The 144,179-nt window shown below is 33.1% G+C and overlaps 1 protein-coding gene across 1 annotated transcript; it reads left to right on the top strand.

Moving 5' to 3' along the window:
• Positions 1–27,006: 27,006 nt before the first annotated feature.
• Positions 27,007–141,460, top strand: LOC143232108 (uncharacterized). The gene is made up of 7 exons (XM_076467185.1): positions 27,007–27,372; positions 115,053–117,232; positions 117,545–117,612; positions 119,382–119,536; positions 120,777–120,907; positions 124,656–124,814; positions 137,752–141,460. The coding sequence occupies exons 1-7, from the start codon at positions 27,237–27,239 to the stop codon at positions 137,764–137,766; spliced, it is 2,844 nt and encodes a 947-aa protein (XP_076323300.1). The 5' UTR covers positions 27,007–27,236; the 3' UTR covers positions 137,767–141,460.
• The last annotated feature ends 2,719 nt before the right edge of the window (positions 141,461–144,179 follow it).

Here is a 144,179-nt window from a genome sequence, read left to right as displayed (position 1 = left end):
TAGATATGTCCCCCCACCACCACTATCCGGTGACTCAGCACTACTAAATCTGAGTGCTCAAAACACTCAAAATAGGATTTCGATACTTACGGTTCGCAGAACATAAATATGCCATTGTATAATTGTTTGTTTGTTTGTTTTTTATTTGCTTAACAACAACAAAAATAAACTAATTTCAAATTTTGGGTTTCTTTGGGGCTTGTGAACCAAGATAACAGAAATAACACAGGGTTAAAAGTGATTGATATAATATTTTTCTTACATCCTTCATTGTTACTTCGTACGTGTAGATGTTAACATCATTGAGTTACGAACTACTATTGTAAGATTTCTGAATCAGTTAGATACCCATGAAAATCTGCCATACAAAATGACAGGAATGACATTCATTATTTTCTTCGACGAACTGAAAGAGCGTAGTACTTCTCCAGTAATGATCAACAGAGTACAACTTACAACAGAAAAACGTTAACGACAAAAATTCTGTAATTGCACTAACTTTCACAAAGGAAAGAAACAAGAACGCTACAAAGTGAATGATATATTCGAAATTAGAAATAACTAACAAAAGACGTAAAAACGAGATATTTTAGTATTTTTGGCCAGCAGTTATCGCCTTTCAAGTTTGTTAGTTCGAAATTAAGTATAGCAATGTAGCTTTGCCCAAATTTATAAACAATCACCCAAACATACTTTCGTAATTTCATAATTTTCTCAGATTTATGCAAAATGTCTTTATTGTTTTGTTGGTGTAAATTAAAAAGATAATATATTACATCCATAATTCTTCTCATTACATTTATCTTTGATAAATACAAATAACAAAACACGCTGTTACTCAAATGATAAATTTTATGTGAAAGCAAAACTTGTAGTTAGAATTTCTTGGAAGAGACATTTTATATTGTTTATACAATAACTTTAGAACTTCTTGGAATTTCAGTGTTATACTGTTGATACAACTTGCTTAGAACATCTTAGAAGTTCAGTGTTTTGGCGAAAATTTAAATAAAAAGTGTGATTTGTAAATTTTCTAGTAGCGAGAGATAAAACAAATAAAAAATAAAACACGCTTTGACACATTATATTTAAAAACCACTTATTTTAATGGACCCAAAATTTTATATTTATTTCTTTTTTTATGTATCTATTTTTAGTTTAGCGGATTTACCTACAAGTGTGACCTAACGAAAAAAAAAAGGTTTTCACTTTTATTTGGTTCAAAAGTGATTATCATATTCGGGTTCATTTTTATTAGATCATTAGATTCATATGTACTTTATCTATGCGAATTAAAATTCACGGACGGTGCTTAAAATTTCAATTCAAAGTTTTAACCTATTCTTCTGCAATGTTCGTTTCTTAGTCATCCAAAAAATAGACGCATGCCATGCTTCGGAATGTGTTTTTTAGTGTTGAGAGTGTGTGTGTTGGTATGTTTATACAAGCATTGATTACAAAATAAGGTACCGGATTAAATATAGAATGACTTATACTTCAAATAAGAACCAAGTTTAAAATATTATTAAGTGTCCCTATTATCAGTGTTGTTTTTGTTTCTTTTCTTTGTAATCTCGATAATCACTGAGATAAAGATCGCGTGATATAAAAGAGGAGGTTTCTAGTATCAGATGTTTTAAAAAGACGTTGGGAGTTATTAACATTTATTACCAGGGACACAAAACACCTTCCTTTGATGAGAAATCTTAGGAAGAAAAACTACATAGTCACGGAAATCCCCAACCCCTCCTTTCATGAAATCACACTCTGATTAAAAACTTTAAGGAAAGGAAGCTTCATTAAATCATAGAGAAACTGGTTAATTATAGTGTTAAACTAAGGTTAACGAAGACATTGAATCAGTTCTCAGATTTCTTGATGTTCAAAAAACGTCTTTATCACCTTTTGCCCGATTTAACAAGAGACATCTATTTATTAGGTGTATCATCCTTTTCTCACATTATTAGCCTATTCTGTACTCTACATATTTAAAGAAACAAAGTTTTATCTAATTACCTTAGCTGTAAAACATTTTACAGTAAAGCAGAGTTCTCGAAATTTTGAACTCGTTTATTTAGTTTTAAGTTAGAAAAAGAAAGACAATTCAGTATTCTCTATAGGAAAACTGCCTAGTCGTTAGCGTGCTCGGACTAGAAACAAGACGGTTCGTGTTTCGTGTTCCATTGTCGCAAGAAACGAGACACAGTGGGACCGTGGATACACTATAGCAGTGAGATTCAAATCCTGTTACTTGCAAAGACAAGAGTTGAAGGTAGGCATTGTTGAGCAGCTGCTTTCTCTTTACTCTATTAATTCAAAATTATGACTCTGCTGATACAGCCCTTATGTAGCTAAATTATAAAACAACACAGTGATTTTTCACACATATTAAAAACCATGGTGTTAACACAATATAGCAATACACGTACTAGTCGAGTAGGTTTATTATATTTTTTTACTGTGTTATTTATTCATAAAGCATTGAAGTCCTTTGTCTTCTAAACATCTCCAATAGCTTTACTGAGATGTGTAACTTGGGTTTGAAGAATAGCAACCGATTTTTCATTGTCTTGTGATAGAGAGATTAACTATACGTATAAAAGTGCGTTTTCTACAGAACTTTGTAGCATGAAAATAGAAAATAAATTAGCAGAAAAGGCTTTTTTAATACTGTTGAGCACAAACGTACACAATGAGCGATCTATTCTCTGCACATCTCAGGTATCTAAACCCGATTTTTAGATTTGGTTTGAATCTTGCACAAAGCTACACGAGAGCTATCTGCGCTAGCCATCCCTAATTTAGCAGTATAAGACAGCTAGTCATCACCACTTACTGCCAACTCTTTTATCAACGAGTAGTAGAATTGATCGTCACTGAAAGGGCGAGCATGTTGAGTGTGACGGGGATTCGAACTCATATTACGAGTCAAGTGTCTTACCCATTTAGCCATGCCAGGCCCTTGAGTTTCACCGTTACAAGCCCTCAAGTTTACCGCTGAAACACTAAGGAGCAAATAGAAAGTCATAAAACTACTCTCATATCATTAACTTGAACAAATGGAACAAATAGTCATATTTTAACCAAAAGAAGCAATATGTTACAGTTTAGATACTTAAATTTTTAACGAGAAAAACCACACAGAAATTAATTTTTATAGGTAATTGTTAGTGGTTCTTGTTGCTTTTCCAAATCGAGATTTGTTTCCCTAAGTCACTCTGTGAAATAAAGTGTAACAATTAAAATAAATGTGTAGTTTCTTAACTTGTATTAGTTTCAGATAAAACTCAGCTGCATTAATCATCTATGTTGTTTAATTATTGATTTTATGATATTTAAATTATATCTAATTTGACGCATGCTTGAACCAACGCTGTATTATTGTCTGATAATAAGATCTATATAGTTTTTAGACGTCTCATGTGTTTAAAATGAAGAGAACAGATTTATTGAGTGCTGTATTTTATATTTGGCTGTGTTAGCGTTCGTAAAAGAACAAAGCAACAGTTGTTTATTGAGCAACACTCCCCAAATCTGTAGTTGCAAACATATTAGCTATACAATGAACTAACGGTGTTGTACTCACGACAAGTATTGAAGCCTGACTTTTAATGTTCTAAGCTTTAAAAACTTGACTCTCAGCAACTGGGAAGCAGTGAAAATAATCATACAAAGATATATCATATCAACATTATTAAGGCACTGGATCTGATTTTTAATAGCTCTATTTTTTAAGGCTTAGACCTTTTCCTACAATACTTACAGTACAATCTAGTCAGGTTAATTTTTTTTTCTTTTTTGTTTATTTTACTTCGCTTCGCTGTGATCCTGGTGGGCGATACATTTGTTTCGTTCTTTAGAAATAATGGAAGCATGCAATATGAATTATATTAAGCTAACACTCGATATCAAAAACTAACTCTTCTGGAGCTCACATCAGTCCAATTCGAGATATATAAGTATATAACGTCATCTTAGTAATAAAGCTAACATTTCAATTTTTAAAGTGCATCAGTTGATCAAACTATATAATCCTGCTAATAAAATTCCAAGACTTTCATTCTTTATAGAAAAAGCTATCTTAAATAATTTTACCGAAAATATGTAAAAAATATTTTTTATCATTAAGAAGCACTTTGATGTATTATCAGTAAGCAGAAAATAATTGATTTTCGTGCAAATATGGTTCGATTTCTCAAATTTGACTTTATTTTAAAGACATTCGTGATTTAAAAGTTTAATGAAGGTCGACAATCACATATGATTTAAATTATTTTTCCGAACTATTTCATTTTGTATTTGTTTATAATTTCCAAATTTTTGGTTAGGAAGCTTTATCTCTAAATTAAATGATAATTACACTAGATATTTTGTTAGAACAAAAACTTCAACTTATTGGATACATAGGAACTTCATAACTTCATGAATTTTAGTTTTAACAACATATGATACATCACATTATTTAACGTAATTGTTTACCCAATATATATATATAAGGACATTCCCTAAAGAATATACGTATATACCCATATGCTTCAGATACGGGGTTATTATGTGATATACAGAGATGTAATATTTTATATTAAAACGAATTTAAAGTCTCAACGCGTTGTTACAGTCCATTTGGCTGCGACTTGTCATACTCTCTGTAACAACCGTTCATCTTGACTACAGGCCTGTAGCTTATTTTCCAGTGAAATATGCTCCGTCGTAAAAATGTCATATTTAAAGCACTCACGTCATTCTTGATGATTGTGAACTACCTAATGTACGAAAATGACAGTTTCTCAGCACCCAGTTCAACATTTTGATCTCACAGAAATCAGTAGGTGCTACGTTCCATATATTTGCAAGAAATAAAAGAAAAACCGTTTTATTCTCCAACTGTTTGAGGAATGTGACGATTAAATTGATAATTTATGGAAACAACGTATTCACACGTGACTTGTGTTGCTTTTTGCAGACGGAGATTCTTCTTTTTTATGTTGGTACTTTTGGCTAGGCTAGTGGATGGGTTTATACACTAAATTTTGTGTTTGTTGATTCTCACTTGTTACATAAGAATGTAATTTATTCACCAATCCTGGTGTAAGACTTGCCGCAGGTCTATTTCTGGATGGTCTTATATACCCAAGTTGATCCAAAATCCTTTATTTATTTTCATATACCAAAAGTAGCAAAGTATGTTCTTATCTTGGAAATTTTAAATCTCAAGTCTGACTATATCTTTATAACACGTGATTGTAAGAATATTTAATGTCGGAAAGGACCGTTATATATCATTCGCAAAACCTATTGCTTTCTGTGGCATCACACTGCCTACAAAACGCCAAACAAGTAAAAACATAGTTTTGATGCATTCTGCTTCACTATTAATTTATACTAGCTGGGCTTTCACGTGACTTGGTAACTTACATGTTCAAAATCTTTTCGTACTTGGGAAGGAGCTTGATAAGAATGAATTGTTACATTTTGTTGTTGTAACTTACTAGAAGAAAAACACGCATTGACTTTAATTTAGGAGAATGTGCTTAGTACACTAACACGACCTACTTATTTAAGACACCTTTTGGAAGTTTCTATCGGGTTTATTTTCTATTAAGTAACTGTAGAAAAGTGATCTTCAGTCGCTTTTTCTAAAAAAACACTATTCGTAGTGTAATTAGAGAAAAACTCGAAAATGTTTACCTTTCATTATTTTAAACAACTCAAAATTATGGACGTCAGTTGAGGAAACAGACGGGAGTTAAAATTGTGTGAGAAGATATCACACTTACAAAACAAAATGGTTTATCATTTCACATCGAACGTTAATATGCATTCATTTTGTAGCACACAAAAAATGGTCCACATCTTGATTTCCTGAGAATGCTCATCTGAAAATAGAATCTCACCTATTTTAAAACGTATTGATTTCGTACTAAAACTGAACTTAATTGACTCACTTTTACGCAGCGTTCAGTTTAAGAGAAGATGTAGTGAGTCACAACCTCACTTGTCAGTATCGTAACGTTAAGAGCGTCTTTTGTAACACATAAAGGATGGGTGCTGTTTACTTATGTGTTTTCATTTAGCAAAGACATTTCGAACTATTTGCTGAGTTTATCGAGGGGAATCCAACCTTTCATTTTAGCGTTGTAAATCTGTAGACTTACTGCTGTACTAGCGGTGGACTGTTGATTGAGATGTATTGTGTTAAGTGCTTTCAAAAAGGTGTTATTAGACCATAATAAGTTTATCTATACAACTTAAGGGAAGTTTACTTTGTGTTATTAACAGATGGTTATGTAAAAGGTTGTTATTTTTTTTTAATTTGCCACATGAGTCCAATTTATCTTTAAATCTTAAATCTTGAGAAAAGGAACAACTTATTCAAACAAAATGTGGTTTTTAATAGCTTAAAAAAAGAAAAAGAAAACGATACGTTATATATTATTATTATTTACACTCAGAAGCTTGACCCCAGTAGTAACTTTTCGGAATTATAACGCTAAAAACCAGGTTTTGATAACCGTGGTGAACACAGTACAAATAGCCCATCAAGTGACAGTGTTTTAACTACAAACAAACGGAAGTAAACATTTAGAAGTTCTTGTACACAAGTTACAGCTAGATATAGGAATACATTTTTTTGAGACTCGTGCTAATTTACTCAGTAAGTGAAAGAAGTAAACATTACTGAGTTGTTGTTGTTGTCTTTTTTTTCAAGTGAAACTACTCGTGCCGGCAGATTAATAATTTATAAACTAACTAAATATATATATATATATATATATATATATATATCGCTATATATATTAGTGAAAATGAATACATTGTAATGAAGTTAAATAAGCAAAATCACAAGGAAGGACTGCATTAAAAACAGCACATCCAAACCTCTGACTAATTATATAAGTTTGTTATAATTTAAAAACAAGCCCAAACGAAAATAAATTAAACAAAAATCGCTGCAATAATTGAAAAGATCCCAGAGTACAAACTATAATGAGGGGGCCCAGCATGGCCAGGTGGTTAAGGCACTCGACTTGTAATTAAACCGTTTGCTACCGGTTTTATAAACTTATTTATATTTTCAGTTAGCAGAAAGTGTCGCATATTCAATCTTCTATTTGCATGGCCAGGTGGTTAAGGCACTCGACTTGTAATCCGAGGGTCGCGGGTTTGAATCCCAGTCACACCAAACATGCTCGGCCTTTCATCCGTGGGCACGTTATAATGTTACGGTCAATCCCACTATTCGTTGGTAAAAGAGTAACCCAAGAGTTGGCGGTGGGTGGTGATGACTAGCTGCCTTCCCTCTAGTCTTACACTGTTAAATTAAGAACGGATAGCACAGATAGCTCTTAAGTAGCTTTGCGAGAAGTTCAAAAAACAAACAAACTATATTGTGGGATTGTAAAACGTACCCTAGGTTTTGGATTGACTGCGGAAGTACGACCCAAATTGCAGGTGGAATAAACTGTCTATCAGTCTTAACCTCATTCACCAGTCTCACATAAGAAATAAAAGAGTAGCAATACATACAGGAATAGAAATTTAGGAGAGCGAGATGTGGGTGCTCAAACCCGTAACATCCCACATCTATATCACCCCTCACTGCCTGCAGACATTTGTGGGAAGGTGACTGCTCTCCCAAGTGAAGAAGAAAAACATAATTGAAATAAAAATAAAAAAGTAAGGCAACACAGAAAACGAACTATATCAGAATGAAATATCCCATCCAGCTATCCAAATAAACTAGCATAGCTCTCAACTATCACCCATTCACCAAGTCTACTGTAACTATTATGTTCTAAACAAGCTTTTATATGCAGTAAGATATACATCCGCATGAAGTAGTGGCAAGTTGTTAAATGACCTTATTTATAACTAAAATATTTATTAGAAAGCTTAAGTAAAATTTATCTAATTTTTATTTCTGTTTTGTTTAATTAATACATTCTTATATTTGTTAGAGATTATATGTAAATATAAATATATAAGTATCGCTTTTTTAATTCAACAAACAGCACAGATAAGAGTAGCAAATAAAACATTGCACTGTTGCTACAATTCTCTCATTCAGTTTCGAATATAACCGAAACAAACAATGGATGTTTATTGAAAATATCTTTTTCTTAAACTTAAACTTAAACAATAAAGCCACATAGTACAAATATAAGTAATTTCCACAAATGCTAAAAAATGTTAATCAGAGTTGTGCATTGTTGTAAGTAAAAAAATATCACAATAAAACGAGACTACGGTTTCATTGCATTCAACAAATACTTCTCGTGCAAATGTTCCTCTTAAGAAAAACTAAAGCTAGACATAGACTCACTTTAACTGTTACCTTACTTACTTGATAATATAAACTGTTAGTGGGTGTAACATAGTGTTACTTCATTTTATTGAAATCACGATGTACTAGCTGCCTAACCCGTTCAACGCTCGGGAAGACATAACGGTCCTAGGGAACGGAAGGGAACATGAAGATATATATATATATATATAAAAGCACCAATTCTCTATGTTCATCCATAGAGGTTTGTCAGATCACAAGTCTCATGACAATTGGTCCAGCGATTAGCCAAGTATACACCAATACTTTTGTCAACCGATTGTTTGAAGGTTAAAAAGCGCTATTCTGTATGAGAAGAAATACTCATGTCAGCAGGTATAGTTATCACTATGTAAAAAAATACTTATATCAGCAGGTATAGTTATCATTGTGTGAAAGGAAATAGTCATATCAACAAGTGTAGTTATCATTATGTGAGAGAAATACTCATATCAGTAGGTTCAGTTATCTTTGTGTGAGAGTAATACTCATATCAGCAGGTGCAGTTATCATTGTGTGAGAGAAATACTCGTATCAGTAAGTATAATTATCATTGTGTTGGAGAAAATACTCATATCAACAGGTATAGTTTTCACTGTGTGAGAAGAAATACTCATATAAATGATACAGTTTTCATTTTTAGGATAAAACATCCGTATCAACAAATAAAAAGTTCGTGTACTTTAACAAGTAAAGATCTTGTTTTGTGAAATGAACTACTCATATAAATGTAAGAAGTTGTTGTTATAATAATCAAATATTAGCTCACAGTATAGCTAGCCAGTGGTTCAGATATGATCCTGAAAATTGTCGGTCGACCAAATACAATTAAATTATTCAAGCAACAATAACTTTTTACACAGTGATTTCTTGATCGTGTTTCGAGATGTAACTGTGTATATCCACCTAATCAAAATCGTTTACAATAGTTAATCTTGTAAATATTTAATAAAGTGTAATATTATTATTTGCTCAACATGAATAATTTGGTACAAAAACTTATTTTCAGCCAAACATTTTGCTTCTTTGTACTAGAAATCTTGATTTAACTTATCAAGATTATAAACTACTCCGTTCTCTTAAGCAAAGTTTACCCATGACGGAGACTATAAGCACAAGGATAAGGATAAGAATCGTATCACGAGGCCAAATGGTTAATTCATTTCTTTTTTGTTTTTCTTTTCTTCGCCTTCTGGTCTGTGCCGAAGAACTAAAACCACAGGCAAATGTTTTCTTATTGACTGAACATGTTCATAATTGGAATACATATGTGGGTTACGTTCTTTATATATTAGTGTTTTTAGTGATTTGTATAGACTAAAACTTTTAGACTAAATTAAATTAGCAAAATCCGAATGAAAATATCAGTTAACCAAAGCTGTATCTATCTAACCGTATTGTCTTCTAGACTACTTTAGTTAACTTTAAAAAATCTTATGTGTATCTTGACTTAGTAAACATTGAATGCCCCTAACTTACATTTTATTCTTGCTCAACAGGCAGTTAAACATCACGTGGGCACCAATGGGGCTTGTAAACTGTAAATTTTAAAATCAAAGTTAAACAGGTTATGAATGTTCTTTGAATTTCAAAACCAAGGAAATGATAGTCAGGAACAAAGTTAAGCAAGTATTCTTATACGTAACGATTACCAACTGGTTCACTAATATCGCAAAAACTTAGTAAAATCACCCTGTTAAAGTGATATGTTCATTCAAAAGTGTGTCACTATATGGGTAATACGAGGGACCTATCTCCAACTGTATTACATGGAAATTTTCAACGCATTTTAGAAAATAGATTCAGGCACTGTTTTGGCTGCTGGCGTTGGTCTATTTTTCTGTTTCAGCTAGGCTGCTGATAAACTAAGTTCAGTTTTACGAATACATCTGAAGTTCTTCCTTAGGGCAATAAATAAATTGAAACTCAAAAATTTAAGGTATTTCATAAAGCTTTCTTCAAAATGTGTTAGCTAAGGATGACTTAAGAAGTGTCTTAAGAACACATTATATTGGAAATGCTATCTCTTTTAAATCAGTTCATGTGGTATGAAATTTGTAGAAAATGCTCTAATGTTCTATTAATTACACATATTTTTTTGGTTTTCATAAATGTAACGCATCTTTATTTTTATTTATTTTAAATAGATTTCGTTCAATTAGATACGAAAAAGTAATAATCGAGAAAGCTTTAAGTCATAGAAGACTTTTCTAAGGCGACAGACGTTTCAGTCGTGTCAAACAATGGTCAGTTTTTTCTCAATTTTTGTCACATACAAACATATTTTGCAGGACATTTTCAATCTACCGGTGTAATTTTTTGTTAAATAAAAATTATTAGTTTGTGTAGTTTAGGTGGGAGTCATGTATAATTCTGTCTTAAGACACTAAATTCACCTATAGTAAAGTTTATGAGAGAACTTAGGATAGGATAGGGATTAAGATGTGAAAAGTTTTATGAAACACTCTTACGAAAGCTATCTCTCTTAATATTTCTTATTATTTTAGGAACTACTTTCTTAAAATTATTTCCTGAAACTGGCGCATGAATACCATAGAATGATATGATACTGATAAGCTGGAAAAGTAGCTCAGCTATTGATGCTATAAAGATTCACTTCTCGAACTAGATAACACCACCGCCACAATGCACATGCATGCACATCAAAACTATACTCAGTGAGATGGAATTTCCAAGGGATCAAATGCCTGGATATTTTAAAAGCTCTTTTTGTAGCCTAACAATCCTCTCTAAGGATTTATATTTTATTATTTTATTTCTATTTTATAACTGAATTAAGTAAAAGAGTTTCCACGATAATGCATAAACCTATCTTTCAAACAGGTGCTATATTTATCAAATTAAAATATCAAATAACGTTTAAGCTAGCTACTTTTCGTCACTTATATCTTTAATACATATATCGCTCGGTATTCTCGTAATTCGTATTTATATGTCATAACTATAGTTATGTTCAACTTCCACTTTTATATTATCATAAACCACCCTTTTAATTTACCTTTTAAAAAGTGCTCATATATTCTTATATAGTTAAGGCTTTATTAAAAAATAATTTTACAAAAAATATTGTACGTATCATGGCATTTGAAATAACGGTGCTCTTCTGGTGACTGATTGAGACTAACCGTATGGCTGTTATGTTGGTAAAACCAGCCATTACATAATTATAAAATCATCAGGTAAGTCAATCTAGCCTCAACTAAATTGACCAAAACGTACATGTTATGTGAGTCGTCAAAGAGGCAATTCTAATCTCGATCAAGATGACCAAGACTAACCACTAAATTCCTGTTTATTGTTGGTCAAATTATCTGCTATTCTGATATGAGGTTTTTGAACAAACTAGTTTGACTTTGATCAGGCTAACCAAAATTAACTATTGATATTGATTATTGAGCTTTTGTTAGTTCTTAGTAAATAGTTCTATCAAATCAAGACTGATCTCTGCCAGGCTGAACAAGAGCTATCGTTTATTGTTGGCTATCATATAGTTTTTAAGTTATCAAACAGATCACCTGGTCGAAGAGCTTTTGTTTGTATTGGTAAAATACGTTATCGTAGATATATATGTTAAGTCGTAAAGCTGATTAATCTGAGACTGGCCAGGCTGACTGTGATGAAATATATTTTTGCATATGAAACATAAAAGTATTATATATATATTTGTGTGTTATAATAGATAGTGGTTATAATATATAGAGTGTTTTATTTATTACATTATTTTGTGTCAAATAATATTCATTGTGTTACTTGGAGACAGTATTTTTTTTATATTTATCCAAAAAGACGTAAGATGTGTTATAGGCAGACATGTTAAATTAATCCTTTTTTAATGAGCGAAATAAACACCCGAAAATGTGTATAAGCCTGTGGTAAGAAGTAATAATTACCCTGCAGAATGTCAAAATATTGTATTATTGGAAAAGACAAGAAATTAATTAGATGTTTCGTTTGTTTGTTTTGTTATTGTGCACAAAGCTAAATAAAGAACTATCTAGCAGTATAAGTCCGCAAACATACCACTGTAATACTGGGAGGCATCGAGTAGCTATAATTATGTTAGCCAACAGAAAGTTACAGAAGCACATTGTTATTGTAATAAATGTTTTTACGATAAATGTTACTAGATAAAATTACCTACACTATGCTAAATGAAAAAAAAAACATTGAAAAGTGAGTAACAAGAAACAGAAAAGCTTGTTACTTACTTCTGTGATCCAGGACAGTGCTGGAACTTCTGTGATCCAAGACAGTGCTGAAACTTCTGTGATCCAGGACAGTGCTGAAACTTCTGTGATCCAAGACAGTGCTGAAACTTCTGTGATCCAAGACAGTGCTGAAACTTCTGTGATCCAGGACAGTGCTGAAACTTCTGTGATCCAAGACAGTGCTGAAACTTCTGTGATCCAGGACAGTGCTGGAACTTCTACTCATCTGTAGTTCGCTGATATCACTGTTGTGGTCATTAAGCTTTTACTCGATAAAATATACTATAATATTGATTAAAACTCATCAAATGGGTCTAAGTCACTGTGATCTGTGGAATTAACATTAAACATTATGTTAATAGTAGCGTATGCACAGGTGAGTTAGAAAGGATTTTAAAATTTCAGTATGACAAATGGTTTCTTTAGTTTTAGAAGATAATTTCCACAATATTATTATTTGTAACATTTGAACTGATTAATTCTGTAATGTGTTCCAAATTATTTAAACCCAACTTTGTACGCTGCTTAAAACTAAGCAATTGACTTGAATTAGTCTGAATTTTCTAAAGATCTACGAACGTTTTTACTTGTTAATCTGTAATAAATTCAGTATATATATATGACTACTTTTCATTCTTTTCCACAAGTGTCTTGCTGTTTTGTCATTCAAGCTTTGAGGAAACTTCGTATAAATTCCTGTCACGTGAGACAAATGTGTCAACCTCGACATAAGTCGTTCTCTTTGTCTTCTCAGGCAAAAGACATCTAATGCTTAACTTAAATCTTCTATCACTGTTCCTCCGAATGCCCGATTTACATCGTTTTGGGAACTGCGAAGGTAGCCATTACAAACTTATTGATCTGGTTGTGCGGGCGTAAAAAACAACAACATACTAAACACAAAACTAATAAAGCAGTTGATTTTTTTATATCATTCTTAGTTTGTAACCAAGTAACAAAACTTCACTGAAGGCTCCAACTTCTTAATAAATATTGAAGATCATTCAAGGCTTTCTAGAATATGAAATTTTATCTCTGAAACTGTGAGGCTCGAAGTGAACGATTTTAGTGAAACGTTCGCTATGATTGTTCCAGAAACTGTCGGATCCATAAATACCTACTCTGTGGCTACACTTCTGAACTTGGTAGTTAAAACAGATGTGTAAAGGAAAAAGCTAGAAACTATATCTTCATTGTATTTCTTTGAACGTTTTGTAACGGCTTTATAACCTACTTTAAATAAAAGCACAGAATGTTTTATTACAGTCCACAACTGTAGATTTACAGGAGTTAAATTACTGAAGTTTATTAATTTTAAAGGTTGAATTCTTTTAGCTTGATAACTTCCCCTGGTTGTAAGAGCGGAAAGCAACGTGTTCATGCATGCTTGTGAAGTATACGCGGGCCCAGCATTGCCAGGTTGTTAAGACACTCGATTCATAATCCGAGGGTCGCGGATTTGAATCCCCGTTGCACCAAACATGCTCGTTCTTTGAGCTGTAAGGGCGTTATAATGTGGCGATCAATCCCACTAGTCATTGGTAAAAGAGTAGCCCCAGAGTTGGCGGTGGGTGGTGATGATTAGTTGCCTCTCCTCTAGTCTTACTCTCCTAAATTAGGGACGGCTAGCACAGATAGCCCTCGAGTAGCTTTGCGCGAAATTCAAAAACAAAAACAAACAATAAATGTTTGGAAACAGATTTCATATAATTAGTGAAAGATAATTGGGATACGTCACATATGGAAAAAAAAAAGCCAATCCTCCGGTTCAATCTGGTTTTGGTTTATTCAGTATTGTTACTGACAAAACTAGAATTAATCGTATTCATAATACAAACATCATCTTAGAGAAAAAGTTGTAATTTAAGACATGACTCATTCGTAATGAAGGAAACGAAGGTATAATAATTTTATGTCCTTGCATGAAGAGGCTGAGAGTAATTAGAAACGTGAAGTTACAAAGGAATTCTGGGTAGACATAATCTAATCAAACGGTACTAAAAAAGGGAATATGGTCTGTAATATGACACAAAAATCATACTGAGGAGGCCTGGAATGTGAAGAGAGAATGCTGAGATAATCTAGAGAAAGAGATAATTTGCACAAGTCATAATGATTAGCTCTGACACTGAGATAAAGGTAATTTGTCTGGGACATGAAGTCAAACATTTGAGTCAAGTGAGCGGAATAATATAATAAAAATTGGAAACTTTAATTTAATTTATCTATAATTAAGACTTCAAAAATAACAATTGCTCTAAAGTCACCTCGTATGGCTTTTTCTTAACCTTGATGGCATTGTTCCGTTTATTTTTCTTGTAACTTCAATCACTTTTGCGTTTTTTTTTCGAATCTTGGAAAGAGGCCCAGCATGACCAGGTGGATTAAGGCGCGCGACTCGTAATCTGAAGGTCGCGGGTTCGAATCCTCGTCGCACCAAACATGCCCGCTCTTTCAGCTGTGAGGGCATTATAATGGTTCGGTCAATTCCACTACTCGTTGGTAAAAGAGTAGCCCAAGAGTTAGCGGTGGGCGGCGATAACTAGCTGCCTTCCCTCTAGTCTTACACTATTAAATTAGGGACGGCTAGCACAGATAGTCCTTGTATAGTTTTGCGCGAAATTCAAAACAAACCAAACTAAACTTGAAAAGAGCTGAGACATCGTAGAAATTAAATTTATCGCCTTCGAAGTTGATTAAAGCTTTAAAACAAAAACACAGTTTAAGAAAATGTTTGGCACGTGCAAGTGATCAAGGATGAGTGAAAAAAGTGTAATAAAGGAATGTGGCAGTCGTGAGAGAGTTTTAGATTTTATGAGAATACAAGAAACATGTAATATATAAATTACAGGAAAGTGATTAATCATAGAATGAACATGTAATGAGTGGGTATGTCACCTTTAACAGCCAAAACAACATGCTTTCAAACACAGCCTATCAAACGTTTTGTAGTTTCTAGAAATTCGAAATTGTTTGTAATGTAGTAAAGTGAACTCTCGTCAGTGTTAAGGACCATCATTGCTATACTTATGCATTTAAAATACTATTATCTAAAGATATTTAGAAAAAAAGAGGTGTAATGCAAGAACTTATGAAACTTTTAATTACATTTATCGTATTTAATGCAAAATACTAATAATATTGTCCTAAAATTATCTTTCTTTTCAGTGGTTTTTATCTTTGTATGCAGTTTTAATTTTCTGAAGTATTTTTGTTTGTTTTTTAAGCAACAGTGTTGAATTAGAACTGTACTGACTACTATGTAATTTCATAAACTCAAAATGCATTGGCTTAAGTTAGTTTCGTTAATTAAGAAAGGATATTTCCTGCAGAACTTTTCATAACTTCGTTTGTTTTGTGTGTGTGTGTGTGTTTACGAACAAACAGTAAAATTGGTGATGGTTGAAAGGCGCTCATTATTTTAGAACAATCTTGTGAAAGGTGTTGGATAATAAAAACTGTTTTATTTTATGGAATAGATAACGTGACGAAAAACGTTTTCTTTATCAATACGAACATAAAATAAATCAGAAATATCAATCTGTAAGTTTTTGAATAAAATAAATAAGATAAAACAGACAGACTGAAGCTTGATATTCCAACACAAACAATAATTATGAGGTGTTTTTTGCGTTAGATAAGTTAACAAAGCTCACACTAATAGTTGATTTTTTCAGTATTGCAGTGAAATAACATTTGAGATACACTTTATGCCTGCTACAAGTCGAGATGTCTCGATGACTTCCGGAATTAATGGAAAAAGCTTCCTAGTAAGGATAATGGCAAAAGATAAGCCTAAAATTTATTGAAAATACTTTTAGTTTGAAATACAAAATTTAGTTTTTGCTTTTGTTTGTTTGAATGGACTGTTTGTGCTATGCCTACCACAAAGATCGAACTCTGAACATATGCATTATGCGCGCCCAATCCTACTGTTGAGTTTCTGAGAGGGAGAGAGAGGTACATTTCTGATTAAAAGAACTGCAGTGAAACAATCCTGCGCTCAGACAATATGTTGTTTAATCACATGTATCAGAAACATAACATATTAATATTTTAAAGTTTATATTAACCCAAGGTAAAGTTTCTGTTTTTTTCAAGTATTTGAAGGGACTTAGCGTATCCTCAAAATCAATTTTCTTTAATTTTTCATTTATTAGTTTCGAAAGTTATCGGTTAAGAAAAGGATATCGTTAAAATATTTTAATCAGTTTATCACAAACGCTTCCATAAGAAAATATTATACTTTATATAGTCCCCCACTTTACAGCGGTAAGCCTACGGATTTATAACTTTAAAATCAGTGGTTTGATTTCCCTCTGTGGACTCAGCAGATAGCCGATGTGACTTTGCTATAATAAAACACACACACTTTTGGTAGACAAAATTTGTTTTGTGCTTGCTAAAGTTTACAAATCTCGGTCCTCAAAAAGTATAATAATTATTTTGTTTTTTGGCATTTTTCTTTTCAAACAACTTAATATGGAGATTGATGGTAATTTAAACTGCATTATCCCTTTTATTAATGTGTGTGTGTTTGGTACAGCAAAGCCTCAAAGGGCTATCATTTCAGCCCACCGAGGGGAATCGAACCGCTGATTTTAGCATTGTAAATCCGGAGACATACCGCTGTACTAGCGGGGGGCCTTTTTACTAATAAAATATTTCTAAAATCTTATTGGTATATATGTTGTTATATGTTGTTGTTTTTTAAAGTAAATTATATTACTAAGAACGCTACGTTTTCAAAGGGAAACAAGATAGGAAAAATCACATAAAATCATTTTATATTTATTTTTTATAAACGTAGTTTCACATGCCTGATACGTTACAACTTTAGGCCTACAATGAGTGGAAGTCAAATTAAAACTAATTCACTCAGTAAACACTTAAATAATGTGTATTCTTCGTTTATTTTTTCTTCAGAGTTGATACTGTTTGGAAACATTACAGTATTGTCCATATCATCTAATAATTGTGGATTTTTTTTCTGTAGACGCATGTTTTATAATTTTTTTTATTTATTCACCAAATTTTTTCAGTAAAATTCTACATCTCAGGTTTTGGTAACAATTGTGCTGTGTATATTAATTCAATAATATTTTTTGTCAAATAATGTAATTGTATATTGTAGATATCATGCGAGTATTCATTTCCAATCAAAAGTACAAGCAAGTCCCAGTTTCGAACCTCACTAACAGTTCATATCAGGACTACAGGTTTGAAGACAGTAACCACCTCGCAGTGTTAAAGTTAGTTAAGATTTAGATCAGGCCTCCTCAGTGGCAAAGCGTCATGTCTGCGGATTTACACCACTCGAAACCGGTTTTCAGTAGTCGTGGTTGACAGATCACAGATAGTTCATTGTGTAGCTTAACTACAAATAAATGAACAGACTTAGGTTAGTTTCTAGATGAGCAAATATAAATGACAAAGAAAGGCCGTTAATTATGTTAATCACATTATTAGACTTAGTTTATTCGATGTTATAAATGTTATTTTTTCAAGTTCTTACTTATCATTTATGAAAATGTGTCTAATTCCAGTATTCTTATTTTGTGTTTTAATTCACCTGCCAATTTAATCTATATTACGAGATTAGAAAATGACGAAATTTATCCACTTATAAAGACGATCAAGTGTAGTGAAGTTGTAACTTGAAAAATATTTTACTACGTTTACGGGAAGTTTCAGTTTTATATATCAAACGTGAAAATAATAAATACTTAGTATATTTTTTTTGTTTTCAAATCTGCCTTCCCCTAAGCTATAAACGGTATTAGGTGAACATTTGTGTTTATTGCAAACAACATTAAATATTTCTCATTAACTAGACAAACGTGAAACGACTTTTTTGTATTTGGTTTAAACTGTATTACAACTGTATTCATAACATTCTTTAAAACTTAATATGAACAAAATTATTTTAAAAATTCGGGTATAGAACTTTAATATGAATATACTTGAAAATAATCACCAAATGATAGCAAAGTAATCATTCTAGAGATTTACGTGAATCGTTGTTTCCTTGAGATAATACATCGATAAATGTACCTATGGAAAAATAGTGGACATGATCATTTTCGAAACTAAACGCTGGAAAGCATATAAGTAGGAAAGATATTGATTATTCACATTGAAAAATATCTTCCAAGTGGGCATTCAAAGTACACAAGTGGAACAGTACTATCGAGGTATCAATGGAAAACTGTATTTTTTCTTTGCTGAATAAATGTGTGTGTGTGTTATTTTATGCTTGAGAGACTTGCAGTTTATTTATGATTATTTCTTGTTTTAAAAGTTGCATATGCATATATCACACTTATATCGATTAACATATAATAATGCTTTCATCTTACTTTGAGAGAATTAATTAGCTCTGTAGCAAAAACAGAAAACTTCTGTCATCCAACAAAACCAAAACAAAGTTTAATTTAGAAAAGGAAAACATTATTTCCAGAAATATGTTTCATTCCAACTTCTAATATTGGAAAACATCACACAAATATGATGAAACTTAGGTGAATGGACACTTGTGTTTCTGCAACAGGCAGTTGCATTGCACTAAGTTTCTTCATGAATACTTTACCTAAACAATCTCTCAAACAGTTCACGAATGGTTTGAGGTATACATATAACCCTAAAAACTGCTTAAACACTGTGTGATTGTACAGAAATCGCCACTTTGTGCGGTCCGGCATGGCTAGGTGGTTAAGGAACTCGATTCTTAATCTGAGGCTCGCTGGTTCGAATCTCCGTCACACCAAACATGCTCACCCTTTTAGTCGTGGGGTGTTAAAATGACGGTTAATCCAGCTATTCGTTGGTAAAAGAGCAGCCCAAGAGTTGGCGATGGGTGACGATGAATAACTGCCCTCCCTCTAGCCTTAAAGTGCTAAATTAGAGACGGCTAGCGCAGATAGCCCTCGAGTAGCTTTGCGCGAAATTCAAAAGAAACCAAACCAATCGCCACTTCGTTGTGTAATTCTAAGCATAAGTTAAAATAATTAGGTTGAATTAAAATAAAATCGTTTAGTTATTAACTCACAAGAACAGGTTCATTCACTAACTTTAGCCCGTTTCGTTTTACATGCTTGATAAAGCTGTTATCCAAACTTTTGAGAAAACACGAAAAATCAAAAAACACACTTACGAAATTAGGTCAAATTTACTTTCGGGTAAATAAGCATACAAATGTATATGAATGTCTAGGTTAAAAACAACAAACTGCAACAGTATATTAAGCTACAATTTAGTGACATATTTTGTCTCAGAACGGCTGGTATTGGTATTAACACATTTATTAATAAGCAGTGGTATTAATAAACAAAGTGGTAGTTTTTGCTTTTTTTTGAGCAACTTCAGTCATGCGCGTAAATCTCTACGTTTCACATTAATTATGAATGTACATTAGAATAAAATAACAAGAAAATTGAAGGACCTCATTCATAATTTAGTTCCTGTAAAATGTACGGACCAGAAAAACTCGTAATTTCCTCTCGATTGGTTTTGGGACTTTTTGTGCTAATTCCTTTCAGAAGCATAATTTAGGTTTTTGTTCATTTTATAACCTGAGTTTATCGGTAATGTTTGCTTGTTGAAGGTTGTAAAGGTACAGAAATGACCTGGAGATTTGCCATGGGGAATTCTGAATGATGCTGGGATGTCATATCATTTTTCAATAATACCCGGCTTCTGTATAGTCTCCATCAGGGTTAAATAGAAATCTGTTTAAAGACCTATGATTCCCTATGTCTTAGCTCTGAAAACGTATTTATTGATTTCAGGTATTTTGTGATGTTGCTTACGACATGGCTCAGGTTATAGTAAGTGGTGTGGAAGTTGTCAGTTAAGCCATTTGCAAGTTTGGGGTCAGAGCTACTTTCTTGGTCAGCTTCTTGGTTATGTGAAGCAGTTTTCACTAACTAGGTAGCTTGGAGAGGCAATTTTTGGAGGCTTCCGCTGCAATTTTGAATACAAGATTCTAGTAAACTAACTTTTTTCATTGGCTACATTCTAGTCTAAGGCCTACCTTGATATCAAGAGTACCTCTGTGTACACTTGAAACTGTCACTGTAGATTATTTGTTACTCAAAAGTATCCGGTACAACAAACTGTCCAAAAAAAAGAAAAATCAGAAACGTCAAGAAGTTATAATATGAATTGTTGCAACAAAATCTTCTTTCAGAGAAAATGTTAACCTCCCAGTGTTGAAAAAAGATCCATTTCTATAAAAACATATGGTTAATGTAAACACAGAACATGTATCACCAGTTTCCGTTTATACTAGTTAGTGTAACGACTTATGGTTTATTATGTCAAGTAAGATGAAAGTTGAAAAGACAATATTTTACAAACAAGAAGCTAAGAACAACAAAATTATATTCAAGAAACAACATAATGTGTCATAATCTATTTTAAAGCTGAATGTATCCCATGCAACACATGATTTAATCAGTCAGGTCTCAGACAAAACCATGCCTAATATAAAACTGCTGATAGGAGGAAAAAAAGACAACTGGTCGGAGACACCGATCGTTTAAATGGCCCGGCACAGCCAGATGGTTAGGGCGCTCGACTCGTAATCTGAGGGTGCCGGGATCGAATGCTGTAATATCAAACATGTCCCTCTTTCACCCGTGGGGGCGTTATATGTGACAGTCAATCCCACTATTCGTTGGTAAAAAGAGTAGCCCAAGAGTTGGCAGTGGGTGGTGATGACTAGCTGCCTCCATTATAGTCTTACACAGTTAAAGTAGAGACGGCTAGTGGAGATAGCCCTTGTGTAGTTTTGCGCGAAATTCACAACCAACCAACTAACCGATCGTGTAGATAACAGAATGAATGTTATTTTTATAATGATCTACAACTAAAAATGGATAGTGTATTCAGTGCCATATCGCAGGCTGGAACCTGGGACTTTTCCACTCACATCTCAACAACCTAATTACTAATCTCCACCTGCTCTTAAACAACATATAAAATTTGCCCTCCCAGTTATTCCTGTTCTTTATCATATTTTACTTTTTCGATCTTTCTATAAATATACATCAAATACCATTATTCACAGTGAGCATTTATCATTTGTCTGTGTATATGGTGGGACACAGATCAAGATTAAACCGTTTGCTACCGGTTTTATAAACTTATTTATATTTTCAGTTGGCAGAAAGTGTCGCATATTCAATCTTCTATTTGGTTTCTGGAAAACTGGTCTTAGCACACTTTGAAAGATATTATAGACAGTTAGCTTTAATATATTTGACAGTTACATCTCGTATTGTGCTATTAACCACAGATATAAAGCGTATATTTCAAGAGGAAAGAGGGTTGTCATCCATTAGTTTCGAATAATCAAACTAATACTCATTAAGATATACGTAAATGAATTACATATTGATACATTAAAACTGAATATACATCTATCAGTAAACGCCCATTCTGATACGTACTATAAATTGATATTATACTGTTCCTTCATATCAAAACATCATTATAACAAATCTTTTACACTAACCCTTAGCTTTGCTTGCACTAGCATTGTATCTATAATGTCGATAATTATAATCAGTTACTTTCCTTTTAAGACAATTTTAATCACAATAAACCCTTTACATTAGCTGTTACCTCTGTTTACACTAGAACTGTATCTATAATATTGATTATTAAAATCAGTTATATTGTCTTTAAACTCGCTTTAATTACAAGAAACTTGTTACTCACGCTGTTACCTCTGCCGACACTAGAACAGTATCTATAATGTTGATTATTAAAATCAGTTATTTTGGTTCTTAAATTACTCTATATTGAAGATAATATTTTACGTAAAAACGAAAAAAAAGTTTGATTTAAAGCGTCCTACTATGAAACGTTTAACAACAAAACCCGAGGAGGTAGCAGAATGTTCTAGAAATACAATTTAGTTTTTTAGATAAATCGATGTAAATTTTGTTTTCGTGTTAAGCAGCTCAAAAGACGAATTTACTTAAACAAACAAAATATCATATTTCTTAATGTCAGAACAAACAACATAAGGAAATGCTAACTGATTTATTTTCTTGCTTTTCGTAGCGATTATCGAATTAAACATGTTATCAGTGTTAGCAAACATATCTGTAGAGGTCATCCATGAAGAGCTGTACTTTGAAGTATCATCCAATTAAAAGCTCTTTTAAAAAGTATATTCTCTTTTCTTAGAAACCTTCGATCTGAAAGTAAATTAAGTTTAAATTTTTAGAATAATCATGTGAACCGAAACATATTTTTTGCATCATTTAGTAATAAAAAACATAATATTTATGTGGAGGTTGTGCCATTGTACCTGTAGAATGAGCAGCAGTGTATCCGTGGAGGTTGTGACATTGTACCTGTAGAATAAGCAGCAGTGTATCCGTGGAGGTTGTGGCATTGTACCTATAGAATGAACAGTGTATCCGTAAATAGTGTGAAGACCAAGTTATAAAGACGGTGAGAATGTGTGGGATGTAGTGTGTCGTTAATGTGTGAAATATCACGTACCAGATAATGGGTGTAGTATTAAACATCTTGTAAAGTTTCACTTGATTATTCAAGCTCATGTAATAATTCAAGTTGATTTTATTAAGTCGGCAGACAATGTAATACAAATATCGATTAAATAAAGACACTTCGCTCTCATCGAGAGTGCTGAACCACTTGAGTATTTATGCAAGAATCATTCCTCGCACTAGTAGGTAGAATGGATAATTATTGTGTACCTACGTCTTATGTTAAGCTGTCTGTTATCACAGAAAACTGTTAGACATTCCATAGGCAGGAAATGGTAATTAAATGATATATTTAAATTTAAATGATAAAATTGTGGTTGAAGATATTCTGTTTTCTATTGATATATATTGTCAGTGTTTCAAAGAGCAGACCAAAGTATGTCTATCTACGTGACTTTAATATACAAATACCTATTAAGATACATGGCTTAAATTATCATATTAGTACGTTATGTGCGTGTTAGAATGATATTTTCGTGTTAATACATATACATTGTACGACTATATTAAATGTGCATGTTAATTTGTTGGTAGTGTGTTTAGATACTAGAATAAAGCATGTTATTTGAATTTGCTTGTTGTGTTTTTGTTAAAGTATAAAAATGACTTATGTTATTTGGAACCTGATAAGTAGGAATGACTCTCAAAAACTCCTTGTATTAAATACAGAGATCAATAACTAAATAATCAATGATGACGAAAATATCCACTTATAGAAAAATATATATATGTAAAAACGGCTGGTTTTCTCAACCCAAACCAGCCGTTTTTACATATAATAACTCTAAATACATCACTATTTCTTGATGACGAGAAAGCCACTTGAAATAAAAATGTATCTCAGAATGGCTACAATGTTGGTTCGCGAGTTTTATTTTTGCGTTTTCTATATTTCAGGGATTTATAGTTAAGGATGGGAATAACCGCAGAAATAGAGAAAAATTATGTATTTACTGTACATAGATTCAAAATATGAATGTGTATTTCACAAAAGCAGATAAAATTTTGTTAGTTGGAACAATGAGTTGAACCGAGTTGACTTAATCCCCTACAGATCATAAAATCTGGTGTTGTTCCATTTCAGTGTTTCATTTGGATATATTTAAGGTAGAGGGTGTTAGAGAAATAAGTCATTATATTATATGTTTTTGTAATGTTCATAACTAGAAATACAATACAACAGCTTCAGACCCTGTGTAAATGATTAGAGCATATATTAGCGTAAAAATTGTTACAATAATTTCCCGCACTCTTACATGAAAGTATAAGGACCTGCAACAAAAAAAATACAGTGAAATGTTTTAAAGACAGTTTATGTCATAATTAACTTTAAAGTTCAATCTTAAATAAAGATACAATAAGCTAAACGAAGTAAAATGTATTTCGTAAAGTTAGCAAATCCAGCTCATTTGTTATTATATGCCTGGTAAAGAGTATAATGATCCTAAGATGACAAGATCAATAAATTCTACTGAGAGTCGCGGGTTCAACTCCTCGTCACACCAAATATGCTTGCCCTTTCAGCTGTGGGGGCGTTATAATGTTACAGTCAAGCCCACTATTAGTTGGTAAAAGAGTAGCCCAAAAGTTGGCGGTGGGTAGTGATCACTAGCTGCTTTTCCGTTAGTCTTATGTTGCTAAATTACGGACGGCTAGTGCAGATAGCCCTCGTGTAGCTTTGCGAGAAATTAAAAGCAAACTTACGCTTTTTGTAAGTCGATGTTTTTTTTCATTCTAGTCCTTTGAAATTATGGCCTGGCATGGCCAGGTGGTTAAGTCACTCGACTCGTAATCCGAGGGTCGCGAGTTTGAATCCCTGTCACACCAAACATGCTCGTCCTTTCAGCCGTTGGTAAAAAGAGTAGCCCAAGAGTTGGCGGTGGGTGGTGGTAACTAGCTGCCTTTCCACTAGTCTTACACTGCTAAATTAGAGACGGCTAGCGCAGATAGCCCTTGCGTAGCTTTGCGCGAAATTCAAATACAAACGAACCTTTGATATTAATGTTAATTAACGCCATTTTTCTTTAGATATTAAACTAATATAACTTTTATAACACTGAAATTGGTGACTCAAACCTTAAGGTAGTCACAAACTGAGATAGCCAGTTGTGCAGCTTTAGGTTAAACAAATTAACAAGCATATATACAAACTTTATCAAGGTAAAATCATATAATAGCCATAAAAGTCACAATTAAGTATTTATTGAAGCCTAAAGCATAATCTACGTTCTTTTTTCTTAGTATTAAACTTCTCAAAACATTTAAGTATATTTACATTGTCGATGTCATTTTCTGTTGTTATAAATAAGAAATGTATTTAAGTTGTCTGACTTTCAAATTAATTAATTAATTAACTCTTTACTGATTCATTTTTCTTCTTTCTTTTTTGTTTACTTTGTGAACAAACTGTCTTTCATACATTGATCTGTCTCATTCATGAATAAATCTACTGGTAAATCTGTCTAGTCAAGTTCGTTAATAAATCTGCTGATTGATCTGTCTCATTAAGTTCATGGATAAGCCTTCTACTAGATCGGTCTAATCAAGTTCGTTAATAAATCTGCTGATTGATCTGTCTCATTAAGTTCATGGATAAGCCTTCTACTAGATCGGTCTAATCAAGTTCGTTAATAAATCTGCTGATTGATCTGTCTCATTAAGTTCATGGATAAGCCTTCTACTAGATCGGTCTAATCAAGTTCGTTAATAAATCTACTGATTGATCTGTCTCATTAAGTTCATGGATAAGCCTTCTACTAGATCGGTCTAATCAAGTTCGTTAATAAATCTACTGATTGATCTGTCTCATTAAGTTCATGGATAAGCCTTCTACTAGATCGGTCTAATCAAGTTCGTTAATAAATCTGCTGATTGATCTGTCTCATTAAGTTCATGGATAAGCCTTCTACTAGATCAGTCTAATCAAGTTCGTTAATAAATCTGCTGATTGATCTGTCTCATTAAGTTCATGGATAAGCCTTCTACTAGATCGGTCTAATCAAGTTCGTTAATAAATCTACTGATTGATCTGTCTCATTAAGTTCATGGATAAGCCTTCTACTAGATCGGTCTAATCAAGTTCGTTAATAAATCTACTGATTGATCTGTCTCATTAAGTTCATGGATAAGCCTTCTACTAGATCGGTCTAATCAAGTTCGTTAATAAATCTACTGATAGTCCTGTCTAATCAAGCTCCCGAATAAATCTACTCATAGCTCTGTCTCATTAAGTTCATGAATAAATCTACTGGTATTTCTATTTAATCATGTTCACGAATAAACCTACTGCTAAACGGCAGTAAATCAGGTTTGAACAAATCTAGTATACTAAACTTAACGTATCGATACACACGGAATATCTACAATAAATATTGTTAATGTGTCCCCCAGTAATTTTGTTAGATAGAAAGAAAGAGAAATTTATGAACAGGGTTAAAGTATTATTGAAAATTTCAGAACTGAATATATCAGTCTTACAATTAAGAGAACTGTTATAACTATAATTATAGTAGTATGAAACAATAATAATGTCATGCTATTATTATTAATATTCGGATTTCAGGGGAGAACAGTTTGAACCTTTCGTCTGATTTTAATGTATTTTCTTTACTTTGCTTGATAACATATTTTTTATGTTTAATAACACTTAATTAAAGGCATTATTGTTTAGAAACACTGAGAGAAACATTTTATGTTTTATGTAAATTAAATGTAAATAAACGTAAACATGAGACCCCAGAATCTTGTTTTTCCATCATAAATTTGATGTTTAAATAATGTTGATTTACAATATGGTTGTGACATCTCATATTGGAACCCAATATAGTTCTTTCGTTCATCTCGCAAGGCTACAGGAACCATCAAGCATCGGTATGGGTGTCATCTCCACATTCATCTTGTGACGTCAGAACCACGTTCTTCTCGCAGAGAGAGTAAAGACACGATAAATATAGTAGTGCCGGACCTGCAAAGGAAAGTACATTTGCTGAAATGCATGTCGAAAAGATATTCAAAGCCGTTTGATAAGCTTATAATGAAACTTCTGGTGGAGCCAGAAGTAATGCTACAGGTTTCTAAACAGAAATTTTGTTAATGAACTCGAAGCCGTGAATCGTAGATCAACTAATACTGGCGCCACTGTATGCTGCTCAGTAAGACATGGGCGCCAAGTCAACGGTTAGATGGGCCTCACTGGTGAGGAGACCGAGTTCGATCGTTCGCTGTCGTGGTTCCAGATTAACGTATACCATGTGGACTCTGCTCCTTTTACTGATCCTGCTTAGTCAGTTACCTGGTAAGTATAAATTCTTTGTTTCTTTGTACTATCAGCACACACGATTATCTGTGTATCGGAAATGTTCCGAAAATACTTGAACAAAAACGTAAAGATTTGAATATTCATTCCAACACTTTAAGCGATAATTCGTATGCGCATATAACTAAATAACATTTTCATGTCCAAAATAACAATATACATATATTGTTTTTGAAACAATATAAGGCCGAAGCAGCTTCATCTTTTGCACACATTACATTGTTACGTAATAATAAACTTAAAAGCTGGAAATGTTTTGAAAAAAAAATGTTTGTTTGTTTAAAGTTAAGCGCAAAGCTACACAATGAGCTATCTGTGTTCTGCCCACCAAGAGTATCGAGACCCGGTTTCTAGCGTTGTAAATCCTCAGACATATTGCTGTGACACTAGGAGGGAGCTTGAAAAATACGTCGTAACATTCCACTAGTTGCTGCCGTAATAGTTTCTTATACTTGTGAATAATCACACCAATGATTGAAAAAAAGGTTTCAAAAATATTCTACCTAGCTGTAAAACCTGTAACATGTAATAAAATAACGGTTGCCACTTTAGTAACAGGGTTTACAAGTGTGTAATTCAAATGTAGATCCAATACAGTCTTAAAAGGTACTTCTTTTTCTGTAATCTATTATCAATATAAATTTAATCGTATCTAATATGTTAGTATTTCTCTTAAAGATAGCATTAATTCCAAATGCAATATAAAAATTAATTTTCATCAAACTGAAATGAGCGTAAATTTATCTTATTTAAGTTATAATTGTCTGGTCTGGTCGAGTGTTGTGCATGCCGTAAAAACCATCCAGAAAACAACAGATATACAGGCGGCGTTAAAGACAACAACGAGGAGAGAGATAGGAAAGAAATCCATGGGTGAAAGTAAGGGAGGGGAACTTGAAAGGAAGAAGATAATTTAGGTTGAAGGAAATGAAGAGAAGGAATAATAAGAAATAAACAATAAAGTTTTTAACACACAGGGAAGAAAAACGATGAAAATGAGTGGGAGCGAATATGTTAAAGATCCTTAATACAGTGACCTAGGAGATATAGATGGAAATTAACGTATTTAGTATGGAGACAAAGTGCTAGTTGTGTAATTGTGAATTAAGAGGCAAGTTGACAGACACAGGGGAAAGTGGAGGCCAACCTTCATACGATAACAGTGGAAATGTAGAAAGAAATAAGTGAAATCAAAGAAACAGAAACATTTAGATGGTATACAAGGTTGGGTTGTAAGGTAGTTAAAATATGATGTTGTGAAATATACAAATAACTGAAGTGGAGAAAACACATGACAAGAAACAGAAGAAATGGGATGAATGGACTTTGGGAGATGAATAAACAGGAAATAAAAAATATAACAAATGTAAAAGTCATAAAATATATAAGAAATAAGAATTATAGATATGAACATGTTGAAGTGATGAATGTAAGAAACAAATATTCAGATGAATAATGCTAAAAGGGACGGAGAAAAACAGAGGGAAGAGATACAGGAGGTTTGTGAGAATAATAGATGAAAGAAAAGTTGAATGAGATAGAAATAATGAGCGGTTAAATACGGAGTATGATTTACAGAATGTGTAGATGAAAGTGCAATGTATGAATTAAATGTAAGTAAGCACATTAAGGCAGATGGAAGGGGAGAATACTTTATGAGAAACTTTAATGGGAGATGATATAAGAGAGAAGATAAAAAATAAAATAAAAGATAGGAGAAGAACATCCCAGAGGGGAAGAAATACGTGACGAAAGATGGATGAAAGAATTTATATTAGATTTTTTGTTTGTGATGGAGCACAAAGCCGGCAGTGCAATACTGTAGGAACCAAGGATGAGAAGAAGGTAATTCTTCTTGAAGTTCAGGCGAAGTTCTGAAAAGTAAAGGACATGATATATATATATATATAATCCACACAGTAACTGAAAAACATTTGCAAAGAAAGAGAGAGAAGTTGTATACATTCTACGAAGACTTGAAAGTTACGTTTCGTACATTAATCAGTAATCATTATTTAACAAGTTGCATAAAGTGACTATGTGAGAAAGAATGTTTCAGAGGCTGCTAGAAATATCTCAAGAAAAGTAAAAAGTCTTAAGGACACGAGTAGAATACATAAACTGTTTTTATACAAATACTTAATATGTACACGACAGATTTAGACGTTAGGATGAGAAATAATCATGTCCGGGAAGTAAAAATACAGGAATTGAAAGATTTATTTGGCATAATCGTATCGTATAGTTTGTTGTCAACTGAAACAAAAGAGTTTTCTAAGAAATGATTGGAATTTCGAAAGAGTATTTTAAAATACGAATGTACCGAAGAATCAAGTTTTTGTTTGATGTTTTTAACGATGAAAAAGAGATAAAAATAGAAATAAAAACATTGAAGCAGTTTAAATATTTAAGTATTAATTTCAAAGAAATAACGAAAAGAAAGTAGATATAACGTATTTACCAAAAAGAGTTGAACAACTGAAACAAACCAAGTTGCTATGTAGAAAAGAAAGATTTTAGACAAAATCCAGATGTACGTAAGACTGTTTTATTCCAAAGATAAGGCTATACTGACATGTACATCAAAATTTTATTGTTGGTTTGAGTGTAAAAATATAGAGAATTTACATATAATATATAAAAAATTGTTATTAGGGGTGAAAAAAACGACACTACGTCACGTTGAGGTGGAATAGTTACGACTGAGGAAAATATGAGAATATTTGGTTTGTTTTTTGCTTAGAATTGTGTACAAAGCTACGCAATGGGCTGTCTGCGGTCTGCCCATCGAGGGTATCGAAACCTGTTTTTCAGCTGCATAAGTTTGCAGACATAGAGCTATGCTACTGGTGGCTGCTATAAAAGAAGACATATAATTTTAACAAAAAATAGAATGTGTAAAAGAATGTAAATGGTTTAAAAATTGTTACAGGTTAAAGGTGGAAGACAGAAAAATGAACAGTCTTGGTGGAAAGAAGTATATATAATAATTAATAGGTTGGGATTTTATAATTAATAATTAGATTAGCATACCGTAAATGGAAAAGATATGAAGGAGATACTGAGTGGTAGGATAGAAGATACTAGCAAGTAGAAGTTGGAAATTAGAATAATGGAATTAAGATTATATAAGAAGAGGTGAGGAGCTCATGTATAGAGAGTAACACTGAAGCGAGATAACCAGTGGAAGGCTGAGTCGTGTCACTTCTGTAAAAAGAAATAAATACTGGATAATGAAGGTAAAGACAGTTTCTATTGTGTAAGATATGGTAGGAAACGACGGAACACGTGGTACAGTGTGACAGTTATAAGGGGTGGGGAACAAAGAAATAAGGCAGATTAGTCGGAAAACAAGCAATAACACAAATATTAAATGAATAGAAGGAAGAGATATGCGAGCTTAGACAAATACCAATAGAACAGGAAAGAACAGAACCAATGTACTGTAGTGTTTACTTATTATCCATACTGTAGTGTTTACTTATTATCTGTACTGTAGTGTTTACTTATTATCCATACTGTAGTGTTTACTTATTATCTGTACTGTAGTGTTTACTTATTATCCATACTGTAGTGTTTACTTATTATCTGTACTGTAGTGTTTACTTATTATCCATACTGTAGTGTTTACTTATTATCCATACTGTAGTGTTTACTTATTATCTGTACTGTAGTGTTTACTTATTATCTGTACTGTAGTGTTTACTTATTATCTGTACTGTAGTGTTTACTTATTATTTGTACTGTAGTGTTTACTTATTATCTGTACTGTAGTGTTTATTTATTATATTATTATCCATACTGTAGTGTTTACTTATTATATTATTATCCATACTGTAGTGTTTACTTATTATCTGTACTGTAGTGTTTATTTATTATATTATTATCCATACTGTAGTGTTTATTTATTATATTATTATCCATACTGTAGTGTTTACTTATTATCTGTACTGTAGTGTTTACTTATTATCTGTACTGTAGTGTTTACTTATTATATTATTATCTGTACAAAGTTTATCCATATTTTACTATTATTTAATCCGAATTGCATTTTGCATTTTTGACTGATATGGTTGAGTTTTATATTTACTTATTATTATTTATACAATTTGTTTTATACTGCAAATCGTTATTGCAGATTTTACTTAAATGAAATTTCAGTGGAGAGCCCACTCCTAACTTTTAAATCCACACATCTGGAAAATAAAGAACTGTTTTAATTCCTGGAAAAATACTATCTATATAATGTGTTTAATAGTATGATTTTGTAGTATTGACATTTTTATCAAATGAAAGTAAATAATTAGAACAAGGTAACCAAAATCATTTGGTAGATTCAATACCATTAACCGTAGATTCTTGGAGTACACTTATCACACTGAATAGTAGGATTTGACTGTCACTCTTATAATGAACTCCCAGCATCTGACTGTGAAAACGATTTTTGTTTTTCACGTCGCCGGGACGTAAACCATAATCCTCAGATCCATAGTTCGGCACGCCAACCGTTTTGCCTGAAAAATGTTTATTTTATACATATATGTTCGCACCTTAGCGGCGCACTGTTATGCCTGCAGACTTACAACGCTATAAACCGGGTTTTAATACCTGATTTGGGCAGAGCACCGATAGCCCATTGTGAAGCTTTGTGCTTAACAACAAATAAACAAACATATGTATGTTCAGGAAGTTCTTCTCGAACTAAATAGGGTTTGGATCAAAATATTAACATAGATGTCATAACTATTCTCTCCTCTCTCTGTATATTTAACGCATAAACTGAACATTTGTTAATACTACATTTAGTAGCCCCATATTAATGTAGAAAACGAACAGGGTGGAATTTCAATGTAAAGTCAACAGCTGTCAGTGAACAGTCACTTACTCTTCAGATAACAGAAATACAAAAATAAGATTAGATAAAAACATGAATCGAACAAAAGGTAGCGAAAGAATAGCACCTCATTTTTCTTATTTTTTGCCTTAAAGGGTTTCTCTTCTAAAACTATTTTCTTGCACAACGAGTTTGTTATGCAAAAAAAAACCCAGCTAAATCAATATATTTTCTATTAACCGTAAAATTACTAATGGCTCCATATGGATTTCATCGACTTTTTTTAAACACATTTTCTAAGCTATTTATACATAAAACTGCTTATAGGTTCGTACATGTTTATATTGTAGGGTTTATAGTGTATATGAGTAAATACCAAACTACTGTCGTATACTTTTACGCAATAAATTAATAATTTCCTTAAGCGTTGTAACAAGCAAAATTATATACTACTACGAAATGTCATACAATATTATGGATCCTAGCATTAGTGAGTTGCGCGAAAACAAATTGGTATTTTAAACGATAAGAAGTTATTCATAAAAGTGTTTCGTAATGTTTTTATTTATTTTTGATGAAAAGTATTAATGGACACGCAATAGTCATAAAAGTGTATTTTTTCTGAGAAAGAAAAAAGTAAAAATAATAAAGATCGATGAAATTATATGTTATTATAAACTTAAAAACTCGATACACAGAAATATAAACTTCAGGTGTTTAAAGTAAAATGTACCTGTAAATCTATAACACTATCCTACTCTAAGTAAGTCTAATATGACAGATAATGCAAACCTGATAGTGAAGTAAATATAGTGTGACACGAAACACATTAAATGTTTTACTGAAATTTAACGTGACACAAAACACGTACATATCTTATTCTACTACACAGTCATGTGAAAAAGTTAGGACACCCTATGAAAGCCTGTGTATTTGTGTAATATTTTGGATATATAGATATTTAATCTCAATTTCAACAATACTGAGAGATTATAGGAATATAACTAAACAATTAAAACTGAAGAAAAGACTTTTCAAGATCTTCTGTAAATGTAATTCTACAAAAATGCATATTCTAACTGAGGAGAAAGTTAGGACACCCTACCCCTTAATAGCTAGTGTTACCCCCTTTGGCTGAAATAACTACAGTGAGACGCTTCTTGTAGCCATCTACCAGTCTCTGACATCGGTCTGAAGAAAGTTTGCCCCACTCCTCAATGCAGAATTCTTTCAGTTGTGAGATGTTTTAGGGGTTTCTTGCATGCACAGCCCGTTTCATGTCACCCCACAGCATCTCAATGGGATTAAGATCTGGGCTTTGACTCAGCCATTCCAGGACTCTCCATTTCTTAGTTTTCAGCCAGTCCGTGGTGGATTTACTGGTATGTTTTGGGTCATTGTCGTGTTTCAGGGTCCAGTTCCGCTTCAGCTTCAATTTTCTTACAGATGGTCTAACATGATCCTCAAGCACCCTCTGATACACAGTAGATTTCATGGTGGATTCTATGATTGTGAGCTGTTCAGGTCTTGTTGCAGCAAAGCAGCCCCAAACCATGACACTTCCAGCTCCATGCTTCACAGTTGGTATGAGGTTCTTTTCCTGGAATGCTGTATTTGGTTTACGCCAAACATGTCCTCTGTTCTGGTGTCCAAATAATTCAGTTTTGGACTCATCTATCCAAAGAACGTTATTCCAGAAGTCCTGGTCTTTGTCTACATTCTCTCTGGCAAACTTCAGTCTGGTCTTGATGTTTCTCTTAGAGAGCAAAGGTTTCCTCCTTGCACACTTCCCATGCAACTTAAACTTGTGCAGTCTTGTGCATGCACTTTCACATCAACAGTAGCCAGAGCCTACTGTAGGTCCTGTAATGACATTCTAGGGTTTTTGGAGACCTCTTTTAGCATCTTGCGGTCTGCTCTCGGGGTGAACTTGCTTGGACAACCAGACCTGGGCATGTTGGCAGTTGTTTTGAAAGCCCTCCACTTGTTGACTATTTTCCGAACAGTGGAATGGCTGATTTCAAAATCTTTTGGGATTTTCTTAAATCCCTTACCAGACTCATAAGCTGCTACAATTTTCTTTCTGAAGGTTTCAGACAGCTCTTTTGCTCTCACCATGGTGCTCACTCTCACTTCAACAGTCAGGAGCATACCAAACTAAATGTCTGAGGTTTAAATAGGGCAAGTCTCATTCAAAATGCTGAGTAACGATCTTCTAATCATGTGCACCTGGTGTGATACACCTGTGTGTGAGTTGAGCCATTTTAAGTGGGAATAAATGTGGGGGTGTGCTAACTTTTCCTCAGTTAGAATATGCATTTTTGTAGAATTACATTTACAGAAGATCTTGAAAAGTCTTTTCTTCAGTTTTAATTGTTTAGTTATATTCCTATAATATCTCAGTATTGTTAAAATTGGTATTAAATATCTATATATCCAAAAATGTTACAAAAATACACAGGCTTTCATAGGGTGTCCTAACTTTTTCACATGACTGTACATCTAATGTGACAGACAATGCGTACGCATCTCACTTACGGGACTGTATTGAACCTATTGCAACAACAACAATGTTTTGACACTTCTATCACTAATCATTGCTGAAAACAACATGTTTTTTATAGTAGCAAAATCTGATCTAATGGATCACGATATCTTTCATAAGATGAAATATACTGTTTTGTATACGAACGTATTTTAAGGCCGAACTTATATATATATGCAAGCAAACGTTATGTTTGTAAGTATTTGTAAAAGTGTTCGTTCTACTAAACGTAGTTGTAAGCAACTAAATTATCTTTGAAGTTGCATTTTACATCATGCGTAGTGACAATATCAATAAAAATAATGTAATAACAATATTTAACATGTTATAGTTTTGTTTCTCAAGAGACAACTAAAACATTTATATTTGATATTTCATATTTAACATTTAACACAGTAGTTTTGTTATTTATAGTCGTTAGTCAAGCTTTGAATAAAAGAAATTCTAAACAACGACAATACGCGCGCTGAAAATTATGGGAAAGAACTTTCTTATCAACGTGAAATATATTAAATGTATAGCACGTGACGATGCCTTATATGTGTGTCATAACTACAGATGTCCCCCCAATGGGTCAGCGGTGGATTTACGGTCTTATAATGCTGAAATTCGTGCATCGATTCCCTCAGTACACAAAGTACTGCTGAACCATTGTATATAGCTTTGCGTAAAAAAAAAAAAAAGACAACATGAACATCAACAATAGTTTAAAATGTTGTTTTATTGGCGAATTACTAATTGTTGTGGCGTGCAGAAGAAGGACAGAAGTTTATTATTTTACTGTTTAATCAAAACACTAAACAGTAAAAACTGAGCTGTTGTGTTAGGAATCGAGTTCACACCTTGTAACGCTTGAACTTTAAGCCTTTGATCTTTTCTTTTATATATATATATATATTTGTGTGTGTGTATATACTGATTTCTTTTGTTGTTGTTGCCACTTATTGCCTACTCGTTTAAGAAAGTGCGTGTTAGAAAACTATTGTTATTAAATTTGTCGCAAACAGATGTTTTATTTTAACGAACTACACATGAGCTTCACTATAATCAACAAAATGTACGTCATCAATTGAACAATATAAAGTACAAAAAGGTCGAAAGAGACCTATTTATTATCAACAGATTAAAACTAGGTCAACATCAACTGCGTACATGTTTTACCTATTGATCTGATATAGACATCTATTACTGTGCGAAGTCAGCATATCTTCTTTAAGACACAAAAAATCATGAACCCATATAAAGAAAATTGCGCTATTCCCCCGACAACTGACCACCATATTAAAGTTTCTCTACTATTCGTTCTGCGACTTCGTATCAACTAAGAAATTAAATACTCATAGGGCAAATTGTTCGTAGAACAAAGTGAAGAATTTTGATGACCATTTACGCTAACTTACTAAATAAGAATTAGATATCGGATCTTACAAGTTATCTTGGCTCTGTCATTGATAAAACTTGATGCTCAAATTGATTCTTGCTGAAAATGTTTGTTTTCTTTAGGCCATGATTACTGCCATGTCAATAACGAAACTCATTAACAAAAGAGAAAGCATACACCCCTATTTTTACAACTAGTTTATTTACTTTAGTTCGACCACACTTCACAATGTCAAATTACTTAAGAAATTAAGAGCCTCACACTTCAATGGCTCTTCAGATCAACTTACATTCAAAATTATATGCTTGTAAAAACCCACATTCAAAAGTATGTACTTGTAAAAACCTAACTTAACGCTGATTCATTTCTGATTAGTTACAAATATACTGTTTACTTTATAATTCTGATATATAATTACTTACTTGTAAAAAGCCAACTTAGCGTTGCCTCAGTTCTGATTAATAATACGTATATTATTTACTTTACAATACTGATTAATAATTATGTACTTTTAAAACCCTACTTAGCGTTGGTTCAGTTCTAATTAATTACAGGTGTAGTGTCTGCTACACAGTCCTAATTAATAATTACGTACCTCTAATAAGCCAACTTACCAATGATTCATATTTGATTAGTTACAGGCCTGCTGTTTACCTTACAATTCTAATTCATAATTTCTGTATCTGTAATAACGAACTTGTTGTTGATTTAATTCTGGTTAATTACAAGTGTGCTGCTTGCCCCAGAATCATAATTAATAATTACGTACGTCTAATAGTCAACTTACCGTTGATTCAGTTTTGGTTATTGAGTTCAAATACATTTTGCTCAACTATTGCTTCAATTGGCAAACTATTCATTGAATAGTATTCTGTTAAATCGGTCGTAGTTAGAAAAAACAACCACATTTCACAAATTACATCCTGCACGTTATGCAGTATGGAAATTTTCTATTGAAATATGTTACGTGTACCTTTTTAGTATTAAGATATTGAACTTTTATTTCTACATTAAAAAAACTAAACAGTATATGGAAGTTTATTTTTCTACTAAATCTACTTTTGTATACGATCAGTTCCAAAAGAAAGATACAAATCTTAATGTTCTTCCCTGTAATTGCATCTTTAGCATTTATGTACTCTACAATTTCATAAAAAATGAAACAAAATGATTTAACACTAAAGGTTAAAATATGAGACTACACTTAAAAGGAATAGAGCTAGTCTTCAGTCGTCACCGTTTCGGACAACATCAAAATACTACATCTGCTATACTAAAAAAGTATGATTAATCCTATAAAAAATTTAAACTTAATATCTTATTATAAACCTTAAAACAGTATTTCTTGATATCGTTTAGTTGGCAATGGTGTAAAAACGGACGGACCTATCCCCACTTGTCACTGGGGGTTGATCTGTTCCCCCCTCCCCCAGTATTCGAGATACTTTTTCTTTTCTTTCAGAGTGGTAGAATATCCGATCGCGTACTGGCGCTAGCGTTATATAAAACAATAATTTCTAAGATACAGAAGAAACTAAGCCTCTCCTAGCTGTCAGTCTTCATGAGTTCGTCGTGGCAGCAGACGCACGTACTGGAAGGCGTGTCGCACCAGATCCTTGCTTACCCCCCATATTAAACGTTTTCTTACTCCATATACAAATATTACATTGAGAGTGATATAGCTGCAGTAGTTTTAAATAATAAAACACTATGCAAGATATTTTCCCTTTTTATTTCAATAAAATTGAGTTACTGTCTGATGTAAGTACGAAGCACAAATGGCACAACCTCCCGCGTGTAGCTCTGCTGTCGGCGTTCTTGTAAGAATTGCTTCATATGTGTCATCCAAACTTTTTTCTAACGCTAGAAAGTGTAGCTAAAGATGGTAAAAAGTATAGGTGTTGTTTGTCAACTAATAGTAAAACTTTCTCGCTCTCGTTTCTTACGCCTTCTTTTATATCTTCCTTTGTTTTGTAAGTCGAGATACGATGTTAATATTAATATACATGCATTATGAATCTGCTAATCCACAGTGCATTTCAATCCCTACTGTATACTAAAGTAGTTATTAGCATCCGAAATTAATTCACACTTCTCAGGATATAATCCAGGGGAATACTTAACCAAGCCACTAGCCACACATGTCTTACACGTAATAAGACACTAAATCCTGCACACTGTTGTTGGCTCAAAATATGTATAGATCCAGCCAGACAAACAGTGTTCAACTACTGTGCTTACACATTGTCACTAAGGGTAAAACATGTTTTTATAGCAAGAATGACCGCTTCATTAAAAGAAAACGGTTGTGTATGAAGAACAATGTGGGGAAATTATTATAATCTTACAAAACACGTGGGGTAATTCATATCGTCTACCACAGCTTCTTCTATATTATTATTTATATTAATTGCACATGTTGAAGATTACTCTGTCATAATTTTTTTAACACCCTTTGATAACAAAGAATATTTAGTGATATCGAATTTTTCATATTTGTTTAGAAAAACAATAAGAAGAAATAGAAAAAAATAGCACTTAAGTAAGCACAAAGTTAGCAAATATTTTCCATTTGTAATTTATCTCAACCATTTTAAACTTTATTATGCGAAAAATAAAGAAAGTTATCTTGAATCTTGAGCCAATCAATCAAAGGAAAACTTAGTTTAATACGCGGAAAAAGAAATAGATAAACTTATCAATTTGAACGAAAGACCAAAATTAATGACAATGACCTTATTGACAATACACATACACAGAATAATGGAAAATAAAACAAAGCAATTGATAGCCAGAGGCTCAACTTAAATGTTTGTGCATTACAAGATAATAGCGGACCTGATATTTTTAATTAATAATTCCTAAGGTAATTAACAGTGCAATTCACGCGGATGATAACCTATTTGCAAACAGCAAAATTAAACAACAGTTTTCTTACGATATATATCGATCATATAATGTTATTTTGATTAAAATAGGCCTAAATAAAACGTGATTGTAAGCCTGAAAAATGTTTCAAAATAGTCAGATCTGTTTAATAAGATATAATACAAAACAGAGAGTATTAGCATTTTCTTATCAGGCACCTAATGGAAAACCTAATATCTCCGCTATGCTTAACGTTTAGTTAGACAGCATACTATTATTTCCCTACTAGTTAATCTATGGAAATATTTTATAGTAAGTGAAAAAATACAGAGAGACAAAATGTGATGGTTTGAGTTTGTGTTTCTGACATTCTGTTAACTTAAATGATATTGTTGTTCTCTACCGCACACATTTAAATGTAAAAGAAAAAGCAGTAATAGCATATTTGTCTGTTGTAAACTTTCACCGTTTATTGTTCGTATTTTACATTTCCGATGATAAATACTGATCGAAAGCGATAATTATCTGTCTTGTAATATTCAACTTAACCCTATTAATATTGCAACGACAAAAGTCACTCTGAGATATCAACATTTAATTTCTTCTCTCTGGAGAGAGTTTTTTTATCGTTTACTGCAGCATGTTAAAAACATTTGCAGGGAAATAGGTTAAAATGACGTATTTCTGTTACTTGCATTAACGATGTAAGATAGTTCCTTAAAACGAAAACAATTCAATTAGGATTTACCGTTACACTAAGACGCTTTTAAGATTATAATTTGAGTAACGCACTTGAGTAACTCCATTTAATGTCGTAGAAAGTAGGTGTTAATTGATTTGCTATTTTTTTAAATTCCAGTATAGCTTGCGCTTTCTCTCTTCAGCCACTGTTGAACGTTTCTATGAGTTATTAAAAAGACATTGAACATTCTCATATCAAAACACGTTTATAATAGCCGGAATGGAACAATAATATTGTTAAAGATATGTAATTAAATTAAATCTTTCTAAACTCCTATTTTTGATTTCTCTGCTATCCTCAAAGCAGTTATTGCTGTTTCGAAAAGGTATAGAAAAATAGCTATTGTTATCCAAGTTTTAGTTCAATTTTTATATGGTTATTTATATACTCTTTGAGACACTCACGTCTTTAACCTAGCTGGAGGTGTTAAGTATTCTTGATGGTTAATTATGCATTATTTATGTCCTTCACAAGTTCGTGATCCATCTTAAGATTCTTAAGTCATGATGGTTGCTTACAAATTATTTGTGTCCTTTACAAATTTTGGCCCGTCATGGCCAGATGGATAAGGCATTCGACTCGTGAAATGAGGGTCGCAGGTTCGAATCCCAGTCACACCAAACATGCTCGCCTTTTCAGCCGTGGGAGCATTATAATGTGACTGTTAATTCACTCTTCGTTGGCGGTGGGTAGTAATGACTAGCTGCCTTCCCTCTTGTCTTACACTGTTAAATTAGGGACGGCTAGAGCAGATAACCCTCGTGTAGCCTTTCGTGAAATTCAGAAACAAACAAAACAACAAATTTTCACAAGTTTTGATCTATCTTAAGACTTTTAAGAAGTGTTGATAGTTACTTCGAATAGTTCGCACCCTTAAATGTCTTCACTTTCTCTATTCTGTCAAGAGTTCTTTATGATAACTCATATAAATTATTGTAAAAAAAATTTTGCTATTTTTAATGACAAAACACATTTACAGAAAACAAAACAAGTTACCCAATCCTTTCTTCAAACACATGTACTTCTACTAAACTTATCGGTAATTTTTTTTTACCTTAACCTTTAATTGCACATTTATAATTTCTTTCCAGATTAAACCTGTAAATAACATTTCATTTTTATGGTCATCTAAAAGGACCTTAATACATGTCAGACATGCTTAACATTGATTTGTGTATAATGATACTTGTACAATTATTTTGGACAATAACAAGATCCAACTAAACAATAAAAGTCATCACATGAGCTGAAGGATTTTAGAACTATAGATTCCGGTCTGTTTTGTTTTGTTTTTGTCACACTTAAACGTCTTTAAAACAACACCAAGTAACAAACTTTTCGTTTGCTACTAATTGTTGTTTTTACAAATAGCACAGTACAATGTTAAGTACTGTGGATACCAATGTAGAGTGTAAAGTATTTCATCCGACTGAAAGTTTAATTAAAAGTTCTATACCACCGAACCGAAACCAAATGGTGTCAGAAACTTTAAATTATTTACAGTTAATTAGTGATAGAATGATTTTAGATCTGGATATAGAACTAAAATATTAGTTAAATCTTCAATAGCTTTTATTCTTGTTCAGTTGTGTACTTCTTCATTTGTTTGATTGATTAGGTGTGAATCGGACGTAGGTATACATTAGTTCTCTTTTAAGATGTACGATTTCACCGTCTGCTTAAATTACGACTGCATTTCCTTTTCACGTTTTCAACAATGTTTTTAACGTGATAGAGTTTTGAGAATAAATCTCAACCGAGAAAAAATGAAGGGAATAAATACCTTTTGTAATGGATTTACTATTAATTATTTATTTTAATACCGATGTATGTTTTAGTTAGATATATATTTAGAAATGCGTGTAACTTATAGTATTAAATGTGTATTGCAAAACTCTGCCTATTTTCTAAATTTATAGAAGATTTTCAAGTATAAGAACCAACAACAAACGTTTTACAAAAACACTAGCTGATCTTCAAATATTGTTGTCAACTGAACTTTCGAGAGCCTCACCCTAAAAGTTTATAAATCGACGCGCTGAAAGACAGTTGTATATTGCTGGTTTGATACAGTTAGTATAATATAAAACTCGGAAACTATAACTGTGATAAACGCTTATTAATCGGAAAAACTACAGATATTTAACCAGGAACGTTTATAGATTTCAACATTAGAAACCGTTTAACATCAGTGAATTAACTTCGAACGGTAGTATTTCTACAAAGATATTGCATAACTTCAGCGGGAAAAAAAACCTCACGTGTGAAGGGATAGCTAGCTTCCCTTTAAGTGAAGTATACCTGTATATTAACACAGAATTAATTCGCTTATCGCGAACAGTCGATAAAATATTCTGTTCCAGACCAGATAGATAAGCTTATAAAACTTCTACATAAATCATTATTTGTAATAACTGTTATTATAAACTATATGATTGTTTGTATATTCAAATACATTTGTGTTAGGAAAGAAAATTGTGTGTATCAATCTTGTTGGCAAATATCATAAATTTGATACATATCGACATTAATTTAACTTTTATATTAAAATTTCAAATTATTTCAAACTGTAACATGTAGCATAATAAATCAAAGACTAATCCAATTGATTTGAATTTCGCGTAAAGCTACACGAGGGCTATCTACACTAGCCGTCCCTAAGTTAGCAGTGTTAGACTATTTTTTAACAACGAATTGTTTGATTGAACGACACGTTATAATGCACGCACGGCGAAAAGGGTTGCCACGTTTGGTGTGACGGGGATTTGAACCTGTGACCCGAGTGTCTTAACCATTTGGCCATGCCAGGCCTTTACAAAGGGAAACATTCAATTACTACCTATTATTAGTATACTAAATTAATTTATAAATTTTGAAATAACAAACTTCATCAGCAAATTCAGAATAGTTGAGCTCCAAAATGTTAGAATATAATATTTCACAGAAATCAGCTGTGCTAACAATTCTCTCTGTGTGATATCTCCTAGTGGCACAGCGAGATGGCTGCAGACACACACCGCTAGAAACTGGGTTCGACATCAGTTGAGGGCAGAGCACAGGTAGACTATTGCGTACCTTTGTGCTTAATTCCAAACAATCAAGATATCTGTGTTAATAATAAAAACAATTTACTCAGAAATCAGCTATACTAATAATTCTCTCTCTGTTAATAATAGCGACAATTTAGTTTCTGAAATGTTGTTCACTTTATTCTCATTGTTATGTTAAGAATGAATATTTGAGAAAACTTCTACATTTCAAACTATATGCGATTATGTCTACGTGTGTGTAAAAATTTGAACGAAATACATTATTTATTTATTGTTAGAAACTAACGCCATATTTAAAGCGGAAGGAAACATAGGTGTAATAGTTTGACATTAGAGGTACTTGTTTTATTTAAATACTTTATATCCGAAATATATATATATTACCAATCGCGTTAACATTTATCGCATAAACGATGACAAACATACTTGATCTTTATCGACAAGGACATAATAATTTCAAATTTTAGAGATAAAGGTAAATCAAAACGTGGCTTGAAATCAAATGTTATCACATAATAAAAAATCACTAGGAAATTATTATCTCATTTGTTATAAGCATCTGTAGCATTATTTTTGTTTGAATCCTTTGATGCATTTGAGAAATGATGTTAACATTTTATAAAAGTTATAAAACTTATCAGTATCTTCACCGATGCAGAACGAAAGATAGAAATAGAAAGTAAACTTGATTATTCAAGGTATATCTATGTGGCTTAATAACGTATGATAATGTTTTCCAGTACGGTTATTAATATATTGTTAGTAATCGAGCAACATTCGAAAATGTTTAGGATGAGAAATGTAACAAGTATCAAGCGAAGTTTAACGATTTATTATGAACAATGTGATCGTCATCATGGAAAGTTTAACGTTTTAGTATGAATAAAGTGGTAAAAATCATGGAAACTTAAGAAAAAATATTATGGATAACATGGTCGATATCAAAGAAGGTTTAATTATTTATTACGGTTAACGTTGTCAACGGTCAGACTTGTTTAATAATATATTGTTCACGAGTTTTGATGTAAGTGACAGACTGATAATAATATTTTTTAGTATATTATTTTCCTAAAATGCTTACGTTTGTCGCTGAAAGAGCTGTTTGGAAAACAGTTGGGTTTAATCAAAGCAATTCAACGTGATATAAAAGTAGTAAAGCTGAGGTCTGACATATCTTTAAGGCAAACACATTTTCTCAACTTTTCCCAGTTTTCACTCTGAGGACACAAAGAGAGTTTACTTTATGTACGCTTTATCAGTTTACATACAACCAAGCCAACATAAATGATATTCAAGTAAAGTTCGAACTTTTACTCGTGAGTATCAATAAGTTAACTTAAGAAATAACAAGTTAGCTGAGCAGTTAACGAACGAGTGATAATCGAAACAATACTTTTTGTCATTCGTATTTAGCTTATTGCGCTATACAGTAATAAGTAAGAAAAACGCTAAAGATCTGGTTTTGATACCCGCAAAGGCAGAGCACAGATAGCCTGTGATGTAACTTTGTACTTAGCCAAACACAAGCAAACAAACAATCGAGATAAATCGTTTTTCATAATAAATTATTATATTTAAAACGTTTGTCTCATAGTATACGATTTTTAACATTTACAGCAAATGTATTAAAGAACACTTATGACCCAAAATAAGACTCCACCAGTTAATGTAGATAAGCAACAATTTCTCATCGTAACATAAAAAAAATGAACAATTAATTGATTTTATCTATATGTGTTAGTAAGAAATAATTCCTGTTAGTGATTTCTTTTTTGATTTGTTTAGTCAAATGGAAATCTTTTGTATCAAGCTATAAGAATTATTTTCATTTTAATGGATGTGTATTTTCCACGAAAGGGGTCTTAAAGACCGCCTGAAGAGGTCACTGTTTTAACCACTAACTCCAGTAGTGTGTGTCTGTCAGTCAGTCAATAGAAACTAAAATGATTTCAAATAAGTAGCGCTTACAATTTGCAGTTTGTACTGTCGTGACGTCAGTAGAATGTGAAAATTCTATGAATCACGAGAAACATTATGTACTTTGTAGGCTACAACACAGCGTAACATATAAACCAGTAATAAAAATATTTGTTACCCTTAATTTTCATTTTATTTACTCTTGAAACAGAACAATTTCGGGGACGGGCACTCTGGAAGTACATCTAGTACAGCTAATGCTTGTATTTAATTAGAAATTATTTATGAATATATCCTAACAAAACATGCTTTCTTACAAATACAAAAGTAGGTGTTTCTTAAGAAGTAACATAGTGCTGTAATTGGCTTGAATGTTTAAACAATGAATTAAGACTCAAAATGATTTTTTGTGTGTGTGCATAGAAATTCCATCAATTAAAACATTTTGAAAATTTTACATTAAAGGTTACGGAAAATAAATGAACCAGTTTTAGAACACTGTTTCATTCAACTAAAAATCTGCAGTGTGGTTCCATGTACATGGCAAAAATTTTAGAACCATACTAGAAAAATAACCCGCTACATGTGTGGCATTAGCCATGATTATCGAGAGAAATATAGAAAGAGTTGGAAATGATAAATCTTTGCATCGAAGGAACACGCAAAAAATGTATATTGATTCCCATGGTTTTAGATTGTATATAACAAACCACAAAAAGAAGTGTGGAAATATAGGTTTGTTTCCCTTGTATTCAAGAGAAAAGCGAAAGTCCTACTCTTATTTTTGCGTTTTTGACAAACAAATATGAAATATGTTCGTATATGTTTAATTCACATAAAAAGCGACCTTTTTGATTGTGAGTTGTCGTCATGTCTGGCGATACGAATTGGTTAGAAATTCAGTTGTTATTGGTACTAACAGGTTAGACTTTGAAATTGTGAGACTTCTATCTTCTGTACCTAATAAAAAACATATAAGGTATAAAAAGTGTTGCGGCCAAAATATGTATTCAGGTGCAACTTAAAGGAATAAAATAAAAATTGGCAGCCAAACTTATAGTAGAGAGATGAATTTTAAAGCAAATATTCATTTTTTTTTGTTGTTCAACTTGGGGCAAGATGGCCTCCAATTTTAATTTCATTTCTTTAAGTCGCACGCTAAACCCGTTTTTTCCCGTATCTTTTTTCATACCTAAGGAATCTTTGATTGGCTGTCATGACTTTTTGTCAATACACACCAACAAACCACGGCAAATAAGAAAGTAACACTCGAGAGTAACCAACATTAGCTTTATTATTCGGAACAGACCTATACTTTACAGTGCCAACCAGATTATTTGAAATATATAGTGGTAGTTTTTCTTTCTAAATCAGTAACGCCACAGAATTTATATTAATAGTTTCTTGGTATCACCAGAACGTTATCGGTACAGCCGTTTCAGACATCATTATTTTTGCTAATTGCATAAGCTAATATCACGAGATGCTAAAGACTCTTTAATTAGGATAATTTTATAAAATTTAGCAAATTTGTACTGGAAATGTAGCAACGATCAATCAATAATAGCAGTTCACCTGTACGATTCTTTGAAAACTTGAGCCAGAAACTGCTAATCTAGTTTTCTTAATCTAACTTGCATATCTACCCGTCCTTTCACCTTGTTGTTTTGCTGCTCCAAGGAAGCCGTCTTTAATGCAATTGACAAAACTAAAAACGGTCAACGTTTACCCTTGGATGAAGATATAGTAAAAATAATAAACCGATAGCTCACACGATTTTTTGCACATGTGTGAACAAAACTTTTCGCTAAAATTGGATGTATTTTTGTTGAATAACTTGACACATTTACACTAATTAAGACTCCTAATTGTAGTTGGTAAAGATCTACCAGTGTACGAAATTTGAATTTAAAAAAATGAAATATGTTTTTATATCAACTTCAGTTTCCGCACTTTTTCTCCCACCCCCTTCAAGTGGCACAGCGGTATCCCATTGTGTAGCTTTGTAAATAAATTCAAACAAAAATGTACTTTTTATGCAAAGAAACAATGAAGAAACTCAAATCAACATTGACAATGTAATATCTCCCATGTTTCTTAATTGTTGCCTTGAAAGTTTGCATGTGAAGTAAGAGTCCAGCAGAATTAAACCACTCAAAATATGTAATAGTGTGTATTATCATAATCGAGTTAGAGAAAATTGCTAAACTATTGTTTCTGTTTATAACAAGAAACACTGCCATCTGTCTTGATTTCAGAGACTGTTTTGCAAAGACAAGATAAATCTTAAGAATATTTTAAAATTAAATATCCATATTTATGACCTTATTTTATACAAACAATTTCTACTAAATTACATATTGTTTTCTATTTTTTACAAGGTAATATATATGTAAACATATACTCCATCATATACTGGAGTATCTTCCATCTTCTAAAAGATACTTAGTGATCCACGTAAGCCCAATGTCCATTAATTCTCTTTCTTCTCAATTATCATATAAAGTTACTAAATAACATACAATATTTATTTTTGGCCCTAAAATCTGATTAGTTAAAAATCCAAACTCAGGTAAAGTATTTTAAATTATTTCTATCAGGAATTTTAGTTAACATAATAAATATATTTGTAACTTTGTCATCAAAAGGTTCATTTTGGCTAATCCATTATTTTGTTTTTTATAACTTACTTATTTGTCTTATTTCAATCCCTTTTTTTATTTTTAGCAACATTCCTACAACTGCTGATGGTATTTCAGGTAATGGTGAAATGAAGTAACTACCATCTGCTTAAAAATTTAATTACAATTTTACTTATAATTATTTTATTTTTTATACAAGTTAGCAGTAATCAGTTGTATAAACTTATGTGATAAATAAGTTTATTCAATTTGAAAATTTTATTAAACTTTTTGTTGATTTTTTGAAAAGCCTCGGAAGTAAGAAAGTTACACATCTAACACTTGCTAATGCAAATAAAACTGAATCCCTAAGCAGTTCCTATCGCCAGGCATAACGACAGTTACAGCAAACACTCGACGTATGAATGTTGAATTCATATTTAAGTTATTCTCTTATTTATGTTTTAACAATTCAATTAAGTTGTTTATTTGTTTTTCGGCCTCATGGTGCTGTTCGTTTACCAATTACACTCTATACGTATTTCTTGTAACTCCTTAAACACATACCTGCGGTGGCTCATCGGTTTGTTTCAAGGCTTATAACGCTAAAACTCGAGGTTCGATATCCGCAGTTGATACATCACAGATAGTCGATAATGTAGGTTTGAGTTCAGCATCAAACAAACATGTTTAAGCACAAGTATTCGCTTCATCAAGATCCGATTTATTGTCTTAGGAAGTTTATAAGTTGACACCTGTAGAGATTCAAAACCATGCCTGCTGTGTGTGAGTTAGACCCCAACTGGATTAAGAAAGTTAATTAACTACTTTGTAATCAACTTACCTGCTGATATTGTTATTCTCGGATCTTCCCTCATTTTATATTTGTAATGGTTTAATGCACTTAACTGCAAGTTACAATGCCGAGGAACCATATAAGAACTGGTATATGTACTTAATTTATTACTCATCTACTTATCCATTAAAGTGCAAAGAGTACACAGTTTCCGAAATAAAATAAAAGAAAGAGTGCAAAATTTTTATGTGAGACTGCATGAAGAATACATAAGTTCTAGTATGAGATAATTGTGTTAAGTGTGTGAGAAACCAGAAAAATGTACCAGTGTGATTCATGATAACCCATTCTTGTGCAGAAAGTTGAACAACGACATCTGAAGACCTAACGATACCATTATTGCTAAATTTCCATAATTCGTACAAATATTAAACTTCTGAACATTAAATTTCTTTTTGTTCTCGTGAAGAAATATACTTGCTATAAGTTTCATAAGGTCAACAAAGAATAATATTAAACTATGAATATTTTGTCTGAAAATTACACAATACATGGAATTCGAAATAACCTCAAAAAGTAAACATAAACAATAAATAATGAAGTTAGAGAATACGTGTATGTTTTTCTTATAAGAAAACCAGATTAAGATGTCTGCTGCGTCCACCTGCGTCCAATCGAATCTCCTGATTTTAGCGTAAATCCGAAGATTAACCGCTGTCCCACCGGATAACGTTTGGGACTGAACTTAATTTTTAGCCAACTAATATTAACTTTGTACGTAATTTAGCAACATGAAACTCGCTAAATTTGCCACAAAATTTCTTTACCATCCAGGGGAAAGTTAAAATATTTCGTAATAAAGAAAAGCTTGTTTTGTTTCTTTGTTTTGAATTTCGCGCAAAGCTACACGAGGGCTATCTACGCTAGCCGTCCCTAATTTAGCAGTGTAAGACTAGAGGGAATTCAGATAGTCATCACCACCCACCGCCAACTCTTGGGCTACTCTTTTACCAACGAATAGTGGGATTGACCGTCACATTATAACGCCCCCACGGCTGAAAGGGCGAGCATGTTTGGTGTGATGAGGATTCGAACCTGCGACCCGCAGATTGCGAGTCGAGTGTCTTAACCATCTGGCCATGCCGAGCGGCTAAGAGAAGGCAGTTGCGTATTTCAAACTTCGAAATTATAAGTCTGTTGATTATGGGATGATTAATTGTCTGTTAAATTATATAAACATCTTACATATATACTTGTCTCAGTATCAAGTTATTTTGGTTACCTTCAGTTTCACATCTTAACACAAACAAAAGTAAATCCACCCAGAGACATCATAGCGTGTGGTGGTCTCAACATGCTGAAAGAAAAATGAAATTAAAGCAGCCTTTGCGAACCATGAAGAAAAAACCAGAACCTTGTAAAACAAATATACAAATACCTCAAAAATTGCAATAGCTAATACGTTCAACTGAATTTACTTACATTTAATACAATATGTGAAGAAAATTAATTTTCTTAGATGTTATCGTGGAAGAAACTACACTTTATAAGCTATTCAAAATTAGACCTTTTCATCATAGCAATCATCTTTAGCATTGATTCAACAGATGGTACATGTTCAACAGTGTTTTTCAACGAGTACGTCAATATCTCATCTCCAAATAAACCACCAATAACAATTCTAGACTATTGCTCTTTACTGGAAGCTTTTATAAAAACACCGCTTTCGCTAATGTCGTTGGAACAAGAAAAACGACAAGAATAGTCAGAACATATAGAAGACACTATTTATAAATATATTATTTTAATAATAATGCTATACGGTGTGAACAACAGGATCTAATAATCAGAAAAATTGCTAAAATAATTAATAAAGAACGAAGATCTTCACTTAATTATATCTGATTCAAAACCACTCTGAACATCTCGTTTTGGTACATAACTTAGTAAAAAACATTTGTTTCAAACTTTACGTTTTAAATATCGCTTATGCTTGAGTAATCGTGATAGACTGACTAGTTGGGTATCAAACAGAGTAAAATATTACGTTTCTACATTTGCCAACACATCGTTTGATTATGTATTATATATCAATATTTTGTAACTCTAAACACTTTCAACTCTTTCCCAAATTTTAAGTTCCCAGACTGTTAGCCTTGTGATGATGTGACATAAATGAATTTCCAGAAAAGCATATGACATAATGTGACAACTTAACCACTTTAGTCACTTGAAGTAAAGTATCACATGAAGATACAAACACGACAAGTTTTCTAAATGATTCAGCTTGTCAATTCTGAACATTCTATATTCGATTATTAATTTTTTTTACTTGTATGTTTTGATAAAAAATGTTTAGACTTTAAAAGTTCAATTTTCAAACGTTTACCTAAACAAACACTTCCTTTTCGGATAATCTCTTTATTTCGCTCCATTAGGTTATTATTCTAGAAAATCGACTGTGGCTCGTTTAATGCCCACACGACGCTTATAAGCACGTTATAATGATTTAAGTACTGTGCACGTGAGTTTTGTTATATCCTAGGTCCTAAGAATTCGGTGAAAAGAAACTGTATTGCACGTTTCGTATAACAACCAAAGTCAATTTCTTTACATTGCTACTTTACCTAAATGAACTGTCAAAGTAATTTGATAGACGTGTCGGGCGTAGGCTGTTAATTATCGTGCTCAGAGTTTTTTATCCGACGGTTCATGGTTCGCAGCCCATTGCCGCAAAACCGTGCCCCGTGGGTGCATTATAAGAGTGACTTTTAATTCCCAGTATTTATTCAGATAAAAGCAGTCTTTCTTCAGTATAATATTATAGATAGCTGTGTGTTTTTGTGACTATATTTGAAATTTCTGAAACAAACAATTTCAATAAACACAGTTTCCTGATCGATATGGAGATATAATTAAGTCTTTTTTTTTTTTTGCTTCTAAGAGAATTAAACGTTTGTAACATGTACCTATGCCTTTGTTTTCATTTGCGGTACTCTGTATAATTTATTCACTATTAAAGAGTAGTCTCTATTTCACACTGAATTCCACTCAGTGGACTCAGCAGATGGCCCAGTGTGGCTTTGCTGTAAGAAAACACACACACAGTGAAATCCGAAACGAGCAATGACGAGCATGTTCTACAAGTGTTCGATTTTTTGTGATAGTGTCAATGGAAGAAAGACGTGACGAATCTTAATTTACAATAAATTTCTTCTGCTTTTTGATTAAGAATAGTTTTACTTAACAGTCTTTATTTGATTTTGGACGTGTGCCGACTTAACTATTTATTTTTTAATTATTTAAAACGTATTGCTTTATCTAAAATAAAACTGGACAATATGTAAGTTGTAGTTTAAACTTCAACTACATGTAGGTTTGTTATGCTTTAAGAAACAATTATTTTTATAATTTTACCCATTTCTGGCATATTATATGTGTGTGTGTATGCATACATCCAAAACCATTTTATAATCCATACATTATTTTGGGCCTGGCATGGCCAGGTAGGTTAAGGCGTTCGACTCGTAATCTGAGGGTCGCAGGTTTGAATCCCGGTCGCACCAAACATGCTTGCCCTTTCAGCCGTGGGGGCGTTATAATGTGACGGTCAATCCCACTATTCGTTGGTAAAAGAGTAGTCCAAGAGTTGGCGGGGAGGGGTTATAACTAGCTGCCTTCCCTCTAGTCGTACACTGCTAAATTAGGGACGACTAACGCAGATAGTCCTCGAGTAGCTTTGCGCGAAATTCTAAAACAAACAAACATTATTTTGATTCTAAAATCGCGTAACATGATGTGGCATATCTGCAGTGGTAGCTTTTTGGTATTTCATGCACGTAACATTTAATTCTGGAGAATCCAGTCAATGTTTATAAGCTAGCTGAAAAGGTTCTCCATTTTAGTTTATCTTTGGGCAACAGGAGCCATACATTAAGCATTCATCCACTTTCACTATCGATTGAGGATCTGACGAGTTTTACGGTTTATTAAACATCAAGCTGAATTTGAGATCTGCAACGGAATCAGTCAGTTTTAAAATCCATTAAAGATCAAACCAGTTTTAAAATACATTAAAGATCCAGACAGTGTTATAAGGATCCGAGTGGCTTTCAATTTAATGAAGAGTCTGTTTTGTTTAGAGATCCCTTGAAGAACCAACTAGTTTTGAAAGTTTTAACAGAAAACTTTGAGATTATTTCATTTGAGATATAGAGGGTATTCTAGAGTAAAACACTGACTCAAATAAAGCTCCAGGCAACTCTGATCTTTCTGTTTATCATTTCTTTAAGTTAAGGTATTTTAATGTCAAAAGAAAGTACCTGCAACTTTTTTGAAGATTATGAATACTTAGCACGTTTACATTCATAAACTTGCTAAATATGCATGCTCGAAAACATAGACTTGTACTATAACTCTATTAAGGATCTTTACTCTTAAGAATTTGTTTTAATATAATAACTGCAAAATAAAACTTTTTATTATGATAAATTTATTATCTCTATACGATCATTTAAAAGTTCGGTTGCGGTTCCATAACTCCTTCACATGGCTATTGATTCCTGATGTACTTTGTGCACTAGTGCACAAATATACTTGCAATAGCTAATTCTACATACCACAGAACCGTGATGATATATATACGTGATGTAGGAGCAGGCAGGATCCATATATATATATACACACACACTCTCGTGAAACTGAAACTCATTCAGGCTTTGTTCTTCAAGAAACAAGTTTTCAAAGGGTCTTCGCAGCGTGTAATTTATCGTTACACTATATTCCTTATTATTTCGATTGTCTCGTAATTTAAAGAGAGTTTAGCTTTGAAATTTTATAGTGAGAAGGAGTTATTCTCTCCAGAACACAACTAGATTTTTACAGCAGTTCTAAAGTTGAAAATACGGCTGTTCTTTTAGGCATTGGTGTTAAAAGTGTCATATATTAAAAGAGGTTCTACGTTTTAGATCCTGAGGAAGTAGAATAAAAGTATTTCTTTTCTACATATATATCCAGCAAAATACATCACATTGGTCAATATTCTTTCATTTCAGTTACTTTAAGCCGTTCAAGCCATAGAAAAACTAAAATCTGTCTTCTGTACAAACATTGCTTTTACGTCACATTTTTATTTAGTTTATTTAGTTTTTTACGGGTGTATAAAATAAGCATATAGGGAAAAAGCCGAAATACTGCTTAAATAAGAAATTCAGTCGATACCATGTGAAACGTTTTACTAACACGTCATTCTTAAGTGTCACCTTGTACATAAAAATACAACTTGTTGTCATTAGTTTCTCAAAACGTACACCCATGCTCATACTGTTAAAGGTAAGTTTATTGTAATTATGGAAAGTTAATACGAATTGAAATTTTTTCTAGTTACATTAGTCAGGCGAACTGTTTCCAATCTAATCAAAGTTTTCTTGCCACAGTATATGAGATTGAGATTTGTTGTATCAATTGATATGCCTTTCTTTATGTATAAGCTAATTCCCAAATGAACAAACACTGTTACAGGAATTGTCAATAGCAGTCGAGATATTGTGAAGTTTGTTTTTAATTTCGCGCAAAGCTACACGAATGCTATCTGTGCTAGCCGTCCCTAATTTAGCAGTGTAAGACTAGAGGGAAGGCAGCTAGTCATCACCACCCACCGCCAGCTCTTAGGCTATTCTTTTACCATCGAATAGTGGGATTGACCGTCACATAATAACGCCTCCACGACTGAAAGGGAAAGCATGTTTGGTGTGACGAAGAATATTGTGAAGTAGTGCTCATCTGTGTCGTAAAATTAAATAGAGATATTTGAGAAGAGTTAAAAATAGCAAAATGTTTGTAATTCTTTAAGAGATTGATCCTTGTTTTTGAAAATAGTAGACTAATGGAATATTGGTTAATCTTAATAAATCAAGTACCGTAGCTACAAAACTTACAACTTTATAACAAGTTCGTAGTTCGTAAACCGAACTTCTCTTTAACTATAAATAAACAAATTACAAAAGCTTAATCTGAGACAAAAAAATTCGCTGAAACCAGAAAAAAAATAGTTAATTACTTAAGTAAAAAACATTGTGGTTCAAATAAAAATCAATCTCAATACTTTAGCGTTCTCTGACCCCATTGTTTCTGTTGTTGAAACCTTTCACGTAACAAAACTAATTCATTTCATTATGCATTATCTTCAAACTAGTTAATTACTTAGCAAGAGGAAAAAAGCATTTTGCTATAATTTTGGTACATAGCAAAACTGCTCTGTTAGTAAATATTACATCCACGCCATAAAAGTACATGTATAAATAGTTAAACAGGGTTTTTTGTTACTATAGAAGTTCATTTGTGCTTCTCTTGCACTTTATGGAACAGCATGTGAATGAGCTGTCGTTTATATGTGAATATCTCAGGTAGCCCTAAAATTACAATCACATGATAGACAGTCTTACCTGTCATAATAATAGAAACTTGGCTGACCGAATCTTTAAAATATATCCAAAACATGATTGTTGGCTGACGGGTATATACAACCAGTCAGGGCCTGGCATGGCCAAGCGCGTAAGGCGTGCGACTCGTAATAACCCGACTCGGGTTCGGGCCCGCGTCGCGCTAAACATGCTCGCCCTCCCAGCCGTGGGGGTGTATAATGTTACGGTCAATCCCACTATTCGTTGGTAAAAGAGTAGCCCAAGAGTTGGCGGTGGGTGGTGATGACTAGCTGCCTTCCCTCTAGTCTTACACTGCTAAATTAGGGACGGCTAGCACAGATAGCCCTCGAGTAACTTTGTGCGAAATTCCAAAAAACAAACAAAGACAAATACAACCAGTCTCTTCGAAAAGTAATATTATATACAGCGAGACTGTTTAACGATGTAGAGCCAAAGGAAACAACATGTCTAATAAGGAACTGTATGGAAGAGTAAAACATACAGTAGGATATCACCAGAAATCAAAATAACTCCTCAAGTCACCCTTCAACTATTTACAAAGTAAAAACTATGATTACAAAAAAATCATCTTTTCTCACAAAAAATATAATAAATAATAATTAGAGACTAAGAAAAGGGTAACAACCACACAGGCTTCCATACAGAAAGCTGCAAAGTTGCAAGTTTGACCATACAGAGTCATCAATGCGAGGTCGTTTCCCAGTACTCAGATTTTTCTCTACGCTGTCATGCTTGGTTGATCTTATTTGAGGGGAATCCATAATAATAATAAAAAAAAGAATATTTCAATGCCCACTGACCCCACCCACCATGAAGTCCTGTGAGGGGATGCATTACAGTGCTATATAAAGTCACTGTAATGATGACAGGGTTTCGTGAGCACTATACAGCTGCTTTCAGGCAAAAGCTGGCTGAAAAAACTATAACCCCAGCTATCTATTTAGATCCTACACCTGTCTGATGCAGCCTCAGTGGACATTTCTGTCTTTGTTAGTGCACTCAGAAATGGTGGGCCTAATGCGTTTGTCAGTTTAAGGGATCATGCACAGTAAAGTGAAACGACAATAGCATGGCTGTTCTTTGTAAAAATCCTATAACATAGAAAGTAGATATTTAACATGCTCGTCAGAGAAAGTGTTGTCTTCAGTTTCGTAAGTTGTTGACATAAGTGTCAACTTTAAAAACTCATATAAATGTATCTCCATTTTTCCCGTTGAAAAATAATCCCAAGGTGTTTAACTAAAAAAAAAAAAACATATTACATCAAAGAACTCACCAAATGGTATTAGTGAGAAAGTGACACCAGTTAATCCTAGAATCATCTCTAAATAATCTCTTATATATGCTAAACATGAATAAGATTTTAAAATACAGCAAAGGCTTCCCTGTTCTATTGAAATACAAGGGTTTTAAATTCTTACATTGGAAGCTAAACACTGCCGTCCAATAAAATATATCCGCACCTCTTTACACAAACAATGCACGCTCTACACCAAAACTTTCATCAAACAACCTTTTTAAGCCTTTCAGAGCCCTTCCTATACATGCAGATTCACCTAAAATACTGTATTGTTACTATTGCTTTGTGGATTCTCGTGAGTATTAATACAGTAGTCTGCCTTGTGAAGGTTATTCCTTTATTAGTAAGGGACCAACCTGTTATAACTAAATATATATAAGTTCATGAAAGGCTTCTTCCTGTTTTCTCAAAATAAGCTGACATGAGATGATGGTAGATCGATGGATATGTTGTAAAATAGATCCCTCCATAGATTAACAAAGGGTTGGAATGAACAAAAGAAAGTTCTTAACGATATACATGTCTGATCACAAAAAACTGTTCATAAAAACAACTGGGATGAGACATTGTGTTCTTTTCGTGGTAGTTCCGAACAATGCCTGCCACCTTTATCGATCAACCTCGACCACATGTTTCTGACGCTCCAGCTATTACGTCATCACTATGAGTAACAAAGATTTACAGTTTAATGGTGTAGTTTCATTGCAAAAGCGTTAAGGCTTAAATTATTCTCGTAAAATTGTATAGGTAGCGGTAGGACACGTACCCAATTTCCCACATGAAAAAGTAAATGCATAAATAAACAATCCGCCTTCTAACATTGTAAGAACCAGATGTATGCAATAGTTAAAATGGTGAAACAGAAGACTGTATCTATGGTGTTATATAACGTAGCAGGAAACTAAGAACTACGTGCCTGAAAGATACGTCATATCTTGCTGAAACAACAAAAGGAAATGAAGAAAACCGTAGTTGAGAATCACTTAAAACAAAACGTACTTGGAGAAGTTCATGTAATTCAATTGCAGTCAAGTCAATAGCTTAAAACAGGATCTCGTAAGAACTCAGATAATTGAAAAAGGCACCATGGTTAAAGAGGTTCTTACTCTGACATAAGTTTTTCATTTATCTTTTTATAATTTAGTTCTTTCTTTGTGATAAGAAATTATAACGGGATTTATAAATGGACCCAAATATAACTTTGGACATGACAATAACAGACTGTATTTATTAATAAGAAAACCTTTAAAACTGCTGAAAGTCGAGAGTGGAAAATTAAGAGCTGAGTATAATTTATCTTCGGATGTTCTTCGATGTAATTCCAATCAGTCTGGCTTTTTCAGTGTAGTTGCTTTTAGTGGGCTTCATGACGTAGAAAGAACCGTCGAGACTCCTTTAGAGAAACATTGATTAAAAGCCTCTTACAAAAGACTTACTTTTATTTATTCTTTATTTGGTTTGGTTTGGTTTGTTTTGAATTTTGCACAAAACTACACAAGGGCTATCTGCGCTAGCCATCCATAATTTTGCAGTGTAAGACTAGAGGGAAAGCAGCTAGTCATTATCACCCACCGCCAACTCTTGGGCTACTCTTTTACTAACGAATAGTGGGATTGACCATAACATTATAACGCCCTCACGGCTGAAAGGGTGAGCATGTTTGGTATGACGGGATTCGAACACGCGCCCCTAAGATTACAAGTCGAGTACTATAACCACCTGGCCATGCCGATGCATTCTTTATTTGGACTTAACTAAAAGTTTACTTGTTGTGAGTCGTGTGGGTAGGTTCCGAACGTGGTATGTGTTGAACTATTAGTGCGAAGACTCATGACTTATGTCCTGTTTACGTAGAAGGTTTGAAAACTAGTTTTCCGATTATATACGCAGCTCTGTACTTGAAAGTAAAACCCAAAAATTTTGCTTTATAAATAATATAAGTCTATGATTTAAGGAATTCAACTGCGTGATTATATACTCTTTAAATCAAGTCCACTGACATTTGATTTAATCTCTTATACGACCTTTTTTATCTTGACATTAAACAGTTAAATGCTACCTAAGATGGTAACAGAAGGTGTTAAATTATTTTCCAAAAGGAAGTCGAAGGCCGCCTGGCGGGGTTACTTGTTTTAAGCACTATCACGATAATACAGTAGTGTGCTGTTTGTCAGTCAGTCAATAGGCACTCAAACGACGTCATATAAGATACGTTTACAATTTGCAATTTCTACTTTCGCGAAGTCAGTAAAACGTGCGCGTGCTATGAATCACGAGAAAATCTATGCACCATGTAGGCTACAACTCAGCCTGACATACGAACATGAAAAGCAAGAAATAAAAATAATTTGTTACTCTTAATTTTCATTTTATTTACTTTTGAAACATAAAACTCTCGAGTACCCTGTGTAACTATTTCTAGCTTATTTATTTTTTCAGTGAAGTTCTTTCGTAAATACGTTGGATATTATGTCTCGTTTAAATTGTATATTATAAAGTCTCTTATAGTTTTACTGTAGTAGAAAAACCCACGTCAGACATAGTTATCAAATGTATTTACTCTTAAACACGTGTATCCTACCTAGCAAGTGAAAAAACTAGATAAAGTATACAAAACTGAAATTACACCAGTCTATATATACATTTAATCTATCTGAAAACAAATTATTAATGTTGTTATTTAAGCTCTAAGATTAAGTTGCTAATTTCCAAAACCTTTCCAGCATTTCGTTAAGGAAACTGTACAAATACACTGTTACGAACTAATTTAAGATGCAGATAAACACTCAGTATTTCCCTGAAAGTCTGTTTTTCATTATATACAGATGTTCTATATGTAGTTGATAAACTAAATGGAATTTAAAATTATGAGAGAAATCAACAGATTGAATTCATTTACTTAATAGTGAATCTTTATTTAGGCACAACAATGTACGTACTACGTCGACAAAATGAACTATCACCTATACTGGATCAATTAATAGTTCACCAAGTCTGTCTCTCAAGATGAATCTTTGCCGAACTATTCATGATGCAAATAAACTAAGAAAGTGTGCCTAGATTTGAAGTATCACCTTGCTTTCTTTGTCCAGTTGACGGCATCACCTCGTGATCTCAGTTCCCCAACAATACAGACTAGTCATCAGTTTTTTTTTGTTTAAAGTTAAACACAAGGCTATACAATGCTCTGCCCACCGCGGCGTATTGAAACCCGCTCTCTAGTGTTGTGATTTCGCTGGTATACTGCTGTACTACTGGAAGGGGGGTTATCAGTTTTAATTGAGGTCATAGTTCGGCTAGCAACGAATGTTCCAGCTCTATATAGTTTAAACCCTAACTTGCAAGCAGAAAACTCAGCTAACAAAATAATATCAGAGACCTTGGGCCACGTGTTGCCGTCATTACAGTGCAGAAACTAAATAATCGATAATAATTCTACGTCACTGTGGAAACTGGTGAAACATAGTATGCCTGCGTACCACATGACATCGTAGTCACTTGCGTAACTTGTTTGATGGGCTGATAGCGCCCTAGTGATTAGCGTGTCTAAATGTGGATTCGCTAAAAACAAATAACACTCTGCACTTAGGAACCGTAAGTGCATTATAAGAATGACGTCAATCCCTCTGTTCTATTAGAATAACTCAAGATTTGGCGATGGGTGGCATTGACTAGATACCTCATCCCTTGTCTGTCACTTTTAAATCAGGGGACAGATAACGCAGGTAATTCTCGTGTGGTTTTGTTCAAGTTCCGAAAATCAACAACAACTTTTCACCACTGTTATTGTTTCGCATACATAAATACAGGGATTATTTTAATTATAAGGTGTGTGTGAATCCTGGAGAAAAGACAAGTGGTTTTTATATTCTGGAATTAATTAATATTAACTTTCAATCAGATCAAGTTAATAACTGCTTCGAACGATAATAATTAAATATAATTTTTTTACATTCTAACTTATAAAGGTTTGTTTGTTTGTTTTATTCAATTTCACACAAACTTACTGGATGACTATCTGCACTAGTTGTCCCTAATTTTGAAGTTATAGACAAAAGGTAAGTGTCAACTCTACCCACGGCCAACTCTTGAGCTGCTTTTTACCAATAAATAATAATGCCACAAAACTGAAAGGGCGAGCATGTTTGTCGAAGGAGTGCGATCCATTCATAACAAGCTAGATCCTATAAAGATTAAAATGCATTTTTTTCATCAGTTGGGTACCATGGCCGTTAACTAGATATTCGGCCATAAACCCAATAATATTTTACGAAATTCGGCCAGCTTAAGAAGTTTAAGTAAAAAAAATAAATTAAACTTGCAAAGGAAAACAAACTTTATACTAGTTCTCTCTATATATATATATATTGTAGTTAAGCACAAAGCTACACAATGAGCTATCTGTGTTTTGCTCAACACAGGTATCAAAACCTAGCTCTTAGCATTATAAGTCCACAGACTCACCGCTGAGCCACTGGGAGGCAGAAAATAACAAAAATTCATAATTAAAATAATCAATTTAGACATATCAAACATTGGAACCAACAACTAGTTGTTACCTTCAAGTGCTTTCACAGAGTTAAACAACATAACATCAATATAAGATATAACCGTACATAAGTAAACTCTAAACTAAAAAGCCTTGTAAGTTATGAAAACCCATTAAATAACTCTGACAGTGTAACTCTATAGAAATGTGGCATCTGTGATAAATGACTGTGACACAAGTTACTTTCTAGAGAAAGAGTTAAGTATCAATACTTTACCATTTGTACAGCCAGAAACTGATGATGTGAAGATGTAAACTAATAAATAAAACATAAAGTGAATAACAACATTGTTCAATAAGTAGATAGAATATTATTTCTATAATACAATATAACAATATTACACGTAAAAGAAAGAAATGTATGTTAAATATAATATGACTTTTGTCAAATATAATTACACCTTTATTAACTTCTGTTACTTAACAAGTTACCTAAAGAACACAAAAGGAAGTAATAAATAAAGAGCACGCAATAAGCCTCTAAAAAAACTCAATAATAATAAACGATAGATATGGATGTTACAAAAAGTAATTATCAAAACCTACTCCTTTGACGTATTGCCATACCGTAACGGAACTGTTATATACTAGTATTAAACGAACATAATAATAGCTGAAGGATAGGTAAAGCTAATGGTTGTCAATACATTAAAGTGGTTCAATATTATCGTAAACTGTTTCCATGGCAACGAAGGTATTGTTGGAAAAGTTTTGAGGGGTTCGTGATTTTCTGTACAGCTTCTAAACGTATGATTAAAAGCGAGAATATTGTTGAATTCCACACAAAACTTAATTAATTTTGTATTCAAAACACGATACGAAAAACCTATGTCATGCAATTAAGATATTTGTTCGAATAGTCTTGTAATATTGGACATACTCCATTTTTTAAGTGTTTATTGAATAGCTAACTGAATCGAGTAAGCAGTTCAGAATACAGTGACAACAACTTTTACAGTAAGCATCTTTTAATTTTAATACTTATAACATTTTGGCCCACAGTATCGAGTCATCGTCATATAAGAGTTTATACCATATACTTGCTACAACTTCATGAATGTAATGTTCACCTGATGAAGACCTGATAATTTGAGATTAAACGTTGTAATAATTAGAAGGATAACTTACCCAATGTAAAAGCTGTTGTTATTTTACTTTTAAATTAATACCTCATTCTTCTTTAAAGTAAGATTCATTAAATCATTTTTACAATGATCGAGAAATATCCTGTAACCCGAGGGCTTTCAAAAGAATGACCTTCCTTCTACAGAGCTAAACCGGTTTTTACAACATTTAAGTATTTTTGAATAAAGAGTATTTCATTATAGTTAATTTTACACTTAAGAATAACGCTTTGCATTGTTAACTTAGTATTATGGATTTAGCTAAAGTATTTTCTACCTAAACAACATCTTATAAGTCCACGGGCTAAACGACCAATGAGAATCTCCTCTAGTTCAGGTAGAGTTGTCCTTAATTTTGAGTCACTGATAACAGGAGGCAACCAGCGAGCTGTACTAGCGTCGCTTGTCTGTTTATTAATTGAATAACAAGATTGACTATCACTCTTGTAACACACTATAATTTGTTATGTACTCTAATTTATCTAAGACGAGTATCCTATTAATAGGTTACTTATTACGATCTAAAATAGCAGTAAATTTTAATTTTAATTTAGAAGTTAATTGAATGTCGATATATGTCAAATTTATATTTGCCAACAAGATTGACACACAATCTTCTTTCTTAACACAAATACATTTTAATATACAAACAACAATATAATTTATAATAACAGTTATTACGAATAATGGTTTACATATAAAAGGTTTACAAACAAATAATAATGAGACTTTTATTTGGTCTGGAACAGAATCTTTTATCGAGGGTTCACGATAGGCGAACTAATTCTGTGTTAATACACAGTTATACTTCACTTAACGGGAAGCTAGCTATCCCTTCACACGTGAGTTGCTTTTTCCGCTGAAGTTATGCAATGACTTTGTAGAAATACTACCGTTCGAAGTTAATTCACTGTTGTTAAACGGTTTCTAATGTTAAAATCTATAAACGTTCCTGGTTAAATATCTGTGGTTTTTCCAATTAATAAGAGTTATTACAGTTATAACTTCCGACGTTTGTAGTACACTGACTGTAGGAAACCAACAATACACAACTGTCACTTCGCATTGCGTTGGTTACTCTTTGTAAGCTTCAAAGAAGAATTTCTATAAATTTCAGCTAAGGCATCAATACTACTGATACACTAATACTTTCGTAGAACATTATATTGTTGATTTTTTTACAATCAAGAATCTTATACAAACATAGTGAACAGGCGAGAATTTCGCAATACACTTTTAACAGTATAATTTACACACATTTCTAAATATATTTTAACTAAAACAAATAGCGATATTAAAATAAATATATAATACTATATTCGTTACACATTCTTATAACAACTGTAAGTGTTATAAGTCTTGGACTTTTCAGTACTCTAACCTTTAGACCACGCTCAATCTAACCTAGGCCTAACCTAAATTTCCTACTTTTGTCGCAAATGATGAGATATTATTGGGAATATGACCAAAAATGTCATTCATAGTGAGGGTACACATCTGCTGAAACTGTGCATTTTAATCATTTTATGACTCAATTTTCTTTTATGTCGATTTATGACATTATGTCATTCTAGAAAGTTAGGTTTATGGAACTGGCCTCGTTCATTTATAAATTACATATTTTACTCGTGTCTCGTATAGTTAACTTAAAGTTGATCAGAAGGTATTAATAATAGGCAATTTTCTCCACTTGCCATGCAAGATATCTTAATATTTTCCTTTCTTTTGGATATTTAATCTGAAAACAGACTAACATTTCTACTTTTTAACCGTTCCTATATAATAGGCTTAGAAAACTGTAAACAAACGAAAAAGAATAAATTTCTAGTGATCAAAAATGTGATAGCAATTTATTTTAGATATGTCACAGAGTTCACCCTTACAGCAACAATAAAGTTTTGGATAAGTTTTAGGAATCACATGGTTCGTTTGAAAAAAATAAAAGAAATCAGGGACACAATTTTCAAACTTTTTCCAGATTGGTTGTCTCCAGCAAGATTGAATTAAGATTTTAGTTAAGCTTTTAAGTAGATTGGTCAAATAGATCAAGTGCAGCATAAAGTTAATAGTGTGAACAAGGGAGTAAAACAAGGGCAGTTGATCTTGAAGTTGATTTGAACAAGACGTGTCTAAAAGCACTAAAACTCTCTGTACATTATTTCTATAGCATACCAATCACAGAGTGAAATCCTAGGAATTTAGTGATACTTTTCATCCCAAATAACAGCCATGTAGTGGTGCTACATTCAAGGGCATACTACAATTAGTTACCCTACTAAACATTAGACACCACCTTTGACTGAGTTTTACCATAGGCATCAACACCTACGAATATTAAAAAGTTAGAACTCTTAGAATTCTTTTATTTGTTTTTATTAGTAGCTACGAGTACAAACTAAGAATGTGAGATATCTCATTTCACATATATATTTTATACAAACTAAGAAAGTGAGATATCTGATATCACATATGTATTTTATACAAACTAAGAAAGTGAGATATCTGATATCACATGTGTATTTTAAGGTATAGTTTTGGAAATCTAAAAGGTCGTTATCCTTTTTTTCGTTCCCCTCTCCTGCTAAGTACAAACCGTCTTTATACGGAAGGTATGTTGATAACACGTTTTTACTCTTTCGAAACTCTAATCAAAATCAATAAATTCCCAGATTATTTAAATTAGAAACGCCCTTAAATTAATTTTATTTACGAAATTTAAAAAGCGGTAACTTTCCTTTTCTTTATATCCAAATCAACAGATAATATTTCATGCCTACTTTATCATGAAAATAAGAAAAGGGGAAATTTTACCTGGTACGTTATCCTAGTGTTTAAAAAAGTAAAAACTACAAATGTTATTTAAATCTAGTTGAATTGGGGATTATTACTAAAGGAACATTTACGAGGGTATTGAAGTAGTCTATATTTCAGCATCTTAAGACGCATTTTAACTATTTTTCAATGTAACATTTTAAAGTTGTTGTTGTTTGGAATTAAGCACAAAGCTACACAATGGGTTATTTGTGCTCTGTCCACCACGGGTATCGAAACCCGGTTTTTAGCGTTGTAAGTCCTCAGACATACCGCTGAGCCACTAAGGGGCACACTTTTTAAAGAGTTGCATTATTTATTTATATTACTTTGTGACACCTTAAGAAGATATATTTTTAACTAATTTACATTGTAGCAACAAGGGGATATCTATTATACAGATATCTCTATCATGATTACTTGTTTACAATAATATATAGAAAAATATTTCTGTTTAATAAGTCTAGTGCTTGTTTTCGTTACTATAGATTTAAATTGAATTTTTTGTCACTTGCTTTCCTTGATATGTTAAGAGGTATAGGTTTTGGTTGTTTTTTCCTGAGTATGTTACCCACTGAACCTTATGATTATATTAAGAATAATGTCCTGTTTGGGTCACCTGTATATTTGAATTTTTTCTATGTTGTTACCTTAGTTACAGTAACAGAGGAGATAACTAAGAAACGACCGTATTTATTTCCTCATAATACAAGAATTAGTTGAAAAATGGCCGATCTGTTTTGCGTGTTTATAAAATGCCAATAAACTACAATCAACTAAAATTTGAACTTGAGTACATACTTTCAGAGAGTGTACTTAATACAGTTAGATTCGTCTTACCTTTAACACAATTTTCATGAATCTCTATTAGAACAGAGTATACAAATACCATATAAAAATACTTTCTGCAAAACTTGTATTTTTGATTAAATATATCGAATCAAGGACTAATTACAATTACGTTAACCCCTATATTCGCTTACATTTGTTTAATTAATTATTAATGCTCCGATGATTCAAGCTTGAAGCTATTAATTAATTAATAAAGAAACTGAAAAAAGGATTTTCGACGTGAGCGACACCTTACATGGCATGTTGGTTAAACGGCTGTAACAGGGATCCCATAGTTCAAGCAAAGCCGTCACTAATTTAGACATGGTAACCAGATGGAGAATAACTAGTCACTAGTACGAGTCCATACAACTAAATAGCTTAACTTAGAACATTGTAGTAATTTGGTGTTAAAACAGAGACTCCTAGGTTCGACGCTCTAGATATTACCGTAACTTAAAATAAATTTCTCTTCGCCGAACTCGTGAAATAGGTTTGTATAGACAGACGTGTCACAGCTGAAAGCGCAAACATTGGTTTATGGCATAAAACACAGGGTAATACCTTGTGCTTTTATGATCCATGATGTTCACTAAGCCACACGTGACTCTAAGCTGAGTAAAATAGTCTAGACAAATTTGTCACGCTGTCTCGCAAACAAAGTTTATTTAAAATACATGTTATTCAACAAAATAAACAATCAGATAATTTTAATGCTGCACGATAGAGAGATTTATTAGCTAAACTTGTTAATATGATTATCACCTTCGAAAAGTATCAAAAGTTTAGTAAAACCACGTGTATAACTTACACTACATAGAGAATAATGTCCAATATTTCAATATCAAATTGGTGAAGTTTAAAGATAATAATATTTATTTCAACATGAAGTTGATGAACTACGTAAAGATTAATGTCCAATATAATATTTCAATATAAGATAGCTGCTTGCGTAGATAGCAATGTTCACAACTTCAACATGATGAACTACATACAGAGCATCATGAAATATTTCAACAATATGATGAAGTACGTAACTATTAACATATGATTTCGTTAATCTAATATATTCCATCTTCTCACTTAAATTTATATAACGATTTACATGGAGAAATTAACACAACATTTTCGAACTAATATTTTTTTCTTTTAATGATAAATATGTGGTTATTGATTGGCTATTTTCAGGTTTACTTTAATCCTATGGTTAATAACGTAAGTTTTGAAGATATATCTTTGATTAGGTTTTTGCATGTCTAACAACATACGTTTAAATGATATATATTCGGATTAAATTTTTCTTGCAGATAAAAATATATTTTTAACTGTACACTTTACGATCAGCAGTTAGTTTTCTATGATCAAGAGCAAAAACTTTAACTAGTCGAGTAGTTTTATCATGTGAAGTTTCTGTATTTGTATTAGGCCTTTTTTGTCTTTGTACTTTACATAATTTTATTCACATGTTTCTTAATTGTATAATTACACGTCACACATATTCTAAATTTATTTTTATTTACTTTAAATTACGCATTCGCAATTTCGAATCGTTTTCTAAAGATATATTTGTTGTTGCGTTCAAAAATTTGGCCCGGAATAGCCAAGCGTGTTAAGGCGTGCGATTCGTAATCTGAGGGTCGCGGGTTCGCATCCCCGTCGCACAAAACATACTCGCCCTTTCAACCGTGGGGGCATTATAAAGTGACGGTCAATTCCACTATTCGTAGGTAAAAGAGTTACCCCAGAGTTGGATGTGGGTGGTGATGACCAGCTCCCTTCCCTCTAGTCTTACACTGCTAAATTAGGGACGGCTAGCACAGATAGCCCTCGAGTAGCTTTGTGCGAAATTAAAAAACAAACAAGCAAAGCGTTCATATATACTTAGTACGAAATAAATTAATAGATGATAAACAAAACGGAAGAAGGTGATAATAATTTAGTACAAGTTGCTTAATTAGTCTTCGAAGTGCAGATAGTCGCTAATAAATTTTAAATTTATCCATTAAAGGTGTGTCGCTAAATATGCTACATTTTCACGATAAGTTTTTTATTACATTTAAAAACAACAAATTACTTTCATTATGCGTATATTCGTATAGCAAAATAACCGTGAGCTTAATGTGAGGTTTAAGTGACGAAAATGTTTTATATTCACGTATTATAAAACAAAATGCCGACGTTTCTGGCTGAATAATGTGAATAATTGTTATTTTTCCAGCAATAATAGTCCTTTTTTTTCACAGTCTTCAAAATGAAAACGTATTTATCGAGCACATTTGATTAGAAAATCCTTTTATCTGTTATCGTATTTTTCCTGCGTTACTTTTAAAAATCCTTTTGTTGTTTTTCTGTAATAATCCTCTTTAAGTTTAAATTGTCATGAGTATAAAGCTTAAGAATCTTTGCTTTATCCTAATAAAGAGTCAAGTAAAGTTCTTAACGTTATCCCTGAGAGGAGTTTAACTAGTGAAAAGTAATATTTTGAATTAATATTTCTGATTTTATCAAACCCTTCAAACACATACGTCACAAGTTGTTTACTTATAAACTCAAACGGTGCTCCTGAAAGTACTGAGTCAATATTGAGCATATTGTACGCATTGAAGTTCCTTACGAAATCAATAAACGATCTTTAACTGTCAAGTTCATTTTACACCGTAAACAAATTCTAACATTAGTTGTTGTCTGTAAGTTCTTGTATTATACTTAGGCGTTTATACACACAAACCACGACTTTCATTTTAATGCTACATTACAACATTTAAGTTATTACGATGTTAGGGTTACTTTAATGTGTAAAGACGGAATTCCACTATAACAAAAACATGTTCCTTGATTTCGTTCTAAATTTTGATTATTTCTCGTCCACATAAATTGATTTCGAACCAAATATCCAGGGAGTGGAAATATAATTACTATAAGTTCTGTTCTGAGCTTCAGACAGATGATTTAATTCGTAAAAAAGAACAGAAAATTAAAAAATAAAATAAACCAACCAACACTATAGAATGTCTAACTTTTCTTCTAACCACTACCGTGTTATATGCAACACAATGGCATCTCTTGATGTTTGACTTCTTTAAAATGGCGGTAAAATAAAACATGAAAACCATTGGTGAAGAAAAATTTTATTTTAGGTTAAAGTAAAAGCTTCAAAAATAGTAAAACACATTTCTTAGCATCACGCAGAAATTATAAGAAATCCTCCAAATAAAAACAAAACACCGCCGCCAACAACTTTTCCTTTTTTCTCATAGTTTATATAAATATAACTTTGGTTAACACACTAGTAACTAGATTACTATTTTGATAAAATTGCAAAACTATTGTAGCACCATTTTATCTTTTGTAAATTTCATTCATATTTTTAGGTTTTACGTTTAATGTGAATATAAATATGACAACACAACACAGGGGTTTATGTTTGATAGATTACAGAAAGTGTTTTCGTTATTACGTTTGAGTCTAATATAAATATAACAACATTACACATTGATTTTAAATTTGGCAAATTTCATTCAGGTTTTAGGTATTACGTTCAATATTAACAGAAATATGATAGCATTGCACATGGATTTATTGTTTGGTAGATTTCATCAAGTTTTTTTTAGGTATAACATTTAATGTAAATTTATTTGCACTAATGAAACTGATTTGTGTTTAAAATTGTGGTGAAATATAAAAATACGACGCGTATATCGCTACATAATTTTTGGTTTACTGACAAATATTTTTAATTTTACAAAAAAAAATTCCCAACCTAGATATTTTACTTTTCACAAGACTGGAACGTGAACTTCACTTTCTGGTGATTCTAGATTAGTTTAATTTCCATATTTTAGTTCAGTTGAACGTTACTGAATCGTAAAGTTTATTTTAATAAAGGTTGTTTATAATGAAATGAAAAGGTACACAATAAATGGACTGTCTCTACTTATTACGAGCACTGAAAACCGAATTCTAGCATTGTACGTCCGCAGAGATACTGCTGTGCCACTGAAGTACATCAGGTTTTGGTTTATACATGTTACTAATCTTCAATGGTATTCATCTTATAAAGATTTCTTACATATTTTGGTTTATACATACTACCAATCTTCAACAGTATTTATTTTATAAAGGTCTATTACAAGTTTTGGTTTATACATGTTACTAATCTTCACTGGTATTTGTCTCATACAGATCTATTACAAGCTTTGGTTTATAAATGTTACCAATCTTCAGTGGTATTTATCTCATACAGATCTATTACAAGTTTTGGTTTATACTTGTTGTTAATCTTCAGTGGAATTTATCTTATAAAGATATATTACAAGCCTTAGTTTATACATGTCATTAATTTTAATGGTATTTATTTCATACAGATCTATTACAATGTTATTTTTTTACGTAGTACTGAAATAACCTCAGGAACTGCTCTTGTTTATGACGTGCAGCAATTTGTTTGCGTTTTGTTCGATAGAAACAAACTTTTAACGTTTTTGTTTTTAATTTAGAGCCCAAAAAAGCATTATTGGCCTGATATATTCTAGCTGATACAGATGCGTGTTTGATTTAGTGTTTAGGCTAATCGTAGTAACGACCAGTAAGTTATTTTCCATCATTCACTAACACTAGTTTGATTACTTGCAAGTAAGGAGTTTTTGAATTTCGAGCAAGTCCCCCAAACAAAAGTTAAGAAAAATAATAAAAAAATTTTATGAAACTTTAGTGTATGAGAATTCTATTTTTTAATTTCCTCTTGAAAAGGATTTTATAAAAAAGATAAAAAAGGTTGAAATTTAAAATTCTGCTGCAGCTCGATCTTTCATTTAGGAAGGTCATCAGACATAAGAAGCATTGCGTAATTAAACTTCATCCAACGAGTGCAGTATCAGAGTTGATAAAATGTCTAGAAAAAGGTAGATTCTGTTTGCATGACTGCATTCTTGAGCTCTAAAGCTCAAAGAACTGAAAGATTTTCTTTTAATGAGAAAACTAGAATTGTATATATATATAACATGAGTTTGCGAACAACAAGCAAGCTTCTTGGATCGATTTTGACAACATCAGTGTTTCTTCTTATGAAAGTAACCCAGAGAATATCTGATTAACGAAAAAAAATGTGTTATGTGTCATTTGTGTGTTTTATAAAGCAAGCAGAAGTGACGAAACGTTAGGTTTCACATAAGACTGATATTACTTTACGTTACGGATTTGTTTTCTTGGAGATTCATTAATATCACGTCCAACAAACTTTAATGGGTTGACAAAAAAGCAAAACCAAAATTACCAGGACTGCACGTAATGGATGGAAAGGAAATAAAAATAGTTGTTTGAAAAATTAATAAAAAGTAATAAATGTTTAAATTCAAATCAACTTGTTGAAAGAAATGACTAGACGTATGGCTTTTTTTTTTTCTGTTTCATACCAGTACGTATTTTGAAAGAATAACGAAAAATTTATTTTCTAGTTTTCAAAATCTTATCTAGATACCTACTTTAAGACCAGTCACATAGCACAAACTTGTAACAGTTCTAAACTATTTAATGGTCATCTTGAGTATGGGAGGATCCCACCTTTCAAATCAAAGCTGGGCATGGTTTGTGAGATCAATCAAAATTCGTGATACAAGTTGTATTGGGAGAAAAACAGTGTACGGACATGTTCGCTTAGCGAAACTTTAGTTTTTGTCGAGATATGCTACTGTATTTCTTTTACACTGCGCAGTTCAAAGGTAATTGTCTTTTAAATTCTTGCTTAACATAGGGGCATACGCCTGTTACCATATGTGTGTACTTTGATAAAAAATTTCACACTAATTCCAACAGTATATATTTTATATGACTTTTATTGAATAAAATTTAATATAATTAGTTTAAAATAAACTTTTTCAATAATCAGTCGTATTTCCTAATTTTCCATAGTTCTTGAGAATACAAGGTGCCTAGTTTCTAAGGACGAAACCGACATATTTGATCATGTATTTATTGATTTATAAAAGACACATGATTCTGTTTCTGTCTACTTGTAAAGTTACATACCTGCAGTATCATTAATAAGCTATTAAATACGATGAGATCAAGGAAGAGAATAATGAAAGCATGTGGGCTAACTAAGTTGGTATGAAAAGAATATTTCGACTGTTTACCAATGGATCAAAGATATAAATCATTTTCTTTGCTACCTGTAGTTGTTCGTCTTACTTTACGACTTTATAATAAAAATAATATGTAATATAGTCTGTGACATATGTTTCTGGTTGAGTCAAATATATTCCAAATCTTTATAAAGACATTGAGAAAAATCTTGTTAACGTTATTAAAAAACTAAAAAATCCTACTTGGAATAAATACATTTATATATCTGTCGTGTACGCTATAAAACCAAGTTCCTGGTGTACTTGTGAACATAAAATACACAGAAATTAGTGGGAAACTCTCTCTGTACATACGTTTTTCAAGAAGATATATTCTATTTAAGCCTAGAAGTTCTGACTTAAAGAACAAAAACTGGCTTGATCTGAATATTGATATATTTTTATTTCTACAAAACGTATTACACGAGTATTTCAATTTAAACAGTTAAAGTAAATTTAAGATATAGCTTTAATTTCGTCAAATATGCTAATTATTAGTTGACTTTACCTATTCTTGGAGGTTTATTGAATTAATTAAATCCATTCGGGTAAATATCTCTCATAAATTGATATGGACTTTATTTAACAGTAAAATCTGTCCTTTCAACCTCGGTAATTTAACCTGTTTCTTATTACTATTATTGGGACAGCAACTGTAATGTTCAAAACTACGAAATATTGCTTAAAGTTCCCTATTAAAAACAATAGCAAAAACATTAAAACCAGAGTCTCAGTCTTTATGTAATAAACCTGATAGTACTGTTTGGTTAAACGTCTATACATTTTAAAAAGTAAGGCACTTAATATTCACTGAACAAGAACAAGTTACCGGAGTTTCTTATACACAAGTTCATGGGGATTGATATGATCGCTTTCAAAGAAAGGAAACAGCTTGTCTTTTTCCAACATCAGTTTATTCATTAAGAGTTAAGTCACTTTTCAAGTACTATAGTTTATATACTTTTAAAATGAATGTGAGATTGTAGTTTAGTTTTTTCTCATGCTAAAGTTGTTGGTTATGTTAAACTTACGACGAAACAGTGCTACATGTGGTAATATTTTATCATGCCTTCATCGTTGGCATTGAAAAACTGACGATGAAACAGTCCTAAATGCAATGTAAAAGTTGGTAAGATTTTCAAAACTATAAGTGAATCGCAATGATACACCAGACAATTCTGCCAGTTCTCCTAAAGCAGTCAACCATAGCTGGGTAAACTCCGAGAGTAAGCTAGTTGTAAGACAAGAGCTACGAAGATACACAACTGATAAAAACACTATGGATATTGATCACGCCAAACGGAGTGAAAAGCAGCTGTGTGCTACCAAAAAAATGTTGTTTTTTTTACATAACTTTATAAATTTCAAAATTCGTTAACAGGCCACATAAAAATAATTCATCGATAAAAACCCAGTACAAAAGCGTGTTTTCATCGATATTTTACTGAAGAATAAGGCTATGTAACAACTACTGCTAATATTCCTAGTAAGATGATAAAAGTTTTAGTGCACGTCTTTCAGTACTTATCGCTAGTTGCCTCGTCATAGGAGTTAGCGTAAAGATATTAATAAATCCTCCTAACTTCATCAGAGCAACTTTTGTTGACGTTATTTGTTTCTAATCTATAGAGCCCTTCCCCTTTGATGGAACAGCGGTAAGTTTAGAGACTTGCAATAGTAAAATATAAGAGTTTATTTCCCGCGATGGACACAATATATAGTCCCATGTGGCTTTGCTCTACAATATCTACGGAAAATGAAAACAGCTTCTGCCATATCTATTTTGTGCATGAGTAAATAACCTGTTCCATCTATCAGGCTGTGTCTAAAGATTATACTTTTACCAGTTAACTTTGGTATAATAAAATATTACCGATAACGAGAAAGACAGCTGTTGCTGAGAAAGCTCACTCTATTGTCCTATACTTACTTTAGTCTAAACTGTATTATTAGTATTTTCAACCTGAATGGCAATTCATGTGCACGCAGGCTAAACAATCAGGTTAGACATCTCTAGGATTCAGGTATAGCCGTCTTTAATTCTGAATTACTGCCAGATGAATGGAAGCCATTCCCAGCATCAGCCGCCACAATAAATTTTTTTTGACTTGTGGAACCTAATAACAGTATTTACTGTTTAATAACGCTTCGCGATTGAATGTGCGGATTGCGTTCAGCGATATTACATCTCGAACCTTGAAACTTCCATTCTACACTCGGCATATTGATCGCATCACTTTCTATAATTAGTATACTTAATAGCTTTTTCTACATGTAAAATCACGTAATACATTAAAGCTCCGTTGGTTAATAGTTTGGGCACAACGGTCGATAAAGGCTATGTTTATTAAGGAATTGCTTCCAGGAATTTCAGTTGTGTGAATATTTCATACTTAATCATTTAGTTAGATATATAATTACATATTACTGAAGGTGTGCCTAGTAAGCACTTTCTCGCTTAGAGTAACAGAGCATTTTTTCAGAGATCCTCTTGATATTAAGTTTGTAAAATGTCATGTCCGTAACTTCAATAATTACTTTTTTAACTCGATTAGAAAGTAATATGTAACTGATGCACTTCGACCGGCTTTTTAACTAAATATAAACATAGTCGAACTTAATAACTGTATTGATATTTAAGTTATTTTGGACTTACCCCTCCCCTCATCAATGATTCAGTGAAAAAACTGAAGACTTATACCACTAAAAACTGTGTTTTAACATCGGTGGTGTGCACAATGTGTTGCTTTGTGCTTAAGTACAACAAACAAAATAATTTCCACTCCCACCTTCATCTGATACAATGTGGTCAACCCCATGAGGTGGATTCCTGTACATGGTAAGGGGACCTTCCAGAGAAGGTCTGTACTTTAAGTTTACCCCCTCTGGGATCTAAACATTCACCCACGTATTTGCCGTACGTGGCGATCCATGAATGGAAGGGAAAGATCCTGGTTAAGGGATCGAACACTATCACACCCCTTTGGCCTTGAATTCCTGTAGACGGTCGTCTTGGGGTGCTTCCCACCAGGGTCAGTCGACTGATTCACTTGGGCTAGGGTAAACCGAGTACCACTGTTGGACGTTCTTAACAGGTATTGTGGATATTGTGTCTGATGCTGGTTTTTGGGTATAGTGCTCACGAAAACTTGGCGTTGCTGCAATTTCCTTGTTTGGCATTGCAGTGCGTCCCTTCGTATGGTCCCATGGTGGGTGATGCTATGGGCACTGAAATATTCTTTCTTTATTACTGATCCCCCAAATAAAAGTAAAAATAAAATAATAAAAATAACAGATCATAGGTAAACGATCACGTCTTGAAGATTCCGAACAGTATTCTTCAACACCTGTACCTCATTTTCTGATATTACATTCTTTATTAGACAAATCTTTAGGGAAAATGTCTCCCTTTTTTATTTAGAAGGTACTATAGTGACTTGCTGGCTCTCCTAAGTCACTGAAAAACCTACGTTCTGGGAACATCTTTGTAGAAACATCTATTCTAAAATACAGTGAACTCCTCTTGCATTCGAAAGCCATTGGGGATATACCCTTTGAGTTTACTCTCCACACTACTCTGAATTCGTCACGGAAAGTTATTCTTGACAGGGATTTGAAGAAATCCCCGAGTCAGAGATCCTCGCTGGTTTCTCCACCTAAGGAATTTCTGCAGTAAAGCATAACCCTGTTTGCAAAGATGAAATTATGCTGCTGACCAATGTGTTAATTTTCGCGTTCATATCGCCACGATCATCTTCTACTGTCAAAGAAAGTTATCTAGCTTATATAGCACGGCCATATATTCCAAACTCTCTCATATATTTCTAATGTCAGTGGTTCAGTCACTTGAAGACATCATGTCGTGGTTCTTTAACATGTGCTTGTTGTGGTGGCAAGGGCAATGATGCCTACGAGTACAAAATGAACCCTCATTGTGTTATTTATACTGAATTTAAATTTGTTATTTGAAGACGATTCACAACATTTCTTGTCCATCACTCCATCTCGGACATATACTGCTGCACTCCGTTTCACTGATACAGTGGGAGTGCAGACAGATCGTTCAGTGCCTCCAACACAGTCGTTCTCCAATTATGTGAAGAATCCTTTGCCTTCTGTGGTTAAGAGAGCAAACGAGTCAACGTCCACTCTAATCTCTGTACTTACCAATTCTTCCAGTGACTGCTTTAATCCTCCTACGGCCCAGGCTTCTGGCCTTGGCCCATCTACTTTGGCCCCAAAATGTCAAACGACTATTTGTTTTCGACCTCAGTTGCTGGACTCTACATCTACTGCCCACTCGATTCATGGAGAATTCATGAGGTCGAAATACCACCTTCTTTCTTTTAATGAAGAAAAACAAAATGTTCTCACCTAAATAAAGTGGCCAAACTGATACAATGGAATTTTTGAGGTTTCTGTTCGATATAGATAGCATTAAGGATTTGATTGATTCTTATCACCTTGTGTGTCTCTCCCCACAAAAAACATTTCTGACACCTGCCGATGTAGTTACCTTTTGGCAGTTTTCTTTGTAGAGAAATGACAGGTTGTGTGATAGACGAGTGCATGGAGAGGTGGCACTGCTGGTCGATCAGCATGTACCCGCTCTGTCTTTGCCACTTAATACAATCTTGGAAGACGTAGCCATCTATGTTTCCTTGAGTCGTACCATCACTATTTGTTTTCTCCTCCTGTCTCCTGGAGATACTTATGATCAATCAGATCTTGATGTTCTCATTGAACAGTTGCCATCTCCCTTTTTAATTCTAGTGTATTTTAATGGACATAATCCCTTCTGGAGAGGTGCTGATATTGATAGGATGGGTTGTTCTGTAGAGCGTATGCTTTCAGATCACAACCTGTCTCTCTTCAATACTGATTCTTATAGTCATTTTCATGCATCTAGTTAGTCTTTTACTGCTATTGATCTCTCTGTCTGCTTCCCTTCACTTTTCTTTCGTTTTCCTTGGGGGATTGACGGTGGCCCATGGAGCAATGATAACTTTCGTATCATTATTTTAAGGAAGACTAGTCGTGATTGAAGCCATCTGACCTGCGTGCCTCGGTAGAAGTTGGACTAGGCCGAGTGACCCTCTTTCACTGCACTCTCACAACTTGCTCCTGAGGTCTGTAATTCATCGATAGACGACTTCTTGGCAGCAGTGGTTGACTGTATTATTCAAGCAGCTGCTCAAGGTATTCCTAAAACCTCGACTCGTTTTTCACGGTACCCTTGTCCGTGGTGGAATCCTGTCTACCTGCAACCTGGTATGGAAAGCTCAAAATTAGGCATGGGATATCTTTAATAGGTATCCCACACTTTCAAATCACATCGCTTTTCAGCGGGTTCATGCACATACTCGGCAGGTCAGACGCCAAAGCAAGAAGGATTCTTGGATTACGTATACAACTAGCATCTCTCTCTTATGGGACAAGATTCGGAAGATCAGTGAGCAGTATATTTCCGCCCCTTTCGATCTTGCTCTCCGATAGTCAGGAAGTTGCTGACGTCAGGAGCGTTGTTGATACTCTCGATGAAAGCTCTTTTCGTGCATGTAGCACTTCTGCTTTATCTTTCACCTTTTTAGCCATCAAGATTCGGGCAGAGCAACCTCCTCTTTTCTTTTGGGCTGATCATCTCTATGTCTATAATTGCCTCATTACACTGGTAGAACTCAAGCTTGCTCTTCATTGGTCTGGCCTCTCTTGCCGGTTGTTTTTAACTGGATCTGGCAGAAAGGCACTTTTCCTGATGTTTGTTGCTGGGTTATTGTCATCTTTTTTTTTTAGGCCTGTGAAAAATCCTAAAATTCCTTCAAACTACTGTCCAATTGTTTGACGAGCTGTCTCTGTAAGGTCTTAGAGGAAGTGGCTGATGCTCGTATTGTTTGGTGCCTCGATTCAAACAACTTCCTTTCGCCCCTGTATGGGTTCCGGCAACAGCAATCCACTGTAGATTGACCACCTTAAACGTCAATAAGGGAAGCCTTTCTCAAGTGACATCTTATTACTGTATTTCTTCCTTGAGAAGGCTTATGACACTACGTGAAGGTATTGCTTTCTGTGAGACATCCATATGAAGGGAGTGTGGCCCTTTGCCCATTTTTGTTATATATTTTTAATGGACCAGTAATTCCAAGCTCATGTGGGTTTGACACTTTCCCACAAGAACTTGGAATCCCTAAGTCATGTGTTTTCAGTGTCACATTTTTCATTATAAAGATTACTGCCATCACTGTACAACTCCTTCCTACAGTTGCAAATGGACTCTATGTCAACAACTTCCACATCTCATGTCAGTCGTTGGGCGTGAGGTTTATTAAGCAGCAGCAACTGACTGCCCTCAGTCCTTTACTGAAGTGGAGCACAGCAAACAATTTTACCTTTTCTCTCTCTAAAACCGTTTACATGCACTTTTACAATTATTCATAGTTTTGACGCTAACTATGACACTTCGTAGTTTTTCTACAAATATCTCTCTTTGTTTAAGAGAGATGTTCATCCGAGCAGTTATAAATCATAATCGCACTCTTTCATTTATTATTCAGCCCAGAATAACCACCTATACCGGTTATACCAGTATGTCAGGTAGTTGAGGCACTCAACTCGTAATCTGAGGGTTGCGGGTTCGAATCTGCGTCTCAACAAACATGCTCTCCCTTTCAGCCGTGGGGGCATTATAATGTGATGGTAAATCCCACTATTTGTTGGTAAAAGAGTAGCCCAAGAGTTGATAGTGGGTGGTGATGACTAGCTTCCTTCCCTCTGGTCTTACACTGCTAAATTAGAAACAGCTAGCGCAGATAGCCTTTTATTAGTTTTGCACGAATCCAAAAACAAACAATAATTTATTATTTATCTATTCTACTAAATTTATGTTTTTAAACAATGATTTACACCACAAAGATACCTTATATTCTTATGTTATTTTTCTCTTTGCTCTTACTCATTTCTTACCATTTAGTGATAATAAATAAAGAGCATTTGCTCAGCATAAACAGACTTTCGTTCATTGTTGAAATTAAACCCGAACACTTTTTGTTATTTACTCTGTTCTCTCGGTTGTAAGTGTCATTGGTGTTTCTTGGTAAGAAATCAACATCAGTTCGTTGATTAGCACGTCTGACGTTCCTACTATAAACAATATCACGATATACACAGTTGTACTGTAACTCTAAAATCATCTCTAACTTTAACAACATAATTAACTGTGGTTTTCAGGTTTTTTAACTGCTTATATGTTTTTTCTTCTTAACGTTTGTTCAGATAATAAAATCTCTGTTGCTGTATTGAATGTGAAGGGGAACATAGAGTTTCTAAGTGAATTGTTTTTCAGTTTTAGTGCATCTAATTCTTCAGTCTATATTTAAATTTAAAAATGTGGGCGGGACGCGGGTTAGTGGTTGCTGTGTCCGGAATTTGAATCAATGGATTCATGGTTCAAGACCTGTTTATGCACAACCGTACTTTACAGTTTGGATCCATGGATCTTACCATTATTCGATCGGACGGGAATAATTGAAAAGATGGTGGTGGGTCCTGTTGACTAGTTGTCTTCTTTAAATTATATCAATTCAAAACTAGAGACTATCATGCACAATAATTCATTATGCAGCTTCGAGCAAAACTCTGAAACAAGCAAACTGTGAAATGGAAGTTTCCATTTTGTTGTCACAAAATATTCAGAACCTGTTTGTCATATATTTCAAAGCTCGTTATTTATTTTATTGGTCTTAGATTAAAAATAAAAGGTGCTTTTCATACATCACATGTTTCTGAAACATCATACTACACAGAAATATGACTTCACTTGTTGAAAATGATAAATTGTCGATCGGAGAACTTACGACCAAATAATGTTGAAACTTTTAAAGCTTGTAAACCAGGTATTATTGTTGTTTTTTTGAAAAACGTGTATCTCTTGTGACTTTACAGCCTTTAGGGTTTTACCTTACATTATATGTATCCAAAACGATCGTGTACATTTCCAGAACAAACTTTTATTTGTTTTTCTACGTACTTATAAGATACTTATGGTACTTTCCACAACGAACTTACTCAAAACTACAATACAAGAACCAGCCTTTGAACTCTTAGACATTTGTTATTGCTTAGAGGGCATGGAATAGCAAAAAAAACGTTGTTTTTTTAATAATAATGTTATACAACACTATTACTTCGAAAATAAATGCTGCTTGTCTTGGGATTCTGTAGCAAAAGCTTGCTAAAAATTAAGTACTACAAATCACTGTCTATGTTAGAGAAAATCAAGCAGAATTCAAGGGTTGTACAAGTGTTGTACGTGTCCATCGTAATACTCAGGGTATAGAAGTAATACCTATCTACCGTATCCTTTAGAAGTACTTCTCCTAAGATTGGAATAATTACTTGTGAAAATGAAGTACAGCAAGTGTACTATAGATGTGTTTAAAGTATAACATTTTGAAAATAATAAATAATGATAATTTTAAGAAGACAAGATATACTTTTAATTTAGTCACTAATGTTGGATATTCTTTTGCAAAGCTTAGGATTTAAGGCTGAGGTTTGTCTATAAACAAATATGTGTTATTATTTGATTATTGACGTTTGTAATTCATCTGATAAAAAACGATCACGCCTACTTCCATACAGTCCTCAACGCCCCTGTGGCACAGCGGCATGTCTGCGGACTTATATCTCTAGAAATAGGATTTCAATACCCTTATTGGGCAGAGCGCGGATAGTCCATTGTGTAGCTTTATGTTTAATTCCACGCAAGAAAAAAGTTCTCAGTGATATCTTTTGCCCAGAAGATAGTGTAAAATATTTTAGCTTGTTTATTTTTCAGTGAAAGAGTTGTGGCTTGTAATATTACAGACTGCATTTGATTGTCAAAATGTTTTACTATACAACGATGAGTGCATATAAGTCCCTTCTGTATCCGATTTATCACCAGAGACACAGACACTTCCGTGTTACTCTTATACTCTTGAGTATTACGATGGACACGAACAACATTTTTACCAGATTATCTCTAAGATAGACAGTAATTTGTGGTACTTAGTTTTTATCAACGACCAGGTTTCCAGTGTTAGCTTTCGCTACAGAAGCCCTAGACAGCAAGATTTCTCTCCAAAGTAATAGGATCTTATAATATTCACATTTTAAACGTTCGTTTGCTATTTCATGTTCATAATAACAGATGCCCAGATAAATTTGGACGTTTCAAACAATTTTATCATTCAATTCTTCATTTTGTATACATATTTTTGTAAACATAATATTGTACGAGATTGAAACTTGTTTAATCAAAGATGTGGTTAGTTTATCAATTATTTTTTCTTGAATACAGAAATATTTTTTAGAAGTAAAAGTTTTTTGTTTGTTTGCTTTTGAATTTCGTGCAAAGCTACACGAGGGCTATCTGCGCTAGCCGTCCCTAATTTAGCAGCGTAAGACTAATCATCACGACCCACCGCCAACTCTAAGGCTACTTTTTTACTGACGAATAGTGGGATTGAACGTACCAATATAACGCCCTTACGGCTGAAAGGGCGAGCATGTTTGGTGTGACGGAGATTCCAACCCGCGACTCTCAGATTACGAGTCGAGTGTCTTAACCATATGGCCATGCCATGCCAAGTAAAAGGTAAAAAAATAATTCATTATATAAATTAAAGAGTAAAAGTATACGGATAAAGTCCATTCTAAGTTACTGTTTCATTACACCATTGTAACTGTTTTATTTATCGACATAATGCTCATAAAATTGTCTTAAACAACTGGAGTTAAGATCTTCTAATGTTGAAGTACTGAATAAACAGGTCCAAAACTATTAACTCTTATCATATTAAATATAGCGTTATTTCTCATACACAGAGCATTTGTTTCTCAGTAGAGATTTATAATTTTGTTTTTATCAGTTCAGCCTACTTCTGTCTCTAGAACCATAACATTTTGAGTCACTCTATACCTTGTTACTGAAAAGTGTTTTTTCGGATCTTTTCAATGCCTCGGGAAAGCATCACGATGAATCAAAATTATTGCTTCTGGATAGCTTCCTCCATATCACATTCTTAATAAGTTATGAGTAGAACAAATAAGAAAATATTCTATATCTAAATACTGCTCTCGAGGAAAGTTTACTATGTGTGGCTTCTCAACGCGTAAATTTCATTCACCACATATAACTGCAGTACTAGTGATGGCATGCAGTCTGTACAATTCGCTCCTCTAAATAACCATATTAACTTTAATACACAGTTCTAGTTCTTGAGAAGTGTTTAATACGGAAAGTGAGTTGTCCAACTGACATTTTCTCATACCAAGTTGGAAACACCAACCACCAAATGTTCTTCTCTTTGGTGTATTTTCTAAGTACTTTTCACATGGCTGTAACTGCAGAACGGAGAAAGCAACAGCTGTTGTATAGTGAGAATACAATGTTAAAATAAAGTGCGTGACCTGGTGGTACCAAAGGCATTCATCTAGCCATAATGAGACCACGAATGAGATTATTTCACTTATGTAATCCATCAAGCTGGCAAAGAACTTGTTTACATCGTGAGCATTAGAAAACTTCCACTAGATTGTTTAGCAAACTATCAGTTACTGAAACGTGGCTTTATTTCAGGTAATAGCAAATAGTGTTATTGATCATATTCATAGAATGATGTACCATGGCAACTGAATATGCATTATCTAGAAACACAAAGAAAGGAACAGTTATCGTGGGATCTATGAATGAAACATGATCTACAGTTCATAGGAGATAGATAATTTTGTCAGGCCCTGATTGTCCGACTAACTGCCTCATATTCTTTTGCTAACGCAATAAACAGAACTGACACAAAAAGTGACTGGCTAGTTCCCTCCGATACAAAAAAGTATTTTGTATTCAAGTTTCTCTGGAAGCACACTGTTATAGGTTACTGATATTATTGCAGTAGATTTCCTCACCTGTGTAATTCCATATATAATGATGGTTGACTGACTATGTCTTGAATATTTGCTCTTAATTCTGCCATCAAAGAAATGTTTTTGTCTAACGAATACAGCATCTTTGTCTTGGTTGAGAGTTCTCAGATCTGGTGATGCCGAAAATAGCAAATATTCCGTTTCTAAAGTCAGTTTTGTGCATCTCTGACTCTAGAGCTCAGAAGAATATAGTTTACTTAAATCTACTATATTTGACACTGAATTAGTTTCTTAATTAGAGTAGAAAACATTACTTTATATGCAAGTGACTCAGCAAAAGATGTTCTATGTAAGGAAAATTCACTTGTGTTACCATCCTGTTCCTTCTATATCTATTTTATAATTCTTTATATATATTGAGCATCAATAGTCAACATTTCTTCATCCACTTGTTTTAATAACAAGCTTATATTATTGATATTTGTTGTTCACTTTCATACTTTTAAATTTAGAGGTCTTGTGAGGCCCGGCAGCATCAGATAAGGCACACATATGTACATAATATTTATGTATCAGTTGCTTTAAGAAGATACCTCGTGAAGCATCGGCAATTTCATTACTGAAGATACACGTATCTGAGGTAAGTATTATGTGTATCAAGTTTTTAACCGAATGCCTTGTGAAGACAAGCAGTACTTGCAACATTATCGCAGAAGACACGTGTATCTATTTTATGTATTGATACTAAAAAAACAAGTTGATTTTTAAATCGTCAATCCAAATAAAAGCCACAGATAGATTAGTGTTAATTATTACTATTAAACTATATTTTAATTATGTTATAGCATAATACAGAAAATACGATATAAAGCTATAACGAATAAATATAACTTGATCCATATAAGTTGTTGCTGAAGTAAAATATCATACTGACATCGTTCAAAAATGTTTTGTTTCTGTAAAATATTATGGGCATTTATAACATATAAGAAAGATTAGCACTAATTTGTTTATACTTATATTTATATATATTAAACAAAGTATCTGATGTGTTTTTTTTTCTCTTAGGTCAACATATTGTATAAGAACACTTTAAAAAAGCCTGAAAATATTTTTTTACTGTTCTCTAGATATGCCTTTATGTAACTTTTATAGAAGTATCACAAACCTCCATTAAAAACGATTGATTTGAATGTAAAGGATTGGAATATAGCAACAAAATTGTTGAAATGTTTTTGATGTCAAGTTTAAATCCAATATCATCCGCTCCAGGATTTTAAAGCTAGCTGCTCCACATTCTTCATCCAATATTGCTTTAGGTTTTGTGTGAAATCTTCTCAAACTATGTGAAAGTTAATAGTTTTCTTTCTGCAGAGAATTTTTATGTCATATCTTGTTAGAATCAACTTTATTTTCAGATATTTTAAAAATTTGATAAGATGAAAGAAATAAACTTAGCATTTTAAAAAAAATGTAAAAATATATATTACTCTTTTTATTTTGACTTATTAAATGTAATAAAAGTGTTTTGAAAGATCTGATGTGATATGAGAGTGAAAAGCATGCTTGACAAGTGAAACTTGCTCGAAAACATTTTGATGTCGCATGTGATATTGAGTAATTAATTAAATAGTAATTTTGCACCAAGCTCATCGATGTCGGTACGTATTCCACAACAAATCATATTCATTAACTTAGGTAAGTCACAGATCATAATAACCAGGCGAGTTAATTTATCACGGTCTAGAGGATAGAAGATTGATGTACGTATTTCAAGATGGATAATTTCGTCTGATAAAACAAGTAAACAATTCTCAGATTGTTTTTCTAATTTATATTACGGGACAGCTTATTATTATCTTTCACCAATAAGAAAGCGTAATGGAATTGTGCTCTCATATATGACACAAAATATGTGACTCAAAGTGCTTTGAGTTTCAACTTTCTTTAAATATATTATTGATACCATTCGTAACGGTAACTAGGGACTTTTAAAGAACTCAAGAGCTGCAAGGAATATGATAATAAGCCCATTAGAAGTTTTATTGATAGCTATTTATAACAGTAACAGTTTGAAGGCATCCAAGAGCTGCAAAGAATATTGTAGGTAGTACTTTACATTATTGAGTAGCTACAACACCATTTATACGAATATCTTCTCAGCAATTTTAACTAAAATATATTAAAGATATTACATTATCACGAAAGATCTTATTATAACATTAATATTTATACTATGGGAACACAGCCTTGTCACTCCTTATGTAGCTCTGTTTTAAAGCAACAATTAAATAGTTAAAAATATTTAAATAACAACTCTCTCTTAACAGCAAAATTAAGCCAGAAAGCTCCCATCTTGGGTTAAAACACCACAAACACCGAACTTATAATTAACATTTCTGTACATTGAACCTATTCAGTAGTATCTGTTGTTGTTCCATGTGGTTCCTGTGTTTCACACTGTTGTTTATTTATTTTTAATAGTAATTACATGCGAATGAATCACATTTTATTTTAAGAGCAACTATTGATTGACTGATTGATTTGAAAGACAATAAGAAATGTATAAGTATGGAATGTTGGCTCGGGGTTTTAGTGGTTGCAGTGTTGGTGGCAGAAATAACTTGCAAAAATGTCTAAGCAGTACAGTAATGCCCACATATCAACCAGAAACTACGTGTCATTTGCCACAAAAGAAATACCGAAGCCAGTGTAATGCCCTGAAAAATCTAATAGAAAACTCATAAACTGAATAAAAATATATTGTTAAGACATTTCTTTTACGTCCATGGGAATGTGAATATAGCGAAGTGAAGGCTTTGTATCTGAAGTTACACTGACTGACAATAATGATGTATAACAAATATGATGTAGAAAGAAGATTACTAATCTGAATCTGGAAAAAAAAACGTACGTAAATGAAAGTAAGAAAAAAAAAAAGAATGCGAATCCAGTTGTATTAGTACCATATAATACATAAAAATATTATAAACATAATACATAAAATAGATACGTGTATCTTCAGTAATGAAGTTGCCGATGCTTCACGAGGTATCTTCTTAAAGCAACTGATACATAAATATTATGTACATATGTGTGCCTTATCTGATGCTGCCGAGCCTCACAAGACCTCTAAATTTAAAAGTATGAAAGTGCACAACAAATATCAATAATATAAGCTTGTTATTAAAACAAGTGGATGAAGAAATGTTGACTATTGATGCTCAATATATATAAAGAATTATAAAATAGATATAGAAGGAACAGGATGGTAACACAAGTGAATTTTCCTTACATAGAACATCTTTTGCTGATGTTTTCTATTCTAATTAAGAAACTAATTCAATGTCAAGTATCGCAGGTCTAAGTAAACTATATTGTTCTGAGCTGTAGGATCACAGATGCACACAACTGACCTTAAGAACCGAATATTTGCTATTTTCGGCATTACCAGATCTGAAAACTCACATCCAAAATAGAAATGCTGTATTGATATACGAAGGTAACAATAAAAAAGGATTGTAAGGAAGAATATTGACTCAAAGGCACTTTACTTGCCAAGAGCAGTGAGGATTATTTTGGAGATGTTTCAATATAAAATAATGCTTCAATGGCAGTATTTCTGGAGATTGTCGGTTAAATTTGTGTGGACAATTATGGCAGCACCTGTGAATATGTTACTACATATCCATTGCATCAAAGCGTAATATTTTCAAGATCAGCGACATATATCTCTTTTTTTGGCAGTTTAACGACTTCTGTCGTTAAATCTACGTTGATTTAAAGATCTACAACGAGACATGAAAATGAAAAACTTGAATACAAAATACTTTTTTTGTATCGCAGGGAACTGACCAGTCACTTTTACAGCGTCAGTTCTGCTTATTGCGTTAGCAAAAGAATATGAGGCAGTTAGTCAGAAAATCAGTGCCTGACAAAAATATCTATCTCCTGTTAACTGTAGATCATGTTTCATTCATAGATCATATGATAACTGTTCCTTTCTTTGTGCTTCTAGATAATGCATATTCGGTTGCCATGGTACATCATTCTACAAATATGATCAATAACACTATTTGTTATTACCTGAAATAAAACCACGTTTCGGAAGATTTCTAATGCTCATAATGTAAACAAGTTCTTTGTCAGCTTGATGGATTACATAAATGAAATAATCTCATTCAAGGTCTCATGATGGCTGGTTATGCGTTTGGTACCACCAGGTCATGCACTTCATTTTAACATTGTATTCTCACTATACAACAGCTGTTGCTCTCTCCGTTCTGCAGTTACAGCCACGTGAAAAGTACTTATAAAATGCTCTAAAGAGAAGAACATTTGGTGTTTCCAACTTGGTATGAGAAAATGTCAGCTGGACAACTCATTTTCCGTATTAAACACTTTTAAAGAACTAGAACTGTGTATTAAAGTTAGTAAGTTTATTTGGAGAAGCGAATTGTACAGAGTATATGCCATCACTAGTACTGCAGTATTTAGATGTAGAATATTTTATTATTTGTTCTACTCATAACATATTAAGAATGTGATATGGAGGAAGCTATCCAGAAGCAATAACTTTGATTCATCGTGATGCTTTCCCGAGGCACCAAAAAGATCCGAAAAACACACTTTTCAGTAACAAGGTATAGAGTGACTTAAAATTTCATGTTTCTAGAGACAGAAGTAGTCTGAACTGATAAAATCAAAATCATAAATTTCGACTTAGAAACAAATACTCTGTGTTTGAGTTGTATCTGAACTAGTTACCAATTAACGTTAGCCTTTAGTTTTCACGTTTAACCCTTGTATAAATAGGGAAACTACATCCTCGTCAAATACCCTGTTAGTTGACAACTATCACTTCGCTAGAACATTTACTGTCGTATTGCATCTTATCAAAATAGTACTTTCTGTGTTATATTCTCTATTATCACTGAAAACATTGTGGAGTAATAAAGATGTATAAGCGATTTCAGAGTTTACTGGACATAATATGGCGGCAACGCCTCGTCAAGGTGCTGTCTTTGGATAAACAAAAACATCTGGTCTCTGAATTCGTCGATATACAACTTCACATATCTCTTTCGCGTGACATTAAACAATCACCATTTTCATGCAAATAGACCGTATGTTTGCGTTTATCCAAAGGCAGCAACTTGACGAAACCGTAACCGCCATATACAGTCCAGTAAACCCTGACATTATTTATACATTTTTATTACTCCACTATGTTTTCAGTGATTATAGAGTGTGATTTTACAATTATACTGTGTTTACACTTTTTCAGAAATTTTTACAGATTTTTTTTTCACAAATTGCTTCAAAATGTGCTTCCACAGTAAAACTATCATTAACACAATGATATTTCATTAAATGTTATTTTACCACAAATTTTACAATATTATTTTTACTAAAACTTGCCAGCAGAAAATTTTAAAAATGAATTACTCTTTTTTACAGAATAATGTCAAGGAACTGACATTATTCAAAAATAATAAATAAAAGATAACATCAAATAAACTTATATTTGAATTTTGAAAACTTTTCTTTATTCAGTAAAGAGTGAAACAATATATAAAAACTTGTATTTTTTATCTTCAGAATTTTCCATTTATTCAATAGAGTCAAACAGAGCATACACTTATTTTTTATTTTTACAATAATCTATGTATTTATTAAAGTAAAAACACAAAAGACCATGTCTTTGAGTTCTTAAATTTTACATTTATTCCACAAGTAAAAGAAAGTATAACATAAAGTTATATTTAAATTTTAGTGGATTATTTCATTTAGTCGATGCTTTTAATGTTCAGCATATTTCATTACAGAGAAAAATAACTATTTTCATTTCTTTGTATTTCTCTAAGAGCTTTTTAATGTGTTTTAGTAAATATTTGTCATGGTAGGATAACTTCATAAAAAACGTACAAAATGTATTTAATGTACAAAATTAAATAATCCCTACTTCCTTTAAAGTCTATTTTACTTAATAATTATTTTTTGTAGTTCTTAGGCTTTACTATTATAATCATTTGTATTATATTTCTTAGGCCTTACTATTATAATCTTTAGTTTTTTTATTGTTCTTAGACCTTACTTACGTAATCATTACTTTCTGCATGGTAATTAGTCATTATTTTCGTATAATAACTATTTAACAACGCTAATTAACTGAGATAAAATACATAGTAGATTTTCATAACCAAAAGATGGAATGGCAATGTTCAAACACGTTGACTTTTCCTAAATTTTCCCATTTTTTACTTGCTTAAAATAAAACATTTTACTTTCAAATCGAATATTTAACTACGATGAGAATCAAAAGATGTAATTTCATTAAGCGTTAATGCCTGTCTCGTGGCAGAACTCCTCACAACACTGACTTTGTTTTTATGCGTTTTACACAAACCTACACGGGAGATATCTGCGCTAGCCGTCCCTAATGTACCAGTGTAAGACGAGAGGGAAGACAGCTAGTCATCACTGTTTCTTTTTTAATTTCTCGCAAAGCTACTAAAAATCAAACAAAACTCTTGTACGAGGTCTGTTCAAAAAATACGCGGACTGTTTGAATTGCGTGGCTCCAGTTGGTTCCAGGGGAATCCGCTTGGTGTCGCTAGGTTCGCACAGATCAGCTGATTACGACGCCATTTCCCGATTGCAGATATCTTCATTTGTGTATTAGCTACGCGGTTTTAAGTGAAGTGCGATTTTTTTCGTTTGGCGGATTTCAGAATGAATGACCTAAAGGAGCAACGACTTGCTGTGAAATTTTGTGTTAAACTTGGAAAATCTGCGACTGAAACTTTTGCTATGCTTCACACGGCTTACGGTGATGTTGCTATGAAGCGTACGGCATGTTTCAAGTGGCATGAACGTTTTAAGGATGGTCGACAGTCCATTGAAGATGATGAGCGTCCTAGACGTCCTTCCACGTCAACTGACGACCCACACGTCGACAAAATCAACATCCTGGTGCGGGCAAATCGACGTCTGACTGTCAGGGAGCTTGCTGAAGAGTGTGGGATATCAGTTGGATCTTGTTACGAGGTTTTGACCGAAAAATTGAAGATGCACCGCGTTGCTGCGAAATTTGTGCCTCAGAACACGTGAGTTTTTGGCCAAACACTCGATCACTGTTCTTCCCCACCCCCCCTACTTACCTGACCTTGCTCCTTACGATTTTTTCTTGTTCCCAAAACTCAAAAGACCCTTGAAAGGAAAAAGATTTGAGACGATTCCCGAGATTAAGGCAAATGCGACGAAGGAGCTGGAGGACATTACAAAAGAAGCGTACCAGGACTGTTTCAACAAGTGGAAACACCGTTGGGATAAGTGTGTGCGTTGGGGAGGAGAGTACTTTGAAGGGATCCAAGACCTGTAACTTCTAAATAAGGTACATTTTGTTTTATGACGTCAGTCCGCGTATTTTTTGAACAGCCCTCGTATTGGGTGTAATTAGCAAAAAACTGATTATCTTGGGAATAAAATCTGGTAATAATTGACTTGGTTTTAGGCCAGTTTAGGGTATGGTCAGAGACAGTGTCGGTGTAAACATTTTAGTTTGTTTGTTTTTTGAATTTCGGGCAAAGCTACTCCAGGGCTATCTGCGCTAGCCGTCCTTAATTTAGCAGTGTAAGACTAGAGGGAAGGCAGCTAGTCATCACCACGCACCGCCAACTCTTGGGCTACTCTTTTACCAACGAATAGTGGGATTGACCGTAACGTTATAACGCCCCCCGGCTGAAAGGGCGAGCATGTTTGGTGCGACATGGATTCGAACCCGCGACCCTCGGATTATGAGTCGAACGCCTTAATCACCTGATCATGCCAGGCCCACATAGTTGAGAAGATAGAGAACATAAAACGATTCTGGTATCTTCATCAGTGATGGATAAAGATGGTTACGTGGATTCATATAAAACATCCAAATAGTTTGTCGGGAATTAATTTTATGTCACCAAAAATGAAGACTTGTGTTTATAAATAATATCTTTAATTGCATTATGCATATACATAACACTAGAGAAATAACAATAAAAATGTGTAAGAGACATGGCCAACGAAGATAATTTAATGATGAAAAATACATGTGACCCAGACACTCTCCATAACAATATTCTAATGATGGAGTTGATATAATAAGAAATAATTACATAACATTTCTTGCGGGAAATGTTTCACATAAGCTCTTTACTTAACTTTTCCCTGCAAATAAAATTAATTAAAGACACCATCGTGTGTGAGAGGCTTAATTTTGCCTTTCATAAATCGTTTTCCATGGAAAAGGTATCCTTGAACGACCGGTGTCATTTGGAGACTAGCAACTAAACCCTGCTTCTCACATCTAGTCATGATAATAAACGAGTTATCAGTGTTTACTTACATTATATGAAGCTAACGAAACGTTTCCTTGCATATATATATATATATATGTTTGATTTTTTTGTAAAGTTAAACACGTCTTATGATCGAGTAATAGGCAGAAGTGGGGGATATGTTAGTCAAAATCTCGGGCCACAAGCCTGTGTAAAGTAATCCTATAGACGAATCTTTTATTTTAATTCTTAACATCGTGTTAGCAGAGAGAAAATAAACGCACCTGAATGGCATGGCATGCTACAAATAAGAGAAGTGTGATAACATTGAAACAGTTGTTCCAGAGAAATCAAAGTTGTTGCTGAATTGAAAGCTGAAAAAAATATATACAAACAGTGTTATCACAATAAGTAAGATAATATGTACATACAGACATAAAATACAACCAGTTTCGTGACCCTTTGCATTTCTTTTTGAGCATTCTGTCAAATATTCGAAGCTAAAATTAATTAGAATAATATGGACGTTAAACCTAAATGTGTTTCTAAATCAAAAATACTATATAAATAATAATCTACTTACATAAACTCGTGTGTTAGTTGCACAGTTGCCATTATCAAAGATATTAAAACACTGAGTAAATTAAAGTGAAGTAAAAACTTATAAAAGATAACTAAATCCACTAAGTAAAATCCTATTCGAACATAAAAGTATATAACTTGTCTGTTAGCGATATACGATTGTTATGAAAAAAATGATAGACTTATCTTCATTGACGACTATTTACGATAAAGAACAAAGGTATAATTATTTTTCTTGTATTGTCATTTCATGGTAATTATGATTAAATGGAAGAATCATCTTCTGTATTATCATGTTAGGAAAGTTGTGGTAAAACTAAAAATATTTAATTGCTGACGTTTTATGATAAAAATAAGGTGTGTGTGTTTTCTTATAAAAGGCTGAATCCACCGAAGGGAATCCAACATCTGATTTTAGCGTTGTAAATGTGTAGACTTACTCCTGCACCAGCAGGGTACGGTGATAATAAGGATAAAATGATAAAATAATCTTCTTTGTTGACTTCTTATCATAGATATAGAAAGGTATAAATATCTAATTTATTCGTACCTTATGGTATTAATAATAGAACGGTATGCATATATAATATAGTTTGGTTTTATCGTAATTGTGATGAAATAGTAAACAGATTTTCTATGTTCGGTATTCTACTTTGCTGAAGAATCAAACCAGATGGTAAATATTTTTCGTAAGAAAAGCAGAAATGAATGTTGTGCTGACTGGATGTAGAAAATGGTAGTTTTACACGAGTGTAATGAAGTGTACATTTGAAACAGAATAATAAAAGTTTCATGACGCTATGTACATTCTTACATATGTTAAATACATTATGAAAATGTCATAAATAGGTTGCTGTTTTTTTTCTCGGCCCAAGATTTTGCGTAGAATTTATAATTTGGTATTCACACAAAGAAACTACTTAAGAAAGAAATTATTTATTCTGAATAATTTCCATGTGTGAATACGAAATTATAGAGACTGCAACACTTCGTTTCATTCTGTACAATCTATAACGTCCTTACAGCTTCTTCTTGAAAGTGGAAACAACATATATTATTATCTTTAATATAAGATTCCCTTCATATCTAGTCTGCAATTCTTCCTTTGGAATCGTTGTAACACAGATCTGCCTCTCTCAACAAGTCAACGATATGTTTGTAGCATTGAAAGACCGTTCAATGTGAACATAATACAGTAGGTCGAGCCTGCACGAAAAGGACTTTCAATCTCTGGATAGATAGATTATTGATTGCATGAATAAATATTTATAGAAGGTGTAAGATTTGCTTGTTATGTGTTGAATTAAATCGAGGGCGCAAAATCTGTTTAACCCATGTTTAATCTTATGAGCTACAATCCATATAATTTGATTGAATGGTTGAAAGATACAGTCTGTGTAGATTGGAAAAGATGTTGGCAGAAGATGGATGAATGGCTTTTAAAAAAAAAGTGAAAACCAAATGTCTTGTGGAAATAACGCTGGAAAGAAAACCACCTGCGTATTTGTTTATCTTTACTTCTCAATATCTTGAGCAAATATATTTTTCTAGATAATCTATGGCCCAGAATATCATCTAGTTAGATGTTATTGATCAAGCTGTATGCTGAAACTGTTACCTTGCATCAGGGAGGATATTCACGTGTTAAATGTTGCATAAACCTAGATGGGTATTGTTGATATATGGTGATTTTATGCAATAAGCGACATCTGGAACCTAACAATTTTACACAACCCCTTTCTGTCAAGCATAGAAATAACTAGAATTTTCCAGCTAAGTAGTTTAATTTATTGCTCAAATACTGGAAAACGCTACCCAAAAATACTGACAAAGATTGTTCAAACCTTTATATCTTTTCATAACAGTTTAGCTCTTTCAAAGAAAATATTAGAAAATCTGAAAAGGTGTTAATTTGACGATAGACATAAAAGGAAAACAAACAATAACAAGCACTTATGCATCCACATTATCACAGAATACTAATAATTCTGTAAATATGAGGAGTGCATTGGGTAAGATATTGTGAGTTCCACCAATAAGCCCGGCCCGGCTAGGCCAGGTGGGTTAAGGCGTTCGACTCGTAATCTGATGGTCGCGGGTTCGAATCCCCGTCGCACCAAACATGCTCGCCTTTTCAGCCGTGGAAATGTTATAATGTGACCGTCAATCCTATTATTCGTTGGTAAAAGAGTAGCCCAAGAGTTAGCAGTGGGTGGTGATGACTAGCTGCCTTCTTTCTTGTCTTACACTACTAAATTAGGGACGGCTAGCGGAGATAGCCCTCGAGTAGCTTTGCGCGAAATAAAAAAACAATCAATGCGTCCCTATATTTTATCTCTCGCAAAAAATATAATCGGCGTAGTTTCTTATTTACATTTTACTGTTTGTTGTAAAAATATTTTGATAAAGATTTCTTATCTATCTATGGTGTTAAATAAGCATATCTGCAGGAAAAATACTCACCTGGTGTTTAGCACACAATTTGTGACGGTGATCTAAACGTAAAGTGGAAGATACTCTGTGAAAGTTTAAATTATATAATATGATAAAAACACCGAATTAGCTACCTTTTCAAAAGATTCTGAAGTAATATTTTGTGGTTATTTTTAATTCTTTGTAAAGTATTTTTTTCTTTAACGTAATTATACAACTGTCTGTGGAAAATATTCTTATATAAATGTATAAATACATTTTATTGTTCCAAATTCTAAACAGATCAATTTAATACGAAGAAGTAATTAAATGAAAATTGTACATAATGTTTTTTTCCTCTCCTTGCTGTAACACTAGAAGATTTGAGGAGTTCTTAAAATTTTAAACAAGGGCTTATGTTTTGTAAGAAATGGTACAACTTTCGTCATAAGTTTCTGTCGCCGAAAATTTATATTTTTACTCAATCCAATCCCTAGGTTTAACAGTGTTTTATGGTGTAACCACTGAAGATTTAGATGTTATTCATGTGAACTGTGTTTTGTACTACAAAATGTCATAAGTATCATAGTAACAGTAATTTTATAATTGAAGCAATACAATTGTTGTTGTTTTTATCTATGATTGGATCTTAAAGTTCCGTGCCATTTTTATACTATATAGACCATTTTCTCAGTTTCAGCATACACAGTAATTTCTTTTAGATAAAATTGTTTGTTTGTTTTGAATTTTGCGCAAGCTAGACGGGACTATCTACGCTAGCCATCCCTAATTGAGGAGTGTAAGACTAGAGGGAAAGCAGCTAGTCGTCATCACCCACCGCCAATTCTTGGGCTACTCTGTTACCAACGAAGAGTAGAATTGTCCGTCACATAATAACGCCCTATTGTTGAAAGGGCGAGCATGTTTAGTACAATGAGGATTCGAACCTGCGACCCTCAGATTACGAGTCAAACGTCTTTACCCACCTGGCCAGTAGCAAAATTGTTTTTTGTTGTGTTTTGTGTGCTTCCTGATTTGATACTTGTATGTTTGTGTTATTTTATAGATTGATTGTGCTTATTTTATTGTTCTCGTATTTTTGACCTCCTTGTAATTATCTTGAAGTTTGATATTACAGAAAAGAAATTCACATGTTTCTATGAATCGTCAAGTCACAGTTTGTTCCAATTTTAGAATACCTTTTTACATTTCCTAGCAGCAAAAAAAAGTTTAAAGTGATCCATGTTTTTCTACCCATGTCTCGATAAAGATGAAAAAACCTAAAACTTTCAAAACTTCTTTCACAAAATTAGTTTTATTAAATAAACTACAACTATTAGATGTACCAAAAGAAAATTCTGCATAAAAAAACTTGGTTTCACATACTTTCATTACAACATGTAAAAACATATCTGGTTTCACCTGCTTAAAACATGCTTAAAAGTTCAGACATGTAGAGTAATTAAAATTCTGATCCTCAACAATTTGACAGCAATGAAAAAAACTTGTGCACCAGTTTTAACATACAAAGAAGTTAATTAGATTAAACCTGATATTTCACCTGCTCTATTGGAAAGAGAAGATTCTTCAGATTCATCACCACTCTTGACCGTGCTGAAAATCTTGAGATTTTGAAGAAATGGTTTTATACGCTTTTATTTTCGCGCCGAGCTACACCAGGACTACTTTCGCTAACCGTCTCTACTTTAATAGAGAAAGACTAGAGCAAAGGCTGTTAATCATCACGACCTACCTTTAAATTTTTGGGCTCATCTTGTATGGTGGGACGGGGTTTTGACCCCGCGATCCTCATATTGTGAGTCAAAAGTCCGAAACACCTGGCCATGTCGGGAGGAAGAAATAGTATGGCATTTATAAAACTTTGTGATTTCCTATATTTTTTCGTAAAAACATTTGATGTAAAATCGTTAAAGCACTTCAAAAATCATTTAGAACTAGGAGTATCCTGTTAATATGTGTCATAAATATTGCACATTTGTATCAATGTGTAGAGATGTGTGATAGTTGAGTAGTCTTGTGGCATTAGTCATAGTTGAAAACAGAGAGGAAGTGCTATTCACCAGATATTATACGAACAGTAACGTGTTAGCTTAATAAGTAAGAGTTTGGACTAATGTCTTGAGAGGATATCGTGATTTCATGTGAAAAATTTTGGCTCTACTTTTTTGGAGTACCTTAGAGTTTCAATATTTGTTGTTGACATTTCGTGCGCATACAAATCAAAAATACTAATTTCCTGTTAAAATACGCTCTGAGCGCGTGGATTAAAGTTTGGTTTATAAATTGTGTTACGTTCAGTTACGGTTCTACTTTATTTTTAACCATGGTAAATGCACAATTTTTATTTAAATACGTACAAAAATAACAGCTTTTGGTAAATGTTTTGAATAAATCCATGGTGATTATTTAACAAAGAACAAAACCTATTGTCGTGCTATGTTGCATCTCTTGTATATATATATATTTTTAATTTAACAGTGCCAGGTTTCAAATCTATAACCTTAGCAAACTGGCACTGCTCACTCACATGGCTACTTAAATACTTGTCTGCTCAGTTGGTCAATTTAAACTTTCGTACAACATTTTTTGCACTCCTTCTTCATGTAGCACTTCCCCAAGAGGAACACCACAAGTAGGTTCAAGTACTTCGTATGGCATTCTCTGTATATGTACTTTACAGTCAGTATAAAAAGAGTTGAAATGTGGCTAATTAATGATTCCTTTCATTTATTCTCAACTCTCTGTACTCACAGAACTGAGACCCCATTTTCCTGTTTCCGTCAAAGGTAAATGTTTTCTTCTTTTGTTTCTCAGACCAGTTGTCAGCTGCCATGTGAAAATATTTGTTTGGTCCTGTATACGTGGTATAGTTAGAGATAAATGAAACCTGACTATTACTAAGTGACCGTCCAGTGAAGACAGAGTCCGAATTCTGTTCTACTTTACGCACTCCTAAACATCCTTTTCTTTACCCTTTCATCAAGAATGACAACCATAACATCTACTGAACGTGGACATCACTTTCGATTACTGTTGCCGCTGATCTTTAATGACGCACGTTTTGTACAGTCGTCAACGTACAAAGAGACAGTATTTTAAAAGGAAGGTCTTTCAAAAAAACACCATCTATTATACTTTTCTGAATGGCTGATTTTACCCATTGATTTTTACACTAAACATAACTTAATTATATGTTTTCTTCATTTCTTGAATTCAAGCAATCACCGAACACGTCACGTAATCAGTTTATATTTGTGTGTGTGTGTGAAAAGTCCTAAAACATGGCCATTCAGTATATATATATATATTTATTTACATATCCGAAACAAATTATCTTCAGTGAGATGTATCTCGGTTTTATGTTAAATAATAGTATAAAGTTTGAAACACGAAACACTATTTGTTTTTTAATTTCTAGCTTGTGGTCTTAAAACTATAAATAGCATAAGCACAGTAAAAATCATCACGCTTAAAAAATTCTAAATTTTGTATCACTGGTTGCTAATAATATAACCTTTTAAGTTAAAGTGGTAGTATTTGTTTTATTTGAAATATAACAATAATATTAAAGAAACACTTAAAAGGTGAATAATAACAATATGAACCCAATTGCAAACATGATGTGGTCAGCTTTGGTATTATAAAAGGAGGTTACAAATAACAAACGCCCGAAAAATATTTAATTAGTTAAGTTATCACTTTTATTAATTGATTATTTTGACAAAACATATATATATATATAGTCATAAATCACGTTTATAGTCTTATTTCAGTTGTCATCAACTTTATAGCCAATCCTACGAAACTGATTTTATGACAGGGGATTACGAAAAATAGCACTTACAATTAACTTATCGGTTTGTTGTTCTTCGTTCTACCCACAAAAATACACAGAGGGTTATCTATGCTCTACCCACTTCGAGTATCGAAACCCTCTTTCTACTATAGTAAGTCTAGATACACACCGTTGTGCCACGGGGGCGCTTATTGGTTTTCTTGGAGGAAGCTATTCTTATTTTAAGCCTCAAAACTTTACCCTCAAATCAATGTTTCATGATAAGAACCCATTACTGAAGTAGTCCAAAACAAAACATCGTTCATGTTAAACTTTACGGTACTACCGAAAATTATATATATATATATATATATACCTTTATATAACAAATCAGTGGTCTGGTTTGTTTTGAAACAAAAACTACACCAGGGCTAACTGCGCTAGCCGTCCCTAATTTAACAGTTTAAAACTAGAGGGAAGGCAGCTGTCATCACCACCCACCACCAACACTTGGGCTACTCTTTTATCAACGAATAGAGGGATTTACTGCACATTATAACGCCCCTACGACCGATAGGTCGAGCATATTTGGTATGAGTGGGATCCTCAGATTACGAGTCGAGCTCCTTAACCACCTGGCCATGACCAAATCAGTGATAACACTATAAGGAACGACTAATTATATAAACTCAACGAAAGCAAAAAAAAATGCATTTTCGACAAACCATTGTTTACACATATTTAAGATGTACAAACAACAAAATAAATCCCGGGTTTAATACCAGAATCTATACTTAATTTTCAGGTTTTATGAAAGAATACACTACACTTCGTTACCATGGCTAGAGTACGAATTGTTGTACGTTCTTTGCTATCCCAAGTTGATCCACATTTCTTTGTTTTCTAATGTTATTAAACACAAACGTCATATCCTTTTTCGAATTCTTATTTCCTTATCTGAACACGTCGTTATGATCTGAGTGTAGGAATATATTCTGTCGAAAATGGCTCTTACATATTTTTTTCAAAATTGGCCAACTTATGTTGACATTAAACTAACTATAAAAAAAAAACAATTCCAAAATTTTGATCTGATACATCTGCTCCACATCGACTTTATATCGACTGTAATTATCACGTGACTATAATTTTCATATACGAAATAGATTTTAATATAGCATAGTCGGTCTTCGTAACAGCTGCTTCATAACGTATGGCCTCTTCCCAGTGGATTAGCGCTTAGTCTGAGGGCTTATAAAGCTAAAAGCTTTTCTTATTCGAAGCAAAACGTTTCGAGTGTGCTGGCGTTTTCAAACTGATTAAATGCTTTGTTTGAGTTTCGCGCAAAGCTACTCGAGGGCTATCTGCGTTAACAGTCTCCAATTTTCAAGTGCCACTTTAAAGGGAAGGCAGTTAATCAACACCAGCCACTTCCGTCTACTCTTGTCAGACCAGGTTCTAGGATTTGGCACGCAGTTTTATAACGCACATCAGCCCTGAAGAGGGAAATGGTGTGTGTTTTTTTCTGTTTCATTTTCAGGCAATAACAGGTCGCGAACCACGGAAACTTTAACTTAACAGTTCTGGTCGCTAACCATTTAACCACGTTTAGCCCAAACTACAGTTTTTAAAGACTGTCAGTAATATCAGTAAAATAATTAGCAATTAATTAAAGCATTACTAATAAATATTATGATCACGTATAATATTGTTCATAGAAACTGAGTGCAGAATTGTTTTAAGCTTTTCACATAGCCTTTATTATTTAGAAAATATGGTAATTAAATAAGTTTAAAATATTAAGTGCCTTCGATTACCTAAAATATATGACACAATATACAGTTATGTTATTTCATTTTTTTTGTATTATACTATGATAAATAAAAACATTTTTCAAGGTCCTATATTCAAGCCTCTTTGTTGTAAGTTCCGCCGTTGTTTCCTCCTCTACTAAGTATTCAAAGGCTAAACTGGTTTTATATATCTGCAGCTCGAAATTTAATGTTGTTCGTGCTATTAAAGTGTTATAGATCTGAATAAAATTAGCTCAGTCTTAGTTGTATCAGACATAGCGAAAATATCAAACGAATGCCTAACTTTTCTTGATTATTTTCAATCTCATTTTATAGTAGTTTTTATAAAATCCTAAAATCCTATACGTTATACAAAGATTAAAGCAAGAACATATCGCTAACAGTGCGAGTTCCCACTGATGAAACAGTGCCATTCTATCCAGTGTGGGCCCGGCATGACCATGCGTGTTAAGGCGTGCGTCTCGTAATCTGAGGGTCGCGGGTTCGCATCTCCGTCGCGCCAAACATGCTCGCCCTTTAAGCCGTGAAGGCGTTATAATGGTACGATCAATCCCACTATTCGTTGGTAAAAGAGTAGTCCAAGAGTTGGCGGTGGGTGGTAATGACTAGCTGCCTTCCCTCTAGTCTTACACTGCTAAATTAGGGACGGCTAGCACAGATAGCCCTCGAGTAGCTTTGTGCGAAATTCAAAAAACCAAACCAAAACCAAACCTATTCAGTGTAGTCATTAATACATTATATTATTATTAAGTAAGAACGTAAGACCCTCATATTTAATGCACTCTACTTACAACTTGGAGGTTGTGGGTTCAAATTTTCTCCAACGACATGTTTGCCCTTTCAGCTGTGGGGGCGTTATAACGTCACGATCCATGTAACTATCCGTTGGTAGAAAGTAGCCCAAGAGTCGGCGGCGGATATTGATGATTAGATGCCTTTCTCTAGTCTATCCGTTTAAAAATTAGGGACGGCTAGTGTATATAGCCCTCGTGTATCTTTGCTTGAAATTAAATAATACAAACAATTTTTTACTGAGTTAATTTTAGTTCTGAACTATGTAATAAGCTTATATTAATTATATCATTGATCGTCAAGCGACAGTTATTTTATAATTGAAATAATACTAATTGTTGTTGTTTTTATCTATAACTGAAAATTCCGTGCCATTTTTTACTGTATAAAACATTTTTTCAGTTTCAGCACACGCAATAATTTCTTTTAGAGGGCTATCTGTGATTTTGTTTTTCTTATATCGAAGCCACTTCTGGCTATCTACGAAGTCTACCGAGGGGAATTGAACACCTGATTTTAGTGTTGTAAATCCGTAGACTTACCGCTGTACTAGCGGGGCACTAGCAGTGCAATACTAGAAGGAAGACAGCCAGTCTACCTACTCACTGCCAACTCTTATGACTATTCTTTTATCAACGAATAGTAGGATTGAGGGTGTCAATATAACGTCCCCACGGCTGAAAGGACAGGCCTGTTTGGTGTGACGAGGATTTGAACCTGCTATCCTCAGATTACGAGTTGAATGCCCTAGCCACATGACCTTGCCGGCCCCCTTTTAGGTAAAATAAATTCCACATCATTTTCCTTAGATATTACCAATATTAAGCAGCTGTATGTGTCAGTTAGCTCCTAATATTATATTGAAGCATTTTATTATTTGTGAGATTAAACTTATTAACTCACACGAAATAACAAGACTTTCATCATAACCACCATCGAGTAATATTACCCCAATTAGATCTATATAAGAAACGCTAGGCAGTGGAGTGTCATTTGTACACATGTAGGTGTGGATATGCAGTTAAAAAGAAAAACAAACAAACGCTATTCTAATAACAACCTTTAATTGGAGACTTTCACAACTTGAGTAATATTTCGAATCTCATATCTTTCTAAAGTTAACTAATATTTCGCTATTAATTTTGTTCAGCAAATAAAAAGTTCTTAGGCCAAAAAAGTTGAATATTATGTTTGAACAAAATTTAATGTGTACATTTTATCTGAAGATGTAAGTACCGAGATGTACCAAATAGTCGCAAACTGTGTTAATTTGTCGAGTTCGTTGATTCAAAGCGAGAAAAACTTAAGACCACGTGTCACATAAAAAATTATAAAAAATACATCATTTGATGTTTTTAAAACCAAGCAAGTCTGTTGTTTCAGAATTAAACTTCACGTTTTAGCTTTTAAGACTTTGTTTAGACTTGCTAATCTGGCGACTGAGATAATGCTGTATTTATCAGTTTGCTAGCTTGTTGTAAGTTGTAGCGTGATATTTTTGCAGTAACTTTGTAATTCTTTGTTTAATATCAGTTGTTACCAGTAAATATTCTTATAATAGTCATTAACTTATTACCAAGGTTTGTTCGTATCCAGTTCTATACTAATATCTGTCACCATCTTCCTCGCTGAAGTCTTGGCTAGTTTTAATCACAAATATGAGTTTGTAATGCCGGTGATTATGAGAAAGTGATGTCTTAGATGAAATTTGTTATACTTAACTTATTTCTTGATCAGATTTATTATGCCTTCTGATAAATGTGATAAAATAGAATTAGTCTGATGATATTGTTTCTTGATTTTATGACAAGCGCAAAAATGGGCTACAAGTTTTTACTTGGCACGGGTATGAAGACTTGATATTTAGTGTGATAGGATCTCAGGCTTACTGTTTAGCTACCAGAAGCATCTAACTGTGTGTAAAGATGAATGTATGAGTATACAAATGATATCTTTAGTAACTTTTACAAATGTAAAAATAATTGACTTTTTGATCACATTATATCATTCATTTTCTAGAACTTATACAAGATGGTATTACTATGAAGTTTATTAGATGTAATGTTTTATAAAAATTCTCAGTATCAAGGAACCAACTTGATATGAGTATCAAAGAACTTTTATTGAAAGACCTTTACAAGTAAAAGCGTTTCGACCTGATTGGGTCATCATAAAGTTCATAATGACACCCCCTCCTCGGGTCCATCTTACCCCACACCATTGACGTAAGTATTCTTAATAGGTTTCAGTCCGCAAGGAATGTTATTTCACCACACTAGTACTCACGCTCCTTTGTCCCATTATCCTAGAATGATAATTAGATACACACACACACATATATTTTACTCTCTCACCCATATTTCAGCTTGTCAACAGAACCCACCTCAAACTCTTGGGTGTTAATGTCATTACTTTGAATTAGGTGTGAAATATTGAAAATCTGTTGATTTATCTTATAACATATAATAATAATTTCATACCTGATGATGGCGTGCTATTAAGGTCAAATTAAAGTCATATAAACGCTATCTCTGGTTTGTATAAATTTATAACTGACCATTTATTAAAGCAAACATTTTCGACACGAATAATATACAAATATATTAGAAATCTATAAGGTAAGCAACGTTTATGGGGTAATATTATTGAATGTGATAATTTTTGTATCGACACCTTTTACCTTATACTGATAAGAGCAGAGATAGCATTTGATTAACCTTTGTCTCATAACATCATCTCAAACAAGAAATGGATGTAATATGCCTAAGCATCTTATATCAGCAGATTTTTGAAAGTTCACACCTACGACTTCATTGATTAAAATATAGCAGTAATTTAGGAGTTGAATATCCTAGAATGGTTGGAAATTTGGCGATTTCCTTTCACCATGCATGCTATAAAACTGTGTTTAGCAGGTTAAAAAGAAAAAACATTAACCAAGCAGGAAACAAGCCAGAGAATCGGGAAAACAGCGATAATTAAACGAACAAACAAGCAACAGAACAGGGCGGTTTGGATAAGAAATCTTAATGTCATGAACTTTGATGCGAGGAGTAACGGGAATATCCCGAGAAAAACCCACTTTCACTGGTCTGGCGCCAAAAAATTTGTCGACCATCATTGATGCTAGACCCAAATTTCGGAAGAACCTTGACTGTTAAAAATCAAACAAAACTCTTGTATTGGGTGTAATTAGTAGAAAACTGATTATCTTGGGAATAAAATCTGGTACTAATTGACTTGGGGTTTAGGCCAGTTTAGGGTATGGTAAATGACAATGTCGGTGTAAACATTTTAGTTTGTTTGTTTTTGTTTGTTTTTTTAATTTCGCGCAAAGCTACTCGAGGGCTATCTGCGCTAGCCGTCCCTAATTTAGCAATGTAAGACTAGAGGGAAGGCAGCTAGTCATCACCACCCACCGTCAACTCTTGGGCTACTCTTTTAGCAACGAACAGTGGGATTGACCGTCACTTTATAACGCTCCCACGGCTGAAATGGCGAGCATGTTTGGTGCGACCGGGATTCGAACCCGCGACCCTTGGATTACGAGTCGAACGCCTTAACACACTTGGCCATGCCGGGTCAAACATTTTAGTGTGTGGGTTTCAATTATTTGATGCTTGCATTTTGATGGCCCTGGTTGTGTGGAACCTGGTTCTGTTGAACCTGTTTTAATAAATCGTTCGTGATGTCTATATAACCTGTCTCATTATACAAATTACCTGCGTAGATGTTTAATATACATGTATTTCTCAATCTTATCTCACTAAGTGTATTTGTATTCCATCTTAATAACAATAAACTCATTTGTGGCAAAGTATTCTTACTTTCAACGTTAAAAATCAGATTTCGATACCCGTTGTTTGCAGAGAACAGATAACCCATTGCTGAACTATGTGCTTAGTTATAAATAAACAAAACAATATATTAAATATGCAAAAATTTTTACCAAGCCTCTAAAAGCCAAAGATAGGTTTCTTACAAAACATTGTAAGAAATAAAATAAAAAACAAAATCTAATGGAACATTAAAACTTTATTATTTATAATCGATGTTTATACTTGATTAACTTTTTTTTTCGTCAGTTACCTCTCTTTCATTTGGACTTTCTTATAAATCAGATCTATTTGTTTGGAGCTTCAATAAAATGGGAATTTCGGTTATTTATGAACGTCGAATTGTGAACACGTTTTGGTTTGCACATTTAATCATTAAGTGGAAATTTGACGCTCGAATATGAACAAGCAACATCTTTTAAAGTTTGTTTGCATTTCTTTGTGAAGTAAACTAAGCTTTCAAACAAACTCAGGCGCCTGGCATATCACTGCTGTTATGCTCTCATGAGTTCCATCATTTTTTGATGCTCATGGCGTTCTTTGAGTCTCCATACCGTTGCCAAAAACGTAATAATGGTTCACATCAATCTTGCGCAAAAAAATATCAAAGTTGCTGAAAGTAAGCTTCCTCTTTTGGTTCTAAAGTGTATTTTAATGACGTAGATATAGTGAGAGTCACAGCTGAAAGGTTCGTATGATGGACCGTTGAGTGCTTCTTAAACTGAAACCACTGTGGTATGTCCTTCTTTCCTGGCTCGGTTCGACCGTATAACAACTTCTAAAGAATGATCGTTACAATTCACGCTTAGAAACTAAAACCTTTCCACATACAGTTCACTCTTATTTACTTCCACGACTTATCTAATAAAAGCAGGGCAAACATTTCTTAAACACTCACTAAAGATATATTAATGATATCACTACACGCTAACCCTGGTTAATTGATATTAGATCATAACGCCAGTTGTTGGACAGTTTTGAGCCACGACTTTAGATTATCCGCTTGACGGAAACTCGAATGTATGTAGAGTTAATGGAAAAATAATTCAAAAAATGTCTATATGTTTACAGTTGATGTTTGTAGCAAGCCACGGAAGAGCAGATCTTGAAACGTATTTAGCCAAAGTGTTAAAATAAAGTTGATTTTTAATCTTAATGTTTAGCTCATTCATTAGAAAACTAATGGACTAGTTTAAAGGTAACATGTTATATTTCAATAGAAGGTATAACCGGCAACTTCTTGTGTAACAAACGATGTAAAATCATATATTTAGCTCAGTAGGCCTTTCTTGTTCTGGACAGATGACGTCAAGAAAGGCCTACTCTGTTCTTTTCTTCAAGAAACATTTACACTATTTCTTATACATTGAACTGTCTTTCGTAATAAAAAAAATCGTATGTATCTACACTTAAAAGTAGAATGAAACACACCAACATTTTAAATATCTAAATAAGGAGGGAAGACAGAACTCTTAAGAAACAGATTACAATGATAAAAAAATCTTTAAGGAAAAGTACAATGGAAAATAGAATGAGCAACCAACTTAATAAGGGCAGGTAATTAGTACAAATATATATATATTATATATGTTTATATATATCTTTTCAAGCTATTATTCAGAACAATCGCATTAAATATAATGGTTATTAAAGTAATATAGTCAGTGATCCACATTCGTTTTTTTTTGTTTCAGTAAATCTGCTACAATCATGTTACTGTTTATTGATTCTATTAGTCAGTGATCTACATTCGTTTTGTTTGTTTCTTTAATGTTAACCAGACACATCAGTTCTTGTTGATTCTTCTATTGAGTGTTTTTTTCTGATTAATAAAGAAATAATCATGAAAAATTAAGAAACACCAAGTTATAAAGTTAGGTAAAATCCTGAATTGTAGATACAACAGAAGATTTGGCTCGACATCTCAACAGGTTAAACTTTAATTAAAAGTCTTAACCGAAGAACGTATAAACATCTTTTCTCTGCTGAGTGTTTTTCTGTATTTCATTACTTCATAAGTTAAATAATTAATAGTTTCATTTTATCTGATCTGTATTTCATAACAAAAAAGTACCAAGACACGCCCACACTCGTGCCTGGGCGGTATTCAGACCTGATATGGTTCGACTATATTAATCTTTCAACCTGTTTTGTGTTTAATTGTTTTCTCACGACAAGTCGGGGGTTTTCACAGAAATGTACTTATTCAAGCATGTTTTGGAGTTTCAAAAAAGTTGGTGAATCCTCAACGTAGAACTATAGTCGTTCTCATAGGAAATGGACATCAACAATCAAGCAAAATTCGTATTTGTTTTTTACTACCAGCAACTATTGTAGTGGCGTTTGATGAACAACTGAACTTTTAAAACCATTTGACCACATTTATAGCCAATGTTAGTTTATCTGGTATCAAGGAACGTTACTCGTTTCATAGAAAAGTAAACCTTAATGGTAATTTTTTACCTTTTTTACTGTTGAATAAACAACAATAAGAATCAAAAGGCAGAACCATTAACTGAAAGTCGAATTATTATTACCGTTAATGTATCTAAAATAAAGTAAAATGTGTCATATGTGTGTATGTGTGTGTGTAAATTATTAGTACTTATTTCTATCTCTCCTTTTAAAAGTATGAATATGGTACACTTCAATGTTGTACGTGCAAAACCCAAAGATGATTTTTTAAACTTTGTACTTGAATTAGTCGATGAAAACTAAGATGAGAATAGGTAAGTTACAATTATTCCTGACACCGAGAGACTTTTGTGCCATGTTTAATTGCTTAATATAACATTTATGAGAAATATAGTGATTTCAGCTAAAAAACGTTAATTTTTCAAAAGACGTTCACTTTTTAATACATTATTCAGATATTTTCATTAGAATGTGGCGCAGAATGTTCACAAATAGTATAAAGTTCACGATGTAATTACAGGAAAAGAAACACTTGTAAAAAACTCCTAGTTACAATAGCTTATAGACGGCTGTAAATTTCCTGTAATTAAACATTTTATATTGTTTTGGAATAAAAAGACGAGCGTTTTATTACTTGATTCGTTAGACCTATATATAGAGACAACATTTTTTAAAGTTATGGGCATATAAATTTGAAGAAAAATAATAGTTTGTATAGTTTTACTTTACATCGCCAGGTGGCGCTAGACAAATACACCAATCATTCATTTTATCAAAATTTTTTTTTTTATTATTGGTCTTAAAAACAGGACAAAAGTCGTAAATAGGTTTGTTTTTCACAATCAGTAATTTATCAGCCTTCGTATAAAATACATGTGTAAAATTATCGGGCTAAAGTCACCGAAAATAAATAATATGGCAAAGGTAAAACAATAAAACGTTGGTATTAAAGTGGTTTTATCATCCAATACCAAAGAAAAGATAAAGATTAAAGAAAACTATTTCCTAAAATTATACACTTGATCTTAGCTCTAGCAACGATGTACTAAACTACATGTAGTTTGAATAAATTATCAGCTTTTCGTACGAACGTGCATACATTACTAGCTTAGGTATGAACGTGCATGTGTATGCAGTTCCGTATTTGTGAAACAAAATGTAGCTTATCTGGGAGAAACATTCATAAGAAAACATCATCTACGTAACATGAAGAAAAATCAAACTTAAGCTACCTGCAGATAATTGAGTGAGTTCTGTATTCTTATACACATGAACATGTTCGATCTTATCCTATTGTTCCCGTTTGGATAGTGGAGAGTTTATGAGCTACAACGCTAAAATTCAGGGTATGATTTCTCGTAATAGACAGAATACAAAAAATATATTGTTTTACCTCTGCACATTAAAAAAAACAGTTCATGCTACTAGATAAAGTCACCTTTGTGTTCCAAGTTACGTGATTACCACTTATATTCATAACGAGTTTCTATTAGAAAACTATGACTCTCAAACGATTTATAAATAACAGTATTTTATAAGGAATGTTCTAACAATTATATCAGTACGATTTCAATATATTGTTAACAGTGAGTGTAGAGAAACCAGTACTGGTTGAGTTTTCTTATACATTAATTTACTGCATTTCAGGTTTTTTTCAGAAATAGTTGTATAGAAGTGGCTTCATTAGTTAGTGAACATTTGTTTTTGTTTTGTTGTTTCTGATTGTTTAGCACAAAGCTCTGTCAATAGCGGGTATCGAAACTCGAGTTTAGCATTATAAAGTTTCAGACTTACTCTTGAGCTATCAGAGAATTTAATACATAAATAGGTTTTGGTTTGATTTATATATCTAGCTTATTTCGGGGAAGAAGTTCTTAATAATACAAATATTTATTAATGTAAGATAACATATGAATGTTTAGTATTTATTTTTCATGTAAATACAACAATATTTGGACATTAATGTACATATAACTTAAATTAACTATAAATTTAGTTTCCCAGTCACAGGTGTTTCATAGTGGAATTTATTTTGTTTTATCTCGTTCTCTATTACAAGCTTGGCCCGGCATGGTATTCGACTCGTAATCCGAGGATCGTGGGTTTGAATCCCTGTCACACCTAACGTACTCGCCCTTTCAGCCATGGGGTCTTAAACCCTAACGGGTCAATCCCACCATTCGTTGGTAAAAGAGTAGCCCAACAGTTGGCGATGGATGGCGATGACTGGCTGCCTCCCTCTGGTCTTACACTGCTAAACTAGGGACGCCTGGTACAGATAGCTCTCGTGTACTTTGCGCGAAATTTAAAACAAACCTATTACAATCTAAGCATTTTTACTCCATTTTTATATAATAAATCTTCTAAATGCCACCTTGAGTATGATTACAAGGTTTAATATAGCTACTTGTCACACAAATCTCACTCTTCTAATGCATATTTACTTTGATTTTTTTCACACTCAGAAAAAAACAACAAAACCATTGTTAAGCCAGCGGCATCTTTTAAATTGAAAATATTTGAAAATCCAAATTTCCAACGAGAGAGATTTTATTGAGAGTAAAGCTAATTCAAGCCTAAAGATTATCAAAATGTGAAAATCTTAAAACAAACCATTATTTACCGTATTTTTGTTTATAAGTTTTAAAGTAAAATTTTTTTCAAGCGACAACTTGCATGTTTCTTTCGGCTGTGTGTCAATGCTAAGCCTGAAGACTTATAAGGCTAAAATCGAGTCTCGCTATTCACGTTGAGCACAGGACATATAGTTTTCTTTGTTTTTTTTTAATTTTGCGCACAGCTACGCGAGGATTATCTGCGTTATCTATCTCTAATTTAACAATTATAAACTAGAGGGAAGGTAGCTAATCATCACCACCCACCGCCAACTCTTTTACCAATGAATGGTGGGACTGAACGTCACATTATAACGCTCCCACGGCTAAATGGGCGAGTATGTTTAGATCGCAAGTCGACCACTCTAACCACCAGGCCATGCACACAGAACCCCTTGTAACAACAAATAAACAAAACTCTATATATGTTTAGTATATTTGTGCAACAGCAATGGTAATTCTGATACTAAATAAAAACTGGTTAAAATAATAACATTTTCTCTGAATAGTGATCCACTTTAAACGAATTATGTCAGAAAACAAAAAGAAAATCGTTGTTTTATCTTTTAGATTAGTACCATCAGTTATTTATTAATTGATTTTGCAGCTTTTGTCTATACCAGTGGTTCTTAACCTTGTTGGAAGTACTGAACCCCTGAAATTTCGTACTTGCATTCACTGAACCCTTCGTAATTAGACAAATAAATATGATTTTTTCAAATTCAAAACATGAGTATATATTTTATTAGTGCACAAAATGAACCATGCATCAGTTACACACAATATCACTGTGTTCAAAGAACAAAACTAACAAAACATGAATTTCGCACAAAAACATAAGTCAATGAATATTTACTGCAAATCAATGTGACTTTTGCTGTTGCCTTTCAAAGACAACTTCAGATATGCGCGGCTTCACCTTGGCAAGTGCCACTCTCATATCATTTTCGCAACAAAGTCTGTTCCTTTTCTTCGTTTTTATGTCTACCATCCTCGAAAAGGATTGCTTGCAAAGACACGTTGTAACAAACGGTATGAATATCTCAATGGCTTTCTTAGCAAAAAGAGGGTACGCTACGATTTGTTGACACCAAAAACGGTGAGAGCGTTGTTGTTCTGAAAAGTTGCTGTTGAACCTGGCTCTGCTGAAGTTCAATGATTTCGTCGAGATATTCATCATTGACATCTGCTGTCCCAACACTAAACGTGAACGACTGCCTCACCCATGCTGGATATGTCTCTCTGGTGGGGAAGTATCCGTCCAGAGACTTTGCGAGCTCATCTAAGTGCATGGCAATTGCTTGCTTCAGTTCTCCGGGTACAGAAATGTCTCCGATTTCAGACACATCTTCGATCTTACTTACACAGTTGTCCAGCAGGGGAAAGTTTGCGAAGTTATCATTCTCTGTTCATCGTTTCCATAACGGTAGCTTTCTTTGAAAAGCCTTCAGGGTTTATTCCGCTTCGATGATGTTGACTCCACCGCCCTGCATCTGTTGATTGCGATAATTGTAATGAAGATATCGGCCATGTACGTCAAAATGAGAATGAACTCAGATTTTTCGAAGCAATCTGCATGATAATGTTGGTGCGCTCGCAAAAACAGAGTTAATTCCACACGCATGGCAAAAACACGATTCAGCACCTTACCGAACGTTAAAATAGTACAAAAGTACCTCGAATTCAGAGCCCATTTCATTACACAGATCTTTGAAGGTGCGGTGCTTTAGGGCACTATTTCACACAAAGTTCACACATTCCATTACAATTTTTTAATACTTCTGCCAGTTTTGAAGGCAAGGTTTTTGTTGCTAACGCATGCCTGGCAGAACACAGTGCATTACAATGATGTGTAGTGCATCGGCTTTCACCAGCGCACCAAAACCAGAGTTTTGTCCGAACAAGCTGCAGAAACCATATCCCACGAAAGATCGTTGTCTCTGAAGAAGTCATCCACAAGTTTCTTCACGTTTGCTGCCTTAGTTGTTGTTGTAAGAGGCTTACAAAATAAAAAAATATTCTTTTATCTAGTCGTTCTTCACATAGCGCACGAATACAACAAGCTGGCTTAGACTGGAAACGTCGGTGGTCTCGTCGAGTTGAAGGCTGAATTTTGCTGGGCTTGAAATCAGATCTGCAACTACTTGAGCCAAGATGTCATCGCTCATGTCATCTATTCTGCTGCTGATGGTATCATTTGAAAGAGGAATTTGGGATAACTTATTTTCAGCAACTTTTCCCAGCATGATATTCGCTATCTTCAACGCAGCTGGTTTTACGAGTGCTTCACCAATGGTATGTGGTTTGCCCTGCTTTGCGATCAAGTACGCAACTTCGTATGATGCTGTGAGGATCGGTTTGTCGATGGTTACAAAGCCGAGAACAGGCAAAGTAGCCTTTTCATTGAACCTAGCTCTCTTTTCCTTGAATTCAGCAAGCGTTGTATTCTTGTATTTCCCATCTCCATGCAGCTTTAGGGATTGTTCTCTTAGTTTTGCCGGTGCTAGACTAGAATTGCTCAACTTGGCATTGCAAATCATGCATTGATGACGCTAACTCCCATCATGTTCCGTTATACACGTGAATCCATATTGTACGTATTCGTCCGACCACTTTCTGTTTTTGCTCGACATAGTTAGTATGAAGGGATTGAAAGATTAGAAAAAAAATACAAATGACGCACGATTACTACAGTCACAAGTCGACTGCTAAGCGCACGAAGTTCCCTGCAGCACAGATATTAAGGCCAAGTGATGTGACGTAATCAGCCGCAGCCAATGATGGCCAAGTGGAGCATGACGTCACGAATCATACGAGTAGAGTGAACGGAACCGACACACACACCGTGTGATAGCCTTGACCTCTGCCGAACCCTTGAGACTGACTCACCGTACCCCTGGGGTTTGACTGAACCCAGGTTTAGAACCACTGGTCTAGACATTTCAATAATTAGTTCCGTTCGAGTCATTTTTGACACTTTTATGTTGTAATATTTTATGCAAAGCGAATGCTGTTTTGATTGATCGTTATTGATTTGTTTGTTGCTTTTGTTTTGAGGGTTGTTTATAGTTGAGTCGTTTAAATAACGTACTGTTGTTACCGATGTACTATTCCTCAGCAGCAAGATTAACTCTAATGATCGAATTTGTCTGAACATCATTAAATTTTTATGTTTGTTTGTTTTTGAATTTCGCACAAAGCTACATGAGGGCTATCTGCGTTAGCCATCCCTAATTTAGCAGTGTAAGACTAGAGGGAAGGCAGCTAGTCATCACCACCCACCGCCAACTCTTGGACTACTCTTTTACCAACGAATAGTGGGATTGACTGTAACATTATAACGCCCCACTGCTGAAAGGGATAGCATGTTTGGTGCGATGGGGATTCAAACCCGCGACCCTCAGATGACCCTTAACCCACCTGGTCATGCCGGGCCTACTTTTTTATGACTGATTTTAGTTTGGAAATTATTTCTTTTAACCAATGCTATCGTTGATTGGTTCACTTCCCAAAATGCCTCAGATTAAAATGGTGACCGATAGCTATATCTTCAGTCAGTATACAGCTACAAGAAGGATAAAGATGATGATAAATGACTTAACAGTACACCTAGCTTGGTGAGAAGGGAGTAACTATTTGGTGTAAGCGTTCCAGTAAGAATAATCTAAATAATGTGTAACTATATGGCCCAGGCTATACAACCCGCTGGTTAACGATTTCTTAGCTTACTAGGGAGGGTGTAACCATACACTAGACACCCCACTCGTTAGAGCTCACTGTGGAGGGTGTAACTATATTATACACATGGTCTACATTATACACCACCCTAGTTAGCGCTCACTTAGTTCACCAGGGAGGATGTAAGCGATTGGTTAGAATTTGCATAATATACTAGGTAGAGTGTAATTATATAATTATAACCATTCATTCAGTATGGTGAGAAACAAGACAAAAACAGAGAAATAAATACAAATAAACGCTAAATCAAAGAAGCCCTACTTATACAAGAACTCAAACCAACCCTAAACCAATATAAAGGAATACCTTTATACTGATATTAATTAATACCTAACACATACTACAACACCTCCTACAATCTCTCTTCCCTAAATTATATACCCAGCAAATGTCAGTTGCAATCTCTCTTTGTTAATCTGAAGGTGATCTAAGAAGGTAGGCCTTGCATGGCCAGGTGGGTTAAGTTGTTCAACTCGTAATCTGAGGGTCACGGGTTTGAATCCCCGTCGCACCAAACATGCTCGTCCCTTCAGCCTTGAGGGCGTTATAATGTGTTCCTCAATTCCACTATTCATTGGTAAAAGTGTAGCTCAAGAGTTAGCGGTGGGTAATGAAGACTAAATGTCTTCCCTCTAGTCTTGCACTGCTAAATTAGGGACGGCTAGCGCAGATAACTCTCGAGTAGCTTTGCGCGAAATTTAAAAACAAACAAACAAAAAACCTAAGAAGGTCGAAATATTGTTTTGTACTTTATTTCAATTAAAGTTTTAATAGCCATACCAGCCGTCTTTAGAATACATTTTTACCTCAAGTGAGTTTCTCGTCATCATAAATTGATAGAGATCCGATCAATGTTTGCACATCGTATCTTAAGTCGCCTGAGTAAAGCTTGCATACCATAATTGGACATGTGTAAATTGTCAGCTCTCACGTAAACTACCAAAGTTTAGGATAATCATTCTGACAGAATTAATTCTTAAAACATAGATCAAGAGTCATTAGTTTGGTGTAAACGTGGTTCGAAAATCTTTTAAGTGTGCTCACGATGCAAGTGCTCAGTTCAGTATTTGCTACTACCCTTGGCGTACTTATTTTCTGGAGTCTTTTACATGTAGCAACGAAAGCATAACTTTTGTTGAAAGCCATTTTAAAGCAAATTCCAGATTTTTTGCCGTACGTATTTGTAAAAGAGTGTACAGTAAACTTTCCTCTTTTGCATCAACTTTAATAATGCTTCGTACAATGTATGGGTACTGAATTTTTTGTTAATTTCCTAAAAACTTCCAGTGGCGCTAGGAAAAAAAAGAAAGACACAAAACTAATGATTGATCGTTTGCAAACTTGTTCTAGAAGCACTTAATATTTAGGATAAAGTAATTATATGCTATTCTTAATGGTATTTTATGCGTAATAAGAAAACAATTGAAGCACAAGTGGCTAATATAATTTTTTTTTCTATTTTCTGTATTTGCAGCAAAATCGCCTTTTGCTTCATAACAAATTATTAATACCTGAGCTCTGTATACGCTCTGTTTTATTTATTTATAAGATAATAGCTTAACTTTCATAATTTTCTAAATATAAATTCAATCCACACTCTACTTGAGATTTGTAATGACACTTTACGTATTACGAGGTTGTAGAAATTATGTGATCCATAAAGATAAGAGTTTATTTTGTTTATTTATAGTTACTGACAGAGGGCTACCTGTGCTATGGCCAGATTTATTTTAAAATATTAAATATAAATACAAATAGAAGCTGCTGTACCTTCCTTGAAATTAGGATAGTAGCCTTCGAAAAATAAAAACATTTGACAAACGATCATCAAATGCTAAATATGCATTTTGCCACGGTATTAAATGTTATGCATCTGGTAATATAAAATGAGCGCGTCTGTAAGTTAATCATTAGGAATACTTTATACCTAATTAAAACTTATTGCACTAGTCGCGGAAATAATTCTGTGTGTCACAATTAAGTATCTGACAGTATGTGTCATAATTAACTTGTTGTTTTGCATTGAGTAATATTTTTACACCAAGCATTGGAGATAAACTATTTTCAAATACCGAAACAGTACAAACTATATTTTGTATTACCTTCTAAAAGTTTCGTATAGCACAAATTCTCCTCGAATATAGAAATAAAAATACGGATAGCATAATATCTAAATTACTACGTGTCACAATAAAGCATATGTTATATTTCTTTGATTGTGCCTTTGTAGAGAATAAAAAACATGCTAAAAGAAAAGAACGTATTTGGTTTATTTCAGTAAGGAAGTGGGAAACATGGACAGGAAAATTTATTAGTTATCGAAACATTAGCTGTAATATTTATATTTGTAAGTAATCATGCAGGTGAATAAGAGAATCACGACCTTTCTTAATTTTTTCACAGATTGTTTTCGACGTTCAAATTATTATTAATAAATTATATTTTTATATGTAGTTACGGTATTTTTATTACATCTAATTCAAATCCGTATTATTATCATTTAAATAGAATCCAATCCATCGCTTATCGAAGAGCCATGCTCCATGATTACGAAAGAACTAATAAATTCTCAGCCAAAAGATGCTGAACAACTTGGGAGCGACCCTCCAAACCTCAAAGACGTAGTTAAAGCGAAGTCGACAAAACAATTTTCACTTTACAACGATAATGAAAAGATATCTGTGAAAAGCAGCTCTACCAGTCTTCTCCCTAAATTCGATACTGGATCGTCTGCTGCAGTCGTCTCGCAGAGCGTTAATGACGTCTTTTTGAATGGAAGAAAGCTTACAAAAAATAATGTTAAAACTTTAGACTACTTACGAGACAATACTGTCAAAGTCAATGATTCAGGACCATTAACAGCACAGAAAAACAAAAACTCAAGCGAACAAGTATCACATCGCGAGAATAATGAAAGCCTTTCGAGAAACATTTATCCATCAAAAGTATTTTTAGATATTGCTAATGCAAAAGATGAAAGCAAACGATTAGGAAAAGGAGGCGAAAATAACAATGAAAAACTGTCACAGATTAGGAACTTCACTCTTTTCGAGCAACAAAATAAACCCAAGAAAACTAGTCATGACAACATGATCGATGTTATAAGATCTAATCGTCATGGTCAAAAAAATGGCCGTTTTCTTTTTACCGGATCTTTACATGCCCTCAACAGGAGCACCAGTAACGTATTTCACACAACGTCAGATTCTGAAGAAATAGATGAAGACCAAGCTAAAGGTACATTCCTAAGCATAAATAATGTCGAAGAAACTACAGCAGGTGTGGAAGAAATTGCAATATTGACAAAACCACGACAGAACGATCACGACAATCGAGAGAGACTAAGAGCTACAACAACATTTTCTGTTACAAATTATAGTGTGGAACATGACATAATTGACTTCGATTTAAACACTAGAGGGCATGAGAGCCTATTAATAACAAACAGTTCCAATAAGGAAGTGCGTCAGTTTCAGGAACTGATGTTATCTTATCACTTGCAAACTGACTCTTTTTCCACTGAAACCACGACTTTTGAAAACGTTGACAACCACAAAATCAAAGCTAATCAACTACTCAAAGCCTTTGAACAGTTAAATCAATTTGACTCTGTACAATCTATGACGTATTCAACTGAAAGTCAGTATCTGTCCAAAAGTGAGGCTGCTCCACAGCAAAAGACAACTACCTCGTCTTTAAACACTATCTATAACACCAAATCAGAACTAGTACCTGACAAAGCGGTAAAACCTGAAATTATAGAAACAGCTCCAAATAACACTTTAAAGGGCATTTTGAACGACACTAGGCCATTACGAGCATATATTGGAAAAACAAACTCCAGTCTTTCCAAAATCATCAGAACATTCATTCCTCTGAAGATTTTACAGTCATTAGTTAATTATAAATTTATTGAAAAGTATTTTACCAGCAGTAATATTACAAACCATGCATATCAGTTTATCTTTGGCGATAAAAGAACCAATCATACAACATCATTGTCAAATGATGACAACTCATCTGATAACACAACTAGTGCTATATATTCTAAGAAAATGAACAGTGTCACTGGTATAAAAGGTTCTCATGAAAGTGACTTTCTTTCTGTGAATACTTCAACAGAAAATGAGCAAAACACGAACATGGGTTGGCCACAAGGACCAAAAATCATGGAAAACTTTGACGAAGAGTTAGTAACATTTTATTTAACAAACTCCTCTATGGAAATATCAGAATCTAAGTTTCTAAATTCTGAAACGGACTCAAATTTGCCTCTCTTAACATCAAATTCAACTAATTTAGCCACTTTTGATGCGTTATTTGTGGACAGTGTCAGCAACTTATCGGAAGAGGCTCTCCATAATCATACTTTATTGTGGAACAGTTCAAAACCAACAGTAGCTTCGAATGCAACAAGGACTTTTATACCAGTCAATGTTACAAAGCAGGTCAATTCGACCGAAAATACAACACCTTCATCTACAACACCTGATCTAACTAAAATCGCAACATTTAAATCGGCTGCTAACATAACAAATGTGAGTGGTACTTTAACTCAAAATAATTCGTCGAATGTGATCAGAATATTCGGATTACTAAGAATCACCAGAGGAGCTCGATGGACACCAGATCTTACTAAAAGATACACAATGGAATATATTCGGTTATCATTAATCCTTAAAGAATTGGTAAGTCATCAAAAAAGGTTAGTAAAATATACTTATCTTCATTTCTGAATAAAAATCTAAGCGCAGGCATATCTTACTTATTAGGTGAGATTACCTGAGCGAGTATTAATTATTCAATATGATTACCATTATCTATTACAAACAAGTAGTACGGTTAGATTGTTAATTTTGGTCGCATCAATAGTGATCAAACTTACCTTAATTCAGTCTAAGTCACACTGGTACAAACTTTTGATTTGCAGACACGATTTCTTCACTCTGATTGTTACTAATGTAACAAACATTAATCCACCATTTGTTGGTTTATTTCAGATAAGAGGTGTTTTTATTCAGTCTTCTCTGAGAAACAGATTAATCGAAGTTGAGATCACCAAATTCAGGTAAATGTAAAAAGTAGTAAATAAATTTATTAATGAAGTTATTCCTTTACAAGAAAAACATGAGAGTATAAAATAAAACAGACTTATCTTTGGCACTTTATCAAAGAAAACTTTAGGGCAAAGCCCCATATCTTGGGAACAACCTTGTTCACATCTTCTGGAACAAACAACTAAAGATTAGTCTGTTTTATTACATCCTGTCAAAGCGTTTCTTATCTCAAAGCTGGGATCTGGCATGGTGGCTAGCGCACTCATTTCGTATCCTGCGTGTCACGGGATTGAAACTCGTTGCCGATCCTTCTCATATTTTAATCCGCAAGAGCATAATAATGTGACGGTTAATTCCACTTTTCATTAGCCAAAATATTAGCCCAAGAGTAAGCAGTGGATATTGTAAGCTTATCTTTAGCAATCAACCTCAAAACTAGGAAAGAAAATATCAAATAACCCTCATGTAGAATTGTGCAAAAACAAACGCGTAAAAGTCACGCTTTAATAAATATTTCATGCGGTAATATGTCTTGAAAATTAAAAGCACAGAATAGTTCATACATATTGTAATTAAACTGTATATTTCCCGAGAGGTAGTTATTAAGTTATTTTTTTAAAATAGTAAATCTTTAGTATATTATTAAAATTTTCCTCATAACTTCTTTTTATGTTTGCAGCTTCAATATAATTAGAAGTGTCCTCCATTATCAGCTCTCTGTAATGATAGATGCATATACATAATTGTATTTCTAGTCAATAAACAGGTTTTATTGTTCCTACGTTTACCATGACACCAACACGACTGTTTAATTATACCCAATAAAATATGCAGTAAGTTTGCTTAACGATTTCTTGTTCAATGTTAGATAGAATGAAGTTTTACGGAACAACACTGGGCAAGTTGTTGTGAACTACAAAATACCATTCTATTAGAAACACTATGGTAGACTGTTCGATATGTCATCCCTGTTACTTTTCCTTTCACCGGTTAAAATGAACAAGTACATCCGACTCGTGAAGGCTGTCTCTCACATAATGTGACATGGGATGCGATTCGTAATTAATGCATTTCAGTTAAAATATCTAACTGTAAGGAGGGAAGAAAGAAGTCGCGTATTTAAATTAGATCGATTTAATTTATTCCTTCTTTTCAGAACTTTTCTCAAAGCTACATAGAGCAACTTACCTAACTTAGAACTGAGAGACTAGAAAAAAGATAGCTAGTTAATAAAACTCACTCTCATATCTCACCCACAATCACAAAATGCGGAACGCGTTTTGGTGGCCACGAATCGCGAACATTGAATCTTGGATGGTTAGCAACTAGACCACGCCCGGCAATAAATCGAATAAAAAATCATAACTTGAAAATTATGTTTCTGTTTGTTGTATCACAATAGTTAAAAACCATTGAAAAGTGACGTAATATTTCTATTCTACGTTCTGCATTTCTGAACTTTAACTGGTGTTAAATATTCTAATAATAACGGTAATTTTGATGTAGATAAACAATAAATAATTTTTATCCGCCAAAATGACAAAGTGTGTAAAGTTTAAAATCACCACCCACGTTCTGTTTTTACGCGCAGTTAATAAACATTTCAATGATTTGATACCAAACTTCCTTATTTTAACCATTGTATTTTAGCTATTTATAATCTTTACCAACCAGTGAACAAAGGTAGTATTTTGCAGAAATACTGATTTGCTATACGGGTTACCAGCGTGGTTTTATTTTTGTAGACTATGATCTCTTATCTATGTGTGTACTTCTATAGCCCTGGTAGCATCGTGGTCGAATTTTTGTTGGTGTTGAAGGAAGCCACGTCTCACGACGAGGTCCATGTTTTGTCAGAGGTTTTCCTGAAAGGCTTAGGAAATGAAAGCACACTGGGAAAGTTTAGTGTTGACCCCTGGTTTACCAAATTTGACGGTATGAGTGTATTTCTATGTATACACATTATTTATTTGATATGACCGAGAACAATGTATTTTTATTATATTTAACAAGATAAGGGTGTCGAAAACACTTAGAACCATTCTTTAAGACTTGAAGAGTCATCCTTGTTGTTAGTCAATGTTAAACAGAAACTGCAGTCACGTCACGTGCGAAATTATCAATTTAAAACAAAAAAGAATAGAAAACTTAGAATACCATGAGCTTTTAAATCAAATGTACTATTTTTGTTATTACAATTTCATTACTATAGGTAGTAGAATATTATAAAAACATCTGTCACCATACAAAAAATATTAACGATTATCTATCAAAATTTATATAGTTCATAGGATGATAACGCTTTTCAAAATAACTTAATAATGAAGTTAAAGTTTGATTAAAATAAAAAGTAGCCATTCTACTAATTGTTATATTCTTAATTATTTTTCCACATATTTCTATTGCACAAGAAAAACTGGCTGCATGCGATTAATGGTAGTTTCAGATGTGTTACATTGTAATGTTGACCATAAGAAAAAAACATCTTATCACAACTAGCAGCATGGCGAATGGTAGCTTCAGTTGCGTAACATTGTGATATTGACTGTAGCTATCCTTAATCCTTTCACTAAATACAGATGTTGACGGCACTGTATAACTTAAACAGTTTAATAATTATACAATATATCTTGTACTTTTATGAGTTAATTACATCTACAGCAGATTGTTTTGAATTACTCGGACTAATTAAAGTTTATTTGGCACCAAAAATATATTTCAAATATTTTTTTAATTAGAAAATAAGAACTCGTGTTTTCCATAAAGTGTTTACCCTAAAACTAGAAGGAAACCGAAAGCTAGCTTCGTTTAGTTGTATCTGTGATGTTAGTTATGATTTCACAGTCGATAAATGTTATGTATTTCGAATTGAGAGAAAAAATAAATAAGTTTACCTCCTCGTGTGTTTTAATTACATACGATATAAATATAGTTCTGCATATTTCAAAGAATAATAGATGTTCATTTACAAACATTAAACCATTAAATAGACTAAACACGTAACAGATAATTAAAGTTCATAGATTTCATCCATTTCATTTCTTCGTATCTTCATACTTGGCACAAACAGCCAGAGAACTTAAAGTGTCGTTGTCTCTTTGAAACTTTACTTGCTAAGTAAATTGGTAGGTTACAACCATATAAAAAAAAGATTATTGATTTCTGTTATCTCCAGTGGTATCTATTAGAAGACAAACACCAAAGACTGAGACGACAAAAGACCTTCCGATCCCTCAGTGGATAATTGCTGTCATTGTGATAGCTACAGCTTCCCTGATCTTCATAGTTCTCTTTGGTGCTGTCGCTGTGAGTAAATCATAACTGAACATCATTGTGTATATGTTCCTTAAACTATGTTTTAAAGACGGTTATGCCTATTTTTTGTTCATGACAAACTTAAGATATGATATTCGGCGAACATTAACGTTCATGTGATTATTTAACTGTTAACAAACATCATTGACTTTATCCACGATAAGCCGTTTTCTGTGAACCACCTAGTATAGAAGCTGAACGTTATTATTATTATTTACTGGATAATTTCACAGTTTCTCGCTATACATAATGTTGAACACAACGCATGCATATCCATCAGTTTATAGTCATTGTTTCACACACTATATAACACTGAACCTTTCATTAATAAGCCTAGATCATCATATTTTTCAATGTGATCTTAATAGAATGGTCATTACTGCATGTAGCACCTCAGTTCTTTTCTAAGGTAAGTAAAGGTATAAGCTGTGAGAACATCAGCACTATACTAAACACCATGTATTTAACATGTTTAAATAAAATTTATTTTTCGCAGCTTTAAAAGAGAAGTTTATAAACAGTTAACTTACTCAATATTTTGTATCAGAAACAACAGGTACCTTACAGTTCAATTTAATAAATACGTTTTACCCTGCGTATTTACTTACAAGAGTTGTACATGAATACTCAAAACAAACGTTGTGGAGTTTTCAAAACTAGCAGGCGGATATTGATTTTGTAAAGAGAATTAGTTCAGCTTAAAATTCAAATATTCGTTCACAACACTTCATGTAGGCTCAATGGTGCCCGCAATGGGCAAAACACATGTAGTCCATTGTGTAGCTACACGATTAACAACAATTAAACCGCTTAGCTACGCTCTTAGTAACAAATAAAATGTGTAGCTACGTGCTAGTAACAAGCAAAATGTATAGCTATGTTCTTATTAACAAATAAAACGTGTAGCTACGCGCTTAGTAACAAGCAAAATGTGTAGCTACGTGCTTAGTAACAAACAAAACGTATAGCTACGTTCTTAGTAGCAAACAAAATGTGTAGCTACGCTCTTGGTAACAAACAAAATGTGTAGCTACGCTCTTGGTAACAAACAAAATGTGTAGCTATGTTCTTATTAAGAAATAAAACCTGCAGCTACATGGTTAGTAACAAGCAAAATATGTGGCTATGTTCTTAGTAACAAAAAAAATGTGTAGCTACATTCTTAGTAACAAACAATATTTGTAGTTACGTGGTTAGTAACAAACAAAATATGTAGTTACGTTCTTAGTAACAAACAAAACGTGTAGCTACATTCTTAGTAACAAACAAAATGTGTAGCTAAGCTCTTAGTAACAAACAAAATATGTAGTGGCGTGCTAGTAACAAGAAAAATGTATAGCTGTGTTCTTCTTAACAAATAAAACGTGTAGCTACGTGCTTAGTAACAAGCAAAATGTGCAGCTATGTTCTTAGTAACAAAACAATGTGTATCTGCATTCTTCTTAACAAACAAAAAGTCAGTCATCTTGAGAACTCAGCCTAACACCACAACAATCAAATCAGTGATACGGTGTATAAATTCATATACTTATTGATTTTCTAACTAGTTAATAAATACGACTATGAAAAATAAACAAATATTTCAAATTGTTGAATTGCTAAATCAGTGAGTAACTTTTATTCTTACATTGTTGTTGTTTCTAAATTCAGTTTAGTCTTTTCATTTCAAATGCTTAAAACTTCTACATCTGGATTAAAAAGGAAATTTTCGGTAATTAGGGATAACGTTATGATTCGATATTTTAAGACAAAGCTTTGAAAATGTGAAACAAGAAGAATTATTTTTTCTTACAACGCTAATATTTCATACCCACCAAACGTTGAAATATTCAATTTATACTTTTCTACATTTTAGTAACGTTCAAACTACTTTCACAGCCCCAGACTTAGGTAAAATTAAAACACCTGTTACATCATAATCTATTATATAATCTGGAGAAGACAATATGTGATGAACTGCGCACTGATAGTAAAATACGCTCCAACATTCGTACTTGAAACACTGCATTCGTTACTCGAAAAACTTTGATTTTTAGTTCTTGAGTTTTTCTATTAAAATATAAGTTTCAATCAACGAAACGCAGATGAAATAAATGTTTAGCACTCACAAATATTTTCAGTTCTTAATATTTAAAAATACACGAAGAGTTCAGTAATGTTCAGCATCTGAACGAATGAACGTGTATGGTAATCTACAAATGATTATTTAAAAAGTTCTCAACCGATAATGAGTTAAAAATAAAACTTAGTTCGACCCTGATTTTAACTGAAACATGGAAGACACATGGACAACAGTAACATATTACGGCTAAGTTGAAATTATATTCACTCAATAACTACTTCAGTTTCCATGGCATTTGCTTACCAAAATAGTAAATAAATATATTTGAGTGTATAATATGTATATTTGACGCAAATTAAAGAAATTAGATAACATCATACGTATTTATTTCGTTACATGAAGAATATGTTTGTGTTTTCTTATACCAAAGCCACAGCAGGCTATCTGCTGAGTCCACCGAGCGGATTCGAATATCTGATTTTAGCGTTGTAAGTCTATAGACTTACCGCTGTAACAGCGTGGACTAGATATAGAATCTATTTGTGTCATCATACTATAGCTTTATGAATTTTTTTAAAAAATCAAGTAATACTGGCATCATAATACTGTTGAAACAAGTCAATGGTAATTTTCCTGAAAATAGTAATGAATAAATACAAAATGTGCTGTCAACCCAATCCTTTGGATCAGAGCATATATTATTCTTTAGTGGGCCGTTTTACAACCGTCTTTTTTAATTCCATGTTGTATTTCAATGAAGAAAATTGCATTCGTTTGTTTTTAAGCAAAAGAGACTGACTGCAATGCACTGTTAACAAACAATTTTACGGGGTTTAGATGCAATGGGTGCATCCAGTACAACAGAGCGCTCAAGATTTTTTTGCGTCGGATGCCACCATTCCTTGTAATTTTACTAAACGCAAGAAAATACAGCCATAGAAGTGAGCGGTTTTTGACAGTTGTCATTTCTATAAGAAGTGTAAAATAAGATGTGTTCAGTTCAATTCAATTTATTTCATGGTAAAATAAAATCATGCATGTAAGAATGCCGACACGAAAGCCCGTGTGGTTTTGTTCTGAAACAAATAAACTTTAAGTCTCAGACTGACCGTTCATCACAGACATGTATAACTTTCCTATAATGTACACTTGATATAACTTTATTTTCTAACGATTAATCGTTCAGGAGACAATAAGCGTTATAGGCAAACAAACAGATACTTGGCTATTACAAGTGTATATCGTACTTAGCTAATTCGTTATGTTTAAAATTTGTTTGTATCATCTTATGATCACTTTATGACAATTAAAGAAATTATATGATATCATATGTAGTTATAATGTTAAGTGTAGATTATATTTGTGTCATTTTATTATTCACTTTGATTATTTTATATGCTCTTATGAATTGCGACTGCGGAAGTCATAGAATAAAAGTTGCCAAAATTACTGTAATCTCACAAAACGTCGTAGATCTACGGATTTTCGTGCTGCCAATGTCGTTATATTTTTATTTATAACATACTTCTTTTTTAGAAGACGTTTTAGACAAATATATAACATTTCTAACATAAATTATATATGAAAATTGAAAAATTAGACGAAAAGAATTTTTCTGCTAAGAAGTTTATATTTAAGTATAAAAATCCTTTAAGCAACACGTCTTTATTAACACAGATTTACGGGAGACACCACGTGCGGCGAAGGTACGGGTCTCGTTTTCATGATGAAGAAGAGGGACTACATGTCTCAGGTTATAAAGAATGGGAGAGTAAAACTGCTGTTGGCTACGAAAATATGGCAGCAGATGACAATCATTATAATGGTGAAATGACGGTAGGTTCCCGTTGATTTACGATCACTGTAACCATAAAAAGAATGATGTGTCAAGGCTTAGCACATACTACTTCAAAACAGTACCTAAGTTATAGTTGGCTTGATATAACATAAGAGGAAATAAGAAATTTTAGGTCTATACTGAAAGGTTTTGAAAAAATACCGAATTTATTCTCAAAACCTTCAAAAGTAACAACTTCCAAATAAAATAATTGGTATGTTAAATGACAAGAGTGGAAATTTCTATATTAAATTATGTATGTTAAAGGCTAAGATACAATTTAGGAAGTTGTAAAAAATGTAAAACATATTTACATTGCATTAGAAGACAAAAGAGATATAGTCTCTTCACAAAGTATTCAATTAATGCATGTAATACCATATAGTCTCGAGCGCTAAAATACGACAAGGCTTTCAGAGGTATAATTCAAGACCACCTAACCATCAACACCATACCCGTATCATAATGTTGTCTCATACTTCTTTATGACTGGTATAAAGCAAATTATAGCTATCCTTAAACCCAGATCTGTTCATCTTAAGAAAGCCCAAAGTAATCTACAGTTGCCGTTAAACCCAGACCTGTTCATCTTAAGCAAGCCCAAAACTTGTACAGTTACTGTTAAACCTGGATCTTTCCTGGATTTGGGTAAAATTCGTTCATCTTACACCTTTTTTTGAATTTCAGTAAAAATTTATTTATCTTACATTTATCTATATGTCAGTAAAGTTCATTTGTCCTCCAATTTTTTTGAATTCCAGTAAAGTTTATTTATCTTTTGTTGTTGTTGTTTTGGATTTCAGTAAATTTTATAAATTTTCTGCTTTTTTCGATTATATTAAAGTACAAAAGCACGCATTTCTTTTTATATTTAGGTAACATGTTATTAAAGACAGAGAATTCTTTGTAGTTTCACAGTTATTTGTTTTGTATAGTTTTATTGAAAACTATTATCACTAGTTTTTCATTTAAAATTCCAGCAAACCACCGTAATTTTCATACTGATAGTTTTGTTTACTACAAAAGTTAAGTCAATACTAATACTTTGAGAAGAGAAAAATATAATCTAAACAAATACTATTGTTCAAACTAGCCTTACGATTCTTATCATTATACGTGTTTATTAGCTCTATATCTAATACGCTATCTTTATAATTCAAAAGCAAAATTTTAAGTTGAACTTACACAAATGTCTCCCGCTGGAACAGCGGTAAGTCTTAGGATTTACAACGCTAAAATCAAGGGCTCGATTCCCCTCGGTGGATTTAGCAGATAGCCCGATGTGGCTTTGTTATAAGAAACACACACCCTGTCACAAATTTCAAAATGTTCCTTTTTTCATGGATCTGGCCTCAAACTAGAAGACAGAAAGGTGGATGTATTTTATTGAGGAATTACATCTCTGGAAAATTTGCGTATAAATATATGCAATATGTTTTCTTCCTAACTATCTGTCATTACATTTCATAAATACTATATGATTGCATGATATAAGGAATACTAGTTTTATATCATCCATCGTGATTCAGTATTTATGAAGATATTTAATTAATATAATCAATTAGTCTGTAAAGAATAAGACGAGGTATTTAAAATATTTGACTGCATAATTATAGATATAAAAATAATTAGCAAGAACTGATGAGAGTTTAGACACGATATGTAAAGGATGTATTTACAATTCTATTTTCCGGTCGCACCAAACATTCTCGCTCTTTCAGCCGTAGGGGCGTTATAATGTTACGGTCAATCCCACTATTCGTTGGGAAAAGAGTAGCCCAAGAGTTGGTGGTGATGACTAACTGCCTTCCTTCTAGTCTTACACTGCAAAATTAGGGACTGCTAGCGCAGATAGCCCTCGAGTAGCTTTACGCAAAATTCAAAACAAACAAACGAACAATACAATTCTACTTTATATACACACAAGTTGAGATACACGTCCTCCGTTTGGGTTATGAACTTAAACAACGTAAAGGTGGATATTATAATAAATTAAATCACAAAAGTCCTAAATCTCACATAATTTACTTATAACATAACGTATTATTACAATATTTATTACTTTTCACATATCTTTGTAAAAACTTTAAAAGCTCACTATATATATATATACTTAAAACATAGTATACACTGTGTGATGGTCAAGGTGACTTTGTTGGAAGAGATTGTGGCCAAATTAATGGCGGTATGTGTTGTTTCTGTTACCGAATTTCATCATCCAGTTTTCAAATGTCCTTCCACAGTGTTTCATGTGATTAATTATTGACGGTCAGTGCCCGCAGAACCGTCTAACGAGCCGAAGATGAAACACCGCAGGTGAAAGTATTAAGTGGATATAACTTAATACTATTGTGTACTATAACAATATCGACAGTCTCTTTTTTATTGTATTCCTCCATTAAGAACTACGCACTCTCTGAGATATACAAGACGTTTATATCTACTCCCCACCTCTTTAATAAAGTTGTTTTGGTTTAGTGTAAGAACGTGGCGCCACCTGTAGATACAGTTAAAGTTAACTTGGATAAAAAATAATGACGAGTGGAGTGGTTACGAACCACCATTAACATGCCCCTTGTTCCAAACTATTACCCCCAAAAATTAATTGAGATGAACGCAGTGATCTGAGATTAGTTAGATGACGTACAAACAGACAGATACACATATCTTTGTGCTATATGTATATATATATATAGAAAGAGAGAAGAAATACCTGATCTCTTAAGAAGTTACTACACAAAAGTTAGAATACGTGTACGCGTTACAATAAGTATGGTAACTGTTGTTTAGTGTGCTAAAATAATAGTCCCACTATTTTTTTTGATGACACTAACTGAAGGATTTAACATACAACAAAATTTCGAATAACAAACACCTTGATATTCTCTATTAAGGAGAGTGTCTTTAGTATCGTTTTCTATAGGCACTCGATAAAATTTGTATGACCAGTATCCAAACATATTAGATGTTTATTATATCGGCTCTGAACCATATACTGCAATAAATGTTTTTGGTGATGCAAAGCGCAGTCTTATTACTTTGGGGAATTCTTGATGTAAATACTTTACGATACATAAGCTGATAAATTCCACATAGTACTTTCGGAACAGGGCTCAGATCGGCTTATTTCTGTGTATGTTCTTTATTGTTCTCGAGAGCATGTCATTATGGTATAACATAACGGTCTAATGCTACAAGTGGTGATTTATTGCTCTCGAGAGTACAACATTACAATGTTACGTAAACACAAGAGGTGATTTGTTGTTTTATTTTCAGCAGGTTCTTATTTCACTCATTGACAGTGAAATAAACACAGAAAACAAATGCGAAATGCTTAGCAATTCAAACTCTGAAGAAAAGTGCTTTGAAACTTTATAACCAATAATAAAAATGTGGTATAGTTAATACGCCTCTTTGGATCACCTGTTGGCAACATTCATGTTATGGCGCGATGTGCAACTCATGAACACCTGTGTCCTGCATACACCAAACAAAATCGGAGCTTAAAATTTAGAAATTTGGTACAGCCAATATGGAATCCAGTTTTGCGTGGCTAACTTTTGATATTAAGAGTCCTTTGCTATAGGAGGTATTCGGAAGCAGTCGTTTCCAAAGATAAAAATAATACATAAAGGGTTGGATAAGTTGTATTAAAAAGATTATGAATACATCAATTTGCAAGTCAAATGACAACCACAGCCACCATAAAGTCGTATTGGAGCGAAAAGTATCAGAATTACATTATGGCATTATTTAGTTTTACATTATGGCATTAATGTCACAGGCAGTGTGACTGATGACACCAAAAATTGATTCATGGGAAAGAAATGTGAGAATGTGAGAGCTCTTCTTTTTGACGCGAACTAGTCATACACTGACATCATAACATTACGTTCAGATCGGAGATTTAAAATGTCTAAGACAGAGATATCCCTTGTGCTTAACAGTATTGGAAAAACGAAAGAATATGAACTAACTTGGAGCACCAGGAACATTAATAAAGTACCCTAACCGTGTTAAACAAAGTGCGGCAGTAGTAAAAGCCATCAAGTACAGAGCAAAATCAAGAAAAATTTCTGTCTGGAGACGCAGTTCACGTGTACTCAAGTTGCTTCAACCACATGTGCTTTCAACCATCGCTTTTTTCAAGCTGAAACGGGCATTAACTCTATTCCATAAGGAGAGATACTGGTCAAGTATGGATTTCTATTTGATCGGGCTGTTTAAATAGGTCCTGAGAAGCCATCGTCCTCAACCATTAGAAGAACTGTGAAACGCCATTACAAAGCTAAAGAAGTATGCTTTAGACATTACATCCTTATGACGGAGCCGTTTACAATGAAAACTATGCTATAGGGATATTGTCAAGATACACGTTCGTCAGCTAGAGTACGACTGGACGTGACGAAATGGATTGCAACACTGTAGTAAGACTCTAAAATCTTTATACTGTAACTAACTCAATCTTTTTGTATATATGTGAAGAATTAATAATAGTATGTAAGACTATTTACATATGTGAATACAAGTGACTTGACACGTGTGATGCAGTACGTTGTGCCATAGACAATATGTTTAGCATCTACACCTGTGTATTCCAGACCATCAGAAAGTGGGAAGCTGCTATGTTTAGTCTTATAACAAAAGATATGTTACACTTTTTTATAAGCAGAAATATTAATAAAAGAGTGATATAAAGCCCAGTGGACACCAAGTTTTCAAAACAACTACCTATAACATAACGAAGAATACCACAATTTTTAGAGAACATAGAATCACCTAGACAGCATCTCACACGCTGTATTGAGTTTTGCTTCTGTTGCCAAACTTCTCAACTAATCGCTCAGGTACCGAGAAAAATGATTTATCTTGTTTCTGTAAAGAAATATGAACCGGAAATGAACAAGCTGCTCACAAGACAATGGTGAGAGAAAATATGCACTTGGAATTTGAAAGTTTTTTTTTTTCTAACTTTAGACAACGTACAATAAGAAACCGTTACCGGCCATGAGACGATAAGGACTATTCAACACAGTACAGAAAACGTAAATTACGTTTTACTTCGAGTTTTATGGTTGCAGAAGGGTTCTCATACAAGGAAAGTTTAAGCTTCACGGGGTAAATATTAAAGCAAAGGTGAAGTCTAATTGCTATCAGAAATATGAATAGCAATTACGCGAAATATATTTTTTCCTAATGTTGCCAGAATGCCGTCACCTTAAACTTCCACGTCACAAATCAAAGTCCACAACATAGAGAGCGAAACTATGTTCAAACTATCCCTTTTCCAACAAACCAGTGGATTCAGATGTTTGTGTTTCCACAGATCTCTGTGCATTCGATTTGCTTAAACGCGATCCTGGAAGCTTACGTTCACGAGCACAGGGAGTTTAGTTAAAAAATTGATAATATAGCTGCTCTGACTTTGATATAGTAGTCTTTTACAAATGATTTTTATAATGAAAAATTACAGTGTTGAACAAACAGACCACGAATCTGAAAATGATCACCAATAGAGAGCGTACAGTTAAACGTTCCTACGAAGTGTAATGGACCTTTGACACGGTGGTGTATCTTCACGTTAATGACATTGAGGTAACTTTTGGTTAAATATTCACGTTATAAGATAAACTAGATTTTCAAAATTCGCGTGCCTAATAGTCTAAGTTAACGATAACAAATATCTTAAATGTTTACATGTGTTAACATCGTACACATAAGAGTGGTACAAGTGCTATTCGATTAAATGTTTTCATGTGTGAACATAGTGAACATGAGAGTGGTATAAGTGTTATTTGAATGATTTTGATAAACTCAGCGCTTTCAATTTTATTACGTCTTCATTATACTTTTAAATCACCATAAATATTAGCCAAAATGCTATAGGAACCATTTTCCGTTTAATTTTGCCTCGTTATATATATTTGTTTGTTTGTTTGTAATTAAGCTACGGAATGGACTATTTTCTAACGATGTAAGTCTGCAGACTTTTTGCTTTGCCACTAGGGGATCTCTGTCTAAATAATGCGATGTTATAGAACAAACTTGCAATATCAATGTTCTGTTATCTCACTCTTACTTTTATTAATGTGTAATTTAATTCAAATGTAGAGCTCTTTATAATTAGTAACCGTATTTACATAAATATAATTATTTTTATTCGTCACTACAGTTGATTAATAATTTCGATTATTCATATCTTAAAAACGTTTTCTACCACAGTGCCCATAAAAAGTTTTTAAAAATTTCTCTTCATATAAAGGTCTAAGTATGAATAGATCTAGGTATACAAAACGTATTAGAAATATGTCTTCAAATTCTAATAATGTAGAAATGAATAGATTCTCCCTGACTACAGATAGCATGAAAAGTAAGTAAGTAAAAAAAACTAAATTATCTACATTTTTTATAATACTTATAAACTTTGTTAAAGTCGCAAACAAAAATTAAACGGAACAACTACGAGTTCGAGAACCACGAAGTTCGAAAGTACAGGATAATAACAAAAGTAACTTGACACTTCCTAAAGTTGGTCTGACACAGGCATTTGTCATCCAATCCGGTCGCAACTTAAATAAGGGAGACATAATGAAATTAGTTACACCTCGCTGATCATGGAAAGGAAAAACACGTGGAACAAATAGGAAGAGACAGTATAATCTTCGTATGCACGAAGAACTGGAACTGATGATCTTATACAGATGATCAAGTACACGTGAGAAAAAAGATCACCTTTAACTACATGTCTAGTTCTCATGTTTTTCTGTTGTCTTCTTAATTATTCTGTTATGGAAATAAACATCTTCAATCTTCGGTATTTTTATCACGAACACTATTTCTATTGGATCCACTATTTTGCGGTGTTCATCACCGAAATATCAAATATTTTTTCATTGTGAATTTAATGTAGTTATCCACAGATACTGTTTCATTGTGAAGCAGGTGAATTCTTTCATAGAGTACTTTGTTTAATATGGAGCAGGTGAATTATTTTAAAGAATACATTGTTCATTGTGGAGCAGGTGTATTCTTTTACAGACTACCTTCTTCATTGTGGAGCAGGTGTATTCTTTTACAGACTACTTTCTTCATTGTGGAGCAGGTGAATTCTTTCATAGATTACTTTCTTCATTGTGGAGCAGATGTATTTTTTCACAGAGTACTTTTTTCATTGTGGAGCAGGTGATTTTTTTCACAGAGTACTTTGTTCATTGTGGAGCAGGTGATTTTTTCACAGAGTACTTTGTTCATTGTGGGGCAACTGAATTCTTTCAAAGAGTACCTTCTTCATTGTGGAGCAGGTAACTTATTTTACAGAGTGCTTTGTTCGCTGTGAAGAAGGTGAATTCTTTAATAAAGTACTTTATTCATTGCAGAGCAGGTGAATTCTTTCATGGAGTACTTTGTTCATTGTAGAACAGGTATGTTCTTTCACAGAGTATTTCGCTCTTTGTGGAGCGGGTGAATTCTTTCACTGAGTATTTTGTTTATTGTGTAGTGGCTGAATTTTTTCGGAGAGTATTTTTATTGTAGGTGAAATGAAGAGTGGATGAAGACTTTCGTATAATAGTTCTTCCCTTGTGAAGTGATTGAACGTTTTCACAGAGGTTTTGTTGTAAATTGTACGAAAACTCTGACGAGATATTTTTCCATTGTTGGGTGGGTGAAGTTTCTCACAGAGTACTTTTTCTCAATCTGAAGAAAAAAGTCTTACACATAACCAAAAACAGGTATCAATACATTAGGATTCTTATAGATGAAGAAAGTTGGATTCATACTGTGTTACCACGCTTGCTCAAAAACATCAAAGACTATTCCTTTATATAGTGGATAATCCTTTATCAAGTAGATGTTAGCAATTTTCTCTTGCTCAAAATGTGTGAAAAATCAAACTGTGGCCATAACATTGTATAGCACACACTATCGATAGATTGGTTAGAATTTTGACTGCACGTAATGTGACCATGACATATCTTATTGGATGTTAATCTACATGTTTAATGACATCAATACCAACACTTAATCGATGCAACTGAAAAGCGATCGGAAAATCTACTCATGCTTTACGTACGACAAATATAATCTTGTTTTGGCAGAAGTCCAGAGCCTCACAAGAAAGTAGTAAATAGCCTTGTTGTCTTCTGCAGAAACTATAGATTCATTGTGTCATAGATAATTAACAATTTCACAAAACCTTGATAAAAATTGTTAGTTCCACTGCTAGTTTATAGGAAATTAACAACTTCTACAGGAAGAATTATCTACCAGTAAGGAGCAACAACATTTCGAAGGGGAAGGGAGTAGCAATAGATGATATCATGTACCAATTTACTGTTATACATGTATTTCAATGTCTGCATTTGTTTCAGTTTGATGCATGTGACGTATATTGTTAAATGTGTATTGCTCAAGTCTCGCCTGTTCTCTGGATTTGTAGAAAATTGTTGTTTGTAAGAATCAACAATGTGATTGCTAGTATTGTTGTCAAATGAATTTTCTAGAACTTTGCCTCAAAGTTAGTAAAGCGACGTGCCAAGACGCAGTGATAAACTATTTTTCGTCACTACAGTCAGCATACTATAAACTTCGGAAGCTACAATTGTAATAAACGCTTACTAATCGAAAAACTACACGTATTTGACCAGATACGTTTATATATTTCGAACATTACAAAGTTCAATGAATTAACTTCGGACATTAGTATCTCTACGAGTACATTAAATATCTTCATCGGTAAAAAATAAGCTTGCAAACGGTGTGGGGCTAGCCAAGAAAAGACAGCTAGCTAGCTTAAGCGAAATGTAACAATATCAACTTACAATTAATTTGCTCGTTGTGGACCTGGACCGTCGATAAAATATTCATTTCTAGACCAGATAGAAGGCTAATTTATAATTTGTAAGTTTGTGAAACTCTTATACATAAACCAATATTTTTAATAAACTGCTATAACCGCTATTATAAATTGTATTGTTCTTTGTATATTACAATATATTTGTGTTAAGAAAGAAAATTGTGTGTGCCAATCGTGTTCGCAAACATAATAAAGTTGATACCTGTTGACAATCAGTTAACTTCTAAATTAAAATTAAAATTTCTGGCTATTTGAAATCTTAATACGTAGCATAATAAATCGGAGACTATTCCGAAATAAATTATAATACACAACACAATCAATAGGATTATTACTGCGTTATTACTTTTAGCATGTTTTAGTGTTATTCCTGTCGCCTTCCGTAATTCTTGAATTATTTTCAATCAAAAATTGCTATTTAAATATGATAACAATTATTCAGAAAACCCAACCCGTGAGATTATCACTATCAGCTCTCTCACTATGTTCTCTGCTTCCATAGAATCTGAATCTTTTGTAATTCTAATCGTAGAATCAGTCATTGTCACAATATTATTTCCTTGATCTGTTACTGTTCCATACTACTGACACTAACGGAACTAAAAAGCTAATTAATAACTGAAAAATTAACCATCGGTCTTTTTTTATTTTCTTACCTTCCTACATGTTAGGCAGCTCTTTACATATCTCTTGATATTTCCAAACATACCCAGCCACTAGTAGATTTCACTGATCCTATCTAAATATTTTACCAGTATTACTTCATGCCCTAGTTAATGTTATCAGTGAACATTCCACTGGGAGAGCTATCTGATCACTGCTGTCTATAGCATCGTTCTCATTACATTTACGCTTCAGCACACCGTTCCGTCAGTAATAATAATTTCGCACGGTTTAGTTACTTCCGGTTCCACAACCACAGTTTTATTGTGCATTTATCTAAATTTTCATCTTCTAATTGCCACTTAATTATTTGTTCTCGATCCGTATTCCCCATTTTAATGGCAATTAAAAACTCTTCATTATTTTTTATGTGATGACTGATTTCTTCACTAACTCCTATCTTTCTTATAGAGATTTCCTGTTATCTCGCATATTTGACTACATGATCCAGGCGTATCTTGCAAACCGACACCTTCTACTCTATTAAAAAACAAACAAACCTGGATGAGGGATATCATCCGCCACCCCTATGGCTATATCATCTTCAAAAGGCTGATATTTATATGTGGCCTTAGCTGGTGGTGCTCTATACTGAAAACCTCCTGCTGCAATGTTAAATCTAATGTCTCATCTCTTGGTTAATTATACTTTAATAATTCATTTTTCCACTTTATTTTCCAATTGGCCCGGCATGGCCGGCAGGTTAAGGCACTCGACTTGTAATCCGAGGGTCGCTGGTTCGAATCCCCGTCACATCAAACATGCTCGCCCTTTCAGCCGTGGGGTCGTTGTAAAGTAATGGTCAATCGCACTATTTGTTAGTAAAAGAGTAGCCCAAGTGTTGGTGGGTGGTGATGACCAGCTGCCTTCCCTCTACTCTTACATTGCTAAACTAAGAACGGATAGCGCAGATAGCCCTTCTGTAGTTTTGAGCAACATCCAAAAACAAAAACAACAAACAAATACTTTATCATACAGTAATTCGTCTTACTGTAAGCTGCTAGCGCTTCTCCAGGTAATACAGGAGCTAATTTCATCACCTATGACAAACATACATTTTCTCCCTCTGTGTTTTGAAAATGAAAAACAACTATATCGCTTTTTCAAAATTTAGGCAACTGCAGGTGAGTGCTTCTTTCATGCACAGGAGCCCTAAGTACCCTATAACCATAAGTACTTTGTAACCATAAGTACCCTGTCTTCCACACAACATTCTCTTTTCTTATGCTTCTCTTTTAACTTTAGTTCTAAATTTGTTTTCTCAACTTCTATTTCCAAATGTTTATTTTCACTTTCTAAACATTTGATTTAAAACTTTATCTTAGAAAATTCTGAATCATTACTAAAATAACTTTTTAAGAATGATAAAATTCAACTGTTGTAATTCCAGTCTTAATTAAAACTTAATATATCTCTTCTTTTTTTTATAACTGCTACTATAAGTTATAACTATCTTTCTACATTTATTTATTAATTGATTTTCTGTGAATAAATTCCACTTATCATCCATGCTGGAATTAATTATCATAACGATGAGTCATACAGTTTATAACCGGTAAGAATTAGCTGAGTCACCGTCAGAAACCAAACAGTAATATAAGAAAAATATCGAGGACTTATTCTCCTTCTTGACGTCACTACATCATCCAGCTGTCTTTCTTTCGACTTTTGTTGAGTTTCGATTATTATCGTAATGATGAATTTCATTTCAAATAACATTTTTTTGAGATTAAAATATTCTCTCTCTCCACTTTCTTTTACTATATCCATCATCTTTGTTTAGGATGTACTTAGTCCTTTCTATTACTACAATCAATAGCAAGTCCAATAGAACCAGGTTTTGTTTTTTGCTTTCTTCCTTTGCCTTTCTCAATTTACTCGTTCTCTCTCACATCTTCCTTTTTTTTTTTCTTTCATTAAACTCCTGTCTTTTATATTCCTTTATCAACACACGCAAAATAGGTCCCTTTCTTCTCAGACTTTGCATCTGTTTTTCTGTATATCAGACAACAACGTATCATTAAACACAGAAGGTATTGTAATCTCCACAATTCTGAACCAGAACGTCAACCACACACTGCAATCATTTTATAACAGCTTAGCGTGCTGTAGCCCCCTAATTCTTTACAGACTAGCTAAAAGCTGACTACTTTCTTACCTCTCAACCACAAACAATTTTCCTTTCCACTGATAACAGTTTATTATCTATTATCATAGTAAGCAACAGAAATTTGTGGAGTTTAGTGCTACATTAATAACCTGTAAGACGGTAACGTACTAAGGTAGTAAGGAGCATAAAGTGGTACAATTTACTGTTACAATGAGTGAGCAAAATAATACAGTGGGCTTTACTGTTACAATGAAAACCTGTAGCATGGCATTGTATTAACGCTGTAAAAAAGAGAAAATGATGGAGTTTATAGTTATATTAATAAAGTGAATCATCGTAACGTGTTAACATTGCAAGGAGAAAAAAAAAGGTGTTAGATTTATCTGTTGTATTGATAACCTGTGGAATGAGAGATATTAACGTAGTTCTACAGTACATAAGTCAACCATACTTACAACTGATTAATATTGACATCATTCACGCAACATGAGTGTATCATAGCTTGAGCCGTAAAGATAACTTTTAACTTAGTTAAGTGTCTCTATTAACATGTTTTAAACACATATATATATATATATGTACTACCACTATAAAAACGTGTGTTTTGCATAACTGTAACATGTGAAATGCACCAAATTTTAACACAAGAAACGAAGAAATACAGGGTGAAGAAAACGTTAATTACTGTAATGCGTATTTTATAGATTATCAATGTGACAGCAGCTTTCTTCTCACAATATATTAATTACTGTAATGCGTATCATATAGATTATCAATGTGACAGCAGCTTTATTGTCACTATATATTAATTACTGTAATGCGTATTGTCTAGATTATTAATGTGACAGCAGCTTTATTGTCATTATATATCAATTACAATGTGACAGCAGCTTCCATTGTAACTGTTAGTTATCTTTTAGCTCGGAATGTTAAATAATTATTCTGATTGCACGTCATTTAATATAATTTAATTTAATCAAATATGCCTTACTTTGTACTTTTGCTTACATTTAACTTATGGTCCTTTGAAGGAAATTGGACATTTTTACTATAAAACATACAAGTAATGACCTGCATTAACACATGTAATCATATCCCTTATTTAAGATGAGGTGTCAATAATTCATTACTATGTATTATTATGTAAGTAAATAACTAATTCTTTTTTTACAGGTGTAACTACCTCGTATTTGTAATCAAATAACACATATTTAGCAGTGAATATTAATCTATTAATATTTTTTTTCTTTCGAGAGTGACACTTAAAAAGTTTACTATAATTTAAAACGATAATTCTTTCTTTTTACAGCGAGAAACAAAGTGAATGAGTAAGGTGGACAGAAGAAGACATGATTAGCGCAGAACTAACTGAACAGAGTATCGACAGGATAAACAACAGTCCTTTAGTGGTTGTCATTAAGCTAAATTTTCATGATAAAGGAAAGTAGATAGCTTTATATCTATTAACATATTCATAGTGAACAAATTTTTAAAACTTTGATATAAAAGTATCTTCGAAATAGCATTTTTAGTTCTCATAATACCATGGTGATCGTCGAATCTGTGTATACCTTGAAAAATGTGAAACAATTACTACAACTTCAAGAGCAGTGAAATAGCCAATCTACTTTATAACTCTGAATAATAAACCACGTAATTAACTTGAACACACAATATGCAATACAACAAAAATTTTGTATTATCTAATCATATTTTTTGTTTCGTATTATGTCTTTGCCTGATCATAAAATGTCCAGATAACCTGTTGCATATACTGAAAATTTATGACAAAATAAAATTGTAACACCTTATTCCTAATGATCAATCAACCAGAGTACCTACAATGTAGCTTAATCAAGAAATAAACATATTATCCCCTGCTGATAATTAGGTAAACCACTAAACATACCAAATCATGGTTATATTATACTTAAATCATCTACTCTGTATGTTAAGTTAGTCATTTTCAAATTGATCTAGTCATCAAATACCCTAAGCCTATTGCAGTTATCTGTAGAAAACAGTACTAATGTCGTCCACGAATCTAACCCTCACATATCTAGAATCCTGAAAATAAATATTTTCAAATATTATAACTTCTGAATTGTTGCCAGATCTGCAGTCTTGTAAATGTTTTCCAAAAATATTAATATAATAAAATGTAAAAATAAAACAGTCGCATAATCCTTCAAAATCTTTAGATTTGTATTGTAGACAACAGCCTATAGAAATTCCAATTCAGATACATTTCTGTATATCATTATGTAGTATATTTACCCAAAGCTAATGCTTATAAGCTGTGCAAATGCTACAACTACTTGTGTTCTAATTCAGCCATACATCAGTGTGTGTTCTTTAATGCAAGTTAGAAAGGTTTATACATTAGAAGAAACTTGAACAGCTGACAAAGTGTTTGTTCAGTTTTGCTTCAGTGTGAAGAGGTACTAATGAGTTAATAACATGACTTATCTTTTTTTGAAATTACGATGAATATTCTAACAAAGCCTTCTCCTGAATTACTACTTTCTGTGTTTTTAAAGTAATTAAAATGTACCCTTGTGTAGTCATCTTTTCCTATTAGGTTACCTAACTCAATTTTACACGCTGAGAAACGTTTTACATAATCGAATCTGAGACCTTGCTCCTTGAAAACAAATAGAATATTTTCTAAGAAACTTATGCTATTGTTTTAGTCCTAAAAGCTAATATTTAAGTACGTGGTATTATAAATATTTTTATTATTACTTCACTTAAATATCAATGGCCTGAGCTAGAAGTTAATCGTTCAGTTTCTAGACATCAACGGAACAGAATATCGACTATTTTTATTATCCTGATATTCAGTAAATAATTTGTTCATATCTAGATATTCATTTCGTCTGTAAAGACAACAGTTAATCTCCTACAGATATCTAGAGTGCTGAAGAGAAATACTCTATGATATTATAATTTATGAAAATCTGAACTGTTTTCTTCCTGAACTGTTATCTACTTGAGATATATACTTGTTCTTACTTTCGGGTCGTGGGTGCGTTATAGGAATAACTGACAAATCTCACAGTTCGATTAGACTAGCCCACTATAACTGGTCATTGGCTAAATACTTGATATGTACCCTCCCTGTAGCTAATTATTGCTTATTATCTTTGTAATCAACGCCATATTTAACACGTGTTGAGCCTCTGGCACTTACCCGTGCAACTTTAAAACAACTGATTTCACCATATCATAGGCCTGGTATGGTGGTAAGGAAGCTTGGCTCGCGACCCTAAGGTTGCGAGTTCCAATCCACGTCACACCAAACAAGCTTGCCATTTCAGCCGTGGAGGCGTTACAATGTAACGGTGAATCCCACTATTCGTTGGTAAAGAATAACATAATAATTGTCGGTAGGTGATGATGATTACATGCTTTCACTCTAGTCTCACACTGCTAAATTAGGGACGGCTAGCGCAGACAGCCCTCGTGTAGCTTTTCGTGAAAGTCAAAGAGCAAATAAACAAAACAAACCTTCCTCGAGCAAGATGGAAAGCTGAAGTTTTAAGAATATGACTTTAGTTCTATTTTCACACATATATTTCCATTTCTGAGTGAATTATATTCCTGGCTATGAGTAACTGTTCAGATAATTACCTGGCATAGTTTAGGCTTGTTATAAAATGTATTTCTCAGCTTTCAAGTACATTGTGTATTAATTTAAGTCGAAATGAATAGAATCGTGTATCAAATTATTTCAAGGAACCCAAAAACCTGTTGAGTTATATATCAGTAAAAAAACGTCCATAATAAAATAAAATGTGTTTGTTTTTTAAATTTCGCGCAAAGCTATTAGAGGACTATCTGCGCTAGTCGTTCCTAATTTAGCAGTGTAAGACTAGAGTGAAGCCAGCTAGTCATCACCACCCACTGCCAACTTTTGGGCTACTCTTTTACCAACGAATAGTGGAATTGACCGTCACATTATAACGCCCCCCACGGCTGAAAGAGAAAGCAAGTTCGGTGCGACGGGGATTCGAACCCGCGCCCCTCAAATTACGAATGGAACATCTTAACGCATCTGACCATGCCAGGCCTGAAATTTAAAGGAGATTAAGAGTATGTACGTAACTGTTTTAATCTCAGTCACGTGAAAATTACAACTATTAAACAACTTATATATTTTCCAGATTTAATATCTATTGTACTTCACACGTGAGAAGTGCCGAATTCCAGTTTCAGAAATTTGAGCTTAACTGAACACAAAAGTCGCAAATTGAAACTAGATTTTGATTATGAGATGATAATTAAATTGAGAAATGTCGATTTCTCTTTCTATTGTACTGTGTAATGTTATGTATTTCATAAAAAAGGTTTCGGATACATGAGTGTTTTATTCCGTTACGTAATCGTACGTAATTGTGTGTCGATGATTCAGCTCTCATGACTTTTTTAATATGAAACCAATCATTTAAAATATGAATCTAATTCAAAGGGACTTTAATGCTGACATTGCCAGTAGTTCATCCTCAACGTTTACCGTGGGTAATGAATTTGGTACCAAATTAGTATTTATAGCATGTTGTATAAAATAATTACTCTGAAATCTTACACAGTAAATAGTCATGTGTGTGCATACTTTAGAACAGTACCACGTTAAGGTTTCAACAATTCTTTCATACTTACAATGAAATACACCTGTAACATAGGCCTGGAGTAATTTTATTGTCTTGAAATTTTTACATCTTTTACACTAATTCCTATACGCTTAATTCACAAATGATGTCCATGTTTCTCCGTTACATACAGATTTTTCGCAAATCGTCGTATGTACGTTTACATAAATAAATCATTTTCATTGAAATCGGATCATATTTTCTTATGCTTAAAATGTTGACAATACTGGCTATAGATTTCTCTCGACCAATCTCAACGTGAGAATCTTATCCATCGTTCTAGAATGCAAATATAGCAAACATAATGATATAAAATATTCAATGTGGTAAACGAAATAATAATTTGATCAAAGTAAGAGTTTTTACTTTCTTCCCGATTTATAAAGAATCCTTACGCGATAGAAAGGAATATTATTTTCGAAATGTACGTAGTTGAATTATGAAAGATCCGTTGTTAAATCAAAACAACTTATACGAAGTTAACAGGCCTGTGTATTCAGTGTTAAATTATGGTTTAAGGTGGAATTGCAAAATTTAAAAGAATAAAATATTTGAAACAAATTACCCAAAACAAAAACATATCGTATATAAATCCTTTATACGATTACATCGAAAGGATTATCATGTTGTTGCCTTTTACCATTACCTTCTTGGGTCTCGTTTGTTTACTTTCTGCTATCAAAATAATTACATTATAGTGGATAAATCCAAGGAAAGTTTATATTAATTCGAACTGAAAGTTATTTATATCAAATCTTAGCAATGGTGAACTTTATCTTCAAACTAGTGATTCACGAGCAGAAATGTCTGTAACTTGAGTCTCGCACTCAGTAAGATTTATTTTTTCTAATTGAATAAATAGAATAAAACGAATCTACTAGATTAATAAATCATTATAGAATGAAACAAATCTACTAGATCAGTGAATCATTATACAATGAAACAAATTACTAAATTAGTGAATCGTTACAGAATAAAACAAATCTACTGGATTAGTAAATGGTTACAGAATGAAACAAATCTACTGGATTAGCGAATGGTTACAGAATGAAACAAATCTACTGGATTAGTGAATGGTTATAAAATGAAACAAATTACTAAATTAGTGAATCGTTACAGAATAAAACAAATCTACTAAATTATTGAATCGTTATAGAATGAAACAAATCTACTGGATTAGTAAATTGTCACAAACTAAAACAAATATACTAGATTAGTAAATCGTTATACAATAAAATACATCTACTTGATAAGTGAATCGTTACAGAATGAAACAAATTTACTGAATTAGTGAGTCGTTATAAAATAACACAAATTTACTAGATTTGTGAATCGTTATAGAAGGAAACAAATCTACTAGATTAGTAAATCGTTATAAAATGTTCGATTTGACTATCTCTACCATTTTTAACAAAATTTCTGAATTTCTAAACTAGTTTACAAACCATTTACCATTTTGAAAATGGTTGATCAGTTCTGTGTTCTCAAATCGGTAGATACAGATCAGTGTTGAGAAGGACTACTCGAGACTTCCAGTTCACCCTCAGATCAAACCAAGAAGTTCTTCTCATAATTTCTTGTACACATTCAGAACAACACCCATTTAGACAGAATCTAATATGATTTAGCCAATTATTTATACACAGTCGTCATTAGGAGAAATAGCTGGTAATTAATGATGCTTACATAGACCAACATTTAGAACTGTGAGAGCTGGTAACTAGCTGTAATATTCTTACCCTAGAGAAGTAACGATAAATTTACTCGAAAGATGTCGCGTTTATAATTTCTACCACACATTTTAATATTGATCAAACTTGGATGACATTGCCAGTCAAACTTCAATCTTGTCATGATATAATTTACGCTTGAGTAAGGGTAGTAAACGTTTAAGTTCTAGTAGTGAACTTTAGTTTGTTTGCCTCTACATAATTTGTTTACCACATTTGTGCAGCTGCTTTAACTAAACATGTAAAACTAAATAAATATTTTGAACTCTGAAATTAGAATATTAGTTGTTTTTTTTATTGTGCACTTTACGGTTTACATTTCAATGAGTAAAATAAGTTGACGAATTACCAGAAGTAAAAAAATGAGAGATTTATTGATGAAAATATATATATTATGAAGTGCAATACTAGAAGTATGATAATCAGTTTATACACAAAATATTAATGTTATGAAATATTTATAAAAATTGTTGTTTTTTTTACATCTAAATCTCGTAACTTTGATCTTTATTTTCTTCTCGTTCAATTGTCCACGAACAGCAGAAGATGTGGATTAATCAACCAATCAGAAACCGGCATGCAACTACAAGATGTAATTGCGTTTACCTTTGAGCAGTGTTCACGAATAGGAACACGGTGTGATATAGTATTTCGATCTTGTGTAATATATTGTCACACCATCATACTTTGATTACAGTAAACGTGTTTCGCCTTATCTTGAAAGCTCGTAGTTTAGAACACGCACAGCTGTGCTGCCACCCAGTGGACATAGCACCTCCTTCCTAACCATTGTCCATTTTTTATATAGCTTTGATGGTACGTTTACTTAAATTACCTGTTTTTTTAATGACAATGAGTTTGATTAGTTCTTCGTGGAACAGTTTTTAAATATCAATGGTTTTTATCAACGGTTATAAACAAGTAAAAGTGTTTAAAAACGTGAAATAAATCCGTTTGAATCACTGACCCAGGAAGCCCTTGTTTAATTGAATAGCATGCTCTTTAGTTAACCCAAATAAAGCTCTACAACAGTGAAGTATTCAACCTTTTAACCTTTCGTAATCTACGTTCAAAAATATTAAAATAGAAAAAATGAAAAATGTTTTTGTTTCATTGGAGTAAAACACAAATTCAAGTAATGGGTTTATATGTGTCCACTATATATATGTGTCCACTACGGCTATCGAAAACCGAATTTTTAGCTTTATGAGTCTTGAGAATTACTGCTAAACCACTGGTAGGCTCCTAAAAAAACGAGATAAATGACAGAAGAAAACTAAAGTATATCATTGACAAAAATATATTAGATTTTGTTAATTTTAATATGTTTATCTATAACTGTCAATATGATTACA

This window comes from Tachypleus tridentatus, chromosome 11, assembly GCF_004210375.1.
Source record: "Tachypleus tridentatus isolate NWPU-2018 chromosome 11, ASM421037v1, whole genome shotgun sequence".
NCBI classification, from domain to species: Eukaryota; Metazoa; Arthropoda; class Merostomata; order Xiphosura; family Limulidae; genus Tachypleus; species Tachypleus tridentatus.
Note: the sequence above shows the minus strand (reverse complement) of the source record. Positions and strands in the feature narration are given on the sequence as shown.

What these genes read in the sequence shown, in the direction of transcription:
- LOC143232108 (XM_076467185.1), top strand. Translation starts at nt 27,237, where the DNA reads ATGGGCGCCAAGTCAACGGTTAGATGGGCCTCACTGGTGAGGAGACCG. An exon ending in CCTGCTTAGTCAGTTACCTG is followed by an intron (nt 27,373 to 115,052) that starts GTAAGTATAAAT and finishes TCATTTAAATAG; the next exon opens with AATCCAATCCATCGCTTATC. An exon ending in GTTGAGATCACCAAATTCAG is followed by an intron (nt 117,613 to 119,381) that starts GTAAATGTAAAA and finishes GTACTTCTATAG; the next exon opens with CCCTGGTAGCATCGTGGTCG.